Source organism: Eubalaena glacialis, chromosome 2 (genome assembly GCF_028564815.1).
Source record: "Eubalaena glacialis isolate mEubGla1 chromosome 2, mEubGla1.1.hap2.+ XY, whole genome shotgun sequence".
Taxonomy (NCBI): domain Eukaryota; kingdom Metazoa; phylum Chordata; class Mammalia; order Artiodactyla; family Balaenidae; genus Eubalaena; species Eubalaena glacialis.
This window is the reverse complement of record NC_083717.1, coordinates 99,873,145-99,995,040: the sequence shown is the minus strand read 5'-3', so window position 1 is coordinate 99,995,040 and position 121,896 is coordinate 99,873,145. Positions and strand designations below refer to the sequence as shown.

Here is a 121,896-nt window from a genome sequence, read left to right as displayed (position 1 = left end):
GGTGTGCAGTGTCCTGGTTCCTCAGGGTACAGAAGAGCTATTACCTGTTACTCTGGATTCTTTCTTTCTAAGTAGGGTGATCATATAATCTATGGTGGAAACTAAGACACTTAAAAGTGAATGATGGCTTAAATATAATTTGAATTATACAATTTTTGAAGTATTCATTGATGAACAAATTGCTTTTGTTATATTGGTGGATTAATAAAATAAAAAACTATTTTCAACAAATTTTGGGGAAAAAAACAACACAAATCTATGTATATCAAAGCAAAAGTTAATATCTTTACACTGATTATCTGATCATTAAAAAAAAATAACATAAGCAGAATTATTTTTCTTGGAACATATTCACATTTCCTAGCCATTTCTGTCCCAAAACAGGTCACTGGTGTTTTTCTGAAGAATGCATTGAAAGATATGTTATTAACTTTTTTCTCAAAGTTGCCTGTAATCTTCTTCAAAGTTGCATTTTATAGTTAATAAGTTTGAAATTGTTGATAATATTCTCTGAAGACCATATATGTTTGTTAAATTTTAGCATTTTTTGTTGAGATGTAATTCATATAACATAATATCCATCATTTTAAAGTGTACAATTCAGTGTTTTTTAGTATATTAACTATGTTGAACAATCATCACCACTATCTAATTTGCATCAACCCCAAAAGAAACCCTGTGCCAATTAGCAGTTAGTACCAATTTTGCTGTCTCCCCAGCCTTTGGCAACCACTAATGTTATTTCGTACCTATGGATTTGCCTATCCTGGACATTTTATAAAAATGGAATCATACCATATGTGGTCTTTTGTGTCTGTCTACTTTCACTTAGCATAAGGTTCATCCATGTTGTAGCATTTAACAATACTTATTATTGTTAATATTCCATTGTATGGATATACCACATTTAGTTTATCCACTCCAGTTGATGGACATTTGGATTGTTTCTACATTTTGGCTATTATGAATAATGCTACTGTGAACATTTGTGTATAAATTTTTACATGAATATATGTTTGCAGTTCTCCTAGGTATACACCTAGGAGTATAATTGCTGGGTCATATAGTAACTCTATATTGAACTTTTTGAGGAACTGCCACATGGTTTCCCACAGTGGCTGCACCATTTTACATCCCCACCAATAATGCATGAGGCTTCAGATTTCTCCACATCACATCCTCATCAGCACTTGTTATTGTCTGTTATTTTTGTTATATCTAGTGTGTGGAGTGGGTAAAGTGAAATATCATTGTGGTTTTGATTTGCATTTCCCTAATTCTGATGATGTTGAGCATCTTTTCATGTGCTCAACATCACGTCTTTTCTGGAGAAATGTCTGTTAACCTTTTGCCAATTTTGAAACTGGGTTATTTGTTGTTTTATTGTTTAGTTATGAGTCCTTTATATATTATGGATGCAAGACCCTTATCAGATGATTTGCAAATACTATCCGCATTCTGTGGGTTGTCTTTTCACTTTCTTAATAGTGTCTTTTGAAACCACAAAAGTTTTTAATTTTGATGAATCCAGTTTATCTATTTTTTTGTTCGATTGCTTGTGCATTTGGTGTCATATCTAAGAAATCATTGCCTAATCTAAGGTCATGCAGATTTTTCACCTATATTTCCTTCTAAGAGTTTTATACTTTTACCTCTGAATAATACTTTATTAAAAGGTGAAAATTCCAGGACATATGCAAAAAGATGTGATACCAGGACAAGCATATATTGAGGTTGTCCTTGGCAAACCAAGGATATATGGTCACCCTACCTCTGATGGACTGGGGGAGAGAGGCAGCTGGGGCAAGGGTTGATCAAATTCATTTCTCTCCTTTACGTTTATTCAAAGACCTGAAAGGACTCAACATTTCTTTGATGCCAAATGGGATCTAGACTGAGTTCCATGGGGGTACAGTGGCTTTCTTTAATCTTTTATGTAATCTATAAAGAGATCTTCACCCCCAGGCTGGGAATCCTGAAAAAGGGGGTTACGTGGAAATGGAAGTGAGAACATGCCTAAAATCTACTTCAAATTTTTATTCAAAAATGGATACCCCAGCTCTTGAGAGTTAGTAACATTGCCTCTTTTCATGGTCCCTTCAGCCCTAGGGATTGGTGGCAGCTTGGGTTCATGTTACTGCCAATCTATGGGGTGCATTAATGTACCCTGTTAGGCTCCTCAGCCTTCATCAACTTGATAATCAATTCCCTGTACCAAATTCTCTCATTTGAAATGTCTGGGGTGCTTTCTCTTTTCTTGACTGAACCTTGATTGATTCAGAGCTCTTCTCTATTTTCTTTCTGTCCTAATCTTTAGGTGCTTAATGTTGCCCACTTCATTCCATTATGGTAATCTACTTAGGGTTACTGTGCTATCCCTTCCTGGGTTTTCTGTATTTTATATACCCTGTCCTCTATCTTCTATCAAAACTTGCCACATCAATATTCCATTACATTGTTTTCCAAGAAGACAGCTAGCTATTTGACCTACAGCTGTGCCAAGGTGTTAGGCATGATAGTGGATTACTGTGTATCCTTCTCAGGAATATTTAAACTTTGCATAGAAATGTATGGCAATATGATGCTTTACTCAAAAGAAAGAGTCCCAATGTTAGAATTTTAGGCTTTTCCCTAGGAACTCCTAAAATTTCACCAAGTGTGTGGTGCTTACATTAAGTCGGTCCTTTCTGCTGAGAGACTATCATTTTCTCTAACGGACCAGAATTTGGGCAGCCAGAAATGAAACAAGATGGGCTCAGAGAGACCATAGATTGGAAATAGCAGGAAATTTTCTGTTATTTGTTTTTCTGAAGTGGGCTTCCAAGCAAGGTCTGCTGATCAGCAGAATAGCTAAGTCCTGTTCTCTAGGGGTAAAATTGTAGCATGGAGGAGGAATTTGGGTTAATGGCTCGGGAGAGGGCAGGGATGGTCAGATGGAGAAATGACAGGGCAGGCAATTGTGTTTGAGCTCCAAAGCAATCAGGTTCTAGTTCTTGTAGGGAACAAGGATAGAAACAGAGGAAGCAGAGGGGAAGCAGAAGCAAGTGCGCAGCTTTGTGACTCCTCAACTGCTTCAAGACAGCCTGAGATAGGACTTGCTACAACCTGAGAACAACAGAAACTACTGTTTACCTGGGCAGGTGACAATGACCACACCCCTTTATATGAAGCCTTGGCTGCCTCCCTCCAGGATCAGCCTGCCCTTAAACAGTCATCCAGAAATTCCCCAGGGAAAGGAGTAATGTCAAATAAAGTTACCTACAGTGAGGGATTCTTCCAAAACCCGAAAAGCCATTACCCAAAATAGGCATCCAACATAGTCATTTATGACTTGCCATAAATACCAGCACTAGCAATATTATCTTCATATGAGGAGTTGACTTCATAGTGCTTTAGAAAGTTACAGCATTATAAATATCTATGAATATGTTATTTCATCTGCTTCATAATTTGTCTGCTCCAACAGAGTTCTGGCCAATTTTAGAAGTTTCCATGTAAATATATGAATATAGTGGTAACAAGATAATGAAAACAGAACAAAATGAGGTCAAGTATCACATTTTATCCACAAACATTATGATAGAATGAAATTGTTTAATGGGTGACTAAAGTAAGTTGTGTGTGTGTGTGTGTGTGTGTGTGTGTGGTGGAAGTGGAGTGGGGGGAAATGATGTGTGTATAGCCACCAGGCTAAAAGAAAGGATGCCTAAATAGGGAATGCAAGGAGCAGACGTCTTTAGAACCTCTATTTTCCCCCCCTCTGGTTAATGGTGTTCATCTTTAGAAATGATTTGGTGGTGACCTAACAGACTAGACTCAGCACATTTATGTACATATAAATTTAAACTGGCACTTTAACAGTAACAAAAAATATTACTTTATAACATTCAGTGCCCTGTGACACATCTGGAAGTGTGCCATTAAAGGAAATTAATTCTGAAATGGAGTTGGTTCCCATCTATTGTCACTAAAAGTCATTTAGGTGGAAATGAACAGTGTGGGGTTGACTCTGTGAAGGTGTTAATTAAGGGAGCAAATAAAGAAATGGGTTAACAATTATTGCTCATGCCAGTTTCCTGAAAAAATATGCCTGGGGTCTAATCTGTGATTCTCTCTTCTTTCTTTGAGTTTGGAATCCTCTCCTGCTCCCAGTTACTTTTCCAGCTACTTGAGATTCTCTGGGGAACCTTATTGATGGCTTTGGTTCCCAGGTATGCTACAGGTTTGGAGCTGGCAGATTTCAGGTTGAGGAGTTTCAAGTTCAATACCCAGGAGACACATCGGAGGGTTCAGCTGCTGTTTGAATGTCCATGTTGTATAGGTAAATTGGTGACAGGGTAGATAAAAAACCACTGCTTAGTGGTTTGCTGGCAACTGATTTCCTCCAGACTTCCTCTCAAAGGCTCAAAGTGAACTCAATAATATTATTTCTAGGAAGGAGTGGAAGTAAAGGTGGTAAGAGTATTGATTTGAGACTAGGAGAGATGCCTAGGTCTGGAAAACTTGGTTCTTCCTCCTCCTGAGACTTTTGTTTATAAGGGCAGGAGATGTGGCTTTAGAGAGCAGGTATCTGCCATGTAATCTGCTTTGGAAGTAAGCGGCAACAAAGGGGGAATGAAAAAAAAATCTAATTTACCATTTAGTCTAAAAGAAAACAAAACTATAACTTATATCTCACCAATTCTTTAAGTTTATTTTTATTTTTTATTTTTTGTAATGTGGTAGCTCCAGGACCACTTTGGATAGTGAATACCAGTGACCAACACCTTTTAAGTGCCTCCTGCCTGAGTGTTTGTTCTCTCTTGTCCTGGTTTCAGTGGAAACTCAGCAACCTCTGGGCCCTTTTACAAAGCATAATTGGGGGCTTACAAAGAAAGAAGATGGAGTTAAGAGCATTCACAAGTAAATTCACCCAACAACTGCTATAAGGGGTGTAGGTAAGCACACACCAGATATTCAGGAAGGTTTGAAGGCTGAACTGAGATGCAGTGAGCTTATTATAGAACCTGGTGGAGCTCAAGGAACCTTTTCTGAGGTAAACATCCTTATTCAAATGCCACAGACACACTGTTTCCCTCAACAGAGAGACTTGAGGCCCAGCAGTTTTTATGCTAGAGCAAAAGATCTGGGTCAGAATCAAAGTTTTAAAGACTTTTTATTGAAGAAGTTAAAAGATTCATTGGCCAGCAGCCAAGTGTAGTCTGATTTGTTTGCATTTCCTCTGGGAACTCACAGGCAAGCAAGGAATTGGCCAGCCACGACTGTGAGGGTTACTCACTCCCCTGTGGGCCTTTTCTCCCTGGGCATTTACAAGGTGGGGGAGAGAGCCAGGGGAACCCTTTCCTCACAAAGGCCCAGTTCAGCAGCCCAGTCAAGCTGCAGTTCTCTTCAGGGTAAAGAAGCCTGCAGTCTCCCCTCCCATCAACCCAGTGTTTATTAGTCCACAAGTGAGACCAACATCACTCAGAGGGTGAGAGGCAGTGAGGGGAGAGATGGGAGGCGACATGTCACCACTTCTCTCTACCAGTCATGGTCGGAGGACCTGCTCCAGGCTCAGAGGCATCAAGCATGCATGCTCATGGGCTGGTTTTCCTTGTTCAAGTTCTTGCAGATGTTAAGTTTTGCCAAGAATCTTTCAAACAACCCTACTGTCCATAGTTAACTCAGAGAGCTTGGGGGAAATTTGTTGACAGAATTTAACTTTAAAAAAATGAAAAAAAAACAAACAAACCCAAAACTTGGTATGGTTTTGGGGTTTAGAAAAGAAGGTGCTGGTATATCCACACGTGTGTACATACTCACACACACACACACACACAGAGCATGAAGATCCCTCTCTTTTTCTCAGGAATTTGATCACATTGGTAGAAAATTAGGCAAAAATGTAACAGGATATATGACTGCAAGAAGATGGAGGAGGAGTTGAGAGATTTAAAGAGGTGGGTCCCTGGTTCTCTGGGACCAATAAATCCTGACATGTGGCTGATGCCCCTTGCTGAGGAATTCATGACCTCTTCAATAGTCTGAACACCCAGATAGGGGTTGGAACAGGAAAACTGGAGGTCCTACTTATATAGATGTGCTAGGGCATGGGGTGAACAGACAGGGGACCCAAGGGTGAATGTGCCAAGGAGGATTCTGGGAAGGAAGTGGAGTAAGAAGCAACAGGAAATGTGTTTCCCCTCCTAGAATAACAATCGCACTGGCAGAATTTGTCTTACATAACTATTTTGGAACTCCGGAGTTTATTGAATAAGGCTTGTCACTTCCAGGGGAAGGCTTGGAAGGTTAATTTTGGTCAATTTCAGCTCTTAGCACAGTAGTAGCTACCCATTCCCTATCCCCAGCCACGTGGCAGGCAGCTGTGCGCATACCCCTGTAGCATCTTACGCACAGCTTGCAGGAACCAAGGTGGGCAAAAAGGACCCTGTCTTCCAAATATCGGGGATCTATGCTCTGATCACTGATTGCTCCTTCTGATCACAGAGGTGCAGGTGATCATTGTCGTACCTCCCACCATTGCTGTAAGTCCCTCATCTTCCAGCTGATGTGACTTCTAGGGGATTTAGAGAACTGGCACTTTCCCCTCTTTATATTTCTCTTTTTTCCTTTTTGAGAGCCAGGTATCAAAGACAAGGACATTCAAAATCACCTTCATATATGGGGAAAATTAGAAAGTGACTAAGCATGCCCAGGGAAAAGTGCAAGCTCAGAAAGGACCTGAGAATACCTTAGATTTATAGCTCAGGCTTGGCACAGAGACAGCCTATGACAATAAAACAACAACAACAACAAAAACAACAAAATCCAGCAAACTCTGGGAAAGGGGAAAACCTGATTTACAAAGTTAACACATTATTAGATTCAAATGTCCAGTTTTCAACAAAAAATCATCATCCAAGGATCCTATATCTGGCTAAACTTTCCTTTAGAAGTGAGGGAGAAATTAAGACGTTCCCAGAAAAACAAAAGCTAAGGGAGTTTGTTACCACTAGACCTGCTCTGGAAGAAATGTTCAAGGGAGTCCTGCAGGGTGAAATTAAAAGACACTAGGCAGGGCTTCCCTGGTGGCACAGTGGTTAAGAATACGCCTGCCAATGCAGGGGACACAGGTTCGAGCCCTGGACTGGGAAGATCCCACATGCCGCGGAGCAACTAAGCCCGTGCGCCGCAACTACTGAGCCTGCGCTCTAGAGCCCGCGAGCCACAATTACTGAAGCCCATGTGCTTCAGTAAGCCCCTGTTGCTCCGCAACAAGAGAAGCCACCGCAATGAGAAGCCCGCGCACTGCAATGAAGAGTAGCCCCTGCTCACTGCAACTAAAGAAAGCCCACACACAGCAACGAAGACCCAAGGCAGCCAAAAAAAAAAAAAAAAAAGAAAGACACTAGGCAGTAACTTGAAGCTGTATGAAGAAGTAACGATCTCAAAAGCAGTAAATACATGGGCAATTATAAAAGCTAATATTAACGTAACAATAATTTGTAACTCCGCTTTTTGTTTTCTACATGACTTAAGGACTAGTACATTTAAAAGAATTATTTATTTATGTTTTGGGGGACACAATGCATAAAGATGTCATTTTATGACATCAACAACTGAAAGGGGTGGGGTCAGAGCTGTAAAGGAGCAGAGTTTTTGTATGTTATTGAAGTTAAACTGGTATAAATTCAAATTAGAGCATTATAACTTTAGGATGTCAAATGTAATCCCCAGGGTAACCACAAAGAAAATAGTTATACACAAAAGGAAATGAGAAAGAATTTTAACATTTCACTACAAAATATCAGCTAAACACAAAAGAAGAAAGAAATGCAGGAAATGAGGGACAAAAAGCTATAAGGCATATAGAAAACAAATAGCAAAAGGACAGAAGTAAGTCCCTCCTTGTCAGTAACTACTTTAAATGTAAATAGATTAAACTCTCCAATCAAAAGACAGAGATTGGCAGAATGGACAAAAACACATGATCCAACTATATGCTGTTTACAGAAGACTCACTTCAGATCCAAAGACACAAATACGTTGAAAGTGAAAGGATGGAAAAAGATACTTCATGCAAATAGGAACCAAAACAGAGCAGGAGTGGCTATACTAATATCAGACAAAATAGATTTCAAACCCAAAAATGTTACAAGAGACAAAGAAGGACATTGTATATTGATAAAAGGTTCAATACAGCAAGAAGATATGACAATTATAAACATTTATGAACTTAATAGCAGACCATCAAAAGCCATGAAGCAAAACCTGATAGAATCAAAGAGAGAAATAGATGGTTCTACAATACTATTTGGAGACTTCCGTACCCACTCTTCCTTACACTTAGCTGAATCTGCCCCCCTTCCCCCCATGCAGAGGCTGATGAGGCTTGTCTTCAACACAGAGGATGCTTGAGGCTCAACCTGGTTCAGCATAATGAGTCTTAGTCATGGGTGTCATCAGGATTTGTTTGCTCTGAATCTACAATCATAGGGCAATTCCAATATTGAGAAATTATTGTTTATGATATTTGGTGGGGGAGGGGCGAGCCACTTTTATATTGCTAGTAAGGTGACTTGGGGTTGGGAGGTGATAGCTAAAGGGTACCAGGTTTCTTTTTGAGGTGATGAAAATGTTGTAAAATTGACTGTGGTTATGGTTGCACAAAACTGTGAATATACCCAAAGCCACTGAATTCTATACTTTAAATAGGTGAATTGTATGTTACGTGAATTATATTTCAATAAAGCTATTTTTAAAAAGGTGAGTTCACAGACTTAGAGAACGAACTTATGGTTACCAGTGGGGAAGGGTGGGAGGGAGGGATAGACTGGGAGTTTGGGATTGACATTTACACACTGCTATATTTAAAATAAAATGCCTAAAAAAATAAATAAATAAAAATAAAAAGGTGAGTTCGCAACACCAAGGTGCATGGAATATACTGGGTGAAGATATGTATTAAAGATGATTCAAACAATGCAGGGGAAGGTTTTGAGAATTCCATAAAATGTCCCATTTGTTGGGGGAATGGCTTTATTAATATATTTTAAAATACTGATAGTTTCCCATGATATTTGACTCAAATCGGTAATGACTTATTCATGACTTTGCATATTACCCTGTTATCTCTACAGAGATACATTACTGGAGTTGGACACATTTCAGCTTGAAATGTATGTCTCAGTAAAAGGTCAGTCCTAACATTGAATAGCAGTGGGCCCCTGCTAAGCTGGTGACTGGCTGACTACCTGGGCCCACATTGTGCAGTTCACTGGTCTTTGTGGTTTTTACCTTGCATTTTCTGGCTTAAAGCTTTTCCCTTCTGAAATCACAAATTTAGATCTACAGTCAAAAATCTTTTTTTTAAATTGAAGTGTAGTTGATTTACAGTATTGTGTTAGTTTCAGGTGTACAGCACAGTGATTCAGTTTTGTTTGTTTTGCAGATTATATTCCATTATAGGTTATTACAAGATATTGAATATAATTCCCTGTGGTATACAGTAAGTCCTTGTTCCTTATCTATTTTATGTATAGTAGTTTGTATCTGTTAAACCCATACCCCTAATTTGTCCCTCCCACCCTCCCTCTCCCCTTTGGTAACCATAAATTTGTTTTCTATGTCTGTGAGTCTGTTTCTGTTTTGTATATACATTCATTTGTATTATTTTTAAAAATTTTATTTTTTAATTTATTTTTATTTTTGGCTGCATTGGGTCTTTGTTGCTGCGCGCGGGCTTTCTTTAGTTGCAGAGAGTGGGGGCTACTCTTCCTTGTGGTGTTGCGCGGGGTTCTCATTGTGGTGGCTTCTCTTGTTGCGGAGCACGGGCTCTAGGTGTGCAGGCTTCAGTAGTTGTGGCTTGCGGGCTCTAGAGCGCTGGCTCAGTAGTTGTGGCGCACGGGCTTAGTTGCTCCGCGGCATGTGGGATCTTCCCAGACCAGGGCTGGAACCCATGTCCCCTGCATTGGCAGGCGGATCCTTAACCACTGCGCCACCAGGGAAGCCCTGTATTATTTTTTAGATTCCACATATGAGTGGTATCATATAGTATTTGTCTTTCTCTGTTGACTTATTTCACTAAGCATAATATTCTCTAGGTCCATTAACCCCTAGTTGGCCTCATCATTTGCAAATATTTTCTCCTATTCTGTAGGTTGTCTTTTCATTTTGTTGAAGGTTTCCTTTGCTGTGCAAAAGCTTATAAGTTTAATTATGTCCCACTTGTTTATTTTTGCTTTTATTTCTTTTGCCTTGGGAGACTGATCTAAGAAAATATTGCTACAATTTATGTCAGAGAATGTTTTGCCTATGTTCTCTTTTAGGAGTTTTATGGTGTCGTGTCTTATATTTAGGTCTTTAAACCATTTTGAGTTTATTTTTGTATATAGCTTGAGGGAGTGTTCTAATTTCATTGATTTACACGTAGCTGTCCAGTTTTCCCAACACCACTTGTTGAAGAGACTGTGTTTTCTCCATTGTATATTCTTCTCTCCTTTGTCGTAGATTAATTGACCGTAGGTATGTGGGTTTATTTCTGGGTTCTCTATTTTATTCCATTGAACTGTATGTCTGTTTTTGTGCCAGTACCACACTGTTTTGATTACTGTAGCTTTGTAGTATAGTCTGATGTCTGGAAGGGGTTGGCCTCCAGCTTTGTTCTTTTTCCTCAGGATTGCTTTGGCAATTCTGGGCCTTTGTGGTTCTATATAAATTTCAGGATTATTTATTCTAGTTCTGTGAAAAATGTTACGGGTATTTTGATAGGGATTGCATTAACTCTGTAGATTGCTTTTGGTAGTATGGCCATTTAAACAATATTAATTCTTCCAATCCAAGAGCATGGACTATCTTTCCATTTCTTTGAATTGTCTTCAATTTTCTTTCTTTTTTTTAAATTAGTTAATTTTTTTTTTATTTCTTGGTTTCCTTTTTTTTTATATAAATTTATTTATTTTATTTATTTATTTTTGGCTGTGTTGGGTCTTCATTGCTGCGCGTGGGCTTTCTCTAGTTGTGGCAAGCGGGGACTACTCTTTGTTGCGGTGCGTGGGCTTCTCATTGCAGTGGCTTCTCTCGTTGTGGAGCACGGACTCTAGACACGTGGCCTTCAGTAGTTGTGGCACACGGGCTCAGTAGTTGTGGCTCATGGGCTCTAGAGCACAGGCTCAGTAGTTGTGGCTCACGGGCTTAGTTGCTCCACGGCATGTGGGATCTTCCCGGACGAGGGATGGAACCCATGTCCCCTGAATTGGCAGGCGGATTCTCAACCACCACGCCACCAGGGAAAACCCTCTTTCTTTTTTAAATTTTTATTGGAGTGTAGTTGATTTACAATATTGTGTTAGTTGTCTTGAATTTTCTTGATCAGTGTTTTATAGTTTTCAGCATATAGGTCTTTTGCCTCCTTGGTTAGGTTTATTCCTAGGTTTTTTGTTTGTCTGTTTTTGTTTTTGTTTTTACTTTCTATGCTCAAAGATCTTGAAGGGAATCATTGAGGTGTCATTTCTCAGTCCATTTGGAAGTATTGCTTCATTTGAATAATGAATAGCTTCACTTCTAAGAAACATACAATATAGAAATGCGCAGAGCTTCTTCCCTCTTTTGATGCTCGGAATGTGAAATTTTGGAACTGGAAGGATTCTTAGAGACCTTGTGCAACTCTCTGTTTTTACAGTTGAGGAAACTGAGGCCCAGAGAAGTGAAGTATTGATATAAGGAAATCACCAGGTATTGGGCAAGCTGAGACTAAACCTCCTGACTCATGGCTTGTTTCATATTCTATACCTTCTGCTGCTTATGAAAGCTGAAAAGAAAATAAAACCCAAAATACTCATCTCCCTGGTCTCCCCAAACCCAAACTCAACATCCTGTTTCTAAAATCAAGTTGTGACTGTTTCTGAATCACAGAGCAGGGGTAGCCCCATCCTATCACTAAGGAAGTATGACTCTCTCAGCAGGGAAGCTGCTGCTCTGACAGGTGGAAGGACCCCACTTACCCCCCAGGGACCAGCCCACAAGCTCTTCCTTCACAAGTGACAGAGGCTGGAAGAGTGCTCTCTCCCTCCATAAAGTAGGCTAATTGCGGCTTCCTTGCTAGCCTCCGCACTCGCTCTGTGCCAAGCTCTGGCTCCCACCCAGCTCCTCCTTAAGGCGAAGCCAAACCCCAGACTCCCTTGTCCCAGGAGCTGGTCCAGAAAGGCCTTAGAGTCAGCAAGAGGAGCTCTGTACCACAGCCTGGGGGACCCTGGCTGCCCAAGCTCCAGCTTCCTGGGTGAGTGGCCAGAGCTCTCCTCTGTAGAGACCTGCCCCAGCTCAGCAAAGAAAGGACAAGGTAGGGAAAGGACAGGTTAGTAGTGTCACTGAGGAATATATGAATATACCACTATACCAATATAATGAGAATATACCAGTGCTGGAGGTAAGGTGTGAAAGAGAGCTTGCTCTGGCTGACCACTCCTTCTTCTGACACTGGGAGGAATTCTGAGTGCCACGTGCCTGAAGTTCAGACAAGAAATAAGCTCCTGGGATCCTGGGACCACACAACTGACGCCTGGGCCTCTGCACTCCAACAGGTGCCGCTGGATTGGGAGAGTATGAGCAGGTGCAGGTGACTTTTCTTCACAAGGAGGTTTTGCAAGTTTTCTCCACTCTTCCCTTCCTTGGGAGGAGTAGTGCCTGGTGTGTCCAGTGATGGCCTCTCTTGTGCTTTGAGATTTATTATCAGAATTGCCAGGATGGGTTGGTCAATTCTTTGATTACTTATGGTAGCTTTTTCTGGACAGTTTTCAAAGGGAAGGCAGGACATGTGGGATCCCACCTCTTTCTGTAGAAGGCCTATGTGTCCCCCAGACACAGGTTCACCCCTCAACCTTTGAGCCCCAAAAAATGAGTCACCGTCAAGGGCAGGGTGACACTCATTCATTCTCTGCAAGCCTATACTTTCATATGTTGTAGCAACATTTCTCAAAATGAAGAACTCATGGATGCCCAAGCTATGCCTGCAGACCCCTAGGGGATGCCCAGGCCTAGTTAGAGAAACGCATTAAGTTAAATTCTTTTCTTTTCTTGATCAATCAGAATGAACAACACTGTAAACACAAAGAGAAACTCGGACCCTGAAGACAGATGGCACCACGTGGCTATAAGGTAGTCATCCGTATGTGACTCAGAAGGTACTGAGGCTGATTTTGATTTTTTTAAAAAAAATATTTATTTATTTGGTTGCGCTGGGTCTTAGTTGCGGCACGTGCGATCTTCTTTGCTGCGTGCAGGATCTTTGTTGCAGTATGCGGGATCTTTAGTAGCGGCATGCGGGGTCTAGTTCCCTGACCAGGGATCGAACCCGGACCCCCTGCATTGGGAGCGCAGAGTCTTAACTGCTGGACTACCAGGGAAGTCCCTGATTTTGATTTTTTTTTTTTTAAAGTTGTCAGAATGAAACAAAAATTTAAAAACTCCTTTTAGAACTCATGGACTTTAACCCACTCCAGCTCACCCCTGCTCCCCCAGAACTTTCAGGGATTTCCAGATGCCATTTTGAGGAACAGGATTGTAGAAGAGTCTTTCCCCTATCAAGCAAGGCCTCCCTCTAAGGAAAGAGCAAGAGGTGGCCTGGTTTGAGCTGTGGCCCTAGAGCAGGATCACACTAAACAAAGGAAACCCACTGACCACACAGTTCTGAGTTGGGAGGGCCTTGGAAACCCTTTCTTCAAAGGCCATCTGATTCATGACTCTATTGTCAACATCCCATTCCACTCCTGGACAGTTCCTGCTAATGCAATGTCTTCGCAGCCGGAGTTGGCTGATCTAGAATTTTCACTGATTGGTTTTGCTCTTGACATCTGGGACCATGTTGAATTTTTTTAAAAAGCCCCCAAAATATTGGGGCAGAGTGTGCGTAGGCCTGATTTGAGCTCCTTTCTTTTTTTATATAAATGGATACAAGAAGTTCATTGGAGCAGCCAATGAATGTACTGATTTGCTTCTGAAAAATGTACAGATGGGTGAGATGGGAGTTTGGAGGAGAAGTACAGATGGCGAAGTCTTTTCATTTGGATTTGTCACTGAGCAGAGACCTGGAGTTGCTGAGGGTGTCAAGACTCACAAATGCAAACACAGGGAAGAAGAGTGATAACAGACACATGGCAGGCACAGCCAGCAGGGAATGTGTTTCTGTAGGGTTCAGACACACGAAGAAGGACACAACCAGGGGTGGGGTGGAAACTTCAGCACAAGTCCCTGGTGTCCTCCCCTGGGGACAGAGCTGAGTGCTCAGGGATGGTGGAAGACTCAGTGATGTTTCCAGATGAAACTGCTCCTGCCACCCCGCCAACCCTTAAAGAGTGGGTCCTGTCTCTGCCCTTGGCTTGCTGAGCCAGGCATTGCTCTCTGAAGTTTGCGTGGGGCTTGAGCAAGTGAGTGTTTTAGTACTCTTGCTTCTTTTGAAATCGGTTTTCTTTAAGGTGCCACCTGCATGTGGATATTGTAACTTTGCTTTTGTGGGTTCTCACTATCGAAAAGGTAGTACAGAGTTCTAAGCACAAACGTACATCTACAGAGTCTTATTTTTATAAGCATCTGCTGGCCTCTGTCACATTGTTTTCAACCAAAACAGCTTTTTAGGGGCACTAAGTGACGTGGTTAGAGTCTTCAGGATAAACCAATAATGAGATTCCTTGGCCACTAGATTGTTATGTAAAATATTTGAAATTTGTAAGCTTTTCTGTTGGCCCATGAAACTCAGTCATCACTTGAATTTACATGCCAGCGGTATATTTGAAAGGCATACACGGGATAGGTGTTGACTTTTTAGAGGCGTGGTGGGTTACTTGTGCCTGGGTAACCCAGGTTTCCTTGGCTACTGTTGATAAGACGGAGACACACCCGGCTGGTCTCGCGGTAGAGCGCCCTTTGGCTGCCTCAGTGGGGAAGCCTAAGGTGGTAGAACGTTTTGGTCCACACCGTCATTGCACCCCATTCCTTCAGCGGCTCGAGGCTCAGAACCTCCCACTGTGCTGTGACCTGTGGAGAGGGGAGAACCCGCAATCCTCTTTGGCTGGGGATCCTGCCTTCTTCCCTGCTGTGTCTCAGATGGACAGGAGACAGTTCCACCCATTCCTTTGGCAGGGCTGAGTTCTCTGGGTAGGTCCACCTACTTAGTGAAAAAAGAACCTGCTTCTAGAACCATCCATCATACTAGAAAGCGGTCCTTCATCAGACAAGTACACCAACACAGGCATTGAGGAGGACTCTGTATGTGAAAATTCGGCTACGGCTGGGCTGCTTGCTGCCTGGTGGCAGGTGGGCAGGTAGGAGCCTGTCGCCCGTAGCTTCCACAGGCACTGCCTAAATGACCAACAACCTCCCCAGCCCAGATGTGCACAGGGCATCACTGTTCCGTCCCCGGGACTGTGAGAAGGGGCTGGGCCATGTTTGTCAAACATGGAGACAGGGGCTGACTTAACTATTCCCTATTCCCTACTGGACATCCTTCCTGTGAAGTAATTTTGAATACTGGTGGCTGAAGAACTTAACAGGATACTTTATACTGATGTTGACATGGGAGCCAGTTGGGGCTGACTGGCCACAGCAGGTTCAGTGGCCATCTTTTCACACCCTCCCACAAACCATCTCTTGATGCTCCTGCTAGAGAGAGGCCATGGGGTGGGATGAACCATGGGGCTGAGCTAATATAGTATTTTTGCATTATCATCAGATACAGGAGAAGCATAACAGGACAGGAGGTGATGCTGGAAGGGCAAGTCTCTTAAGGTGGTGTCCTCCAGACAACATTATAAGGCATTAAATATTTTGTGTGAAAGCGAGGCTTTGAGACATTCAGAGAAGGCGGTCACAGTGTCCATGAACTAGCTCCCCACTAACCGGGGGCACAGGCTCCACCCTATACGTGCTCCCCCAGGGGCTACTTTCCCTTAGGGTCTGAGTGCAAAGCTCTTACTCTTCATTGTCTTCTTCCTTTTAATCCCATTATTCCTAACACTGTATCTAACTCCAAGGAATTTGATTTTTGAATCACAACTCCAAAACCTCTTATTTGAAGGGTAATTTCAATTTATTAACAAACCAGAGAAAACAGCACAGAATGACTGTGAAAGACCAAGAAAGACGGATAGGGCTTCATTCTGCCCAACTCTCCTGCGCATGCCAGCATAAACCTTCCCTGTGCCTCCCGGATGGTGCCCCTCAGATGGGGAGAGGCCAGTCCTGCAGGGGCAGGGAGAGCACAGTTCTTCTCTGCTTCTGCATGATGGGTGGGAAACTCTCTCTCCACTCTCCCCCTCCGCCCCCAGAAGGTTTCCCTCTGCAGGACCATAAACCTGCACATCTAAGACCTAAAAAACACAGCTCTTGAAAAACATTTTTCCAATTTGCAGCTATACTTTTTCACACCTTTGGATTCATTTTTATTTTGTTTGAAACAGCACAGCTAGAGACAAATTGCAAACCCAGCCCATTAGAAACTATTGTTCTTTTCTCTGCTGCTTAATAGTCTAGATCCAGGTTGATCCCTGCCACATGCCAAAAAGAAACTAGTAAGACCTTTTATTAGAGTTTTTAAAAGCATGAACATAATCTCATTTGATCCTCACAGCAGCCCTGGGAGGTAGGCAGGTGGGCATGATGGTTCCAGGATCCAGAGGACAAAATTGTAACTGATGGAGCTGGGAACCAAACCCATGTCCTCTGACCCCTGGTCCAGGGCTCCTTCCACTCCACAAGATGAACTGGGCCCACCTAGATGAGCAGAGCAGCTTTTCTGCTTAGAATAGATGAGATGTCCTTTGGGCTTGCAAACAAAGGAGATTTAAGTACAGACCTCAGCAGAGAGCTTAGGTGATAAACACACCTGAGCTCAATCTAGCATCAACATCAGAGGGATGAACAGGACAGAACATGGGCATCTTTGACAAGGGTTTCTTCTTGTTTTCCTGATTCTCACCTGGAACACGCTGGGTGCTGTAACATGAACGCAGCCAAGTCCAGGAGGAGGGAAGGCATTCAGAGGACTTTCTCATCTAGCAATTTATTGATTCCCTCACAAATCCTCTTGAGGTTGGGCCTACAGTCTCCATCCAGGGTATAAAGGGTGGAGAGGAACTCCACATCGGCAAAGTGGTTGAAGACATGGTTGATGCGCCCGTGGGTCCTGGGTGTCAGGTGTCGCTGTACCAGTTCATGCACCAGGTCCTTGCACTCATGTAGGAGCTTGGAGAGCACATTTCTATCAAAGGTGTATTCTACCTCATAGAAGCTGACGATTGTCATGGCGGTCTGGTTCAGTTTCTTCCTGAGCTTCTCCACAATAACAACTTCCTCCTGGCTGAACTGGTTGTTCCGGTAGAGGATCCCAATTTTGATCGCCACCTTGATTAAGTCTTTCATGATCTTGTGGGCTTCCTTCTTGTTGTGTGTGTGCTCTTTGGTGACTTTGTAGAGCTCATCAAAGATCTCGCTGCTGGTGTCATCAATCAGCATGTTGGCCACAGTTTTACTGGCTATTTTGCTCAGAATCTTCTTCTGGGCTTGAAGGGCAAGGTTCTTTGAACTAAAAACATCAGGACCTATGGTAAGAAAAGAAATAGTTATAGAAATACTAGAACTGTTTATTATGTTTCTACCAGTGAAACATACTAACTTGAACTTATGTTCTTACAGCAAAAATTCATGCCTTCATACCCCACGACTCTTTTATGAAATCCCACCCCAGCCTGGTTACTCCACTGTGCTCGCCACATGACATGCTTGTTTACCCTCTTGAACCTTTTAAATTGCGCTCTTTCCTCTCTAGATGTGGTCTCCTCATGTCCGGGCCAAATCTCACGCTTTTGACTTAGTTCATGCAAAAAGCCTCCTTGACTCTATTTGCTCACGAAGAACTCCCTCCAATGATTATTGCACAGGAAACTATTCAGTTTTGCAAATTTACAGGAGGAAATTGTTGCTTAATGATAAGAATGTAGCACCAATGCCAACCCCATTCTTAGGACAGACCTGGGTGGTTGATCATGGTAGTATTTTTTGACTGAGTCTCAGAATTCATATTTCATTGAATCTAAGATGTATTTTTTTTTCATGTTTGATATCTTGGAAATTGGGATGTGTCTTATAGTCACTGTTGCCAGGTGGTAGTTGTGCTGTGGTTGCATTACCTGTGTGTGCATCAGTTTACACAATAGGAGACAGATTTGGAATAAAAGTCATGAGTACTCTTGTAAGAAATGTTGCTCACCAATGTTCTCGATGGCACACAGAACCACATTTTGTGGGAAACACAGACATAAACAATTCCAAGCAAAGATGCTTCAGCTGAGTACAGAAGTACCCTGAATGTGAGGAAGCTTAGAAAAACCAAAGCCACTTTATTTCCCCGTTACTTTCCACTCTATGAATGAATGAGAACAATATATGTTAAAAGAAATAACACTGTGTACAAGTAAGTCTAAAAGGGATCTTTCAATAAGTATAACATAAAAATTCTAAGCAGTAAGAAAGCAATCATTTGCAGTTTAATTGGCAGCATTTTCTTCTTTCTTAAGAGCATAAAAGGCATCTTATAATCGATGGTGTCTTAGATTGGATCGAATACTCCATGAAGTCACCAGTTAGCTGGAACTGATATTTGACAGTCAGCAGTACGTGTGTGCATCGTTCTTATCTTCCCAAGGACATTCAAGTCGCTGGAGGACAGAGACAACATCTCCTACAGCACCTAGCTCAGTTCTGGGCACAGGGATGGAATGGTGTTTGTTAAGTTAAATGCCAGAGTAATACTGCAGAAGAATAAATTTTCCTTTGAGAACTGACGGCTCTAGGATCCCTAGAGTTTTTGTCCAGTGCTCTGTGGCTACATGGAAGTGACAGGCAGCATTGACAGACAGGTGGCCTCACATACTAGCTTTTTTTTTTTAAACTTTGGGTTTATTTATTTATTTATTTATTTATTTATTTATGGCTGTGTTGGGTCTTCGTTTCTGTGCGAGGGCTTTCTCTAGTTGCAGCAAGTGGGGGCCACTCTTCATCGCGGTGCGCGGGCCTCTCATTATCGCGGCCTCTCTTGTTGCGGAGCACAGGCTCCAGACGTGCAGGCTCAGTAATTGTGGCTCACGGGCCTAGTTGCTCCGCAGCATGTGGGATCTTCCCAGACCAGGGCTCGAACCCGTGTCCCCTGCATTGGCAGGCAGACTCTCAACCACTGCGCCACCGGGGAAGCCCCACATACTAGCTTTTGCAATCCTGTCTGGCCCCTCCCCAACTCATATCCTACCCCCTCTGCCCACCTCAGACCCATCCCCTCAGTGGAATGCCATTAATCCCTGGTGCTTAGGTCTTGCAGACACGGACTCAATAAACACTTAAACACAATTCAGACATATGACCCAGCACTTCCTCCACCCACATATCCCCTCATGGACTGACTCCCTCCCTCCCAGCCCAGCCTTGCTCCCTTGGCCCTGGGTCTTTCCAGGACAGCTACTTCTGCTCACGGACCTCTTCCAGCTGTAAGCCGCAGGGTCACGGCCTGGAGTGGGGTCACTAAAGTGGGGTCAGCAGAACTAAAGCAGCAGGCACCACGGGTCTCCCACAGCCCCAGGAAGCTCTCTCCTAAAAGTCTGAGACCATAGACTCTTGAAGCAACTTCGGAGCAAGTGACCCTGATACAGCCAGGACTTTCCCTTCAGCTTCAGTGTGAAGGGAATAAACAGTAATTCTTGACTTTTCCTTACGGTGAGATTTATGCTCTTCCAGAGTTTGAGACAAATAATATTACTGCCCGGTCTGATCATCTACCATGGTCACCCAGACCTTTGTGTAAATAACCTTTGTTCCAAAAACATCAAATTCCTCTTCCCCAAACAAATATTTACCAGCATTAAGGATGTTTAAAAGATTGTGCTGTATGCTTCGAAATCAGTTCCACAGGAGAAACTTAAAGACTTTGAGCTTTGGCCCTGTCACCAAAATAAGTGTATGCCTCCTTAGGTGATTATTTTGATGGGAACAATGGAATCTAGATGGATCTGTTCTGGAATATCAAAAAATGAGTCATTTCTTTGTAGACACAACTCCTAAAAACTGCTTGAGAAGAAGGTATTTGAAGAGGTTCTCTGGAAATGCAGCACACATGCATTTACACAGAAGCAACGGATCAACTGTGTGTCCACTGGAATGTAAGCTCTGTGGGAGCAGGGATATGGGTCCAAGCCCCACTGGACGTCCCAAGCCCAGTGCATTGGTGGCCCATGGCAGCTGTTGTTGAATGAGGAAGCACTGGCTCTGTGCCAGGCACTTCATGGCTTTAACCCTAAGAGCTGGGTGAAGCTGGTGTTTTTAACCAAGGCTTCCCTGCTAGCCGGATTCCAAACCCTGCTCTTTTCACCATCAGCATTCCCAAAAGATTTCTCCAGAGCAGTGGTCATCACACCTTTTGCTCTTACAGCCCCATAAGAATTTTGAAAAGCTAGTACCTCCTTGCATATTTTTTAACTTGACAGCGAGTATTTTTCACCTTATGGGTAAATAGTTAGAATTTCTAAGTAGATTAAATGTCTAGATATTGTAAATATTGATACTTTAAAATCAATGTGTTAAATTATTCTTTTAAAAGTGTCCAATGTACATACCACATACCACAGTGGTACAACATCCATTATTGTCCATTTTAAAATGACAGGAGCAAGCTCTCCTTTAAAAATTAGAGCTGCTGCCATAAACAAGACAAAAAGACAACCCTCAGAATGGGAGAAGATATTTGTAAACGAAGCAACTGACACAAGGATTAATCTCCAAAATAAACAAGCAGCTCATGCAGCTCAATGTCAAAAAAACAAACAACCCAATCCAAAAATGGGCAGAAGACCTAAATGGACATTTCTCCAAAGAAGATACACAGATTGCCAACAAACACATGAAAGGATGCTCAACATCACTAATCATTAGAGAAATGCAAATCAAAACTACAATGAGGTATCACCTCACACCGGTCAGAATGGCCATCATCGAAAAATCTACAAACAATAAATGCTGGAGAGGGTGTGGAGAAAAGGGACCCTCTTGCACTGTTGGTGGGAATGTAAATTGATACAGCCACTATGGAGAACAGTATGGAGGTTCCTTAAAAAACTAAAAATAGAACTACCATACGACCCAGCAATCCCACTATTGGGCATATACCCTGAGAAAACCGTAATTCAAAAAGAGTCATGTACCACAATGTTCACTGCAGCTCTATTTACAACAGCCAGGACATGGAAGCAACCTAAGTGTCCATCGACAGATGAATGGATAAAGAAGATGTGGCACGTATATACAATGGAATATTACTCAGCCATAAAAGGAAACAAAATTGAGTTATTTGTAGTGAGGTGGATGGACCTAGAGACTCATACAGAGTGAAGTAAGTCAGAAAGATAAAAACAAATACCGTATGCTAACACATATATATGGCATCTAAAAAAAAAAAAGGTTCTGAAGAACCTAGGGGCAGGACAGGAATAAAGACGCAGATGTAGAAAATGGACTTGAGGACATGGGGACGGGTAAGGGTAAGCTGGGACGAAGTGAGAGAGTGGTATGGACATATATACGCTACCAAATGTAAATAGATAGCTAGTGGGAAGCAGCCACATAGCACAGGGAGATCAGCTCGGTGCTTTGTGTCCATCTAGAGGGGTGGGATAGGGAGGGTGGGAGGGAGATGCAAGAGGGAGGGGATATGGGGATATATGTATACATATAGCTGATTCACTTTGTTATACAGCAGAAACTAACACACCATTGTAAAGCAATTATACTCCAATAAAGATGTTAAAAAAAAATTAGACTTGCTACATTATTCTTTTTTCTCCTTGAAATTGTATCTCTATTCTATGACATCCAGAAACTTTAACTTAATATCTGTTTTTATGCTTGAAAATGTTTTATTTGATCAATCCGTCATAATTCTCTATAACCAAAGGATCCATACATATTGAAATTTAAATTAAAAGCCGATTCCAGTGATCAAAATCTCCAATCCTTAAAAAAATTCCTTCTGGAGTGAGTTATCATTCTAATTATTTTGGGTACAAGTATTAAACTTTTGATAAATACTAAACATAAAAGATAAAGTTTTATTGGAAATGCACCTCCAAATGAGATGGGTAGGGGCAGGTTATGGTGCTTTGATTAAGAGAGGCATCACCAACACCAAAGCTTCACATCATCCCTTTGTTTGACCAGGTTTTGCAACCCAGGAAAATGTATTTGTCCCAATAAGATTCCTTATGGGTGGGAACCCCATGACTGAAACAGTGGAAAGAAGGAAGGTTCACCACCCTTTGACCTCAGATTGTTGCTCTGACAGATGAATTTAGAAAAGAGTATTGCGGCTTCCTTGGTGGCGCAGTGGTTAAGAATCCACCTGCCAATGCAGGGGACACAGCTTCAAGTCCTGGTCCGGGAAGATCCCACATGCCACGGAGCAACTAAGCCCGTGTGCCACAACTACTGAAGCCTGCGCGCCTAGAGCGTGTGCCCCGCAACAAGAGAAGCCACCGCAATGAGAAGCCCTCGCACCACAACGAAGAGTAGCCCCTGCTCGCCGCAACTAGAGAAAGCCCACACACAGCAACGAAGACCCAACGCGGCCAAAAAAAATAAATAAAATAAATAAATATAAGAAAAGAGTATTGCAGTGAGAAAGAGGAATTGGATTTATAAATCAATTCCCCCAAAACTCTCATCTGCTCATCGCATGGAAAGTCTCTGGTCTCTCCGTGGTGCACACACCAGTTTGAGTCCTGCTCTTCCGTAAGAGCAGCAGCATTCCATGAGATGTTAAGTGGTGTTCTTTGGGGGGTGGGGGTGGGGGAGGGTAGTAAAGAGGTTTTTTTTTTTTAAAGGTTATACTCCATTTATAATTATAAAATATTGGCTATATTCCCCATGTTGTACAATATATCCTTGTAGCTTATTCTATGCATAATAGTTTGTACCTCTGAATTCCCTACCCCTATCTTGCCCCTCCCCTCTTCCCTCTCCCCACTGGTAACCATTAGTCTGTTTTCTATATCTGTGATTCTGCTTCTTTTTTGTTATATTCACTAGTTTGTTGTTGTATGTTTTAGATTACACATATGAGTGATATCATACGGCATTTGTCTTTCCCTGACCGACTTATTTCACTTCTCATAGTACTCTCTGAATAAACTTTCTTGATCAAATAAGTTTGGAAAACACTGGGTTAAGCAACATTAAACAGAATCTTGTAAGACTTTAAAAATATTTCTTTAATTGATTAGGGTGTTTTATCAACTGTCAGAGAGGGGTGGGTATGGTAGGCAGAATCATGGCCCCCAAAGATGTCCACATCCTAGCCCTGGAACCTGTGCGTGTGTTATCTTATCTGGTAAAAGAGACTTTGCAGACATGACTAAGTTAAGGATTTAGGGATGGAGAAATCACCCTGGATTAGCCAGTGAGCCCAATGCAATCACAGGGGTCTTTATCAGTGAAAGAGGGAGAGAGAGTCAGAAAAGGAGATGTGGTGATGGGCGGAGAGGATCAAAGGGATGTAAAATAGCTGGCTTCAAAGATGGAGGAGGGAACCACCAGCCAAGGAATGTAGGCAGCCTCTAGAAGCTGAAAAAGGCAAGGGAACAGATTACCCCCTAGAGCCTCCAGAAAAAATGCAGCCCTGCTGACACAATGATTTTCAGACCTGTATAACTCATTTAGGATTTCTGATCTCCAAAGCTGTGAGATGATAAATTTATGTTGTTTTAAATCACTGAGTTTGTGGTAATTTGTTACAGTAGCTCTAGGAAACTAGTTCAGGCGAGTAGAGTGTGGTAAAGCATTTCCCAATTTTATCTGGTCAGGAAATTCTGGTTTATTCGTTGTTTTTTTTTTTGTTTTTTGGCACACTGCAAGGCGTGTGGGATCTTAGTTCCCCGACCAGGGATTGAACCTGTGGCCCCTGCAGTGGAAGCACGGAGTCTTAACCACTGGACTGTCAGGGAAGTCCCAGAAAACGGTGTTTTTTGAGTACAGTGACCAACTGCCCTGATTTGCCAGGATTGAGGGGTTTCCTGCATGGTGGACTTTCAGGGCTAAAATTGGAAAAGTCCAGGCAAATTGGGACAAGTTGGTCACCCTATTCCTGAGCCACTAGTGATGCATATATCATTGACCTAAAAAATGAAGAACAGGGAAGTAACAAAGGAAAAATTCCAGAGGGAGGAAGATGATACATACCTAATATTGAAGATCCTATCATCTCAGCAGGATAAGCTGTATACTCTTGTTGCCACACTTACCACCCTTCTCTACTTTTTAATTCTAGAGTCAATCTTAACCTTTTTTTTTTTTTTTGTCTCTTTTGGGCCAAGGTTTCTTTTGTCCCTTGGTTGCTGTGCAATTATTGAGCATTTACTATTTGTTCAACTCTGTAAGAAGTGCTATGGGGGACGTCCTCCCCCCTCCCCCCAATATTTAATTGGGTCCTACTCTGAATATGGTCCTGCAGGGAAGCGAGATATAGACAAATGAAACAAAATACTTAAACATGTGAAACAGCCCAAATTGGCATGAGTGAGAACAGCTGGGGGAAGCTCTATGTGCTCTGAAGGTGGACTTGAATGTGGATAGATGGGGATGGCTACAATGTCAGGAAGTGGTTCCTAAGGTTATCCAAACAGGCCAGCAGTTTTCCCCAAATCACAAAGGCCTTGGGTGGTTTCCGTCATATGTTCTCAGCTATTTCTCTTGTAAAAGAACATGTTATTTACCTACAAAGGGACTTGAGGTACAAGCTTCTATGGTGAGGGCTCAGGAGGGTCACAGGTATCAAATCTCTGAAGCCTAACAATCAAGAGGCCAGAGCAGAGGAATTACAGATCATCAAATTATAAGGGAAGCTTTAACAAAAAACAACAAGCAAGTAGATCCCCACACTTACTCCAGACTGTCAGTATTAAAATCTTTAGGAGTAGGGCCAGTAATCACAAGCTCCCTAACATTCAGCATGATTCTGACATGCTGAAGGTAGGACCCACTGATCACGGCATGCCCCAACGTGTATCTTACAGAATACTAGTCCCATCAGATGTTCCAGGGGAGAAGGTTTTGTGGTGAGCTAAATGAGTTTGTAGATGACTACACATTGTGGCTGGCTTTTCATGATGCGCCATACCAGGTAGCTTATTAAAGGCTCTGAGAAGTCCTGTAGTAAAGATACCTGTGTAGTTTTGTTATTTATTTGATGAAATAACATCAAGACACCAATCTGGTCAACTCTAACAACTCCCAGGGGGAGGGCTGGAGAGCCAGTACTATTTCCAACACGCACACACGATTTAAGGGAGAGTGTGCGCACTGAGGGAGAGCTGTGTGGGGCAGACTTTTTGTACATGGAAATCTTGGGCTTGTTTCCTTCCATCCATCCTTCTGTCTCCACCTTTTGCAGAGGGACCATGTTGGTGACCCATCAGGGAGAAACACTACGGGCTGAGAGGAAGAGTGTGAGCTTTGGAAGCCAAAGTCAGGAGTGCAGTTGGGATACCTGGGGATACAGGCCTAAGTGGCATGCACATGTTTGTTTGTGGGAAACACCGAGACGATCTAGGATAGGTCGTGGCAAAAACTATTCTCTTTTTCTTGCGTACAAGCCTTAAGAAGGCTCTTTTAGCCAGCGATGATTCTCTTAACCATTTTTGAACAAAAGTTCCCATTTCCCAGCCATGAAAAGTAAGTTTACAGTAGCTGAGAATCTCTGAGAATGGAAATAAAAATGTGATTATACAGCTCACCTAACTAGCACAAGGAGACGAGACTGAGGAAGCTGCAAAGTTCATCCTTGTAGGAAAAAACAGGGGCTTCCTTAAACCAAGTCTGATGGAGGAGCTCAGATGAAAGGGTTATGGAGTCAGTGCTCTGAGAATAAGCACCCTTGGAACATTACAAGGAAAGAAAAAGTACCAGAACTATGTTGGGAAAATGGCGTGACAATGGGAGTGAACTAGTTTGAAGAGAGAAAGCAAAAGATAATTTAAGTGGGCCCTTCACTGCATGGAAAAGTGCTGGGGCTAGTCTGAGCTGATGCTTCTATAAATGATGTTCAGCCGTAGCACAAGTGATGTTTCCACGTTTCTAGAAAACACTAAGCTCTCCCGGCTGGTGAAATGCCAAGCTGGTGGTGATAAACAGCAGGAAGATCTTACCAAGCCAAGGGTGAGTGGGCAGAAAAGAGGCAGATGAACTTCAGCATGGTAAGGGCAAGGTAATACATTCTGGGAAAAATAAATGATGGTTATGAAAGATGATAGGCTCTCAGCTGTCAGTTACAGCCCAGAGAAGAGCTCTGAGCGTCAAGCCAGGATGGGTTGTGGCAGAGAGGGGCTAGGGGACAGACTCAGCTCTTCTCTCCTTACTCTCAGGACTTGGTAACTTCTCTACCTCTGGTTAAGGAGTGTGCGGAAAACTTGTATATGAGGATGGATAGCTGTTTCAAAATTATAAAGTTATCTGTAATAGCCAGCACTCACACAATATCACTTCACTTCTGTAAACAGCTTAGGATAATGGCAAGGAAGAAAGCTAAAAATGTTAAGTAGAAGTTAGGGGTGGAGATGGTACTCTGAGAAAAACAATCTGTGGTGCTTAATAAGCACCATCTGTCAAAGTCGAAGGTCCAGAGCACAAGGAAGGTGGGAGGGGAGTCTCCGGGGCACGGGGAGGGGAAGACCTGGGCAGAGGGTGATTTGTGGTAGTCCAAGTTTCTGGCACTCAAATCACTTACATTTAACTGTTGGAAATAAAGTTCAAGCAAGCTTCCTTGAGACGGAGCAGCTTTACAAACTACTTTGAATGTGAACTTTCACAATGAGCACCTATCCTTCTGCTCACCTGCACATGCACCCAGAAAAGCTGATTGGGCCAGTCATGTCCCTTAAGGTCCATCCTTCACAGCCAATAAGGGGCCAGGAGCCGGGGGAGAGTAACACCCTCCCCCTTCCCTTCCTGCTTCCTTGTCTGTTCTCTGGATGAATGATAAGGAAGGGGTTGGCTCTGGGGGTGAGGTGGTCTGCAGGATGGGATATCCGTGACAACGATACAACACCTTCTAGAGAAGACATTGCCTCTGCTTAAGTTCTAGGTCCCTATGTAGCTATGGGGACAAAACTATTAAGGAACCTTAAGTAGTTTTTTGAAATGCAAACCTAACACTGTTACAGTTTCCAGAAAGACTAATTGAGGTGTTGCATCTCCAGTGGAGTCAAACTGGAAAACATTTTCCTTCCCTTGTATATATAAGACTGTGGTTTGTATACTGCCGGAATATTAAAGAAGAAAGATGGCACTGGAGGAGGTACAATGAAGTGAAATGGTCAAGGGATGGTAGGATCTTTGAGTTAGAGACAAGCAAAATCTTGATCCTTCCCTCCCCCCACAGAAAATGATCAAAGCTCGGCAGCTCATGAAAAATGCCTGTTAGGTCTAATCCCTTTCATACTTGAATGAGATGGCATTTTCTAGGCTTAAGAAAGGTATTTTGGGATAATTTAAAAGGCATCACAGTAAAACTTAGATGACCTAGGAGGGATAGGAAATAGACTTTTCTGACTGGGGGTTAATCCAGCACACCCTTGAGGCCTTCTTAGGTTTGGTCTCTTCCCCACCCTCCAAGAGAGCCTTGAGGACATGTCCCCTGGGCTCACCCCTGCTGCTGAGAAGACCTGAGGTCCCCAGATTTCCACTGCCTGCAATAAGAAGCAAGCAGCTTGTGGGTCCTGTGAGTGGGTCACCGTGACTTGAAGGGCAGCAGCTTCCACCAGGCACCCTGAGGGGGTGTGCAAAATGAAAACATTAGAACCTTTATTTCTGTTTCCTTGATTTCTAATGAGATGGGTTAAGCTTTACTAATATTTAACATTCAGGCTAACCTTGGGACCTACTGGTGTGTGGCATTCTAAGGAAAGAGGGGAAGATCCCCCTGCTTCCCGGGGGTGGGGGAGTATTTTAGTGTGTCTCTGTCATTTGTTTGTTGCTTTTCAGCAGTTTTGATTTTTTTTGGCATATGTTTGCGTGTGCTTGGTTAAATAGACTCACTGATTATATTATTTAGTTCTAACTAAACTAACCCTTATGAAATGGACCAATGATTTCAAAAGATTCCTGCAAGAAACAAAACTGAGGCCTGAAGACAATACACTAATCATGCCAGCACAAGTGAATGGCAAGAAAATGGCAGAGCTGACGATTATCCTCCTCATCGTAAGAGCTTTTCCGCAGCCAAATTATAAGGTAAAAGTAATGATCTAGTCAGATCAGACAAGAAATGGGCTATAAAAATTTCAAAAATTCTAATAAGATGATTTGAAATATGGATTTCACACACTTTTACTTGCCTCGAGATATTCCCCAAGGCAGTAGGAAGCCACAGCAATTAGCAAGACAGACATATTGTGATTTTGATCTTAGCTTGTCCTGTGGGTGATGGGGAGAGGCAATAAGGAACAGACTCTGTGACTCTGGGGGAGAGGGATGCGTCAGGGGTGATGCTGAGTGCTTCTTCTAGCTTGGGAGATGTGGGGTGGGGAACATTAGGCAGCACCAACTGAAACAGGCATCTGAGAGCGTGTGTGGGGAAGATGACTTCAGTCCTGAGCACGCTGATTTCGAAGGGTTCCGGGGGGGCATCTAGGTGGAGATGGGCACATGAGCCTGTACAGTAGGCACCTCCAACTCAACATGTTCTACCCTGAGCTCCCCATTTCCCCATTCAAACCATGTCTCTATCCATCAAGCAATTGATGGTGAAAAGACCTAGTTTCCCTAAATAATTAGCCAATTAAAGACGCAGATGTAGAGAATGGACTTGAGGACACGGGGAGGGGGAAGGGTAAGCTGGGACGAAGTGAGAGAGTGGCATGGACATATATACACTACCAAATGTAAAATAGATAGCTAGTGGGGAGCAGCTGCATAGCACAAGGAGATCAGCTCGGTGCTTTGTGACCACCTAGAGGGGTGGGATAGGGAGGGTGGGAGGGAGGGAGATGCAAGAGGGAGGACATATGGGGATATATGTTTATGTATAGCTGATTCACTTTGTTATACAGTATAAACTAACACACCATTGTAAAGCAATTATACTCCACTAAAGATGTTAAAAAAAAAAAAAAACCCAAGGGATAAACAGGTTATTCCTTTAAAATGCAAATTCCTACTTCAGTGGTTAAAGTGTACTCTCTGTTCAAAGTTTGCTGGGGATCAAGTTAGTCAGAACCACACGGTAGCCCTCCTAGGGCTTCTCTCTCCCCTTCGTGGCCCACCACCAAATCACCCCTCCTTCCCCACCAAGAAAATGGATTATTTTAAAATAAGGGTAGGAAGTGAGAGGCAGGCTTGGGTACAGTAGGATTGGGGTGGAGGGTGGAAGGAGGAAGGACTGAATTGCTAGAGACAGCCAAATGCAGGGGAGGGGGTGTTGCATTAGCCAGTCTTCACCACTTTGCATCCCCCTTCATGTGGCCAGTCGTCCTGCCTCTAGCTCGGGCTTGGGTGACCCTGAAATCTTGCCTTTGGGTCAGGCCTGGGAACAGGCACAGAGTTTTGCTTTGCCCTGGGTGGCTGCTCAGTCCTAGAGATTCATTCATCCAGCAGTCAGGAGTGAGGATTTGAGTGTTTTGGGGGGACCAGACATGATGAAATTTCCTAGCTAATACTGGATGTTTTAGGGTGCTGAGAAAGGACATACAAAAGCAATAGTAGACAAAACAGGGTGCTTCTTATAGGAAAAGCAGATTCAGATCATTGCGACACCTTGCACTGAGTAATTACACTTTAAAACCAGCATTTGATGACCTTCAAGATGAAGACTCTTTTTTTTCATTTCAAAAAAATTTCCTGGGCCTTGAAATAACATCGTTTCAGGTGAAGTGAAGAAATGTTGGCAGGGTCAGCTGTAGGACCTTCCAGCTCATTATCTCATTTTGTCGTAGATGCCCCCAATCCACCCATCCATTCGCACTGAGGGATTCATAGTTCAATTAATAATCATGTCAGAGATAATGTTAACTACTGAGCACAGATTATGTACGTGAGGTAGTATACACTATGTATTTGATCCTCACAAGAGGCTTGCAAAAGAAAGACTGTAATAAGTCCCATTTTATAGATAAGGAAACTGAGGAACAGCAGATTTAAGTAATTCATTCAAAGCTACGAGGCTAGTAAGTAAGAGAGCTGCAGTTGGGCCAAATCAAATCTAGACAAAGCCTGCAATCTTTGCCTTCCTGCATCTGCTTTTAGAAGATTGTCCCTGGCTCTCTAATGACTGTGATTTCTCACTTATTTGAGACATTAATTATGCCTCAATTAAAATTCTTATCTAGCAACAAGATTTACATTTCATCATTTTTTTCTTAAATACAAAAAAAGCCAGTCTTATGATGTGATAGAACAATACTACCTATTCATCAAAACTTGAAGGTAGATGTAGCTTTCATCTTTAGAGGGTATTCTATATATTTGAACAGAGTTGCGTAGTGGTTTTGTTTTTCATATTGATTTTACAGCTAGCTCTGAAAAGTGAATGAGTGACAATTTTACTTACCAGAGCTAACTGAAGCAGATACTTGTGAAGTCACTGGGAGGGGGGGGGCAGGGTGAATCATCTCCAGCCCAACAGGTTAATTTTGAAGATCTGAGAGATATTTTTGTCTCACTGCAGTAGAAGAGCAATCATCACTAAAAACAACATCTACTTACATGATTTCTTTAAACAAAGCTTATTCATCCCCTCCCCCACTCTCTTTTGCATCTAAAAAAAACTAGTGCCTCTCTGAATAGTAGGTCATACTCAGGCATAATAAAATAAAAATAGAGTCTATGTATATAGTGCATTATGCACAGTAACTCATTGTATCCTTGCAACAACTTAACATGCATGTACTAATATCACTACCACCACCATCGCCACCACCATCATCGTCATCATCATTATCATCATCATCATCATCATCATCATCATCAATTTACATCCAAGGAAACCACGCAAAGGGGAGACTAAGCAGCTTGTTTAAAACTACCATTAAGGAAGTGGCAGAGCTCGATTCAGACCCAGGCAGGCTGCCCCAGAGTCCCGTGCTTCAACCCACCACACTAAACTGCCATTCATGAGGTGATAAACATCAATTAGTTTAAATGTTTTTTTGAATTATTGCCCATTTTAAGATGGAGATTGAGCTGGTTTTTTCCTCAGAAGAATTAATGTTTTAAAAAACAATGAAGCATTTCAAATATACAGACAAAACAGAAGATAATATAACAAACTCTACTTGTATGGCCACCACCCAGATGGAACAAATCTTAATATTCTGCCCTCAAAGACAGAGGCGGGGGTGAAGCCCTCTTTGTTTTCAACTCCCTTTCTTTTGTTTTCAACTCCCTTTCTTTCCCTTCTATCTCCTCAGATCTAATTGCACTTCAGAAGTCGAGGTGTCTTTTTGTCTCATCCATGTTTTTATACGTTTGCCTCATGAGTATGCATGCATCAGCATTATATTGTTCAGAGTGTTTGTAAACTTCAGATAAAGGTGTCACATTGCACAGATCCTTCTGCATCTCTTCATTCAACATCTTTCTTGCAAGATTTATCTAATTAGTCATTTCATTGCTCATATGAATATATTCTTTATCCATGTTTCCTATTGATGGACATTTACATTATTCCCACTTTCTGCAAGCAAGTAAGTCCACAGTCGTGTCTCCTTGTGCACACACACAATAGCCTCCCAGGTTCTATACCTAGAACACAACTTCCAAGTCCTGTAGCACAGCTGCCAATTGCTTCCAGCGAGATGGCATTAATTTTCACTCCCAGCAGCAGCGTGTGAGTTCCTGTGGATCTACTTCCTCATCAACACTTCAGATAGTCCACCTTTAAAATTTTTGCCAATTTGCTAAGTACAAAATGGTATCTTGTTTCAATATGCCTTTTCCTGATTGTTACTGAGATTCAATATATTTTTGTGTATATTGAGCAGTCAGGTCTTTCTCATCTGTGAATTGCTTATTCATGTAGTCATTTTCCCCCTAATTGGATTGTATGTCTTTTTCTTGTTAATTTGTAGGAGTTTTTATGTATTATGGATTCTAATCCTTTGCTGATCACATGACTTGCAAAAATCTCCTCCCAGTCTGTAGCATTACCTTTTAACTTTATTTATGGTGTCTTTAACTGTATAGAAATTGAAAATTTTACTCTAGTTAAATTTAACTAATTTATCAGTCTTTCCCTTTATGGTTAGTGGTTTTTATATTTTGTGTTAAAAAAATCCTTTCCTGCCATGAGTTGATAAATGAGTCTTATATATTTCCCAAAAGTTTTAAGGTTTTGCTTTTCACATTTAGGTCTTTAATCCATCTGGAAATTATTTGGGAATGTTGTAGGAGGTACATTTTTCTCCTCATAATTTATTCAATGTATTGAATAGTTCATCCTTCTGCTACTGATCTGTTAGGCCACCTTTTTCTTAACAAGTTCCCTTATTGCATGGGTCTGAGTTTTTTACTCTGTTCTATTGATCAATTTGTCTGTTTCAGTACCAACACCACACTGTCTTAATTACTGTAACTCATAATAAGTCTTGATTGGCCGTAGAGAAGTTCCTCCCATTTTATTCTTCTTAGAAATTGTTTTGATTATTCTTGCCTTTACTCGTTCAACTGAATTTTTGGGTCATTTGACCAAATGCCATGAACACCTTGTATTAATCTGAGGTAAGCTGGTATCTTTATGATAGTAAGCTTCCCATCCATTAACATGATATATCTCTCCATTTAGTCAGAACATCCTCTCTGTTCTTCAATAATGTTTTATAGTCATCCCCATAAAGCTCTTGCACATCTTTCATTATTGTTACTTCTAGGTACCGTATAGTTTTGGTTGCTACTCTAAGTGTAATTTTTTTCTCTTATAGTTTCTAAATGGTTATTAATGATGTATAGGAACCCAACTTATTCCTGTATATTTATCTCCAATTGAAAAATTTTGCTGAGTTCTGTTATTAGTCCTAACTTGCTTGGGTTTTTTAATGTGGACAACTACACTGCCTGCACAAAATGATTGTTTCCTTCTACCTCCCACTTCTTTTTCTTGCCTTATTGCACTGGTGGGAAACTCTAGTACAATGCTGAATAGTAAGGGTGTTATTTGGGATCCCTGTCTTGTTCTTGACTTAAACAGGGTTGCTTCTAAAATTTCCCCACCACATATAATGTCTGCTGTAGATTTTTGATGGATACTCTTATTAAGTTAAGGAATCTTCCTTATGTTCCTAGTTTGCTATGGCTTTTGTTTGTTTTAAGGTAAAAATGTGTATCTAATTTTATCAGACACTTTCTTTGTACCTACTGAGATGATTATATGGTTTATCTCTCTTAATATGTGAATTTAACCAGTTATTAAGAGACTTTTCATTTAAATCATCATTGCATTCCCAGGATAAGCCCTACTTGATCATGTATTTAATAAACTGAAGAATTCTATTAGTAAATATCATATTCAGCATTTTGCAACTATGCTCAAAGGTGAGATTGGTCTATAACTTTCTCCTAGTACAGTCCTTGTCTGATTTTGATGTCAGAGTAAACTAGCTTCATAAAATGGATTGGGTTGCTTTTTCTTTTTCTATTCTCTGAGACTGTATGTGTTAGACAAGGATTAACGGCTTTATGAAAGTTTAGTAAAATGCGTCCACAAAGCCACTTGTGACACCAAGTAGCCACTCTTTAGAGCTTAAAATCTAAAATCTTAATCTAAAATCTTTAGATTTTTATTTCTTTCCCTAGAGCATCCACAAAGTAGGTAGTCACTCTGAATGGTATATCACTCTCAGGAATAGATAAACACCATCTACTGGCATAATTTAAAAAAAAATAAATTTATTTATTTTTGGCTGCGTTGGGTCTTCGTTGCTATGCGCAGCCTTTCTCTAGTTGTGGCGAGCAGGGGCTACTCTTCGTTGTGGTGCGCGGGCTTCTCATTGTGGTGGCTTCTGTTGTTGTGGAGCACAGGCTCTAGGCGCACGGGCTTCAGTAGTTGTGGCACGTGGGCTCAGTAGTCGTGTCTTGCAGGCTCTAGAGCGCAGGCTCAGTAGTTGTGGTGCACAGGCTTAGTTGCTCCGTGGCATGTGGGATATTCCCAGACCAGGGCTCAAACCTGTGTCCCCTGCATTGGCAGGCAGATTCTTAACCACTGCGCCACCGGGGAAGCCCTACTGGCATAATTTTTAATACCATTCTCCTTGTTTTATTTTAAGAGGGGAAACTGAGGAGTTATTTCTCAAAATATTTTCTTTCTTTAATACGTTTATTATAAAAAATGATACATGAGCACTGAGAACAGTCAGAAAAGACAGATAAGCTAAAGGGAAAAAATGAATACCTCATGATCCCACCATGCCCCATGGTTAGCATGTATATATTCTTCCAAACACTCTCCCAGGCATATGCACTTTAATATTCACAAACATGGGATCAATGAACACTATTTTCTAATCTGCATTTTCAGTCAACACTCTGCGGATATCTTCCTCTGTCAATAAATGGATTATATCATCATCTTGATGATATAATTTCCTCTCCCAATTCTCCCATTTCCTCTCCCAATCCTCTCCTGATAGATTTTAATTTTTTCCCAGTTTTTGCTATAAAGGGTCTGGGGACAGTAACAAATAACCCAGCACCAGGCTGCATGTAGGGGGAAAGGGTATCCAAAGGTGTCTCTTGGCATATGGCAGTATTCCCTCCTAATGCTCCTTCCTGAGCCAGGAGGTGGCAGGTGATGCTGAGAGGGAGCCCCACAGACAGACCCCTTGGTTCCACCTACCCCCATCCCAGCCCTCCCACCAGAGGCCTGCTTGTCCATGTCAGTCAGAAGTCATACTCAAATCAGAAGCCAAAGGGCGGCTCACCCCTTCACAAGGATGGCTGTGCCCTAGCCCAACTTGCTAAAGATAGACAGATGAGAGCCAAATAGTACCAGCAGGGCCTCTCATGCCCACAGGTGAATCCAATGGACCCTTGCCTAGGTAGAAGGAGCACAGCCATAGCTTGTCTGTTCCAGCTGAAGGCCTCCTCCCACTGTGAGCCCATGGCCATCCCTCACATCCTTCTTCCCGGGGACGGTGGCCCTCGTACCTGACCTCAGCACAGTCCTTTCCCCATGCTGCTGCACTGTGACTGGTGCTGAGTTCTCACAGGACCAATGCTTGGGGGACTTGTGAACCCTCACAACTAGGGCAGTGTCCACCAAGTAGAAGTAGTCCAATAAATGTCTGTTAAATGAACGACTGAATAAATGATTTTCTCAGGCTTTGAGGCCCAGTCTATCTGTTCAGGATACATACTGGAATGAGGTGTGTATTCACAAAATGTAGACTGAACCGAACACACTAAAAAAAAAACAAATGTACTGAACTCAGCATGAGGTCCGTCCCTTGCCTTTCACACAGAGCTGCCTGCCTGGCCCAGTCAGGCGCTGTCTGTCTGTGCCCCACAAGCAGCAGCATCACCTGGGGGCCGAGATGCATCACCCCACCCCACCCTCAGTGCTCAATTCCATCAGGAACGCTCTCTCCATGGCAGCAGCATCCATCCCTCCTGCCACCCCCGGAGCCTCCCCATTCACGTCCCTTCATGCTTACAGGCTATTTTAAAACTCAGGGGCTGTTGGGGATCAGAATAGCATAGGCCATGTCTGTCTCTCTGGGTGATCCTCTGTCTCTGTTGGCAGATCTCAAACTGTTCACCACGGCAGGTGCTCAAAAACTCAGGCTCAGGCCACCAGACTGCTAACAAGGATGCCAGCAGGATGCCGAATTCAGAGCCGTGGGAGGATGCCAACTTGGTAATACGTGAAATTAGTAAATAGACTGATGCAATAAAAATGTCAGTCTTGGAATTCTCCAATTTTTGGATAGATATAAAGCCTAAAAAGTTAAAAAAAAAAAAAGCGGGCAATAAAATGGAACAAACTCTAATCTATATTGGAAAAAAATAAACAAAATATAGCCTGAGACAGTGGGTATTTAAGCCTAAAGAACTGAGGCTCTTGGAAGGTGCTGTAATCAGATTAATACAGTAATATGTTAACCCTCAGTTTAGCTTAAAAAAAAGATAAACGGTTAGCTGTACTAGGGAGCTTGAAACACATGAGGGAGAAGAAACCAGAAGGTACTTCTGGATGGGAGATGATTTGGCAGCCAGCAGTATGCTTTGCTCAATGTTCTACTTAATTTCTTTTTAGTGAAGTAAGAATTTTGTACAATGACATTTTTGGATTTCAGTCAGTATGAGAGTGAAACAACAGGAAAGGGGCATATGTAATGTATCACTTATAATACCCCTTACCTGTATTCTATAGTAACTGTTTTTTGTTGTTCATGCATCTGAGATATGAGACGTGAGTAAGACACAGTTTGGATATCCACTGGTGCCACGGTCGTATCTGGCCCAGTTTGCAGATGGGAGGTGGGGTGGCGGATAGCTTGCTCTCGGGCAAGGTACCCTGAGGTTGGGCTCGTTAGTTCTGCTGGGAGCCTTCCTCTGATGGAACCACTCTGAATAGGGGAGTAGCTGTGGAAACTTGCCTCTCTGGAAGTTGCCCATAAATGTGTCTTTCTCTGAGGCTTCCTTTCTAAATTAAACTTTCCTCATACTTGTCTCAAAGGCAGTAAAAGCTTCCAAATAAAATTCTTTATACTTCATGGTAATATAAGACAGTACCACCAAAAAGTTTTACCGTTTCAAATCAAGTCACTGGGTGCAGTCACTCTAAGATGCTGATAATGGCTGTCCTGGGGAGTCAGGATGCCAGGGCTGTGGCCATGGAGTCAATCCCCAAGTATGGGGAAAACCCCCAATACAGGGAAAACTGAGAGCCAACCCCTGGTCCTGACTCTCACCACTGAGCCCACAGCAGGGGGTGAAGGAGCCCAGCCCCAGGCCCGCCCCTGCTGCCCCCCGAGGGTGCTCACTGTGTGCGCTGGGCCAAAGTCTTCACCTTCCTGGTATCTTCGTCTATTATATTAGGGAGTTGGACTAGATGATTCCGCTAATTTTATATTCTCAATTTAATAATAACCTCTTCTGAATCAGAAACTGAGTTTTTAAGTCCATAAAAAAAAAACAAAAAACAAAAAAAAACAACCACACTGGGTATTCATGAGATGAGAGCCCATGTCAGTGGGAGGGATTCTCAGCTTTCCTTCTCTCACACTGATTTCCCTCCAGCCACCAAGCTCTCTCCCAGCTCTGCAAATGCCAGTGCTTCAGCAATGGAATGCCTCCTGCTTTTCCCTCCTTCTGAAAGCCTGGGGCATTGACCTTGGAGCCTCCAGCTTTCCTTTTCTTTGGCTTTCCTCCAAAATGCATCACCCCCACCCCCCGGCTATCTGGGGCCCTTGACTCCTCTGTCAGACGTCAGCCTGTGCTTGCCACAGAGCAGTGGTCAGCAGGCTCTCCCCAAGGCTTCTCCCTGTGCTGACCTCAGCACCCACAGACCAAGCTGCAGATGCCCCGCCCCAGCAGGCTGCCCTGTGCTGACGCAGCTGCATACAGGAGTTGTATCCAAAACCCTAGGACCAGTTCTTCTCATCAGGCCTTACATCCCTGTCATCCCACTTCTCTGCCCCCAAGAGAAAGTGGCTCATCCTTTTCCTGGTCTCACCCATTGCTTGGTGCATCTTCTCTCCAGATCCAAGCACCCCTTGCTGTCCTCTTTCCCACCCCTCCCCTGAGCCCTCCCTCTATCCAGAACAAACTCTCTACTTGGGACCTGTTCAAGGACCTCCCACCTGGTGTCACCTGTTTGTTCACTGCAAGTTCCAGGAGAGGGGGACTTGGACTGCTGTGTCCACCATGGTGTCCCTGGCACATAGAAGGAGCTCAATAATATTTAGATTTAAACCTCAAAACCCAACACTGACTGGTCAGCCCAGGAAGTGATGTCATGGGGAAAAGAATGGGGATTGAGGAGGGGAGAGCCCGGGGGCCCAGGAAGAGGCCTGAGGAGGGACGGCCGCAGTAGGACAGAGGAACTGTGGTCTTGTCCTTCCCTGGCTTTCACCCCAAACTCAATGGCAATGGCTCTCACAAGGTCACCAAGTGCCTTCTAATTGTCCATGAGGAGTGTTTGGAAACATGGGAAGACATTTTTGTTGTCACAGCACGTGAGTGGAGGGTTCTATAGGCATTAGTGGGCAGGGCCAGATATGCTGACTATCCTGTAATTTCTGGCACAGGGAATGCCAGCGGCACCCCGAGACACACACCTTGGTCCTTGGCTCACCTGACCTCTAGTGGCACTCGAACCTCCCTCGTTCTCTGCTTTCCTGATCTCCCCTCTTGGTCCTTCTCAGCCTTTGCCAGGACTCCTTTTCCTCTGTCCATGCCTGAAGTCTAGGTGTTCTGAGTTTACTCAGGGCCCTCTTCTCTCTTGCCACGCACTGTCCCTGAGTGTGAGATGTCACCTCTTGCCCACCCCCACAGGTTACTGCTTGCCAGACCTCTCCACCTAGATTCCCACAGACCTCTCACCCTCCACATGCTCAAAACTTCCCTCATCCCCTTTCTCCCACTCCCCCTGCACCCTCCTCCTTGTATTGTATGTGGCCCTGCCACCTGCCCAGTGTCTGGACAAGAACCTGGGGGCCATCCTTGCCTTCTTTCTCTCTCTCACCTCCCACATCTAATGGGGCATCAGACTGTCAATTCAGCCTCCTTCACATCTTCAATTGTATCCGCCTTTCTCTGTCTCACTGACACCACCTTAGTACTGACCCTCATCATTTCTCACCTGAATGATTGTCCATCTCCTCACTTATCTCTGTACTGCAGCTTCCATTCTAATTTCCACACTGGGATGAGAATTGGCTTTGATGATGCTACTCCACCAGTGAGAACACTGACTGGCTTCCCATGGCCTTGAAGACAAAGTCCAGACTCTTGAGCATGGCATGCTGGTTGCTGAGCTGGTAGTCTATCTTCTGTTCACCTCTCCAGCTTCATCCTCCACAAACTCTGAGCTCCTGACTTCAGGCCACACACAGGTGTCACCTGTCCTGCTCTGTTATGCCTGGGTCTCTTCTGCACCTGTGCATATTCTGTTCCCCTGTGCTTGGACATCGGCTCCCCCCTCACCCTCCAGGGCTCCCTTGAAGGACTTCTGACCTCTGAGGGACTTTTCTCTGCAACCACCTTTCCCTCTGGTATATTCTTATCACCATGGAGAGCAATCATCCATTGGCTGGATGAGTGACTTTATATCTCACCAGTCTGTGAACTCCTTGAGGGCAGGAATCATGATTTATTCATTGCTGCAACTTTAGCCAGGGATTGAAACATAGAGACTGTTTGTTGCATGAAGGAATGGCTAACAGTCTTGACATTTTATTGAAATGCACTCACACTCATGGCAGGAACAATAATGATAGCTGGAGCTGGCGGGGCCTCGGGACACTGACGCCTACTTCCTCCACGCAGGGGCCTGAGGTCGCCCCACTGTGCCCCTTCCCCACCTGGGCATGGTCACCCTGGGCTGACCAGTCACTTTTCTTTTTCATTTTATTTTTAAAAATCTATTTTCAAAGTAATATTACATTATTTAAAAAGTCAAATCATTCTATAAGGCTTATAACAAAATGCAGCATCCTCTGGCCCACTTCTGATGCTGGCTCTTTGGAGGCAAAACACTTTAAATTATTTTAGCTGTTGCAACTAATAATTACCTCTACATATTTAAATTACATGCATATACTGTTAGTTCTTGATTTTATTTGCTTTTAACTTCCTATTAAGGAAGGTGAGAATTTAGCTCTCTTCTCCATTCATTTCTCCTTCCACCTTCCGATTTGATTCTATTTCAATATTTGGTTAAATCAAACTTCAGTGATTACATTACTGGGATTGAGATACCATTCATAGCTGAGTCATGTATGTTCTATAACTTCCATGACTGCATTTCCTCTCTTATTCATCTTCTTTTCCCAGGCGTTAAACACTGCCTTGTTTTTCTTTTGATTAGTTTTCTATCTAATTCACTCTCAAAGTTCTTAGCAGAATATAAGATTCTTCTCAAAAGGTTCAAACACATCAACTAATCTACCACTTCAGTTTTCTTTCTTGGAGACTCTTCTGGGAGCGCTCTGTGCTCTGGCACAAATCTGGGTGCATTTCCCTCTAAGCCTGCTCCAGGCTCTCAGCCTGGTTCTCCCTTCCTCCTTCATCCCTTCTCTCCTGTGTCCATCTCCTGCTTCTTGGGTCTCACGACTTCCTCTTTCTTAACTTGCTCTCCATTTCAGTGGAACACTTTGTCCAGCACAGGCATCAGCAAACTACCTTAAAGGGCTAGAGAATAAAGGGCCCAAAGTATCAAAAGGTACCTATAAAACCATTTATAATGTAACCATTAAAAAAAGTAAAAATGCTTTTAGCTTGTGGGACATACAAAAGCAGGCAACAGGCTTGACTGGGCCTGGGAGCCTCAGTTGGCTGACTCCTGACCTGGCAGCTCCCTTAGGAAGGGAACACGGTAAGGTAATTTTTTTGAGATCTAACTTATCATACAATGACTTTAGTCCAGGGGTCCCTAATCCCCTGGTACCGGTCCATAGTCTGTTAGGAACCAGGCCGCACAGCAGGAGGGAGCGGCAGGCGAGTGAGCGAAGCTTCATCTGTATTTACAGCTGCTCCCCATCGCTCGCATTATCGCCTGAGCTCCGCCTCCTGTCAGATCAGCGGTGGCCTTAGATTCTCATAGGACCGCGAACCCTACTGTGAACTATGCGTGTGAAGGATCTAGGTTGCATGCTCCTTATGAGAATCTAATGCCTGATGATCTGAGGTGGAGCTGAGGTGGTGATGCTAGCGCTGGGGAGCGGCTGCAAATGCAGATTATCCTTAGCAGAGAGGTTTGACTGCACAGAGACCATAATAAATCAATTGCTTGCAGACTCACAGCAAAACCCTATCAGTGAGCTAGTGGGAAGCAGCTGCATGGCACAGGGAGTTCAGCTCAGTGCTTCGCAACCACCTAGAGGGGTGGGATAAGGAGGGTGGGAGGGAGATGCAAGGGGGAGGGGATATGGGGATGTACGTATGCATATAGCTGATTCATTTTGTTATACAGCAGAAACTAACACAACGTTGTAAAGCAATTATACTCCAATAAAGATGTTTAAAAAAAACCCCAAAAATCCCTATCAGTGAGTGGCAAGTGAAAACAAGCTCAGGGCTCCCACTGATTCTGCATTATGGTGAGTTGTATAATTATTTCATTATATATTACAAGGTAATAATAATAGAAATAAAGTGCACAATAAATGTAATGCGCTTGAATCATCCCGAAACCATCCTCCCCCCGACCCCCACCAGGTCCGTGGAAAAATTGTCTTCCACGAAACCGGTCCCTGGTGCCAAAATGTTGGGGACTGCTGCTGTAGTCTAGCCGCACACTTGACTGATGGTTTGACTGGGTTCAGAACTCTACATCACCAGTCATTCGCCTTGAGAATTCAAAGACACTGCACCACTGTTGTTTAGCCCTCGGCATTGCTATTTAGAAAACTAGTGGGTTAAGGGCCTGGTTTTTCTCTCTGGAAGCTTTAAAGATCTTCGCTTCATGACAAGTCTCCACTCACAGCCATACTTCTCCATCTCCAAGTTTCCACTGCCTTAGTCCCTCTAGCACCCAGGAGGGCTCATGCGATGGGTGGGGGAACCAAGGCAGAGGAAATGGAGAGGAGCACCTGGGTGGGAGGGGCTGCAGGGAAGGGAGGCACCAAGGATGAGGCAGAGATCTGGGGCCACGGAGACGGGCTGGAAGGGAGGTCAGAGAAGGACTTGCTCCTGGGGTGGAGGTCGGAGGTCAGAGGGCCCCTGCTGGAAGCCAGCTTTTCTCAAAGTTTTGGACTCTTTAATATTAAAAGGGGCTACTCTCTGGGTGGAGAGGCCCAAGAAGGCTGGGGCAGCTGTGACTGGCAGACCTGCTGCAGGCCAAGTGACCCTCAAGAGAATGGGCCTGGCCTACAGCCCCTTGCCCCTCTGGCTTCCCTGCCACATGACCCGACCCCCTGACCAGCTGCACTTAGTCCTTGCCTGGCCTGCATCCTGCCTGTATGACAGTCTCAGCCCCTAATGATCACCAACCTTCACCCCTCTTCAGACTTGGCTCAGACCTCAGCCACTCTCATTGGGTTACAACAATATGGCAGAGCTATATTTATGTGGAGAGGTTTGTTTTTTTTTTTTTTAACAAAAATGAAACAAAGAAAACCAAGGGTGGTTGGAACCAGACTTCTTCATGCATGAGCATCAGCCCATCACTGACTTCCCTCCTGGGGTGAAGGGAAAGCTGGGTGACAACTCTCTAGAGATAATGCCTGGGTGCTTACTACACCGGCTGGTCTTAGGATGTACCATCCATCATTCTCGACATAAACACCTGCTTTCTGTAAGAGTTTACTCCTATCTCAATTATTCTGCCTCTCATATCCTCTTATCTCTCCCTTAAAAATCACAGTGGTCATATTCACCCACTTGCAATTAATAAGACAATATGGCTGCTTAATAAGGAAACTCATACTGCTTTCCACTTGAAGATTAAGAAAGTAATTTTTTTTTTTAATGGAAGGAAGAACTTTTCTGGAAGGGTTGAAAATGCATAGTTAATATATATTATGTTTTTAAATCTGAAAAGGGGTAAAATAATTATATTTTATAATATAAATAAAGAAAGTAAAGATAGACAAAATCCTGGCTGATGGGGAATATCAATCATTAAGGGTGCTTGGGGCTAATTTAAAACTAGGTTAGAAACTCTGATAAATGTGAGTCTAAAGGGTGAGCACTTCTGTTTTCTACAAGCTTCCTGACTGGGCTACCCCTATTTGATGGACTAGAGTAAAATAAGGTGGAGACAGGGAGGCAGTGAAGAATACTGGGACCATGATATCTCTTATCTTCAGCTCCGAGATGCACAAGAAATCCTCAATACATTGTCTTTTTTTAAAATACTTGTTTTAAAAAACAAGTATAGTTAATTTACCATGTTGTGTTAGTTTCAGGTGTACAGCAAAGTGATTCAGTTACAGATACTCTTTTTCAGATTCTTTTCCATTATAGGTTATTACAAGACCTCAATACATTTCTAATTCCTTCAGAAATAGATACATATAATATTATCATATAGCTTTTCTTTTTTTAAAGGAATTTTATTTATTTATTTATGGCTGCATCAGGTCTTAGTTGTGGCATGCAGGATCTTCATTGAGGCCTGCGGGATCTTTCGTTGCGATGTGTGGGCTCTTCGTTACGGTGTGCAGGTTCTTCGTTATGGTGCACGGGCTTCTCTCTGGTTGTGGCGTGCGGGTTTTTTCTTTTCTCTAGTTGTAGCACATGGGCTCTGTAGTTTGCAGCATGCGGGCTCTCTAGTTGAGGGGTGTGAGCTCAGTAGTTGTGGCATGTGGGCTTAGTTGCCCCGCGGCATGTGGGATCTTAGTTCCCTGACCAGGGATTGAAACCCCATCCCCTGCATTGGAAGGCGATTCTTTACCACTGGACCACCAGGGAAGTCCCTCATATAACTTTTCAATAATGAGTTTTTTTGCAAACACAGACCAAACTTGGGGATGGCAGACCAACACCTCCTAAAAGCGAATAATCCTGTTATCACAGAATTTTAAATGCCCCCCCTTTTTTTTAATTGTAAAAGTAATAAAGACACAAAATCAATGTGTAGATGAACAAGTGGAAAGTGAAAGTCATTCATGTTTGGGATGGGGGTCAGGGAGGGAGTGAGCGTCAGGGATGCCAGCTACACACACTGCTGGTCAGTGAGCAACAGTAAGGCCACAGTCTAGAGCCAAAATGGCGGAGTCAGCAAGCTCACCCAGCAGGTCTGTTTGGCCGGTGAGGCTCTGGTGCCCTTGGCCTCAAACCTATGAGCTCATTATCCACCTTGACTATTTACACTTCCTCTACTTGGCCTGAGGGCCCAGGCCAGGTGAGCTCAGAGGGGAGGGTGTGATGAGGTGGAGAGAGAGAGAGTGCAGAGCCGAAGCCAGGGCAATGGGTGAGTAGGAAGAGGACTGAAGAGAGAAGCCTGGAATCACACCCCCACCAGTGGGCGGGCAGGAAGGACCCACTGAGGCCTGGCCTGATGGGGAAGTGGATCACAGGGGACGGAGGGAAGAATGAGTTTCAAGAAAGAAAATAGAGGGACTTGGGACAAAACTGCAAGAAAGTCAGAAGGACGACCAGTGGATAAGTCCACTGAATCTCATTCAGTGGTTGTTTTTAAAATAATAACCTGCTGAAAGTTATACATACTCATTGAGAAAAATCTGGAAGGAAACACAAAGAAGGAAATTAAAATTGCCTATAAACTCATCATATAGAATGGTTAATTCTGTTCCAGCATTCAAAAAAAAAAAAGCATGTATGTGAATGTGAGGGAGAGATTTTCCTCCCCTTCTCTCTATAAAAAAGGGATGTCTGATCTACGAAACAAAAAGAGACTCACAGACATAGAGAACAGACGTGTGGTTGCCGGGGGAGAGGGGAGAGGGAGTTTGGGATTAGCAGATGTAAACTATTATATATAGGATGGATAAACAACAAGGTCCTACTGTATAGCACAGGGAACTATGTTCAATATCCTGTGATAAACCATAATGGAAAAGGATGAAAAAGAATATATATATGTTTAACTGAGTCACTTAGCTGTACAGCAGAAATTAAACACAACACTGTAAATCAATTACACTTCAATAAAATCTTTAAAAAAGGGGTGTATGTATATGTATATATAGGTGTGTGGGTATATATGTATGAATAAATAAATATACATGTATATATATTTTATCAAGCTTTCTTCATACATTATAATGCAAACACCTATAACATATGTTTTTCAAATTAATTTTTCTTAACAGCTGAGTAATATTCCTCTGTGTGGAAATGTCATTATGTATTTAGTAATTCAATAACTATTTAATTGAATATTTACCTATATGTTTAGGTTGGATATTTAGATTTGTTTCTGCTCCCCCTTTGGGGGGAGCAGCTTTAAATAGTGAAAATCTACCACTTACTTTGTGATTTGGGGTAATCTCTGTGAATCTGTTTCTTTATCTGTAAACTGTAAATAATACCTGCTTTCTCCATGTCCTGGTTTTGCTATGAAATCATGTGTGTAGGATATTTCATTGTTCTTATGACTTCACAATTTAACTTTGAATGACTTGGCAGCTGGCGAGGCCACCAGAAGAGTTGAGAGAAAGTGATGGAAAGTTAACAGTCCGGGTGTAGCTGTGCTGAGTTGACGTGTCTCTTGGACAGTGAGAAGATGAGGTCCAGACGACTTTGAAAGGCAGGATTCTTGCTCTGGAGAGAGGAACGGGTTAGACCACAGCTTTGGGAATCTTTAGCTTCATGCTGGAAAAACGGGTGGTCTTTTCCAAATGAAAGTGTATTGTTAGAAAAGAACAAGGCCAAGAGCTCAGCCTTAGGAGACACAGGTAGGAAAAAGATATTAATGAGGGATGCAGAAGGAGCAATTGAGGAGGGGTGCAGGGAAACCAGGATTATACAAAGTCAGAGAAATCAAAAGGAAAAAAAAAGTCAAGAAAATTCAGGTTTAATTCCCATCAGACACTGCTCTGGGCTCGCTAAAAGTTGACTCTGTATTAACTTAGCTCTGCCTGCTTCATTTGACTGAGATTGAATCACTGAATTAAACATTAAGGGTAAGAGAGGCTAACACAGATGAATAAATTTCCCTCTTTCCTTACAAAATAAAAAATCAATTTAAACAAAGATTAAAAACGTAATTGGAGAACTAGAGGCCAATAAATCTATTCCTGAAGCTGGAAGCTATTAAAGTAAACTAACCTTTGCAATTGTCACTGTGCGTCTGTAAAACCTGCCAAATTCCTCTCGGGTATTAAAAAAATGTAAGAATCTTCTGAGGGCTCCGTGTAGGGCTCTCCTGACCTGGAAAGTGGGCTGGGTACACATGAAGGGCCTGGTGTGGGCCTGTAGTGTCTGACCTCTGGGCAGCTGTGCTGGGAGGGAGAAAGCTCAGGAGAGGAAAAGGGGGGAGGGGTGTCAAGAACACAGTGGAAGGTGTCAGAAGGAAACATAGCAGGGGTCCTTTAGATATCCCAACACCCAGAATAACTCTGATCCTTTTTAAAAATTATATATGTTTTGGGGGAACGATAGAGGAGCCAGAGTGTGTGGCCTCCAATTCTGGTTCTGATGCTGCCTGGCAGTGTAGCCAATGTTCTTAGTGTCCCCAAGTAAATATTTCAGAAAGGGGACTCTTGTTTTCTTACAAAACCCCTTCTTCCCCAAATAAAGGTCTCTTGCATTTTTTCAGGAATGCTTTTGGACTACATTCTTCTGGAAAAGCACATCTATTCTTAGGGCTCAATCTGATTTTCTTCTTTGTACTGTTTTCACATATTCTACCATGAGCTTGCATTCCTTTGGTGGAAAATAAATGTTACTAAAAAGCAATACGTAAGAGACAGCACTAAAAACTCAAACCGCAGTTGTCCAGCTCAGAATCTCAAGTTCTCTTCATTGCACTACAGTCTCATCTTCGAGTCTTCTCTTGCCCTTGAATCCAACTGGTCACCCTGTCCTGGGGATTCTGTATGTGGAATGATTCTAAATGCTGGAGTGGAAAAAGTGCCTTAGGACCCAACCTAAGTACACGCTGACAGAGGGAACGTTTGTTTGTCTTTGCACCTCTCTTGACTCTGCTTCTCAACCCTTCTCTCCTCTTGGGGTTTGCCACATTCACCACCCACCAGGTTCCCAGGACCCTAGCCATGCACGTGGCTGCAGGGTCCTCCCAGGACCTTCTCTCTCTGAACGCTGCTTTGTGCTGCTCCCCTCATCTTCCCTCCCAAACCACCCCTCACCAGCCCCTGTTCTGGAGCCTGTGACAGCCCATCCTTGCCCATGTGTTATTGGGCCACTGCAGGTAATGTCTGCAGCTTAAAGCAGGGCTTTCTGGAGATATAATGTCCTAACCTACCAGAAGGAGCCTAGTGAAGGAACTTAATGGTCTGAGGGCCCTGTGGGAGCTGGTGGGGGATGTAAAGGGGCCTGGTGGCATCCATCGATCTAACTACATAGTCTACCTGGTAAAGAGCACTGTTTTTGGAGTTAGTTAGACTGGCTTCATATCCACTGAGAAGCTGCACATCCCTGAGCAAATTACTTAATCTCTCTGTGCCTCAGTTTCCTGGTCTATAAAATGGGGTTGTTTATAGTACCTAGCCCAGAAGGCTTATATAAGGCTTAAATACCATATAAACAGTTAACCCAGTCTGAAATACATTGTATGTGCTTAATTAATATAAAATTAAATAAAAATTCAAAACATCATTATTATTTTACATTCAGTACTAGCCCTCTGGGGCTGGACTCTGGCTGGCAAAGACTATCCTCACAATTTCTCATCTTGTTTGATATTTGCACAACTTCTTAAACCTAGTTTCTCCACCCTGTAACCTGAACCCCAGTCTTCTCTCCCTGACTTTCTTAACGTTACTCCAAGGAACCAGACTCAAACGTGGTAGGAAAGCTGCTGCAGAGGCCAGCAGACAGCCCCCATCACTTCCCTCCCATATTATTCACTGAAAATCTGTTTACCTTCCCAGCATAACTCCCAGGCCCCAAATCAGGGATGCAGGACATGTGTGCTCACCAGAACAACCTTTTACAGAATTTCCTCCCGCACATGAAACTGGATGCCTCTACCATACAGATATCAACTGGGAGTCTCCATGAAGGTACGCATCACCAAAATGCTTCCTTTCGGGGCTAGAAAAGTTTCCCGGAAAGCATATTTTACTTTCCAGAAGACAACCTAGAAGCTAGTGGCTGCTGCTGTGGTTTTTCAACTGTTTAAACCAGTATTTGGACACGACCAAAGTGTCTCCTTTTTTTTCCTGGAGAACTGAATTACAAAATACTGGTTTCTATTAGGGTGTGTCTAGCACTTTCTGTGCTGCCAAGCCTTCCATGTTTATAGTCTGCACACTAGATTTTCCATGAACAGGCTCAAATTTATTCCCAGGCAATGATGTTTAGGAAACCCAATATGAACGTGAAGATTGTTCTACAGCAGTTTCAGAATTTGTGTTATGCAGTTGCCTAAAAAGAGCATGTCTGATGTATAAAAAAATAATATATTTTGGGGGCATGTCTTAATATATGTTGGGGAAAAGGTACTCACCCTCATATGTTTTCTTGGATTGAGGTATCACAGGAAACTTATTTTTTAAATTCTTCTTCTCTATCCTTTATTTCTATACTTGTACAGAATACAGCCCAAACACCCACCTACACAGGCACTTTACAGAAAGAGTTGGAAGCCAAGTGACTGAAAAACAAAACAAAATTATGTATATAGTGTCTTTATAGAGATTTACATGTGAATTCAAATGGGAGCCAATGGTAACTCTGGAGGACAATGAACCAGATAGAGAAAAGTGCTAATGGGAAGTGTGACTATGATTTGGTTTTGATGACAAATAAAAAAGCAGGCGCCATGTTTTTAGAGAAAAATAAAGTAGGAAATAGAGCTTTACATTTACACACACATTCTGTCTCCAGCTCCCAGAAACTTACATGCTGGTCACCATCACCACAACATCCAGTGTTACGTTTTGAGCAGGTCCGCCCTCTCCTCCCTTTAGCCCTCTAAGGGGGCCCCACTGCGCCAGGCCATGCTTCTCACAGGCTCCTGTCCTTGCCACCTCCTCTGTTTCCCCTGACTTGCTCTTCTCCCCCATCTAAATCCTTCACTCCTTCCAGGCTATCCTCAAGGCCCATCTCCTCCATGAAGCCTCCCCACCAGAACCCCAAGCCACGATGCCCCATGCTCCAAAGCCGACACTGTTTATTGCTGATGCCGCCCAGTCTTGCAGATTCCTTTTGGGTGGGTGTTTTCTCTCCCTATGGCTGCAAGCCTCTTGAGGGCGGGGCCACATCTAATTCCATTTCGGTGTACTACCATAGCACCTCCACACACTGAACACAAAACAGAGGATCAGCCAATATCTATTGGATCTGTGAGGTCTAAAATGGCTAATTCCATCTGGCTATCTAAATTGCCCTAATGAGGTCTAGATAATGTTTATAGCTCAACAACTATCCCCTGAACTCTGCCCGTAGGCAGGGCTGCCATCCATCATGAAACATCCCTGAGGAACTTTGGAGGCCATCTGTGGTGAATGCATGATGTACGCACGGCCCAGGTTCCCTTCCGGAATGAAGGACTAAGCACTTCACAAGCTGCTGGTAGTGATACCTGCAGACAGCCCTCAGCTGAAGGGAACAGCTTCGCCCAAGATGCAGGGATGGCATGAATCTAATGACTAATCATTATGTCCGGGGATATAAAGGCCTGGCCCCTCACCCCAATTCAGTTCTTTTTTCTTTTTTTTTAACATTTATTTATTTGGCTGCACTGGGTCTTAGTTTCGGCACATGGGATCTTTAGTTGCAGCGTGTGGGATCTAGTTCCCTGACCAGGGATCGAACCTGGGCCCCCTGCATTGGGAGTGTGGAGTGTTAACCACTGGGCCACTAGGGAAGTCCCCCAACTCAGTTCTGAAGGGTTTTCCAGCTCCAGAGCTCGAGGCTGTTGTTGGGTCTGCATTGCAGCTCAGCTTCTCACTCTGCCCAGTTTGGCATCCCTCCCCTCCCCTTCTCTTTCCTAGGTACTGATCCCAAGAGCATCCCCAAATAAACACACTGCATGCTAACCTCCATCTCAGAGTCTGCTTCCTGGGGAACCAACCTACAACATCATCTATACATCCATCCATCTATCTAGCCTGCCAGCCAGCCAGCAACCTACCACTGTGTTTAGGGCACGCAGGTGGTGTTTGTGGGTGAAAAAGACCCAGTCTTTACCCTTAGGGAGTGAAGGCCAGTACAAGAGATGAGACATGTACAGGAATAACTGTGAAGCACACAGTGGAAAGTGTATGGTGTCAAGAGAGAACATATAAACAGAGACACAGCCAGGATATAATCCCAGGGCAAGGGGGTGAGAGTCTTCTGGCACTGGCTTAAGATGTGGCCATCGGTATATGCTTCCTATCTCCCTATCTGATCCCAAGCCCTGGAGACAGGATGGACTGTGTCCTTATCTCTCTTTGCACTTCCCATACTTCGCAACACAGAGTCCCAGACAGTGCAAGAAATCTTAAAACACTGAAGCAAAACACTGAAGGACAGCGTTGGCAGTTCTACTTTATAGGACAGGTTTCTGGCTGCCTGTCTGGCCTTTTAGTGCAGAGTTCTCAGGAGGCTCCTCAAGATGCTCATTCATTTACTATGTCCATAAAACCTCGGCAACATGAAAGCACAAGACAAGGCCCTGACCCTCAAAGCAGCCCACTATGTGGATGAGGCAGAGGCCCCTGAAAATGTCCACAAATAAGAACAAGACCTGGGACTATGACTAATAGCCAAGTAGTGCATCATCCCCAGGTGGTCCCTGCCGTTGGTGGGCCAGTCCATCCATCGTCAAAGGTTACTCTGTCAGTTGACAAAGGTTACTCAATAGCCTCCATGAATAACCCAACAATGAGAATCAACAAACTCCAGAACCTTCATGATCCTCCAAAACCAATGCCCCAGCATAATTTACTGTCTACAGGGGAAAAGCACCTTTAAGAAAATTTAAGTAATCACTATTAAGTGTCTGATGGAAAGAAAAGAAGCACTGGCAGGGTGGGGAAGCCAGTCTCCTGCATTTCCCTGCCTTAGCCCAACTTAACATGCCAGTCCCCTTCCACTCTCCCTCTCCTTTTACTGCTTTCATACAATCTGTCACCAACTTCTGTTTGTTTCTCTGAAATGGCATTTGCATCCTTCCTCTTCTGCCTCGCTTAGTGCTACCATCCCCTCCGATTGTGTGGCCACGAGGCTCCAAGCCTAGGCCATCCCTGCACTTCATGTCTGTCTGATGCGGCTTCCGAAAACCCAGATCTCAGTCAGTCATGTCTCTGCTCTACTATCAGCTCAACGGGGGCTCCTTCGGCACCATCAGGTACTAGTTATTAAGACCCCCTGTTGTCAGTGGCTCTCCCTACACTCACCTAACTTTACTTCCCAGTACTCCTTAGTATATGTCCTCCACTCCAGTCACCTTCCTGTTTATCTGTGCCTTTGCTCAATGGTGTCTGACTTCTGGAACGCCTTTTCTCCTTTTGGCCAACTATTGAATCCTACCCACTCCTTGCCACTTTGTTCACAAGGACCAAGCTTAGGACCGAGGCGATGGGAAAGACAGGAAGGACAAAGTCAGGGGCCTGCTGTTTTCCTACTGCTTTTATCATTTTGAAGTTTCCCTACCACATCCTGATTCCATCACACAGAAATGCTTTTCTGTAGCACCTACCCAGCCACAGGGATGCCCCATCAGCTTGATTGCCCCAGACCACCTAGCTCTGGGTGGAAGGAGCTTGTCATCTTGAGCTGGGTAGACTATCTCTGTCTTACAAGTCAGGAAGGGAAAAAGCTGACACTGCTGTTTACTCGCTTGTTATTTCCTAGGAAAGACTCAAAGCATTGCCGAGTTAATACACCAAGCTCTAGGATTTCTGAGAGATGGATGGTGGGTTTGTCAAAGGAGAGACTGCCAAGTTGGGTCTCTGGAAAGAATCCAGTGTTCCATAAACCCTGTCTCTTTCCTTATCATAGAAAGAACCATAAAACGACAGAAAGGCAGAGGAGAGCTGCAGGCAGCAGAATGACTTAGAAGCACCATCCTGTGCTTCCTGAAAAACAGAAAATGCAGATTAAGACAAATCTCATCCACACACACCCCCTTTACTTCCTATGCAGGGTACTGCTTGATGAGAGAGCTGCACAGCAGATACTGGGGAGATCTTTGGAAAAGTCTCTTGAAAGGGGTACAGTAAAGAGTAGGTGGTGCTCAGAGATCTCCTCACTCTGCCAATCTTTGACCGGGAAGGCTACGAGATGGGCAAAAATGGAGAGGAGAATGGTGAGTACCTCCTGTTCCTCCTGTTACCTTGAAGGGAAAAGGCGCACCAGTGTGTGGGGGGCAATTAACCCCTCTTCTTCTATTGGAAGTGGCATGAAAGTGGCTAATCTCCAGGTTATCAGGTGGACTGGGTAAGGCCACCTTCTCTACTTTGTGCAAGTTTCTCTAGAGCTGAAAGAAAAGGATGGTGAAAGCAGTAGTTTTGAATGTTCCCATCTTTATGACTTCAGCTGGAAGATGATGCAGATGAGAAGACGTACCTTAAAAATAACTTCCCCCAAACAAACAATCAAACACATCTGTGCGCGCACACACACACACACACACACACACACACACGAGAGAGAGAGAGAGAGAGAGAGAGAGAGAGAGAGAGAGAGAGAGAGAGAGAGAGAGAGAGAGGGGCAGAATGAGACAGTGTAAAGGATAAAATTCAAAACAAATCTCCTTAGGCAATTACATTAATGTGATAATAATGACAATAATACTAATTGTTTTACACATGCCTAGTGATTTACATTTTACAAAGCTCTGGGGTACATTATTTAGCAGTATTCTTACAACATAATCCAATCAGGTGATAAAAATAGCAGCTGCCATTTATTGAATGATTACCAGGAGGAACACTTTTCATGTGTTATTTAATCCTCAACCCCCCCTTGTACTATTGTTATCCCCATTTTACAGAGGGGGAAACTGAGGTTTAGAGATGTTAAGTAACTTGCCCGACAGGTAGAGATTGAGACCTGGGTCTTTCTGATTCCAGAGTCCAGGCTCAGGACCATAATAACGTCTGTCTTATGGCAGGGCTTTTTCACAACTTCAGGAAGGGGAGGGCACTGAGGAGGAAGCAGCCCTTCATCTTATCTCCCTGTGAGGTAGGTACACACAGACACACACATGAATACTCCAAGAGATCCCACTTCCTCTGCTGTGCTTCTCAGTTACAAACCCATCCAGCTTGCACAGATACAGGTCCACAGATGAATGTCCTGTTACTTACAGAGACAATGGTCAACTCCTATGGATAATTTAACCAGTATCTGAAGCTGCAACAGGAGTTTCCATTTGATAGGATGCAGCCATAGCAAGGCGATGATTAGCAACTAGTTTTGAAGCTTTGTCACGAAGAATACTTTAAGACTGAAAATAATGAGGGAGACTGAATGCCATTTAGCAGAATGGCTTGTGACATTCAAATAAATGTTCAACTTGAGATTCAAGCACACAGAGGAAGAAGAAATGACTGTAGAAAACAGTAAGGCACAAACAAATGGTGACAGGTCAGAAAGCTGGCTGCCCTATTCTTCATCAGACCCATCTGACCTCAGTAGTCACGACTGCTGTTAGTTGTGCAGAGGTCTTCTGACACAAACACACATGAACACCCTGGGATACTCCTTGCTGGGCAGGCTGTGGGGAGAAGCAACTGGACCCTTAAGAACACCTTCCCTCCCCTTTCATCCAAGTACCAACTCTTCTGAGTGTCTCCTGCCACCCCCCGCTTCCCCTCCCCTCCTCTTTCTCAAAGCCTCCTTATCCTCCTCCCCTTCTCCATCAACCGGCATAAAAGATCTGAGGGTGAGAGCAGGGAGAGCATGTTAGTTCCTCGGATTTTGAGAGAGTAAAGTGTCAGTGTCAATGTACTCACTCCGCCTCCTTTTGAGCTCTAGAGATATACTTAGATAGACACAAAACACCCACTGGAACTTTTAAATGATGTGAAGAGATCCACAAGCCACCTGTGAAACAAAATCTTGGTGCTTCACAGTCACAGGAACATACAGGTTCGAGAAGGGCTCATGTTTATTAATTATGTCCACACATACCTACACAAAGCAGGTGGCCCTTGCACACACACAGGAATCCTCACACACAGGCATCTTGACAGATGCCATCTTTCTTTTCCTCCATCCTCATCTCTTCCCACCCAGCTGTAGGTGTTGACCACAGCCGCCCTGTGAGAGGCTGAGGGGTATGATGCAGTAAAAAGGGAGTCATTCCGCCCTTGGCTACTCCCTGGCTCTGATTCGTGGGTAAACCACTTAGCCTTTCTGAACCTTTGTAAAATGGAGATAACAACCACCTGGCTAGGTGCTGTGAGGATAAAGGAGAATAATATACGTAGGGCCCTTGGTACAGGTCCTGGCGCTGTCCCGCCTGGTTCCTGAGCCTGCCTTCCTACACCCACGCCTGGGCTGATGGTGCCTCTGGTCACCCGGTCCCCACCGTCAGGACACTGGTCTGACACTGGGAAGATTGGGGACTAGTCCGGGCCCTCAGGTCTGTACCAGGAGGGTCCCAGCTCTCAGGTCACAGGTCTGCTGGCCAGGGCTAGCCTGCAGGGCCACGCGGGCGCAGGGAGCCACGGTCACGTGGGAGGGCCATAGGTCTCCCGCCCGTGGACCTGCAGGCCGCGGGCTGAGCGGGCTGGTGGAGGGGGGCAGAGCCCGCGGTAAGTCGACCCAAGGCTGTGGGTGGCTTCCTCCTGTTGCTCAGTATCAGGGAGAGGCGGGGGAGGACATTCATTATTTCCTAAGTAAGCATCCACCCGTCGCTTCGATAACTATCGATTGTGAAAAGCTGGCGGCGCCCCTTAAAGGCGAAGCCGGGACCCCGCGCGCCGCCGCCGCGTCTGTCTTCCCGGACCCTCTGTGGGGACCTCCTCCGCGCATGCAGGGCAGCGATGGGCCAACGCTTCTGCATCGGCTCATCTAGCAGCTTCGGGAACCGCAACCACGAGCTGTGGTTTGACTCCTGCCCGCCCACCCGCGGGGGCCTTTCCTTCCCAGAGCGTCGTGTCACGCCCTCGGAGCGGGTCACCTGTTCCGCAGCGTCACTGGCGCCCAGGGTTCGAGGACCCGGCCGGCGCTCGGAAAGTTTTTTCCAAAAGCAGATATGCAGCAACCCTCGCTGCAGCAAAGTACAGGACGCGGATTACCCGAACCCTGCCCCACCCCCACCAGCCCGGCGACCGGAGCCCGCTGCCGGAGTCCCGCAGCGCCGAGAGCCACCCGCAAATGCTCCTACTCTCCCTCCAGCGCCCGAGTGCAATGGGGAGAAAGCCTCAAAGCAAACTCACAGCGCAGAGCCATCCCAGTCCCGGCCCGGAAGGGATCGGGCTGCTGGGGATCGGCCTCCCGCCCGGCCGCTCCGAGAAATACGCGCGATTTCCCGCCCCGGCCTCCCCTCCTCTCTGCCCCAGCCTTCCCGGCTGGGCTGCTGCGACCCCTCGTACCTGCGGCGGTCCCGGGCTCGCCCTCGCTCTGCTCGCCGGAATCCGAATCCATGCTGCCGGCCGGGCGTCCACAGCCGCCCGCCCGTCCGCGGAGCGCACGGGACCGGCCGGCGTCCGGACTCGGGCTGCCGCGTCGCACTCTGGCCGGGCAATGCGCGGCGGCCGCGGCCAGGGGGCCGCTCGGCAGAGGCTAGCGCCGCCCGCGCCCCGTTCCCCGCTCCCCGAGCCCGCCGGCCGGTGCCTGCTTGCCAGGCGAGCGCGGGGCGGAGGGTGGGGCGCGCCGGGAGAGCGCGGGGACGAGGGCGGGGAGGCGCGAGTGGGGAGGAGCAGGAGCGTCCGGCGCCCCGCGGGCTCCAGCCTGGGGTTAAATACCCGGGGGGCGGTGCCGCTCCTCCACCCGCGCCCCCATCGGGCGCCCGGAGCCCTGGACTTGTGGAGCCGGGCGAGGTCGTGCGAGTCGGCGAGGCTGAGCCCCTTCCCTTGGAGGTGGCCAAGTTTGGAGAAGTCTTAGGTGAAAAAGCGCCTCTACCCAAGTAGGAAAAGGGGAGGTTCAGAGTGGGCGTGCTGGGGCTGCCCGGGTTCGAGTGTAACTCCACAGTTCGGAGACCTTGGCCGAGTGACTTAACTTCTCTGTACCTGTTTCCTCACCTGGAAAATGGGGACAGAGTTCCCTTTTGTCCGGGAGGTTGTGAGGGGAGTATATAAATTATGCGTGTGAGGGGCAGAGAGCAGGGCCTGGCACCTAGCGAGGAAGTAAACGACGGGCGGAGGCAACGCTGACGCTGGTGGTTCTTCTCCCAGCGCCGGCGGGGGCGGGCGGGGGCGGGCGGGGGCGGGCGGGGGCGGGCAGGTTGGGCAAGCCGCTGTGGAGCAGGTTCCAGGACGGGGAGCCCTCGCTGGCGTCCCAGGCAGGACCGCCCTGCTGCCAGTCAAGGAGCCAGGCCACTTCCAGGCCTCGACTCAGTGGCAAGAACGGATTTTAAAACCTTTACTTTGTCTTTAACACAGAGTGCTAAGCTTCCTCAATATCCCCTCCTTCCACTTGCTTAAAAAAAAAAAGAGAGAGAGAGAGAGAAGCGGCTGTATATTTATTTAGTAATTAAGAGACTAAACTAGGGGGGAAATGCACGGAGCAGTAAGGCCTGAGGGGATCCTTTGTTGTTAATTCGTGATTATCCACGCAGTCTTATTTTCTCCCTGAATTATCAGCTCCAACACTTACATAACCTTAGCCCGCTTCTCAACATACAAATTGTGGGCAGAGAATACAAACACACTTTATTGACCTGAGCAAAATGAAATTGGGAAAAGTCTACCAAAAAGCGCCGTTTATTGTTTCCTCTGTGCACCCATTTAATCTCTACAACGACCTAGTGAGGAATTTAGGTCGAATGATTTGAAAATGCTTTTTTGGTGGTCAAAAATGGTTTAAAGTTGGCAGTTTCGTAGAATTTAACCTATATTGTTATCTCCATTTTGAGATGTGGAAGCTGAGTCTCAGAGTAGATAACTTTCCTGTGGTCTCAGGTCCAGTATGTGGGTGAGTTGGGCCTTGAAATCTGGTCTGATGTCCGGACCTGCTACTGACCGCTAGGATATAGTGTCACAAGTGTGTTTGGCCTCTTGGCTACCTGAAGTCTACCTCCTTTGGTGAAGGTATGGGCTTCTCAGAGTGCACATACAGCTCTCCTTTGTGTTCTCAGAAAACGTTTTTTGCGTGGCCAAACTCATGGACTTTAGCTGGTAAAAGCTGGATGGATTGGAAGGGTCAGAAGAACCCCACGCTAGAAGTGTGATCTTGGGCAAATGGCTTAACCTCCCTCAGTTTCCTCAGGTGATGGCATCTCCTTCATAGGGTGGTGGTAAGGAAGTGAATGAAATAGTGAGTGTGGAATCTAGTACCCAATGCCTGGCACACAGTTGATGTTTGATAAATGGAAAGAACGTTCTTAGATCTAATGGGTCCCATTTAGAAAAACAAAATATTTTAAAATCACATTTTTAAGTGAAAAGAAAAAAGTAGCAGCAACATTTGGATAAAAGTTGACAGTCAAAAAACAAATAGCTGGGCTTCCCTGGTGGTGCAGTGGTTAAGAATCCGCCTGCCAATGCAGGGGACACGGGTTCGAGCCCTGGTCTGGGAAGATCCCACATGCCGCGGAGCAGCTGGGCCCGTGAGCCACAATTACTGAGCTTGCGCGTGTGGAGCCTGTGCTCTGCAACAAGAAAGGCCGCGATAGTGAGAGGCCCGCGCACCGCGATGAAGAGTGGCCCCCGCTTGCCACAACTAGAGAAAGCCCTCGCACAGAAACGAAGACCCAACACAGCCTTAAAAAAAAAAAAAAAACAAAACAAATAGCTGGGATCATTTAAAAAGTTTGGCATCATAGCTTTGTAGTCTTGAGGAAAAACAACGATGATAGCGTCAGAGAACAGAGCATATTGGATTGAAAAGTCATCCAGCTTCCTCTAAGAAGTTGTTGCCTAGATTCAACAACAGGAAATGTGAAACTTTCTCTGTTCCCTTAGACCTCCTTTCCCGGCACTTGGTGGAAGCGTTTTTGCTTTTGTTTGTTTGTGTGTTTGTTTTAATGGACAGGTGGTCTGGGTTGAAGACAGAAATACCACTGAGACATCTGTGTATCTCAGAGAAAACAGGGAAGCTCACTACTGGAACTTGATCAACAGTAAACAAAGTACTGGGAGTGCAGTTCACAATACAGATATGCCCATCAGTCATCAGATCTTTACTGAGTACGAAGTACACTTTAGACCAGAGATGAAATTCTGGGGGCAGAGGGAGGGGGAGGGCTAGTCAAAGTGCTCCTGAAAGGTCTATGAGGTGAGTCTTTAATAAACAGCACCTATTCATTTATCTGTCCCTGTGTTCAGTCATAGAATATTTCTGCAAAAGGAGGCAGACGTAGAATGAAAAATTGAATGTGGAATTAAACAATGGAGAAGAGAGATCCAAACTAAATAAGATCTCCATTCCAATTTCCTATGATATGCAATCTGTTGTCATGGGATAGCAAGACAAAGGGAAATGACTGCTGGCACGCATGTGTGTTTAATGAAGAACATTAGTGGAACATACCTTATCTGTCCTCCCAGTGTGGAAAAATCTGTATAAGAGAAGGAAACCCTTAAAATAGTATCCCACGGCTGTCACCCCCACGAAAACAGTGAAATCTGAGGTGGTGAATCTTCTTTACAAACCAATCCTAGTATATTTCTTTAAAAGAGAGAAAGAAAGAGAAAGCTCTTAGAAAACAGGAAAGGACTTCTGTAGTTCCTCTGTGTATTTTTAGAAGAATGGCATCGCTTTGCAGACTTGAATCTAGAGTCTGAGGGTTATAAACCGCTTTCCTCAGTGTTTCCACTACATCTTTTCAGCCTGGTTACTCTTCAGACACAAAAATTTCTAACTCTTATTGGTCATTTCTTAGCTTCAGCTAATGAAATCAGTGGCTTTTTAAGGAAATTGTCTGTCTGGTGGGAAAAGCATATTTATTTGTAAGGCGTCAAGAAACAGATCATAAAATAGATCCATTTCTGCTAACACAATAATACTCCTTTGATCCAAGCCAGTGCTATGACTCATCTGCCTGTCTCCTCTTGTGGGATGGAAAGGGAGCTGTCTGTAACCTTCGGCAGGCAGCCGGGAGAAGGGAGGGAGGGAGGTTCCTCTCACAAACCAGGGCTGTGGTTCTACTTCAAAAACCCACAGGGTTCTGGAACTGGTGTTTTTCTAGGCTGAAGTGGCCCTTGGTACTTTGGAATGAGATCTTGGCCAGGATAGCCCCATTTTTAATAACTTGTCTTAAGGTGGATATTGGCACCAAGGAAGCTTCTGCCCAGAGCCAAGGTGACCTCCATGGGGCTCTAGGCAAGCTGGACAGGGGAGTCTGAGCTGGCTTCATATCCATCTGGCAGAACAAGATGCTGGGAGACAGCCTTGAAAGAGGGGGCTTTTCCTATTTTTTTTCTCCTGGCTAGCAAAAATAAGTTTTATTGCCCCCCACCTTATTTCGAAAACAATGCACATCACTGTAGAAAAAAATGGAAAAACTTATAAGCAAAGAAAGAAGAAAATTTAAAAATCCATTCATTATTCTACCAGTTGCAATAACTATTAACATCTTTTGAAAAATGTCCTTGTTTGTGTGTACAGTATTCTGCTTTTGTAAGTTGTTTTTCCTTTTAACGATGGTGAACATCATTCCATCTACTCTCTGACAATATGATTTTTAATAGGTGCACAGTATTCTCTTGTATAAGTGTACCGTAAGGTATTTCAGCAATCCTCTATTGTTGGGCATACCGGTTGTTTCCAATTTTCTGGTAAAATAGCATCAGTGAACATCCTCATGTCCAAATCTTTGCACACATCTTTTTTTTTTTTTTTTAATTTATTTTTGGCTGCGTTGGGTCTTCATTGCTGTGGGCTCTCTCTAGTTGTGGTGAGTGGGGGCTACTGTTCATTGCGGTGCACGGGCTTCTCATTGCAGTGGCTTCTCTTGTTCTGGAGCACGGGCTCTAGAGCGCAGGCTCAGTAGTTGTGGCGCGTGGGTTCAGTAGTTGTGGCTTGCGGGCTCTAGGGCGCAGGCTCAGTAGTTGTGGCGCACGGGCTTAGTTGCTCCGCGGCATGTAGGATCTTCCCGGACCAGGGCTTGAACCCGTGTCCCTTGCATTGGAGGCGGATTCTTAACCACTGTGCCACCAGGGAAGCCCTGCACACATCTTTAATCAATGTTTGTGAACCTTCAGCAGTCTCCTTCATTCTTGGGAGAAAGAAACAAGACAGAAGATTATAGCTAACAAAATAATTGCTATATCTATGCTGAGACATTAAGGTTATCAAGAATTTTAACGAGCATGATCCCTCTCGGCAGAGGGGGGGTTAGTTGAATTCATTCTTGAATTTATCAAGCATTGCTTGAGCCCAGAGGGCGTTCCTATAGGTTGAGGAGAGAAATGGAAAACATCCTTCTGCATTTCTTTGTGGACAGTATGTCCTCTGCAGAGGCCCATCCACATCCAGACACCTGTGGGAGGTAGGGGTGGGAGGCGCTGGCAATGTGGGCATCAGGCTGTTCTCCCAAGCTTTTAGCTTCTGCCCTCATGGGCTGCCTACAGGACAGCTTCCTGAGCAGTGAATGCAGTGATAGTGACTGTAAAGCACTGATTCAGAGGGAGAGGGAAATTGAGAAAGAAGGAAGAGGAAGAGAAAGAGGGAGAAAGAGGAAAACTCCATGGGCCCAATCTCTGTTGTGCTTTGGCTCAGCCTCCTATGGGGTTGTTTGTAAGCCTTTCAAATTGTCTTACAAACAGGACCAGGATCATAGGTTCAGCACCACTGGGAGTCTCCCCGATTGCCGCATATGGTGTCTTGGGCCCCCTGTGGCATTCACTCTGGGGGCTGCAGGACGTGACTGTGCTGTATTGGAGCTGTTCTTAAAACCTCCACAGGGCTCGTATGTGGGCACCCTAAGTGACTGTTTTAGCTGTGCTCTATGTCTTCCCATCTTCCTGGATCCTTACACAGCTCTGTGGCGTGGAAACGGTCAATTTATTCCTACTGGGGAGAAGAGGGACTCAAGACCCATGAGGCTCAAGCAGCAACTAGAGTCCTTACAGTTTAGGAAGATAAGAGAGTACTCAAAGACTGGATAGGGGCAATATTGCTCCAGTTTTCAAAAGTGAGAAAGGAGTGGATTTCAGGAATAACAGATTGATGGCCTTTTTGCCACTCTCTAGCAAAAGTCTGGAACAAACAGGTTTATAGACGTTTAAAGAAGAAAGCGGTGATCACCAGCAGCCAACATTATCATGTCCCATTAAAATGACCATGTTAACTTTCTTTAAACAGGGTCATTAGGTGTATAAATCAAGATAATTTTATTCAACTTTGAGGCAGCAAGTATTAGTTAAGCACCCTCTGTGCTTCAGGTGTAAAGTGAAGGGAACTGACTGCCACAGATGTTACATGTTGTGATTTAAGTAAAGAATTTGATGAAGTCTTATGTAGAGAATGGACTTGAGGTCACGGGGAGGGGGAAGGGTAAGCTGGGACGAAGTGAAAGAGTAGCATTGACATATATACACTACCAAATGTAATAATAGATAGCTAGAGGGAAGCAGCTGCATAGCACAGGGAGATCAGTGTCCACCTAGAGGGGTGGGTTAGGGAGGGTGGGAGGGAGGCGCAAGAGGGAGGGGTTATGGGGATATAGGTATACATATAGCTGATTCACTTTGTTATACAGCAGAAACTAACACACCATTGTAAAGCAGTTATACTCCAATAAAGATGTTAAAAAAAGAAAAAAAAGAATTTGATGAAGTCTTAACATAATTCCCTTGCTGTTAGGTAGATCTAGAACTGGTTGAACAACCCTACCCAGTGAGCCTTGATTCATGGTTCTGAGTAAACTTGGAGGGAGGTCTCCAGTGGAGTGACACAGAGCTCTGTCTTGGCTCTGGTCTATTCTGTTTTTTTTTTTTTTTTTTTTTTTACTTTTTTTTAATCAGTGCTTTAGAGGATGAATTTGGTTGTGCTTATCAAATGTGTAGCTGCCCTGCTAGGACAGGTCAGGGAAGACTTGGAATCACATGGAAAAGGTATATGGGTCTTGACTGTCCGTGAATTCCACGAGTCCACAGAGGGATAACAGCTGCATTGCTACAAGAAGGGCAGGAATAGTCCTATGTATTTGAGCTGGTATTATGGACACCAGGGGTCTTGTGAACATCTGGTGCCACATTTTAAGGAGACATACCAGGGAGCTCCCAGAGGAGGGGAACCAGAACAGTGAAGGAGGTTTGGAGAATATTCTGTATAAGGAGGTTTGAGTGTCAGGCTTGGGAAAGAAAGTAAACAAGACATGACCAGATGGATGTCCTCAAATGTGTGAAGACCTAGACTCAAGGCTGATACAGAACTGATAGATAGATGTTATAAGAAAGCAGAATTTGGATCTAGGGCCAGTCTCGGCCTGCTGGTCCTCAGATCCATCCGTGCCCTTTCTCTGCTCTGTATGGAGGAAGGGCTGACCCTTGCATGCTGCGTTTGCCATCCTGTAAGCTAGGTGCCAGCTGGATCCAGACAATGTGAGGTACTGGCAGAAGATTGGAGGGCAGGGCAAGGGAGAGCCAGGATATTCTCTTCAACCCTCTATCCCTCAGTTCTGTGATAGTGGCTGCATCTCCTCCGTGGCTCCAACTCCTTCCAGATGGACCCACTGTAGTTCCAGCTTCCATCAGGTGACCACGGCTTCTGGGTTCCAGTAACAGCACCTCCTCCCTTGTGTCCCTCCAGCCCAGGGTGGCAGTGGCTTCCTGCTGTTGCTAATATCTAGGTTGCCTTACTGTCCTCTGGCTTCTCAGCTTTTCTGTCACCTCTGTAGTTGGTTCCCTGTGTTACTCTTTTGAAAATTATATATTTTCAGAGTTTGGATTAGAACTCAAGACTCCTGACCCGAGATCAGCACTCTTTTCATTTCATGTTGGCTCTCTCCTCCTGCATATATCTTTATTAACTATCCACGCGTGGATTATATTAATCACTCTTTTGATCTATAGGACGGAATATTGAGTCTCCTAAATCTTTTTTTTTTAAAAATTCTCTTATGATTATGTGACAACCTAGTTCAATAATGCTTACTCGCTAGTTATTTTACAGAACAAATACTGCTCGCCAAGTGTTACTGGAACCTTTTTTTCCTCCCTTCAAAGCATTTTTTACTTAGAAAAGCTAAATACATGCTCCAATCTGGAATATTCCATTTATGTAAGTCTCTGATTTCATAATGTCTATGTTGAATCAAGGGCTGTAGAAAAGGGAAGGAATGCTCGAGGTCACTAATCCCATCACTTTAGATATAAAGAAACAGGTTCAGAAGGATGGAGTGGCTTGCCCAACATTAGGGGCAGAAGTGGGGCTAGAACCCAGGTCTCAGGCCTGAGTTCAGGATACTTATTATACCGCCATGCTCCCATAAAGGAGCTCCCGTGATCCTTTATGGGAGCATGGCAGTATGAGTTTACTGTTTACTCTCCTTCACTGCATCCAGTTTTCCATCTGCTTCTGCCTTCGGTTCCCAAATCTCTTCCCCAATGCTGATCTTTCCCCTCTTTTCAACTCCTGCTTACCAGGAGTTTTAGTAGCCCATCTCCACTTGGAATGGAATTATCAAAAGCAGGACTTGACCAACCCCTCTTTTTAATTTCTTTATCTCATCAACAACTTCCTTCAGTTCCCTCCCTTTCCCTCCTTTCTCCTCCCCTCCCCTTCTTTTCTGGATTTTCAGACTTTCCATTCTTCTCTCTTCTCAAGCCAACATTTTCTTTCCCACCAAGTCTTCTCTTGGCATTGTCCTTTAATTGGTCCCTCTCTTTTGTGTTCAAAGCCAATCTGCCCAATTGAAGCCATCAACACTTCCAAGGGAGGAATCTTTCAAGCACTGGATCTGATTCCTGGTTGCTATAAACCTTTGATCATTCTCTGAGGAAAGCCATAAATTAATGTCATCTCTTGGCAGGACTCCTGGGACTACCCAGATTACTTCCCTGGCCTCTTGATTGTGGATGTGATCATCTTAACACCTCAAACACTATGGCATAGATGGGAAATCCTCCCATAGCCAAGAATATAACATTTATTTTAGGTCAAACCATTAACACGTATCATCCCATGGGAATTTCCACTGTTTCAACAATTTTCTCTTTTGGCTGTCGGTATCAATCTTAGCTGGTGTTTAAATCTTTCCAAATTTGTGTTATCTAAACATTCATGAGTGGTTAGATTTATTGAAGCTCTTTCAGGATAACATCATTACAATATAATATTTGAGTCACAATGACCTTGTTCAAATGAACTAATCCTACCCCCAGACAGACACATTGACACCATATTTCCAGTTGGCTTAATTATATTCTTCTATCCTTCCAAATTTTGTGTTACTTTCTTCCAATGTGGATTTTGTCAAGTCACATACTTAAGAATCCAAGAACTCAGTTCACCCTTCACATTCCTGTAGCTCACACTTTCATTTCTCTTGATGAAGTTGATAAGTCCAAGGATCAACTATTGGATTTCTGTCCCAGAAAACAAGTGTGGGGGACACCCGCCTCCTTCCTTAGTCCAGATGATAGTGCTGCAAGAGTTAGCAGGAATGGGGAGTGGCCCAGAGGAAAGAGGGCAGCCTTGGACACCAGGATCTGAACTGCATCATGTTCTCCTCTCCTAGATAGAGTGGAGGGTGGGTCAGAGCAATGCTAACTCTCAGTTCCAAATAATCACATCTTTCCAAAATGTCCATAGTTACCCAAGGTGCCAACAGCCTCCCAGTTCCCCAGACTTGTAGCCTTCATATTAGTTCTGTGATTTTTTTGGGTCTTACTTCCACTTTGGCGTTCACCGTTCTATCAAATTCTAATGCTATTTCTTATACAAGTTTCTTGATTTTACCCTTTCCTTTCCAAATCCACAGTCTCCCTCCTCCCAGCTCTTCACCCGTATCTTGATTGCTGCAGCAGCACTTCTCCAGCATTGCCCAAATCTCCCTACACCCAAGCCAGAGCTCAGGCTCCCTCAACCATCACTCTTTTTCATCTGAGAGCTTGTGTCTTTACCATCCTTCTCTGTTGCCTATGCACAGGAGAGCCTTGACTATGTATCAAAACAGTGATGGGTTTATCCCAGTCCATCCCATTTCAGTCTCTCCCTGCTTCCTGCCTTAATTTCTCTGGCTCTCTGTTTGCTGCAGCTCCATCCCTGATGTGTGGGCTCCTCCCACTGCCTTCCCCTAGCACAAGGCCTGTCTCCTTCCTGCCAGCCTGGATGCTGTGCTGTGATAGTTGGAGGTTTTGACTCTCTGGCTTGGCCTCAGGCCCTTGTCCCCAGAATTATCCTCTAGGGAACTTTGGGTCAGCATGCCCTGGTGTTCCTGGAACCCACATCTTCTTCTTGGCTTTGCCTCTGGACCACTAAGTGTTGGGTAATTTCTGGCATGTTGGAGTGAAGACACCTGGATTTTTGTCCTGGCTGTTCATGAACTCAATGTGTGAGTTTAAATAAGTCAGGGCTGCGTGCCCCAGCCCTCTTCAGATGCCAGTTCTGAGGACCTTCAGCTTGTCATCTTGCATGCCTTGAACATATCCCGCACTTCCCTGCTAATGCCTGAGCCTGTCCTGACCAGTTCCCTTTCCCCCCACAAGGTGAGGAGGGGGATGAGTCTTGTTTGTAACCTGGCATTCAGCATACCCTGGGTCCCTGCTTATTCACTGACCCACAGTTTCTCCCTTGGATCTGTCCCACAGACTGTGTAAACCAATGTGCTTTGGTCTTGCCTCAGTTTCCCCATTTGCACTCACGTGTTCTTCTTGGGGTTGTGGCCCCACCTTCGACACCAACTCTGAGGTCTGGCCATTTCCTATTACTTGAGGTAGCATGAGCAAGGCAGTTTTCACCTCTAGAGAGTTTGCCCAGTACAAGCTACTCTTTGTAGACTCTTACTTTGCTTCAAAAATTAATTTCATTGGATATTTTTGAATGGCCAGAATTTTTTTTTGATTATCAGTTGTCTTACAGCACCTTTTAAGAATATAACCAAGAACCAGGAGAAGTCAGAAAGTAAAAACCTTTGAGCTATCAGAAAAGTAAAAGCTATCTTTTAGTCAGAGGAGAGTCCCTTAAACTCTCACTCATAGTCTAGCTTTTCAAATTCTGTCAGGTGTGAGGACAAGAGGGAGGGGTGGAGCAGCCACTCCAGGCAGCACTGGAGCCAGAGTGGAGGAGCTTCTGTCCTTGTCCACATCCCCGGGGTACTCACCTTCCCCTATGTCCTGGTGGCTTCTCACTGCAAACAGCTGCAGGCTTCTGGGAGTGCTGGGGAGCTAATGGCAGCAGCCTTCAAAGAATGGTGGACAGAATTTGGGAATAAAATCTAGGTTTCCACCCCTTGTGTGGGACAGCTCTACACAGTCTTGTAGAGGCCCCAGCTGCCCACAAGGGTAAGTAAGTTCCACCTGTAATCTGTGCACCTGTATGGGCTGCTTTCCCTTTCCTGTCACTCTCCCAGCCCCCTGCTGGAGCTTCCTGGAATTACCACCCTAACAAAAAACTTGTTAAATCCTTAAATCCTTATCTCAGGGTCCATGTCTCAGGAAGCTATCCTAAATCACATGTCAAGCAAAAAGGCCGAGACATGATGGAAAGAGAAAATAGAAGAACGTTGAAAAGGCAGAGACAAGAACTAAAGTATCGGGGCCCTGGGCTCATCTAGCAGGGCCCATTGGGATGAGGGTATGTGACATAATTATTGCCACACTGAGGGCTATAGTGGTGATCTGGGGATAGTGTATTCTCTCCTGGAGGCCTGGGAAATAAGTACAACATTTTAGAAAGGTTTCTGCCTGAAGGAGTAAAAATAGGTTGGGACGCTGAAAGGAATAATTCATTGGCTCTCTAGAAGCTTGAGTTTCTTGGATGCCCCTTTCCCTGATAGCTAGGATTTAACTGGGTTTTCAGTTGAGCTAAAATTATTGCTTTCAAGCTTCAAAGCTCCTGGTTCCCACAGTTTGATTCTTTGAGATTTGTATTCTTCATGTTTTTCATAGTGTTCGGTTTTATCCCTTCTCATCTCCTGTTTGCATAATGGAGTTCTCTTTTTAAAGTCTGCCTTCCCGCAGAAGCCCCTTTCCCTCCTTGGTCATTCCAACTGCCCTTCTTGTGCACCATTATCTCATTCTTGGGGTATGGGGATCGTCTCTGTGTTCAGTATTCCAAGGGCCAGTGTACTGAGATTTGTACTTCTGTTTTGTTTCCAATCCAAATTGATTATTTTTTTGCAGTTTTCATCCAGATGTTTGATATCATGTAAACACAGCTTGAAAGTGTTCCTGAACTGCTTACAGATGTACACCAGTGAAATCCTTTCCAAATTATATATAATGATGCTCTATTTATATCTGTGTCATAGTCTCTGGCTTGAGTTTTAGCTATAAGACTAAATTGGAAAGAAAGTGAAAAATTCACATGTGTGGGTGATTTGTCTACTAGATTAAAGATTTTGGATATTTGGAAATATTCAGGAATTGACATCGTTTTCCACTGAATGCTGGCATATCTGTAGCCATGGTGTTCCGAACTGAATGTTTGTGCCCCCATTCGTATGTTGACGCCCTAAGCCCCAGTGTGATGGTATTTGGAGATGAGTTCTTTGGGAGGTGATTAGGGTTAGATGAGGTCATAAAGGTGGGGCCCTTATAATGGGATGAGCGTCCTTATAGGAAGAGATACCAGAGAGCTTTCCCTCTCTCTCTGTTTCTCTCTCCCCACCACCTCTTTCTCTCCCTGTGCTCACATAAAGAAGGGGTCATGTGAACACATAGTGAGAAGGTGGCCATCTGCAACCCAAGAAGAGAACTCTCACCAGAACCTGACCATGCTGGCACTTTGATCGTAGACTTCTGGCCTCCAGACCTGTGAGTAAATAGAATTTCTGTTGTTTAAGCCCCCAGTCTATGGTATTTTGTTATGGGGCCTGAGCAGAATAATACACATGGGGACCCAGATCTGTTGATCCCTTTAGTGTATGGTCACTGTGACTCTCAAACCTGCTCTATACAATTTAGACCAAGCCGAGACCTCCTTGCTTGGTGTTTGGCATCAGAAAGACACCCTCTAAGCCCTTAATCCTAGATCTACTTAATTCTTATCAAAGGCTTGGCTGCAGATACAGTATTTATGGGTGATTGCATAAAGGATATTATAGCATATTGTATTTTTTAAAGATGGCAGCAACAATATCTCCCATCCACATACTTTTCTGCAATGTGACCTTGACAGGTCTCCTGCCAAGAAGTGGGGTCTTTGTCCTCTCCCCACAATCTGGGTGGGCCTGTGACTTGTTTGTAACCAACTGAATGCAGTGAAAGGGACTTTGTATACTTCTGAGGTAGGCAAGAAGTATGCAAAGTATATAGCTTCTGTCTGGCTCTCTGGGACACTCACCTTCAGAGCCCTGAACTGGCATGTAAGAATTCCAGCTATGTTGAGGACTCCATGCAAGGAAGCGTTGGCCATGTGAAGAGGCCATGTGTGAGCCCTCCTGTTCCAGCCAACAGCCAAATCAACCACCAGACATGTAAGTGAAGATGCCTCCATCTGCCAGCTTTTGAGTTGCCACTATGTGAGTCCCCAACATTGTGGAGCAGAAACAAGCTATCTGTGTTGTAGCCTGCCCAAATTTCTGGCCCACAAAATTGTAAGCAAAATAAAATATTTTTAAGTCATCTTAAAAATTTAAGTCATAATTTTGTTATGCATCTACAGTAACTGAAAGAGATATGCATTTCATTTGATTCCTGTGAGTAAAATCCCATCTGTGGATCAAGCCAGACCAACAGAAAACCACCTTGTTTGGATCATTGAGTAGCCCTCAGGTGTGGTGCCCTGATTTGTACCATCAGGCAGGATCAGAGGCAGCTGTTCTGTAGAGATACTGTTGAGGATGGGACAGAGTTCACTTAGAGCTTAGTGCAGGAAAAATTGTGTTTACTGGAAGCAATTGGTATCTTGCAAACACTATGCATCTTATTATTGCTCAGCTTTCCCTCTTTGCTTTGGCTTCTAGGAAGCTCAGGACTAACTCTGTGACCAACCTGTAACAACTAATCTTATCTCTTTGTATCCTGCTATATCTATTTTTGTTAGCCCCTCAAAATACTTTTGGAACAAGGTGGGGTATAAATGGATTAACGTGGGAATGAATGTCCCTCAAATCACTCTAGTATTTGAGAGTGTTATTAGATTGAGCTAGTGTAGATTGAGCTAGTTCCAACATATAGCTTTATTATAACTTTATTAAAAACCAAACATATCTTACATATCAAACATATCTAAAACAAAAATACAAGAAGCTAAAAGGGGCCGTATAGACCACAAGTTAAAAGAAATAATAATCCGCTACAGAGTAATATAACATCATTTAGTAAGCTAAACAATGAGGCATTTCGACAGGGAAAGTATATTTATTGAGCATCCACTAGCTCCCAGGCATTTTCTAGATCCTTTATTTACATAAGTGCATTTAATCATGTTTAATCCTGATAGCGCCATGGACATAAGGTTATCTTATGTTGCAAATGAAAAAACTGAGGCTCAGAGAGGTTAATAAACTTGTCCCAGTCACACAGCTAAGTGAGAGAGCTAAGGTTCAGACTCCATGCCCTTTCCAGTTATGGTGGGATTGATGACAGCTTTGAGGTGCACATAAGTTAGAATACTTCTCCGGGCATAAATCAAACACTGTTCAAGTGCCGATGAATCTCTTTCGTGGGGATGGGGCTTTGTTGCAACTTGTCATGGTGGAGGAGGGATCCAGGGCCCTGGGGTGCAGCAGGCAGGGAAGGCTGAGCCGCTGCAGGAGAGGAAGCAATGACATGCCCCCAAGGGACAGCCTCTTACACAGTCCCCACTTTCTGAGCCCACACTTTCAGAATGGGTGTTTTGTTTTCTTTTTCCCCTTCCATGTTATCACCACCACACCCCACCCTCCACAGGAGAATATCATTACTTCTTCAAGGAGGCTCCCTGGAAAACCTCTCAGATGTTGGCCACACCTGTGGGTGAGGTTTCTGTCACACGCACCAGTGTGAGAGCCTGCTTGTTTCTGGGCACTGTCACATAGAGAGGCATTTGCCATTTCTCCTCACATATGGATGGACCCTGAAGAAATGTTTTCTTGGTACCGAAATAATTCCTCTCAATGGATTCAGCCACGAGATCAGGCAAGCGTCGTGACCATGGGCTTCTGGGTGGGGCCTGGACCTTCTTGAATTTTGCGTCAAGAATTGTTCAGTAATGATACCCTGCTTGCTGCATCCTTTGCCAGCCAGTGATTTTAACCACCAGAGAAAAGTAAGCCCGGCCTGTGGGCAAGAACTCCATCCAAGCCCTAACCACATGCTGTCATTTATCTGGGTAATGCCATGGAAACTATGACTTAAATTCTCTCATCTCTTTAATGACGTGTCTGCATAAATGACCCTTTGGTTGCTATTGGAGTTAGCCTTTAAGTAGGCATGAGGTGACATGCAATTTGGGGGAGCCAAGTAGCTAGACACCTTCTCCCCTGCTGGCCATGGTGCCTGAAGTCCCACCATCAGGGATTCAGGCCACTGAATCAAGAGGAAGCTTTCAGTGTACAAGAGCCTCCCAATAAAAACGTCCCTGGATGGATACTTGAAGCAGGTATAGGGAAGCCTCAAGCTGAGCTGCTGCCTTGCTATGCTCAGCCCCTCCTCCCTGTTCCCAAGGCACCAGTAACTGGTACATACGACATTCATTAGGCCATATGTACTCAATCCTGGTCAGTTCTGGAGCCAATTCACTATGTTAGTGACCTTTACCTACCAGCAGATGGGGTTTGGCAGTTCACCCACTCATTCATTCATTCATCTAGTTTTTATTGACACATGCTCAGGTGTTAGACATTTGGCTGGACTCTGGGGATACTGGAGTGAGCACGGTCCCTGCCATCATGGGGCATTCATTATGGTACAGGAGGTAGACAAGTTCACCAATAAATGTGTCATGGGTCGGATGGCAATGAGCGCTGTGAAGAAAATAAGGAGCCAGAGCGTGATAGGAATGGGGAAGGATGTGTGTGATATTTCAAATGGGCAGACAGCAAAGTTCTCTTGGTTGAAGTGACAATTAGACAGAAGCTGTATACAGTGAACCAGCTAGTGAGCTAGCGACATGGGGAAGGGCATCCCAGGCAGAGGGGCACAGGGTGTGCTGGAGGACCATCAAGGAGCCTGGGGGCTGGGGGAGGCATGGGGAGGTGGTCAGTGAGGAGGACAGAGAGGGAGGTGGGCAGGAGCATTTACTCCTCATTCCTTGTCTGAGTGCCTAGAAGGCTTGGGGTAAACCCTGGTAGACAGCACTCGCCAAGCTGCAGCCTCTCTCCCAGAGAGCCAGGGAGCTTCATCCAGAGCTTCAGTTTACCTGGAGGCCTTGGAAACTGCCTGCCAATTCCCCTGGGAATTGGGGAATTCAATTCCCCAGTTGAATTGGGGAACTGTAACCCCACCCCTCCCCTCTGCATTGGCAAGTACCATCCCTCTGCAGGCTCCTGTACCCTACCCCCACCATGGTCCCTACAACCTTCACTTGGCCACCCCCCATTCCCCCACCCCTGAAACCAGGGTAGGAGCAGGCCACCTTGCAGGTTGGTTCTTCTTAACCCCAGCCCTGCCTCATATAGGCTTCTGTGCCACCCACTATGTTCCTAGCCAGTCCTCCCACCCCATTTCTGAGGCTGGCCTGTTTGCACAGAATCACTGCTGGGGAAAAGAGCTATGAGAGGGCTTGCGGACAAACACCTTCCACATTGTGATTTTGTCCAAGGCTCACCCTGGGTAAGCCTCTCCTACCCTTGGAAAATTCACTGAGTGCTTGGTGTGTGCTAGGCATTGTGCTTTACATGTGTCAAGATTTCCCAATGAGATAGGTATTACTAAATTTTATCCCCATTTTACAGATGAGAAAATGGAGGCTCAGAAAGGCTAAATCATTTGCTGAAGGTCACACAGCTGGTAAGTGGTGAAGTTTTGGTTGAAACCCAAATCAAGCATAAAAACAATAAGAGTTGAATGTATTCAGAAAGAGGTTTTGAATTGAGAATTGTAGCAGGGATAGTTCTGCAGCTCCAGGCATGGAGGAGCTGATCCATGTATCTTGCCTGCACTGTTTGCCCACCAAGAATGAAGATCCTGGAAACTATCCTGCCATTCCTCACCAGTGATGGCTCTGCTATGCCAGTATCCAAAACGATGCTGCCCCTCTGGCCTGGAGTTCCCTGATTGCAAAGAGAAAAATGTCTGCATTTGTAGTACTTCCCCTGATGCATAAATGTTCTTTTTCCTGGCCCTAATGCCTGGCCTCTTACATCAAGCATTCGCCTTCTGGGTACCAAGGATTGGGAACACAAAGCTAATTATGGCTCGGTCCCTGCTGTCACGGGCACCCCAAAGAGAGGACCTTTTGAGATGGCTGCCTCCTGTCCCTGTTTTCCTGAGGAAAAGCCCACGCTGCTGCCTTTCCCCACAATTCCATTCAGATCTGTATGTTCTTATTGAGCACCTGTTACCTGTGAGGTTTGGTCTTGTGCCTGCTTAGTGAGAAATGAGACCCTCTCAATCTTAAGTAATCAATAAGCTAGATTGGGGGTGGGGGGAGAAGCAGGGTACATGGAAGACAATTACCCAAAAAACTCTACTAGTAGGCAGAACAGAGCCTTCTTCTTGCTTAGCTGTATGCTTAAAAACAAAACAAAATAAGAATTAAAGACAATGTTATTTCAACAAAATGAGCCTGAAATGAAAATGTACATGATATGAAAATCTTTTCATAGAACATTCAAACTGCAAAGTATTTTTCAGTAAACCGTTTTTTTTTTTGAAAACTTCCACATTTACCTCACATTGTTTTTTGAGAGATTTTCAGGAGATTCTGAAGCTTCTGTGCAATTGTTTAAGTCTGTTTTCATTCAGTCTCCAGATGTAAAAATCATAGGGAAAGTCGACCCCCTATTTCTAGGAGTAATGGCAAAAACAGAGAATTGTACACAATTTCCCTTGGTTCATTTAGAGACATCTCAGTATAATTTGTTTTCTGTTGCTGTTTCATTAGGGTCTCCCCACTTCCACAGGGATTGCTGGTGAGGCTCCTGACCAGCCGGAGAGGGTCTGGTCGTCCCCAGGGGTGCTTCGGGGAGATAATTTCTTCAGGTGGCACCTTGGGGCACAAGGGAGGAGTAAGCTGCTGGCAGGGAGTGTGATTTGGAAGGTGCCAAAATCCTCCCTGCCACCAAGTGTGGCCCCAATAACCTGCCGCAGTACCCAAAATTCCACTAATAAGGGTTTATTCCCTATGGTGATATTTGCAAACTTTTTTTGAGGGGATGATGGTAATACACTGGAGATCTTTCTGCTGCAAATGAACCCTTGTACCAAAGGCCTGGATGTACAGAACTCAGTTGTGAATTAGGGAGCTCCTTCTCTTTGCATTCTAGACATCATTAGGCATCCTCCCCCACCATCATCCTACCTATTTCCACAGCTTGATGAAGCCCTGGGTGTGACAGTCTTGTGGTCCCCTCAGCTTCTGGCTCCTGCATCCTGTTTTCTCTCTCATCTACCCTGATGTGGCAATCAGCCACACTCTAGTTTCCGTGGGACACCTATCATGGCAAGCATTTTGTGAGGTTTGCAGACGTCCCTGAAGATTTTGAGGAGATCAAAGGAGAGTTCAGTCTTCTGTCAGGCTCACCTCTTTGTCCTCTGTCTTCTCTCACACCCTGAGTCTTCTGGGGCTCCGAAATCTTCTCTTTGTACTTAAAACTACACACTGGTGGCCCCAGCTGGCCCTGGCCCCAGTGAATCCTCCCCACACCCCACTGAACATGTTCCTTCTTCTGGCTCCTGTCTTCCTGCTGCTCAAGCAGGAGATCAGAGTCATCCTTGCTTCTCCTCCCTCTCTGTTTCCCATGTCCAGATACCAAGTTCTGTCTACCCTAAATATCCCCATTTCTCCAGACTGGATAGAATCCGGGGGTGGGGGGCTTTGGGAATAATCTGCTGTTGGAAGTGGGTGGGACTGGGGGCTTGTTTCCTAGCTACAGGTGCAGAGCCAACACCCTGTTTTAACTTGGAGTATCTGTTTACTTGGGGTGACTTCTGGAGGTGAGCTGAGATGATGGGCCATGGCTAAAGTCTTCCACCCCTTCCGCCACCACAGTTACTCCTCTCAAGCCCCACCTCACCGTCCCCACTGTAAGACACAGGACAGCTGCACGGCTTCCCGCCCGGACTCCCGGTCCCTCTGCCCCTTCTGGTCCATTCTCCACACGGCCTTCAAGACTGGCTTCCTGGAAGTTGAAGTCAATCCGGTTGTTCCTCTGCTTAGTGGTCCTCACTGCCCTTCAGTTAAAGACCCAAATCCTTTACACAACCTGGAGGGCCCACCCCAGTCTGGCCCCACCTCTCCAGCACTGCTCTCACCTCTCCCAAGTCCTTGCTCTTCATTCTAGCCTCACACACCTGTTTTCAGTGCACTGCGTGCACTCATGGTATTCGCATAGGCTGCTCCATCTGCACGTAACACTCTCCATCCCCATCACCTGGTGAAGCCCTCTGTGTCTCAGCTTAACCTCCCAGTTAGACATCACTACCTCTGGGATGAGTCCCTCAAGTCATAGGCTACCTTATAGGGTGCCAGCCTAGGGACTTTTTTTGGCTGCAGATAATAATAATATAGTCACCTAGATTGAGGGCTTCCCTTGCTGACAGAATGTGGCAGCCCTGCTGTCCTGAAAAGCCAACCTGCTCAAGGTTGTACCCCCAGTATCTGGTTCAAGTTTGCCACATAGTAGGTGCCCAGTAAATATGTGCTGAATGAATGAATGAATGAACAGAGTGCCAAAGGGATGTTTCCATATGAAAATAGATCTCATGATGTTTCTACTGGAACAGAGACAACAGGCAGGGGTGGGAGGCTGTGCATGGGTATTAACCTGAGGTTGCTGTGAGACATTGTTGGAGGATTAGAAATAATGTGTGTAAAGCACAGAGCACAGCACTTGGGACTCAGTAAACTTTCACTGAAGGACAATTTCCATCCCCTTTTGTCCCCTTGTATCCATTCCTGCAAACCCCAACCTCCAACAACAGATTGAATTAGAGGCAACAAACAGAGTTCAGAGAAGCTGGTTTCTGCGCCTGGGAAGGAGAACTTTCTAACAGAGAATTCTGGAAATGGAATGGGATCCTGGTGACATCCCCTCCTCGTAATCATATGATGTTGAAACAGAGGCATCATATACCAGATATGTGGGTAGGGGGTGGGCCAGATGTCTTTTAGGTTTCCCTCTCTCCCCAAGAAGCTCTGATTCTATTATGTCATTACAAAAATTCTTTTGTTGCCTTGATTTAAAATAGGTATGGAGATGCTGCAAATTCAAATACAAGAGAAATCTCAGGAAAATTATGTTACTAGGAAACCAAAAAGGTTTGGCATTCTTTCAAGAGAATTTCTATTCTGCCACCATATATTGTTCCTGAGGTCTTGCCAAGCCAAATTCTTTCTCTGTGGCTAGTCTTCTTTGGGCTGGACTCTCTCCCACAATGAGCCTTGGCCACTGAGCACCAAAAGCCACTTGTTGGCTACTGCCTTTCCTGCTTTTAGGTATTAAGGCAGAAAGCAGAGTTTTCAAGCATACTTCTTATGCCAAGCATGAATGTGGATTTATTCTGGACATTTTGGGCTCTGTTAATAAAAGATACAAGGTGTCTAGGTCAGGGTTTCTCAACCTTGGCACTATGATATTTTAGGCCAGATAGTTCTTTGTTGTGGGGAACTACCCTGTGCATTATACGATGTTTTAGCAACATCCTTGTCTTCTACCAGCTAGATTCCATTAGTACCTCCCTAGCTGTGACAGCCCCAAATTTCTCCAGATATTGTCAAATGTCCCCTGGGGGAGCAAAATCACCAGTGGTTGAGAACCACTGGTCTTAATAAAGACTGGAAGTAAGTCAGTCATCTAGATGTTTTGTTGATCTAGGTAACTAACACATTGAACCTGAAATCCAGTTTTTCTGACCTCAAAACCTGGGCTTAGGAGGCAGGACCTCAGTGTGATTAAGATCCAGGATCCATTAGCCAAAAGACCTGGATTCAAATCCTGACCCTCTTACCTCCAAGTTATTAACCTCTGTAAGCTTTAGTTTCTTCATCTGTGAAATGAGGCAATGATAGTAAAATATTTACCCTGCTGGGTCGTCAAGAGGATTGAATGAGGTAATGTTTGCAAAGTGCTTATCACCTTATCTGACACTTAATAAGACTGCAATCCATGTAGCCTATTATTGTGACAAAACTCCCCAGGCTGAAAAAGATTATCTATTCTTTGGCAAATATCTTAAAAACCTGTATGCATTCTGCATTAGGCAGCAAAGGCTAAGTGCAATAACAAATAACCCTGAAGTTTAAGTGGCTAAACACAATATAAACGTATTTCTCACCCACCCAATAGTCCATCACTGATGTTTCTTGTAGGGCTGCTCTCCTGGGCAGCTCCAAGCAGACTCTGGGACATAGGTTCCTTCTATCTTGTGGCCCCTCTTACAAGGATCCTTCCTGAGTGTGAATATTCTGTGGGGAAAAAAACAAAACCAAAAGACTTCTGGGGTCAAATAAATTTGAGAAATAATGCACTTATAACTTCTTTCTTAGAGATTCAAAGTTTTCGTTAGCATATGAAGAACTATGATGAGTTCTACAGTGAAGAAACCTGTTGAACTTTGTTTATCCCAATGTTTCTCAATAAGTCAAACTTATTTGGGCATTGCCCTCCCCCCTTTTTATTTTGCTCTATCAGCTATTAACAACCCATGGAACAAGTGTTCTGCGGAATGGCCTGTGGGAAATCTGAATTTTGGTTTTGAGCAGAGAAATGACATCGTCAGGCTGTGTTTCAGGAAGGGAATACCGGTCTGAGCTTGAGGTGTGGTTTGTAAAGGTGAGTGACTCAGGGAAGAGGGTTTTGTCACAATCCAGGCAATGATAAGGACCTAAACCAGGGCAGTGGCAGTGGGGTGGGAGAAGAGGGACTAGAGATTTAATACATGTCTTAGTCTGATGGAGCTGCCATAACAAAATACCACAGACTGGGTGGCTTAAACAACAGACATTTATTTTTCACAATTTGGGAGCCTGGGAAGTCCAAGATCAATATTCTGGCAGATTTGGTTCTGGGGGACTCTCTTTCTGGCTTGCAGATGGCTGCCTTCTGGGTGTGTCCTCACATGGTGGAAAGAGAGCTCTTGTGTCTCTTCCTCTTCCTATAAGGACACTAATCCCATCAGAGGGACCCCACCCTCATGACCTCATCTAAACCTAATCACCTCCCGAAGGTCCACCTTCTAATACCATCACAGTGGGGGTTAGGGCTTCAGTGTATGAATTTTGGGGGGAACAAACATTCAGTTCATAACAAGACATTTCAGCAGTAGAATTACTTGGACTTAGCAGGTAATTGATGGTGGATATGAAAATATCAGCACTCTCTGTCCCACGTGACAGAAAAGACTAGATGCTAAGAGCTGAAACAGAGAACTCGGAGGTTTGGAGGAAAGATGATGAGTGTCTGATGTAGGTAAGATCACCCAGGAGAAGAGTGTCAAAAAGCAGAGCAGAAGGTTCAGGGCAGAGTCTTGGGGAAATACCCATCTGGGAGGGTTTGGAAATGAGCAGTCAAAGAGGAGGGAGAAGGGCTGGGGCTGCAGCTTGTCCTAGAAGCCATGGAAAAGGGTGTTTCAAGAAGGACAATGCAGGTATTAAAAGCTGCAGAGGAGTCTTCTAGGAAAGGAAAAGGAAAGCCACCACTGGATTTGATCTGCATTTAAGAGCACAATGTTTTAGAGTGGGGAAGTGGAAGACGACTTCAAGACTTAAAGAGGCAATACAGCTAGCCACGGTAGACACCTCTCTGGGGAGTTTGGCTGGATGGGAGGGAATGGGGGAAGGGTTTTAGGGGAGATTTCTGAACCTCTCTGTTGGGAAGGAAGCCAGGAATAGGGGAGACAAGGCACCAGAGAAAAGGGGCCTGGGAGAGGGGAAAGGAAGCCCTTTCCTCTGAGAGGAGGGCAGCAGGCAATATGGGGAGTAACACAGAGAAACTGCTAGGTGCAAGGCAGGAAAACGGAGGGGGTTCCCTTTCTTTTCAGGGCTGTAGACTGTGAGGGCTTCTGTTAGGAGACAGAAAAGGAAGAAGGGATGTGTAAGAGAGGTGCTTCTGAGGAGACGTCATCAAGCTCCCAGGACTTGTTTTACATCAGATTTTTTTTTCCAAAATGGAAGCATCTTTATTGCTTGTATTGATCATATGTAATAATATTTATAAAATTCTAATTATTCAAAAATATAGACAGATGACAGTGAAAATCGAAATTTGCCTATGATCTCACATCCCAGAAATAACCAGGTATGGATCTTTCCAGATTCCTCTCTCTCTGACTCTGTCTCTCTCTCTTTCTCTCCATCTCCATTTCTCTCTCTTGTGGTTTTGTTACTAAAAGGGGATTATGCCTACTGCTTTGTACCCTGCTTTAAAAAGCCAATTCTGGGCATCTTGTCATGTCTATTCATGTGATTCCTACCTTTTCATCATCTTAATGGCTGCATAGCATTCCATTTTGTAGATATATCATAAAGACTTCTGTTCCTTAAATTACATGATTTAAAAAGTTTTAAAGGCCACCTGGGGTTACACGGACTCAGGATGAGACACCCAGAAAAATTTCTGAAGACAGAAAGAAAACAACCACAGGCTCTGGTGTCATCTTGGAAAACAACTCCGTTGTCTACAATTGTTCCTACTATGGTTCCTTTAGGAGCTGTTTGTTCTCATTTTTATAGTTAAACATAGTTTTGGCATAATCATTCTCAGAAAAATCACTCCTTATAATATGTCATATTTTATTTTTAAATGAAAACATACTGCCTCCTCATACGAGACATTTAGTAGAACTCAGTATTACTTATGTGACATTCCTACCAAAAGGGCATAATCTGAACTTAATGATAACAAAACATCGGACAAACCCAACTGAGGACATTATACAAAATAACTAGCTACTCTTGCAACTTTTCTGTGAGTCTGAAATGATGTCTAAAAAAAATAAAACAAAATAAATTTGAATCAAATTATAAATGTTAACTCTCTCATTTTTATTACTGCCAAAAGACCTCAATACGCAGCTTGAAATGTTTACTTGGAAATGGTTGACTCATGACTCATTAACCTTCAGAAAAATCACAAAAATTTAGCTTTCTTTGTCAGTGTTGCTGATCACTTACTATCTTTCGTGCCCAGTTCTGGTGACACACAATCAATCAGCTCACCACTCTCCCATGCTTACTCTCCTCTCATTGAATATGTCCATCCAGCCACTGACTTCCAAAACATAAAAAAGCTGTGTGTATGCAATCTATCTGTAACATTTCAGGGTCAGATCAATAATTGTAGACATTTTTCTAAAACTCCACATTTCATCATCACTACAGTGATGGTATAAAATATATGTAGACTTGAATATTCCCTTCTCTCCTCTTGATTTGGAGAATGCTGCCTTTACGCCTCAACTTTGTTCCTTGTATTACATCCTCACTCTTTCCCTCCCCACTCCCATGCTTAAGAGAGTTTCCATTTGTCAGAAGTGTTCCAAGACTTTTGCAATATAGAAAGATTGGAGCAGAGAGGTTGGAGGGAAAGGGGAAGAACTTAGCCAGAAAGTTGAACTCTGGAGTAGTATGTATGGAGGAAGAGAGGGAACAAAAAAATTATTCAAGAAATGTTGCTGGGAGTTTTATGAATGGGAGAGATGGAAGTAAAAGACTGGAATTCTTTTTGTTGTTAACTGTTTGAACTGTGCTTTCTTATTGTAACTCCATATAGAGATTGGACGTATGGATCTGGGATTTATAAGGGTTATGCTATTCCTAACCTTTCATTAGCTCCCTATTGCCTATAAGATAACTTCTACACTCTTTAATCTTGTCATTCGAGCCCCCTACTCCATCCCTGGTCTGGCCCTTTGCAATCTTACATCCCTTGTAGGAACCCTCCTCTCCAACTAAACTGACTGACTCACTGATCCCCAACTATGCTGTGTGGTGTGCACACTCTGTGCCTTTTCTCACCATTCCCCATTTGGAGTCTGACTTACAAGTCTCTCATTTTGAAAACTGGCTCCCCTGGAAGCCCTAGGCTGAGAGGGTATCTCACACCTCTGTATCCCTACAGCACTTCTTGGCTCATCTTGCTCTGTAGTTCTCATTCTACCATCTCTTCTTGTTAGTTACCTTTTCCTGTGTGTGACTGGCCTCCCACGGCAGAAGTGTCTACCTCAGTGGCTGACACTAGTAGGTTACAAACCTTTCCGTGAACTTAGTGGCTGCCCCATTCGACTAAACTACTTCCCACAGCCTGACTTTTGCAGCCAGAGGCTCTCTGAGCTCTCATTCTCCCTGTCCAGAGAGCTGGATGTTACTTACTGCAGCCCCTTCCATCCTTTGATTTACTTAAAAAATGTTTAACAGATATTTGAAAGCACTTTCTACCCCCTCTCCCACATGGCTATGCCTCTGGCTAGGACTTTGATCATTTTATATTTGCAGATTTCACCTTTAAGAAGGTTATCATCTTCTCTCCCCAAATATTGGGTGTGCTGACCCCAGGCAATGGGAACTCAAACACATGATCTGTCCTACAAGGCAAAGTCTGCTTGAGATCTACCTCCAGTCATGGCATCTTCAGTCCTTTTTTTATAATACTTTTTCTTTATTAAGACATTTAAGCTATATTAAATAATCCGTATACTTAAAGATCATATTTTATAGCAACTTTTAAAGAAATCAATATGCCAGAATATTGTTTTATTATAAATTCTTCCTTAACATGCAGGAGTCAAAAGCTATTCCTGGCTGTTTTGTTCTCTAGGCCACTTTAAGATCTTTCTGGCTACTTATTTTTCTACACCAGAAACTTCAAGTGTTTACGTATCTTCCTCTGGCTTCCATGTTGGTCAAAGGAGAGACCTTACTCTGTCTTCCCACGTCATCCCTCCCGTTACTCCCCACCCACCTCCTCTTTACAATATTAAGCTAAAGATAGTTTTGTATGGTGTGTGCCTGTGCTAAAAGCGTTACTGAGCCCCTCGAGTCAGTCCCCAACAAGGGTCCCCCTGCCCCCTGTGTCACTCGTGCCAATCTAACGAGACCGCTGTCGACTCAGAAGCAAGGGAAAGCTTTATTCTTTCATCAAACAATGGAACTCTCGCCCTACAGCACACGCTCTCCCAAAAAGCCCTCGGCAACGGCCAACAGCAGGGCTGCTTTGTAGGTTTCTTGTCAGCGGGGAGGGGGCGGAGTTCTTCCCGGTTGGGCACAGCTGTGCTGCTCAAAGGTGCTGCAGCTTGAACTGCCAGGCTCAGCGTCTCTGCACACAGCACGCTGCCGCCGCCATCTTGAATTGAAGTGTCATGCGCAGAGCTTCTGCACACGGCCCGCCGAGCTGAGGTGCCAGGTGCAGCATCTCTACACACGGCACACTGCTGCCGCCATCTTGAATCACAGAGTCATCGGCAGCGTCTAAGCTGAGGTGCTGGCGCAGTCGCGCTAGGAACTGTCGTCTGAAGCGCCCGGTGCAGCACCTCCACATGTGGTACCCTACGAGCGAGTGAAACTAGACTAAGCACAAAGGACGAAAAAAGGTTAGACTTTATTATTTTACCCAGATTATATTTTTCTTTCCTGGGAATTGTTAATGGGCTTTGCCAGTGACAAACGCATAACAGGACCTCTCAACTAGGATCTTTCCAATCCTGGGACACTTTCTCAGTTTGAATTTAGTTCCCTCCCTCCCTCCCTTCCTAACTTTTTGTGAAGAAGCCCTCCAATTCAGACAGACCCCTTACTGCTCTGTGACTGAAAGTCTCTGAGTCTCCTTTTCTTCATCTGTAGGATGGGGGAGTACCACCTTATATATATATAATCAAACTGCCCTAGCATTTTGGCATATAGGAGGAGTTTAAGAGATGTGAAGTCCTTTCCACCCTCTTGCTCCCCTAAACAATACCTTAGAACTGGGGCCCTCAAACTAATTCATATAAGAAACACCTGGGGTCCTTGGAAAAAAAACAGATTCCAGTGCCCCATCCCCAGAGTGTCTGACTCACTAGGTCTGGATGGGGCCAAGGAATCTGCCTTTTCAGTAACCAGTGATTCTAGCACAGGTGGTTCACAGACTACCCTCTGAGAGATCCTGCTTTAGAATCATAAGATTATATGAAGGTAGAGCTGGAAGGGCCTCTTGATTACCTCATTCAACACTCACTCCCCATTTGGGTGATAGAGACACTGAGTTTAGGTGACTCACCCAAGGTCATGTAGGGAGGCAGTGGCTGAGCTAAAGCGGGAACTTATGTTCCCAGACTCACAGTGTGAGTGGCTATGCCAGGCGGCCACCTCCTCTTTATTAAGAAACAGAGCCTTTCCTGGCTCGAGTTGAGGTTGCCCTGAGCAACTCCTTGGGAATGAATTAAGGGCTCAGACTTCTTAGTCAAAAGGTCTTCTAGAAATTGTTTTTTGTAAGGAATACTCTTGTATAGCAGCTTATACATCCTTTCCATTGCCTTGTTGAGAGCATCTTCAGCTTAGGAAAAATTTATTCAGTTATTTCTTTGATTATAGTGGGTATCTTGCTGCCCTTTTAAATTTTGTTCTGGCCTCATTTTTTAAAAATTAATTAATTATTTAACATTTTTGGCTGTGTTGGGTCTTTGTTGGTGTGCACGGGCTTTCTCTAGTTGCGGTGAGTGGGGGCTACTCTTCGTTGTGGTGCGCGGGCTTCTCATTGTCATGGCTTCTCTTGTTGCGGAGCACGGGCTCTAGGTGCACAGGCTTCAGTAGTTGTGGCTCGCGGGCTCTAGAGCGCAGGCTCAGTAGTTGTGGCGCACGGGCTTAGTTGCTCCGCAGCATGTGGGATCTTCCCAGTCCAGGGCTCGAACCCGTGTCCCCTGCATTGGCAGGCAGATTCTTAACCACTGCGCCACCAGGGAAGCTCCTGGCATCCTTCTTAATTGAAGGCTGCAGTGCCTTTTAATGAAAAACATTTCTTTTGCTCATTTTAACCCTTTCATTGTAAGACAAAATGCAAACAGAAAAAAACACACAAAACAAATTATAGATCAGTGGATTGTTATAAGGCGAACATCCTTCTAACCACCAGCCAGGTGGTGGGTGAGGCATAGAGTTCTGCCAGCTACCTCAGAAGCCCTTCCATGAACTCTGTCCCAATGACAAACTCCTCCATCCCTCCAAAAGTAACTACGGTCATAACTTTTATGGTAATCACTTCCTTGCATATCTTCACAGTTTGATTACCCCCATCATGCATCTCTAGACAACAGAGTTTAATTTTGCTCTTTAACAACACTGATCTGTCTCTTAAATCTCTTAAACTGCATGTTCCTGTCCATCCCTTTCTTCTTCTTACAGTTTATCTTTTGAAGAACCTGATGTATTTGACCTATAGAATTTCTTACAGTTTTGGTTTTGCTGATTACCAGAGGTTTGATCAAACTCATAACTGATCGTTTTAACTGGATTGTTAGTGTTATGTGTTCTTTCATCAGGAGGCATGTAATGTCTGCTTTTCAGTCTTTTTCTCTTATATTAGCAGTCGTTGATGCTCAATGCTTTTATCCATTATTTGTTGGAGGATGCAAGATGGTGATACTCTATCATTTCATTTTCATTTATTTATTGGAATAATTTTATATGAGGCCATTCCTCATCTACTACTCTTCAGTTGGCCACATTTTCACCTGGGTGAAAGATACATTTCCCTGCGTTCCTTGTAGCTAGGTATGACCATATGACTATGTTCTGGCCAATGAGCTATAAATGGAAGTGTCCTGTGTCTAGAAAGTCTCTCTTTTTTTAAATTTTTAAAATTTTATTGGAGTTTAGTTGATTTACAATGTTGTGTTAGTTTCAGGTGTACATCAAAGTGAATCAGTTACACATATACATATATTCATTCTTTTTCAGATTCTTTTCCCATATAGGTTATTACAGAAAATTGAGTAGAGTTCCCTGTGCTATACAGTAGGTCCTTGTTGGTTATCTATCTTATATATAGTAGTGTGTGTATATTAATCCCAGGCTCCTAATTTATCCCTCCCCGCAACATTTCTTCTTTGGTAACCATAAGTTTGTTTTTGAAATCTGTGAGTCTGCTTCTGTTTTGTATACAAGTTCATTTGTATCATTTTGTAAAATTAGATTCCAAATATGAGTGATATTCTATGCTATTTGGCTTTCTCTGACTTACTTCACTTAGTGTGATAATCTCTAGCTTCATCCATGTTGCTACAAATGGCATTGTTTCGTTCTTTTTTTTTTTTAGCCTAAAATGAAAGTTTATTGTCTTGGGTAGTATTAATTTCAAAGGTAAGTAGTTATTACAAAATTGGTTCAGTGGCCCAATGATTTTAAAAACCTGAGTTACCTTCTCAGTGATTCTTTTGAGTTTTACGATCACATGGATAACTATAGTAATTCCTCTAACAATTGCAATCCAAAGCAGGAACAAGGGGAAAAGTGCAAGTCTGAAATTCTTTATGCCCATCTTTTTCTTTTTATTAAGGAGGAAAGTCTGTCTCAGAAAATTCCCCTCAGGTCTCATTAGTCCTAACGGGTTATTTGCCCACCTTTAGAAACCAGGGGAGAAATGGATTGTCTAAGGGCTGACATACCCTGAAAATAGTGCCACTCATATTCCAAAAAATTGGGTTCTGGAAAAAAAAAAATGGTAGGCAACCAGACATGATTGTCACTTATATTCATTATAATCTTTTATTTTTATATATGCTTCTCCCTCCTGCCATTGATGATTCTCTCCTTAAAAATAAATGATATATGAATATGTATAGATGTGGTTTTATGAATAAGAGATATTGAAGCTATTTTGTCACTACAAAAAATCTGAAAATGCTGATTATTATCTAAACTTTTTGCCAAATAATGCAGACTCCTTTCTTAATTTTAGGCAAGTTTATTAGGGTTGAATTAATAATAACTTCTGTAAGGAAGTTATTTTCTGTAAGGAAGTTTTTTAAGGAACCTCCATACTGTTCTCCCCAGTGGTTGTACCAATTTACATTTCCACCAACAGTGTAGAAGGGTTCCCTTTTCTCCACACCCTCTCTAGCATTTATTGTTTGTAGACCTTTTGATGATGGCCATTCTGACTGGTGTGAGGTGATACCTCATTGTAGTTTTAATTTGCATTTCTCTGATAATTAGCGATGTTGAGCATCTTTTCATGTGCTTTTTGGCCATCTGTATGTCTTCTTTGGAGAAATGTCTATTTAGAGCTTCTGCCCATTTTTTGATTGGGGTTTTTTTTTTGACATAGAGCTGCATGAGCTGTTTGTATATTTTGGAAATTAATGCCCTGTCGGGTGCATCATTTGCAAATATTTTCTCCCATTCTGAGGGTTGTCTTTTTGTTTTGTTGATGGTTTCCTTTGCTGTGCAAAAGCTTTTAAGTTTAATTAGATCCCATTTGTTTATTTTTGTTTTTATTTTCATTACTCTAAGAGGTGGCTCAAAAAAGATACTGCTGCGATTTATGTCAAAGAGTGTTCTGCCTATGTTTTTCTCTAAGAGTTTTATAGTGTCCAGCCTTACATTTAGGTCTTTGATCCATTTTGAGTTTATTTTTGTGTATGGTGTTAAAGAATGTTTAGAAAGTCTTTTTAAAGAGAGAGGAGGACATTGTTTTGGGTTATCTTCCTTCGGAGGAAGGCAAATATATGGGGGACTTACGGAAGATAAGGGCTAGTTAGTAAACTTTGTTTTGTAGACTCCTCTGGTGGTTCTCTGGACCAATAAGGGTCTAGAGTTGTCTCTGATGATTAACTTCTGTCCTTCCTGTTAGAGAGGGGAGGGGGGGACACCTTTACAAATTTATATCCTGCTTTTAGGCAAATAGAGGGAGGACAGGAAGCTTTTCTTTTACTTGCTCCTTCTCAGTTGCCTTCAGCTCATAAATCCTTATGTTCAAGTGACATATTTGGGGTGACATATTCTGCTACCCTTCACCTTAATGGGTATAAAGTTTTTGTATGAGTTTGCTAGGGCTATGGTAACAAAGAACCTGGGTGATTCACTTAAAACCACAGAAATGGGTGGCTTAAAACAACAGAAATGTATTCTCTCACAGTTCTGGAGGCTAGAAGTTTGAAATCAAGGTGTTGGCGGGGCAATGCTCCCTCTGAAATCTCTAGGGGAGGGTCCTTCTTTGCCTCTTCCTAGCTTCTGGTGGTTGCTGGTAACCCTTGGCATTCCTTGGCTTGTAGCTTCATCACTTCAATCTCTGCCTTCATCATTACACAGCACTATTCCTGAATGTCTGTGTATCTGTGTCTTCTCTTTTTATAAGGACATCAGTCATACTGAAGTTGGCCCACTCTAATCAGTACAACCTCATGTTAACTAACTACATCTACAAAGACCCTATTTCTAAATAACATCATACTCACAGGAACCTGGGGTTAGGACTTCTCCCTTTTGGGGGAACACAATTCAGTCCAGAACAGTGCCTGTGCTCCTTCCATGTGGAGTGGGTAAGTGGGCATTTGGCTGTGTGGATTTGTAGTGATAAGGCTGTGGAGAGAGGGGAAGATGGCAAGGAACAAGTAGTGCCAATGGAGTGTGAAAATGCTAAAAAAAAATATGAAGAAAATGTAAGTGGAGAACTAGAAGGTGCGGGCTGTGGGCGAGGGAGGGCAGCAGGGCCCACAGAGCAGAGTTAAAATTGACTCCGATGCTGCTTGGGATCCTTCACGCAGATAAGGAGCAATGGTGGCAGAAGCATGAAGACTTGAGCACTCTCTGGCAGCCAGGGACTGGCCATGCCGTCTTTGGTGTGGCTAGAGTGGAGGGTGTCATGTGGGCTTAGGTCTTAAGGGATTTGGGTTTTGCATTAAAATCTTTGCGTGTAACCCTAAGGCAAAGGCGAGCTGCTGAGGGCTTCTAGTGGGATCCATGAGATCAGATTTGATTTTTAAATAAAGGTTAGCAAGCCAGCATTGTAAGTGGACTGAAGAGGTTTTTGTGACGGTTTTGGTGAGCATGGGAAGACACCAGCTGCACTGGCCGCCCTGCTCTCCCACACATTCAGACTCTTGATACCTGACTTCCATACCCACTCTGACCCCTGTGATTTTGCTGACCATCTGGCCTGAGAGGCCATGTAAAAGTTTTGGCTTTGTTTATCCATCCCTCGCATCTCTGTAGGCCTGTGGGATTTCCACAGCTACAGTGTGGTGTTGGGAGGGGGAAGGGGGGCGGTTTGGACATTAACAAGGTGATGCACGTGAAAGCACGTTTTAAGCCAGAAAGCATTTTACACGAGTCTGGCGTGGGAGTCAGACAGACCTGGTGCACTTTTTTTTTTTTTTAACAGCTCTATTGGGATATACTTTATATACCATAAAGTTCACTGGTTTGAAGTGTATAGTTCAGTGATTTTTTGTATACTCACAGAGTTGTGCAAGCATTATCATGATCTAATTTTAGAACATTTTCACCATCCCCAAAAGCAACCTTGTACCTGAGTGCACATCCTGACTCCACTCTTTAATAGCTGTGTAGCTGTGGACAACTTATTTAACCTCTCTGAGCCCCTGTTTCCTCATCTCCTAGGTGGGAATAGTAATATGCAATTTCATGGGCCTATTCAAGGGATGAAGGAGATGGCAAATAACATCCTTAGCACACAGTCTGGCACAGGGTAGGCCCTCAATAAATTTGGGTTCCCTTAATTAATGTTGGCAGTTGTTTTTCTGGGATTTAATCTGGACTTACCCTGAGCAGTTATTCATGAATCATTGTCCCAGCATCCATTTTTAAAAGATTGAAGTATAGTTGATTTACAATATTGTGTTAGTTTTAGGTGTACAGCATAGTGATTCAGTTTTTTTTTTTGCAGATTATATTCCATTATCAGTTATTATAAGATTGTTGGGTATAATTCTCTGCGGTATACAGTAAATTGTTGTTGCTTATCTATATTATGTATAATAGTTTGTATCTGTTAATCCCATACCCCTAATTTGTCCCTCCCACCCTCCCTCTCCTCTTTGGTAACCATAAATTTGTTTTCTATGTCTGTGAATCTGTTTCTGTTTTGTATATACATTCATTTGCATTATTTTTTAGATTCCAAATATGAGTGATATCATATAGTATTTGTCTTTCTCTGACTTATTTTTACAAAGCATGATATTCTCTAGGTCCATCCACATTGAAATGGCAATATTTTATTCCTTTTTTATGGCTTAGTAATATTCTATTGTGTATATATGTGTGTGTGTGTGTGTGTGTATATATATATATATATATATACCACATCTTTTTTTTTTTTAAATTGAAGTATAGTTGATTTGCAATGTTGTGCTAATTTCTGTTGTAGAGCAAAGTGACTCATTATACACATACATACATTCTTTTTTTATATTCTTTTCCATTATGGTTTATCCCAGGAGATTGGATGTAGTTCCCTGTGCTATACAGTAGGACCTTGTTGTTTATCCATTCTAAATGTAATAGTATGTATCTACTAACCCCATACTCCCAGTCCATCCCTCTCCCTCCTCCACTCCCCCTTGACAACCACAAGTCTGATCTCTGTGTCTGAGTCTGTTTCTGTTTTGTAGACAGGTTCTTTTGTGCCATATCTTAGATTCCACATATAAGTGATATCATATGGTATTGTGTTTTTCTCTTTCTGACTTTCTTCACTTAGTATGATAATCTCTAGTTGCATCCATGTTGCTGCAAATGGCATTATTTTGTTCTTTTTTATGGCTGAGTAGTATTCCATTGTATATATGTACCACATCTTCTTTATGGACATTTAGGTTGTTTCCATGTCTTGACTATTGTGAATAGTGCTGCTATGAACATAGGGGTGCATATATCTTTTTGAATTATAGTTTTGTCCAGGTATATGCCCAGGAGTGGGATTGCTGGATCATATGGTAGTTCTATTTTTAGTTTTCTGAGGAACCTGCATACTGTTTTCCATAGTGGCTGCACCAACTTACATTCCCACCAACAGTGTAGGAGAGGGTTCCCTTTTCTCCACACCCTCTCCAGGATTTGTTATTTGTAGATTTTTTTAAAAAATAAAATTTATTTATTTATTTATTTATTTTTGGCTGCATTGGGTCTTCGTTGCTGCACGTGGGCTTTCTCTAGTTGCCGCGAGCAGGGGCTACTCTTCGTTGTGGTGCATGGGCTTCTCATTGAGGTGGCTTCTCTTGTTACGGAGCACGGGCTCTGGGTGCGCAGGCTTCAGTAGTTGTGGCAGGTGGGCTCAGTAGTTGTGGCAGGTGGGCTCAGTAGTTGTGGCTTGCAGGCTCTAGAGCACAGGCTCAGTAGTTGTGGCGCACGGGCTTAGTTGCTCCACGGCATGTGGGATCTTCCTGGACCAGGGCTCGAACCCGTGTCCCCTGCACTGGCAGGCAGATTCTTAACCACTGCACCACCAGGGAAGCCCCATTTGTAGACTTTTTAATGATGGGCATTCTGACTGGTGTGAGGTGGTACCTCACTGTAGTTTTGATTTGCATTTCTCTAATGATTTGTGATGTTGTGCATCTTTTCACGTGCCTTCTGGCCATTTGTAATGTCTTCTTTGGAGAAATGTCTATTAAGATCTTCTGCCCATTTTTCAATTGGGTTGTTTTTTTGTTTATGAGCTATATGAGCTGTTGTATATTTTAGAGATTAAGCCCTTGTCGGTTGCATCATTTACACATATTTTCCCACATTCCGTAGGTTGTCTTTTTGTTTTTTTTTTTATGGTTTCCTTTGCTGTGCAAAAGCTTGTAAGTTTGATTAGGTCCCATTTGTTTATTTATTTATTTTTATTTCTATTGCCTTGGAAGATTGACCTGAGAGAATATTGGTACGATTTATGTCAGAGAATGTTTTGCCTGTGTTCTCTTCTAGGAGTTTTACTACACCACATCTTCTTAATCCAGTTGTCTGAGCACTTCGGTTGTTTCCATGTCATGGCTATTATTATAAATAATGCTATGAACACTGGGATGCATGTGTTTTTTCAAATTATTTTTTCCATATAAATACCCAGGAGTAGAATTGCTGGATCATGTGGTAGTCCTATTTTTGTTTTTTAAGGAATCTCCATACTGTTTTCTGTAGTGGCTGTACCAATTTACATTCCCACCAGCAGTGTATCATGGTTTCCTTTTCTCCACACCCTCTCCAGGATTTGTTATTTTTAGACTTTTTGATGATAGTCATTCTGATAGCAATTATTTTTCTTAAGAGCTTGCAGTCCTTATGCTTAACCTAACGTTTTAAACATCCCCTGCCCCGCAAGACACCAAACCACACACACACACACACACACACACACACACACAGAAATACAGAAATACACTAATACAATACAGACCAAACTGAGCAAGTTTTGAGAGATTCAGAGAATTTCTGGGATATTTTTATGCTTGTAAAGCTAATTGCTCTTTAAATATTTATCTATCTATATCTGATGTTTCTAATTTGCATTTCTTTAACTGAAAGGGCTTAGTGCCTGAAGATGTCCAGTGGAACTGTCCACAGGCAAAATTATAGATTAGGCAAGGTTGTATTTAGTGTCTCTCTAAGTTAGAATTAATAATAACAATTTCTTGGGCTGCTCTCATGTGCCAGGTTTTGAATTAAATATATTTATGTGTATCTTTATCTTTGGCTTGACCCTGAAAATTAAGTCAGTATTCATATCACAAAGTAGAAATTATAATCACCCTCCACTTTGTAGAGGAGGAAAAAGGAGGCCCAGAGAAGGTAAGTCACTTGCCCAAGGACACGTAAGTAGAGGAGTCAGGATATGAACCCACTGTAGCCTCCTACAGTGATGGGCTAACACATAGCTTCAGGTTAGGATCTCTCCAGATGCCTCCAGGAGTCTACTTTTAGAAGACAGGTAAATTATTCTCAGAGGCATCAGTGAGTAATAAGGGGGTCATTACCCCAAGTTACTTCTGTTTTGGTAGGGGCTGCCACTTTAATGGCCTAAGCAATACTCTCAATCCTGGGAAAGTGACAGAATCACCCAGGGAGCTTTAAAAACATCTAGATTTCCTGGCTGCACTACAGTCTCTTATAGCAGAATTTTTTAGGATGGATTTTAGAATCTGTATTCCTGAAAATCTTCCAAGAGATCATTTTAGATAGAGAATATAGAAACTATAAAATGAAGGAGTACAAGAAAATATAGGCATTTTAAAATTTATATTTTACTACAAGCAAAGTTGATACACAGTGATAGTTTGGGGAACAGAGTTGTGAAACATATGGCGGGTGGTAGGTGTATTAGTTAGGGCACGACTAACTGCTATACATATCAACCATTACTCCCTATGGCTTAACACAATAGAAATGAGTTTCTCACTCATATGAAGTCCACAGTAGGTGACCTGTTTGGATGCAGCTCTCTTCCAGGGAGGGATTTAGGAACCCAGGCTCTTTCCATTTTGTTGCAGCTCCATCGTTAATATGTGGCTTCCGAGGTTGTTGGGGAAGGACAGTTAGGAGGGACACTCACAAGTGGGCAGTTTTATGGGCTGGGTCTGTGAGTGGAACACACACTTCCACTATGATTCAGCAGCTGAAACTATGTCTATGGATATGTCTAAGCACTAGGGAGGCTGGGGCATGTAGTCTGGCTGTTCTTAGGAGGATGAAGAAACAACTTAGGTGAACTGTTAGCCTGTCTCTATTCCAAAGGATTAATATCTTACAAATTGATAATAAAAAGGCAACCAGTAACCAACAAGGAACTACTGTATAGCACAGGGAACTCTGCTCAATATTCTGAAATAACCTAAATGGGAAAATAACTTGAAAAAGAATAGATACATGTATATGTATAACTGAATCACTTTGCTGTACACCTGAAACTAAAACAACATTGTTAATCAACTATACTCCAATATAAAATAAAAATTTTAAAAAGGCAACCAATCCAGTTAAAAATGGGCAGAGGATAAGGACAGACTATTCACAGAAACACAAACCCAAATGACTAATGAACATTAAAAAGATGCTCAAGCTCTCTGGTAGACAGGGAAATGAAAAAAAAAAAAAAGTAACAATGGGTTATCACTCTCCACCCATCAGACTGACAGAATTAGAGAATGATAACACCTACTACTGGTGGGAAGCAGGAGAGTGTTGGTAGAGAGGTAGATTTGCTACAACATTTTGGAAAGAAATCTGGCATTAGCAGTTAAAATTAAAAACACACGTCATTTCAACCTAGCTATTCCATTCCAGAGAATCTCTTTCATAGAATAGAGGCAGTGTGTATGGATAGATATGTCCTAGAATATTTGTTGCATAGTGACAAAAATAAGACATAAAGTTTCCATCAATAGGGAAATAGTTCAATGCATTGTGATTATCAATATCATGGGATACTTTGAAGTTTTAAAAAAGATGACTAAGGTATTCCCATGAGCTATTATGAAACGAGAAAATCAAGTCAGAGAAATATATATGATTTATTTTTTAAAATTTTTATTTTATTTATTTATTTAATTTATTTTTTGTGTTTAGCTGCATTGGGTCTTCGTTGCTGCATGTGGGCTTTCTCTAGCTGCCGCGAGTGGGCTTCTCATTGCAGTGGCTTCTCTTGTTGTGGAGCATGGGCTCTAGGCGCGCGGGCTTCAGTAGTTGTGGCCCGTGGGCTCTAGAGTGCAGGCTCAGTAGTTGTGGCGCATGGGCTTAGTTGCTCCGCGGCATGTGGGATCGTCCCAGACCAGGGATCAAACCCGTGTCCCTTGCATTGGCAGGCAGATCTTAACCACTGCGCCACCAGGGAAGTCCCGATTTCTTCTTTTTTTTAAAGGATAAATCAAAGGATAATCCAGATCTCCCTTTTAAACCTATCATTATCATCATCGTTATCAGTCTATGCCTGTCTGTGTATGTACGTATGATTGATGAGCATAGAGAAAGGTTGTTAACATTGGTGACCTGGGCCAAAGACTATGGGTGATAGGGGACAGAGGTGGAGTAAGAAAGTAACCTCCCCTCCCCAAACCACATTTAAAGAGTTAGCAATAAAAGTATCATGTGTAATAAGACCTCACAAAACGTATATATATATAAATAAGGTCATTGATGTGTTAGTGATGGTTATCTCAGGGTAGAATTTCAGGTGAGTTTTATTTTCTTATATCTTTATGTATTTAACATTTTACAATAAACATTTATTACTTATATAAATGGGGGGGGACCAGTGAGCTTTTTCATTATATAAAAAATAAAAAGCTTCCTGAATGATCTGATTATTAACCAGCCTTCATCATCAGGGTTTGATTTAGGAAGCTCAAAAAATGGAATTTCAAGTACCAGAAAGCGGAGTGTTAAGAAAGCACTTCTTAACTTGCTTAAGAAGTGAGGGGGGCCTTGTTGGGACCCCAGAAGCCACTCACCATGGATCATTTCTTACTTGTAGCATGCTAAGACTGCCTCTGAGGGAAAATGATGATCAGATGAGGCGTGAGGTATCTGGGGAATATGAGGATTGACTCCTGGTAAACATCAGTTTGTGGTTCAGGTGCTGGCTTCTGATATCTGAAGGTTCTAGGTTGGGGACAGGGCAGCTAGTGGAGAGGTGTATGGCAGGAAAGCTGTGATGCTCAGGGTGTGGGGCAAAGGCCTTATTGCCAAGCAGACTGGGGTTTGAATCTGGGCCCTGCCACTCACTAGACATATGACCTTGGACCTGTTACTCCACCTGCCTGGGCCTGAGTTTTCTCGTTAGGAAAGTGAGGATAATGATGCCTCCGTGACAGGTCTGCTGTGAGGAAGGGAGACTATGTGGGTGCTGGAGGTGGCCCAGCCAATATTGTACGTGTATCAGCTTGTAGGAAAGCTCAAGGCCATGGTCCTGGGAGAGCCCATTGCTTAGCTCAGTGGGTAATGGAGGGGCGAGGAGCATCAGTAAGGCTTGAGAAAATGCAGGCCACTGGGAAAGGAAAGAGGCTCAGGCAAACCTGGCTGAGGGCCTCTGCATCTCCTGCCCCTCTTGACTTGCCCTCCAGACTCAGTTTCCTATACTTTCCCTCCTCCATCCCTTTAGTAAATTATTGTGGGTTGGAATTAGGTGACTGTGATGGACTGAATTTTTGTTTCAATTTTTAAATAAAAAAAAATTTTTTTTGGCCACACTAAGTGGCTTGCAGTATCTTAGTTCCCTGACCAGGGATTGAATGCAGGCCCTTGGCAGTGAAAGCATGAAGTCCTAACCGCTGGACCGCCAGAGAATTTCCCCCCTTGACTGAATTTTTGTGTGCCCACCAAATTAATATGTTGAAGCTCCAACCCCCAGTATGACTGTATTTGGAGATGAGGCCTCCAAGGGAGTAATTAAGTTTAAAAGAGGTCATGGGGCGGTGGAGCTTGACCTGATAGGTTTATTGCCTTATAAAAAGAGACCCCAGAGAGCTCTCTGTCTCTGTGCTCACACGCCACGGAAGTGCCACGTGAAGACACAGCAAGAAGGTCGCTGCCTGTAAGCCAGGAAGAGAGGCCTCACTAGAAACTGAATCCTGCAGGAACTTGATCTTGGAGTTTCCAGTCACCAGAACTGTTAGAAAATACATTTCTCTTGTTTAAGCCGTCTTTTGTGAGGTTTTAGTTGTAAATAATAAGATTCCTTTATTCCATTAACTATTCACAATGTGCTACTCAAGATTGACATAGAATCCAGGACTCTCAAGATGTTCTAGGCCCAGCAAGGAGATAGATGAGTAAACAGAATGAATGCTGTTCATACTTGGAGCTCTGGGAGCAAAGAGAAGGGTATGGAGACCCAGTAAACGTGACCCAGTATTTGCTAACTGGGACCCTGAGTATGTTTTCTTTGGCTCCAGTAGTATTTTAAAAATTGGGAAGTCTCACATAAAAATCTAGACTTCTGTTTTCTCTTGAAAACTCAGACTCTGGTCACACTGGGCCTGCATTTCCACTGCTGCCACCTTCAGAGACACTGTTCACCACTGTTCCTACTTCTCCCTATTGTTTACTTGCTCACTCTGATGCCCTCCCTTATGTCACCTGTCATGTGGGATCCCTGACATAAATGTTGCCCTTTTTATGCTCATATATGTATACAATTAATTGTGGATTTTCCCCTATGTTAGCCAGCAAGCCAGGTTAACTCAAACTAGGTCCAAAGCCAAAATACTGATGCCGTGAGGGTCTCCTGGCACTATATTGTATTATTGATGCAGGAAATTTCAGAGCTGGGTGGGACTTGGGGATAAGGTAGAATAAGATTGTCACTTCCCAGTGTTGAAAAAGACACCCGGAGATGTGAAGTTGCCCACCCCAGGTCACACAGCTAAAGAGTAGGTAGCAGAGCCTGAATGAGAGCCCGACTTTCCTGGTGCCTAGTCCAATGCTTTTCCCTTCTGATAAATCATTTTTTTCCCTCTTATTATCTTGGTAGAAAAAGAAAAGTATCAGTTTGTCACACAGAATTGGGAAAGTACTGTCATGTGATGTTTAATCCATGTTCAGGCCCTTTTATTCACACTGTCAGAGGAATTATCAAAAGAAAATTATTGGAAAGTGTTAGCCGTGTATTATGGCTTCCAAGCCCATGAGAACAGATGTCCACTGGCAAAGTTGAAATAAAATTGGAAGAAATTAAAACTCATTTTGTTTTCCAGGCCCTGGTGATAAAAAATTTTTTGCTGCAGATGAGTGTTCAAGCTCAGTCTCCTCCCCTTTATTATCAAACAAAAGCAGAACACAACAAAAATAGAAACTAACGCAGAAATCTGCTCTGGTTTCTTCTTTTGTGTACCAATGTTTTTGTTGGTCAAATCACATTATGGAGCGTCCATTACAATGGCTTATCTTTCTAGGCCCCAAAGTAATGATTAGGATGTGAAGGGATGGCCCATTGTAAAGCAGGATGGCATGAGAGCCCTATCTCTTTGGGTCTCTGTGCCCCAAATTTGTGGAGAGAGTAATTAAGCATGAAATCCGTCAAAAATGAACTAGATGGGAAGCTGTGTCATCTGGTGATTAAGGCTATGGACTTAGGAGCCAGACTTTCTGGGTTCAAATTCCAGCTCTGTCATTCACCAGCAGTGTGACTTTGGGCTGTTGGTGCCCTTATTTTCTTATTGATGAAACTGGGATGGTGATTCTTGATCCTCCTTCCAGGGTTATTTTGAGGACTCAGAACACTAAGGCCCTGTGTTTGGCTTGATAATTTTTAGTTGGACAATTGTGGCAGGTTATGAAGACTCTCTCCTTGACCAAACATTTGTTAGGCTCCTTTGAACCCTCTTTTTGATTAGGCTTTGACCTTGGGCTTCCATGTCTGTTTTTGCTAAGTCTAGTTTTAGTAAGAATCCTAAGTCAGTTTAGACAGAATCCCCCACCCTTGTTATCTGATCACTCTCTATCTATGATCAAATTCCTCATCTCCCACCTTTGGTATTTGACTATCCTGGCCTGCCTTCAGCATGAATCCTGTTAAGTCAGTTTAGCAAGAATCTCCCTACCATTTATGTCTCCTCTTAGTAATTTTCCATCCACTGACCCCTCACTCTGTTTGCTGGTTGTGAATCCCCACTTGTCCTTGTTGAATTTGGAGTTGAACTTCACCTGTCTCCCCTACTGCAATACCCCTGTTGCAGTGTGCAGGGTTCTTTATGTTCACTCTCCTATTTAATTTTTGCAAAAAACCTGCAGGTAGGCATTATTTCCTAATTTCACAGATGAGGAACTAGAGTCAGAGTGGTTAAATGACTACCCGAAGTCAGCTGGGGAGTCAGTGCTGGAGAGGTGCTTTGAGGCTGGAGCCTGTGCCCATGCCCCCTGGCACTGTGGGAGGCTTGATGAGTGACAGGCATGGATGAAGGATAGAATGCAGGAGGAAAGATGGGGAATGGATCTCACATTTGAAATAACACAGGGCCACATGCATGGGAGTCTGAGGAGTTGTTGGGGGCCGAGGATTAGACCTTCCTGAGGTGACACATCTGGCTGAAACCTTTGCTAGGCTGGTAAGTGTGATCTGGGAGGTAAGAGGGACTCTGTGTGTGTGTGTGTGTGTGTGTGTGTGAGAGTGTGTGTGTGAGAGAGAGAGAGAGAGAAAGCATGAGAGAGAGAGATTGGATAAATTTTCTGTACTATCTCCTGTGTTCCAGCCCAGAGGTTACTCACTACCTCTTCCTCAAAGAGGATTCTTGACCCCTGGGCTGGCATCCATGGACTCCATGGTCTATTGGCATTCATCCCACTCTCATCTGTGAGAGGGTGTGCTTTGGCCAGGGGGGTCCTCAGCCTTGGGGCCATAGAGCACCTGAGCTGGAGGTTGTCCAGTATAAACTCTTCAGTTTACATTTGCTGAAAATTAGATCCTGAGAGGTTAAATTGATTTCTTTAGATTGTTGGAGAAGCAGAGTTGGGTCAGAAACTAGATATCCTGATTTATTAATTCATCTGATAAACAGATATTGATCTTTTACTTTGTGCCAGCACTGTTCTGGGCCCCTGGACCCTATCCTTTCAGGAACCTCTTGGAATCCTACCTTCTCCATTTGAGCACAGGATTGAATTTCTTCTTTGCTCTTTTCTTAGCTCGTCATTGAATACCACCTAGGCCTCAGGCCTTGGGGCAGTGGCAGAATCAGACGAGCTCTTAGCTACATGGAGATTATAGTTGAGTGCACTCCCCTGTCTGTAGGCCCTCAGATGGTTGGCCTCAGACATGCTCTCTCTGCTTGCCCATTGCCATCAGCCCTCACCCCCCTTCCCAGATGTCTGTTTCTCTCTGCCCTTCCACGTCCGCATTTCTAGCATTTGTCATTCACATCAGCAGCCTTCAGTTTCTTCCTTCTGCCAACTCATTTCTGGGCTGTCTCCAATCTGCCTCTCTCCAAAGGATTAAGTGGCTCGTCCAAGGTTACATGGCTCAAGTCTTTGGACTCAGACTGGATATAAATTCGCTCAGGGGGAAAGGGCCTATTATTTTTTGAAAATCTACCAGAAATGTAACATATCCCATTTATAAATTCCTTTCTTTTAGAAAGTTGGGCTTTTAAAAATAAACTTAAATGCACGTGTTTTGCTTTTATACTCAGCTCTGCCCTTTCTGCATACTGTTTCTTTCTCAAATCACCACCTTGGCCTTCGAGGCTTTTTTTCTTGCCCATTAAGGAGACCTGAGTTTGAATGCTATCCCACCACTCAGTAGTGCTGTGACTTTGGGCAAATTGCATAACTAGCATTTGTGGGCCTCAGTTTCCCTTTGTGTAAAACTGGAAACTATAATCCTCCTCCGATGGTTGCTGAGACCATATGTGAAAATGCATGGCAAGTGCATGGTAAATGTTCATTTCTTTCCCCTTTGGCTGTCCCCAGAGGATTTCTTCTCATAGAGGGAAGCATGCATCTTCTTTTTTCTGTTTTAGAATGTTGTCACTCACCCTTATGCTGGGAGTGGGTGTTGTCACTGAGAAGCCAGGTTTGGCTCACATTTGTCAGAGTGGGAAATAGTGTTGAGGGACTCCACAGGGACTGGAGGGCACTGGGAAGGAGCTGGTGACCTCCCCCGCCTGTGTGGACTGGCTGCGGGTCTCTCCGGGAGCCTCTGCCCCCACCCTGCAGGAGAGGTTGTTTGTGACCCCTCTCTGTCCATTCCAAGCCTCAGGGAAGCCAAATAGGAAGTGAGTACTGTCACATGGGTGACACCCAGAACCACCAGCCAGGGGTCAGGGCTCAGCTCTGCACCTGATGTGTGTGCGTGTGTGCACATGTGTGGGTCTACCTGCGTATGTGTGCTTGTGTGTGTGCGTTTTCTCACAGCTCCACAGGAACCTGCTAGGTGGAGGACAGGGAAGAAATGGAGGAAGGATTTATTCTAGGTCTGGGGAGTCAGGAAACCTCTGTCCCTGCTTCCTCACCCGGCCATGAGGGATTAGCCGAATGACCTCTTCTACTTTGATTCTGTGATGCCCATGGGACCTGCTCTCAGCTGGCTGCCAGTCACTTTACCTGGACATGGGACTGTGGGTCAGCTCTGTGGCCTCGAGGGTGGCCTGGCTCCAGAACTGAGGAGGTAAGCTGACAGTGATCTGTGCAGGCCCCTGTCTCTGAGCACAGAGTCACAGGTGCACTGGGAGGCAGGGGTTAGGGTAGAGAGCTACTGAGGGGCAGCTGAGTGAGGTGCACCAGACATCACAGCTGCCGGCAGGGAAGCCCAGAGCTGGCCCAGCAGACCTCCAGGGAGGGCTGGTGGGCGCTCACTGCCTATCTCAGCTAGGCCATCTGGGCTCAGCTACACCCTCTCCCTGCACCGGTCTGTATAGCCATCACTCAAAGCACCAGCCCTCCTTCCCATTCTCCCACAGGAACATGTCTTCTGCTCTTTTTGTCCATTTGTCAGAATACAAGTACAGTGCTGCCTGAGCATGACATGTGAGTCCTCTCAGTGCCTCAGTACAACCCCTGGGACCAAGAGGCTCTGCTACAATACTAGTAATACAAGGTTGTGGGTAATAGTGGCTTTGCCTGGTGTAACCAAGTTTATGTGCCCCATATCCATATGTCTACTTCGTCACCATCTCCAAAAATTTCTGAACCCAGTAATGTATGATACAGGAGCACTGGTGCTGGGATTGGTGTTGGGGGAAGGCCACTCCTTGGCTTTTACTGTGGAACAATAAGACCTGTACCATTCTAGGCTCCAGGATTGGCCATGGCCCAGGTTCCGATTTCAGGAGGATGCTGGACTTTAGACTCATCCATGGGATAGTCCCCATGGATATTCCTGAAAATACTCTCCCCAACACTTTAGAGCTTAATTCTCTTACTTATGAATCCATTTGATTCCTCTTTGTAACACTAGTGTCTAGCAGAGTACCTGTTATGTTGTAGGAGCTTAATAAAAGTATGTTGAGCGAATGAGGTTTGGATGCCTGTTAAAGGTTATCAATCATGTTTACCCTAGTGTAAAGGAGTATTCAGTCTTTCCCAACAAATAAGCACATGGCAAGTCTGGACAGGATAACTGAAGAGAGCTCTTGGCAGTTTGGATGTTGGTCTACACCAGGCCTTACTTACTCCTCCAATCAAGGGATGCTAGGTTTATATGACTTGCTTTCAGCCACCTTCAGGAGCCCAAATAAGGTGGCCACAAGTGGCCCAGCTCTGAGAGTTCAGGGCAGAATGATGTCCCCAAGCTGTTGGTCTGTCAGTCTCCCTGGCTTCTGTCTGAGGAGTCTGTATGTAGACCAGACATCACTTTCTGGGTGGCTGCTGCTGCCCCTCCTGTGAGCAGCCTTGGAAATGGAGTGGCTGCTGTCATTAGACTGGGAGAGCCTCATGGGAATCTGGAAGATATGTCCTCTAGTTGGGAAAAATGGTCATTGGGGAACATAAATGTCTCCTGAAGAACCCCAGGCGGCAGAGGGAGGAAGGAGAGCAAATAAGAGATTGTCTCACTTTGCCCAGGGAATCTCTCTTCTCTCTCTCTCTCTCTCTCTCTCTCTCTCTCTCTCTCTCTCTCTCTCTCTCTCTCTCTCTCTCTCTCTCTCGCAAAGAGAATGGAGCAAAAGCTGACAATCCCATTAGCCTCCAAAGACATGAGGAAAATTTGCTGTGGCCTGCACTGCTCGGCGTGAAGTGGAAGGGTGGCAAATGAGGCGCTCAGACTCAGAGACTGTCAGACCTTGAAGGGACCCTGGAGAGTTATGTGTTCTGGTCTCCTCATTTTAGAAGTGTGTTGCTCAATTTCCAAACAGTTAGGGATTTTCTTGTTATCTTTTTGTTATTGATTCTAGCTTAATTCTGCTGTTGTCAGAGACCATTCTTTGTGGGATTTCAGTCCTTTGAATTGTAAAATTTTGGTTCACTTGGAGAAAAGTGTGTATGCTACAGTTGTTGGGTACAACATTCTTTATGACTTAATAAGATCAAGTCTGTATATTGTGGTGTTCAAATCTTGGATATTTTTGTCATTTTTTTTCCCCCTGCTTGTTCTATCAGTTACTGAGAGGCATATTAAATCTTCCATTATGACTTTTGGAGTGCCTATTTCTCTTTAATTCTGTCAAGTTTTGCTTCATATTTTTGAGGTCGTGCTATGAGGTACAATTGAATTTAGAATTGCTATTGCTTCCTGGTGGACTGAGTTTTTAAATTATGAGTTGTTCCTCTTTATCTTTAGTGATGCTTCTTGCCTCAGAGTCTGCTTTGTCTGGTATTAGTCAGCTCCACTGTTTTCCTCAGGTTTATGCTTATATGATATATCTTCTTCCTTCCTTCAGTTCACCTTCCTGTATTCTAATATTTAAAGTGTGTTTTTTATAAGCAGTATAGTTGAGTTTTATGATAATTTCTGTCTTTTGATTGATATATTAGGACCATTTACATTTGATATAGTTATTGATACATTGAGTTAAATTTTATCATCTTACTTTTCTTATTTTCTTTTGTCTCACCTGTTCTGTATTCCTTTTTTCTTTTTTTCTTGCCTCCTTTTGTATAAATCAAGTATTTTACACATTTTTGTCATTTTTATTGGAATTTTAAAATTTTTATTGAAGTGAAATTCATATGACATAAAATTTAACAATTTTAAAGTGGACAACACAGTGGCATGTAATACATTCACAGTGTTGCACAACTACCACCTCTATCTAGTTCCAAAATATTCTCATCACCCCGAAAGGAAACCCTGTATCCATTAAGCAGTTGCTCTCCATTTCCCCCTCCCCTCCTTCTCCCTGGTAACCACAAATGTGCATTCTGTCTCCATGGATTATGGATAAATGAAATATATTTATCATTGAATTTCCTCTTCTACTAGCTTGTTATTATAATTCTTTTACTCTTCTTTTAGTGGTTACCTCAGAGATCATAACACACATCCATGACTTACTAGATTTTACTTTAGATTAGAACTTTTATAGCTTCAGGACAAGGGAAATGTTTTTGTCTCCTCAACACTGTGCAGCTGCTGAGAGCTAAGGTTAGCTTCCCAAACTCTTAGGCTCTTCTTTCTGCTGGAGTTTTTATTCACTCATCCTGAACTACTGATGAATCAGAAAGAACATTGTGGGGCAAAGTGCTGGCAGATTGTTGAACTCACTTCATTTGGTTCCCTTCTCTCTGAGATCCTGTCTCCCCAAGTACTGGCTGCCAAGGTTTCTCTCCAATACTATTAAACTTTTTTTGCCTTTTATATCTTGTCTAGCTTTTTGAGATGTTCTCAGTGGGAGGGTTGGTCTGCGACAAGCTACTCTGCCATTATCAGAGTCAGAAATCTGGCTTTTTCATTTTGTAGCAAGGAAACAGAAGTCTGGAGGAAGTAAATGGTTGTCTAGTTTCGTACTGCTAATTAAGACAGAGCTGGAATTAGAACTCGGGTCTCCTGATACCCATTCCAGTGTTTCTACCACAACATGCTGGGCAACAACATGATCTGAGTCAATCATTCACCCAAGTCATCATTCATTCATTCAACAAATATTTTTCAGGAGCTTGATCTGTTCTAAGCACTGGACAAATAAATGTGTCTTTTCTTCTGACTGCTTTCAAGATTTTTCTCTTTGTCTTTATTTTTACCAGTTTAAAAAATATGGCATGGTAGGTATGGTTTTCTTTGTATTTACTCTGCTTGTATAGATGTACGTAGTTCATACATCTTCTTAAATCTGTGGCTTGGGGTTTTTCATCAGTTTTGGAAAATTCTCAGCCATTATGTCTTCAAATATTCCTTCTGCCTCATGCTTTTCTTCCTCTGTTTGGAGACTCCAATTACATGTGTGTAATACCGTCAAGAATTATACAACTTTGGCGGGGGGTCAGAGGCAGGCAAGTATATTATTTAAGAAATAGGTTTACTTGCCTGTTTCAGAGACATGGAATAACAGTGGCTTAAATAAAATGGTTTACTTCTCTTTTACTTGATAAGCTGGAAGTAGGCCTCCCAGGTTTGGTGTGGTGGCTGTGCTTCATCAGGTGTTGCCCTTATCTTCCTGAACCAAGAGGGCTTACAGTCCATCTCTGCTCCAATCAGAAGGATGGAGGGAGTGGGAAAGAAGACCATAATCCCTCCTTTCAAAGTTTCTCCCTGGAAGTTGTCTGCCTCACTTTCTTTCACATCCCATTGTGTAGAATTTTGTCATGTGGCCACAACTAACTGCAAGGGAGGATGCAAAATGTAGTCTTTAATTCTGGGAGGTCACTTCTTGGGCTAAAACTTAGGAAATCTATTGCTATGAGAGAAGAGGAGATACTAAATATTTGGAGACAATTCTCAGCCTCTTCCACAACAAATAATCATGATACAAGGCAACAAGTGCCAAACTGAGACCTCAGAGGAAGAAGTCAGAAAGATGTCACAAAAGAGGTAACATTTGACTGGGCACTGAAGGGTGAATAGGAGTTTACTGAGTGAAAAATGATCAAAGGACACTCCAGACAGGGACACTGGCATAAGCACTGACTCCTGAGAGCAGAATCCACATATTTTCATCTTTCTAACCCTAGTGCCTGGCACATAATAGACTACTATGATGTCAAATAGAATCAATTGTGAGGGCAGAGAGGGAGGTTTTTCCTCTGAGGACTGGAGTCCTAGTGGAATTGGATAGGCAGTACTAAGTGTCATAATAAGTGTCATATTGTGGGAGTGGGACAGGATTTGTGCCATTATAGAAATATTGAGATTTAAGGTGAAAATGAGCTTACCAAGTTGAAATTGCTTGGCAGGCAGCTCAGAGACAGTGAGAATTGGTGATGTGAGTTTGAGAGTTGTCCTTGGGAGAGTGATAATTGAGGTTGTTTGAAGGCTGCTTTCTTCTAAGGAGAAAATATATTGAGAGTAAAAAGGCAAGGACCCAATTTTTATAGTGGAGAAAAGGAACAACTAAGCAGAAAGGACTGCTGTGCGGGGCAGGCTGTCCTTGGAGAGCTTTTGGAGGCCTCTTTCCTCTCCAAAGGGCTTGCTGCCACTTCCAGCTTTGTCCACTCCCCTGGACCTGGCCCCACCTTCCTTCCTGTGACTTCTTCCCTTGATCCTTGATTTTCAATTAATGATTAATTCAATCTCATGTTCATTAAACTTTCATTAGGTAGTTCCATTTCGTTCATGAAAGGATTTGAGGCAACATTCAAGCTTAATTTTTATTTTATAAATAATCCATATTCACTGTTAAAAATATCAGAAATTATAGTTATTTAAACAAACAACAAAAAGAACATTAAAATCACCTATAATCCCTGTGCCTAGATTAACCTTTTGTTACATATGTATCCAGATTTTGTGCTGTCTCCCTCCCTAATAATATTAATGTCAACAACAGCTAATATTTATGAGCCCTTACTATGTGCCAGTCACTGTTATGTTTGATATATGTATTACATTATTTAAACCTCATAGCTATCTATGACATAAGTATTATTACTGGGTGGGCCAAAAAGTTCCTTCGGTTTTTAAGTAAAAATAAAAGACACATTTTTCATTTTCACCAAGAACTTTGTTGAACAACATATTCACCATTTTGTCCCACTACCTTCTGCCATTTTTCAGGCAACTTCATAATTCCATTCTCGCAAAACTTTTTATCTTTTTGAGTAAAGAACTGTTCCAGGTGCCTTTTACAGTCTTCCAGGGAATTGAAATTTTTTCCATTAAGAGAATTTTGTAAAGACCAAAATAAATGGAAATCCGAAGGTGCACTGTCTGGTGAATACGGCAGATGAATCAGAACTTCCTAGACAAGCTGAAACAGTTTTTGCCCAGTCATCAAAGAAACATGCGGTCTTGCATAATCCTGATGGAAGATTATGCATTTTCTGTTGGCTAATTCTGGACGCTTTTCGTCGAATGCTGCTTTCAGTTGGTCTAATTGGGTGGGAGCAGTACTTGTTGGAATTAATCGTTTGGTTTTCTGGAAGGAGCTCATGATAGAGGACTCCCTTCCAATCCCACTATATACACAACATCACCTTCTTTGGATGAAGACTGGCCTTTGGTGTGGTTGGTGGTGGTTAATTTCGCTTGCCCCACGTTCTCTTCCGTTCCGCATGATTGTACAGTACCCACTTTTCATCACCTGTCACAATTTGTTTTAAAAACGGAACGTTTTCGTTATGTTTCAGTAGAGAATTGCATGCAGAAATATGGTTAAGAAGGTTTTTTTCACTTAGCTTACGTGGAACCCAAACATCAAAGCGATTAACATAACCAAGCTGGTGCAAATGATTTTCAACGCTTGATTTGGATATTTTGAGTATGTCAGCTATATTCCGCGTGGTATAACGTTGATTGTTCTCAGTTAATGTCTCCATTTGATCACTATGAACTTCAACTGATCTACCTGACTGTGGAACATTGTCCAGCAAGAAATCTCCAGCACGAAACTTCGCAAACCACTTTGACATGTTCGATCAGTCACAGCACCTTCTCCATACACTGCATAAATCTTTTTTTGTGTTTCAGTTGCGTTTTTACCTTTCTTGAAATAATAAAGCATAATATGCTGAAAACGTTGCTTTTTTCTTCCATCTGCAATATGAAAATGGCTACACAAAAATTCACCAATTTTTTTTTTAGAATAAATTCTAAGTGTTACACGAGCTGCTTTTTTATTTTTTTTTTAATTTATTTATTTATTTATGGCTGTGTTGGGTCTTCGTTTCTGTGCGAGGGCTTTCTCTAGTTGTGGCAAGCGGGGGCCACTCTTCATCGCGGTGCGCGGGCCTCTCACTGTCGCGGCCTCTCTTGTTGCGAAGCACAGGCTCCAGACGCGCAGGCTCAGTAATTGTGGCTCACGGGCCCAGTTGCTCCGTGGCATGTGGGATCTTCCCAGACCAGGGCTCGAACCCGTGTCCCCTGCATTGGCAGGCAGATTCTCAACCACTGCGCCACCAGGGAAGCCCACCAATTTTTTAAAAAAATTAATTTTTCAATTTTTGGCTGCGTTGGGTTTTCGTTGCTGCGTGGAGGCTTTCTCTAGTTGTGGAGAGCGGGGGCTACTCTTCGTTGTGGTGCGTGAGCTTCTCATTGCAGTGGCTTCTCTTATTGCGGAACACGGGCTCTAGGCATGCGGGCTTCAGTAGTTGTGGCGGGTGGGCTTCAGTAGTTGTGGCTTGTGGGCTCTAGAGCACAGGCTCAGTAGTTGTGGCGCACGAGCTTAGTTGCTCCGCGACATGTGGGATCTTCCCAGACTAGGGCTCCAACCCGTGACCCCTGCATTGGCAGGTGGATTCTTAACCACTGTGTTACCAGGGAAGTCCTAAAATTCACCAATTTTAATAAGTTTTTTAAAAAAAATTCACGCTGATATGACAGGTGTCACAATACAATCTAACAAAATTGTTTTGAATGACGTTAAAGACAACTAAGCCCTACTAGATCCATCTTATGGAAAAAACCGAACAGACTTTTTTGGCCAACCCCATATCCCAATTTTACAGATGAGGAAACTAAGACTCAGAAAAGGTTTGAAACTTACCCAGAGTCACTGAACTAGTGTGTTATTCTAACCTGTACATATATTGGGTTGTTTTTTAACTTTTGATTATGAAAAAATTTCAAATTTATACAAAAATAAAGGGAATAGAATGGTGAAGTCCTGTGCAGCCAGCAGCAGCTTCAACAACCACCAATTCACAGTCAATCTTGTTTTATCCATTCTCCTAGCCAGCCCCAACCCTGATTATTCTAAAGCAAATCCCAGACATCATACCACTCCATCCACAATACACGTCTCCGTAGATGAGGACCCTTTATAAATGTAACCACAACGCTGTTAGTACCACCTATCCAAGTAAGCAATGCCCTAACATCATCCACTTTCTACTGGTGTTCAAATTTCCCCAATTGTTTTGTAATATTTCCTCACAGTTTGTTTGAATCAGGAACACACACACACTCCTCTGTAGTGTTGGGGCTGGAATTCACACCCTCATTGGTCTGGCCACAAACCCATGCTCTTTCCAAACACCAAACTTGCATTATGAATTGGAGAAATCTATAGAGTTTATGCTATAGTTAACTTGAGTACACACACACACACCCCCCAATTTATAAGTTTTAGATATTGTTTTAGGCAGTCAAGCTAAGGTAGTAATTTGCAATTTCTCTTCACTAAAAAACTGATGAAAACCCTTAGCCAAGTATTCTCTCTACAATCTGCCAATTTTCTCTTCTTATGTCCTGCAGGTTTTTTGATCTCTAAGGAGTTTTCTACTCTATTTTTATCCAACAGTAAGTTGTTCTGAGATTGTTATTTTTTTATTTAAAGATCTTTATCATTGATTTCATTCGTCCATCCATTCATCCAACAAATTAATTAAGCACCTATCATTTGCCAGAGACTGTAATTGACAGATATGGTTCCCACTCCTGTGGACCTATATTCTTTGGGGAGAGGGAGAGACTAAAAATAAATGACAAATAATTAAAACAGTTTTAAATTGTGTTAAATACCATGTAAAAGCAGCAGGGAGTGAATAGAAAATAATGGTAGAAACTACTTTCAAAGGCATTGTAGAAAATGATTTGCTTTTACTTGCTGAAGTTCTTTTCATATGCATCCTCCATCGTTGGTATTTAAAAGAAATTAAATCTTTCAATATGCTTTTTGCTAACTGCTTGGTACTTGCTATTTATTAAAATGTTCAGTAGCTTTTTAAAAAATTGATTATGCTATAGTCTTGCTCCTACACGTCTCTAATTTGAACACTCCGTATTCTGCTGCCAATGTGGTGGTGGTGGGACATTATACTTAATTTCTTTGGTGAAAAGAGTAACTTTCAGATTGAGTCTAAACAGAAAACAGATCTCCCATTAGGCAGAAACACAGTTACCATAATGCTTGTTGAGTCATTCTTTTTGGTTGTTGTTATTCAAGACATGAAAATGTTTTTAACTGAGTTGGTACATATTTGTTGAAAATTTTAAATCATATAAAAGTTCGTATGTGAAATAAAGTCCCTATCAAGCAAGCCCTGCTCCTTCCACTCTCAACCCTCAAGTATACACCTATGGCATTTTGGCATGCCTCCCTCCATCTTTTCCTGCATGTATAAGGTGAGCTAAAGTAGATTGGAGTGAGTGGGGGGAGAGAGAGAGAGAAAGAGAGAGGAGGAGGGGGAAGGAGGGAGAAGAAGCGAGAAGGGGATGAAAGAGGGAAGTGAGAACAGAGAGCTGAAGCCAAGAATTCTTAGCAGACCTTGCTAGCTCCCTTTCTTGTCTCTAACCTTTAAATGGCTTTTGCTTTCCCCATAGATTCTGTGAGGAAAGCTAACTGTGGGGATGAGAGATGTTTGTGTTGCCCAGCCTTCATTCCCTACTGCCTCTAGTGAACCTCCACGCTGTTACCTCCCTAGAAACGATCCAAATTCCCTTCCCAGCCATAACCCTCATTTCTCAAGTCGTCTCTGGCGGGGAGCTTTGGGCTCTTTTCACAAAAACAAGGCAGATCTGATTCTCCACCTCAGAATTTCTTTATTTACGCATATGTTCCATTGGAGGTGTGGGAGGTAATTTTAGATAGGACAGCACCCCAACATAAAATAACTTTGAATTAGAGGGTGAGAAAGTTATTACCATTTTAATTGTTTCCTCATTTTTCTAATTGTTTCAAGGAGAAATTTAGCATGGTGGTAATGTTTTCCACGCCTCCCTAACTCATGCTATTCTCTCTATTTAACAGAGAAAATAAGCCCCAGGCTGGCATCCTTTGTCAGACGACTATTTAGTTAGAATTTAACAATATGATATTGTTTTCATTGTATGTATTTTCTACAGTTACATTCTATTTATGGCAAATGATTCTGGTAGGGATTTAGAGTAGAGATATAAAGTTTCCTTTGAAAAAATATTTATTTTTAGAAAAACGGAGTCAATAATAGTACAAGTGGTCCTAGAAAATAACAAAAATCATGCTGGTGATACCCCATGGATGGGAGTATGGGGAACAGGTAGACACCTCAATCAGAGTGTACATAGCCCCCCCATCAACTCTACTCCTTTTTCCTCCACCCCTTACCTAAGGGCCTCCACTGCCTTTTCTTTGCTCTCCAGAGGCCCCATTCCCTCCTGGATGCAATTCTAAATCTTTCTCTGCTCCCCCAGAGTCATACTGACCTAATCTTGGAACTCCCTTTTCTAAGGGGATCTATGTTGAGGTGTCAATGGGTGTTACCTGTTCAATTTAATGATGTCATTTTAATAATGATAGATCACTTAGCTCAAGAGAAAGTGGAAAGAGCCTGATTGATCTGTGGTCAGATAGTTCTCAGACTAATTCCTGCCTTAACCAAATATTAGCTGTGACGTGGGCAAGTCAGTTAAGCCAAAAGAGTTAGTTTAGCGTACTGGGGATTTAGGGAAGGGAGGAAGACAGCCTTGTAGGGCCACAGGCAGAGCCTTTAAAAAGCCCTCCCTATTCCTAGCTAGAGCAATTAGGCAAGAAAAAGAAATAAAGTGCATCCAAATTGGAAACGAAGAAGTAAAATGATCTCTGTTCACAGATGACATGAACTATATGTAGAAAATCCTGAAGATTCCACACATTAAAAAAACTGTTGGAACTAATAAATGAATTCAGCACCAGCACTTCTTCCTGCTCCTTTTATTGACCCCAGCTCTGTGCTTTCCCACAGTAGAGGCTTATTGAACATTTGTGAACTAAGTAGTTGTCTAAATGTGTGATTGATTAGTGCATGAGTGAAATAGCTCAGCAAATGTCCTGGTGGAAGGGGCCCTGGTCTAGGAATCAGTTCTGGGCTCTGCTCACAACATTCCCTGAGCCTCCTTTGCCTAAGGAGCAAGAGAGGGGCTTGGGGAGATAGTTGGAGCTCTCCACCAGCACTGCCACTCTGAGACAGGCCTTGCTGGCACCTCTACCATCATGTCACCAGGTCCAGCTGACAAAGACACCTGTCCTGGAGAAAGTCACCTCAACTGACCAAATGACCAGAGGTCATACATGTTCTCCTCCAGTAGACCTCAGGGGACCCACACGTCATAGAGGAGCAGGATGTAATGCGGTGTTGAGGAGAGAGATTAGGGAGGAGATAGAGGTGGTGTAGAGGTGAGAGTGATTTCCTAAATTCCATTTTGAAGTCAGTTTTCAAAATCAGAGACTTGGAGAATACCCCTCTCCCCACAAAGAAACACCAGATTGTGAGAGACAGGAAATGTCCATCCAGAATTTCATTTTTCAAAGACAGGATCTGGAAGGTAATAGCCTGGCCTCCTGCTTTCGGGGTCTGGAAGCTGAGTGGATGTTCTTCATGGCATCAAGCAGGCTGGGCTGACACGATTTTGACTGGCTGCTTACTTATAATATCATCACTTTTCTGTTGAGTTTTTTTATTTTTAACATCTTTATTGGAGTATAATTGCTTTACAATGGTGTGTTAGTTTCTGCTTTATAACAAAGTGAATCAGCTATACATATACATATGTTCCCATATCTCTTCCCTCTTGTATCTCCCTCCCACCCTCCTATCCCACCCCTCTAGGTGGTCACAAAGCACCGAGCTGATCTCCCTGTGCTATGCAGCTGTTTCCCACTAGCTATCTATTTTACATTTGGTAGTGAATATATGTCAATGCTACTCTCTCACTTTGTCCCAGCTTACCCTTCCCCCTCCTCGCGTCCTCAAGTCCATTCTCTACATCTGTCTCTTTATTCCTGTCCTACCCTTAGGTTCATCAGAACCATTTATTATTATTATTTTTTAGATCCCATATATATGTGTTAGCATACGGTATTTGTTTTTCTCTTTCTGATTACTTCACTCTGTATGACAGACTCTAGGTCCTTCCACCTCACTACAAATAACTCAATTTCTTTTCTTTTTATGGCTGAGTAATATTCCATTGTATGTATGTGCCACATCTTCTTTATCCATTCATCTGTCGATGGACACTTAGGTTGCTTCCATGTACTGGCTATTGTAAATAGTGCTGCAATGAACATTGTGGTACATGACTCTTTTTTTTTTTTCTTTTATAAATTTATTCATTTATTTATTTATGGCTGTGTTGGGTCTTCGTTGCTGCGCAGGGGCTTTCTCTAGTTGCAGTGAGCAGGGGCTACTCTTCTTTGCGGTGCGCAGGCTTCTCGTTGCGGTGGCTTTTCATTGCAGTGGCTTCTCGTTACAGAGCACAGGTTCTAGGCGTGCAGGCTTCAGTAGTTGTGGCACGTGGGCTCTAGAGCACAGGCTCAGTAGTTGTGGTGCACGGGCTTAGTTGTTCCGCGGCATGTGGGATCTTCCCGGACCAGGGCTCAAACCTGTGTCCCCTGCATTGGCAGGTGGATTCTTAACCACTGTGCCAACAGGGAAGTCCCCATGACTCTTTTTGAATTATGGTTTTCTCAGGGTATATGCCCAGTAGTGGGATTGCTGAGTCATATGGTAGTTATTTTTAGTTTTTTAAGGAACCTCCATACTGTTCTCCATAGTGGCTGTATCAATTTACATTCCCACCAACAGTGCAAGAGGGTTCCTTTTCTCCACACCCTCTCCAGCATTTATTGTTTGTAGATTTTTCAATGATGGCCATTCTGACTGGTGTGGGGTGATACCTCATTGTAGTTTTCATTTGCATTTCTCTAATGATTAGTGATGTTGAGCATCTTTTCATGTGCTTTTTGGTCATCTGTATGTCTTCTTTGGAGAAATGTCTGTTTATATCTTCCACCCATTTTTTTGATTGGGTTATTTGTTTTTTTGATATTGAGCTGCATGAACTATTTGCATATTGTGGAGATTAATCCCTTGTCAGTTGCTTTGTTTGCAAATATTTTCTCCCATTCTGAGGGTTGTCTTTTTGTTTTGTTGATGGTTTCCTTTGCTGTGCAAAAGCTTTTAAGTTTAATTAGATCCCATTTGTTTATTTTTGTTTTTATTTTCATACTTTAAGAGGTGGATCAAAAAGATCTTGCTGTGATTTATGTCAAAGAGTGTTCTGCCTATGTTTTCCTCTAAGAGTTTTATAATGTCTGGCCTTACATTTAGGTCTTTAATCCATTTTGAGTTTATTTTTGTGTATGGTGTTAGGGAGTGTTCTAATTTCATTCTTTTACTTGTAGCTGTCCAGATTTCCGAGCACCACTTACTGAAGAGGCTGTCTTTTCTCCATTGTATACTCTTGCCTCCTAAGGTGACCATATGTACGTGGATTTATCTCTGGGCTTTCTATCCTGTTCCATTGATCTATATTTCTGTTTTTGTGCCAGTATCAGACTGTCTTGATTACTGTAGCTTTGTAGTGTAGTCTGAAGTCCAGGAGCCTGATTCCTCCAGCTCCGGTTTTCTTTCTCAAGATTGCTTTGGCTATTTGGGGTCTTTTGTGTTTCCATACAAATTGTGAAATTTTTTGTTCTAGTTCTGTGAAAAATGCCGTTGGTAGTTTGATAGGGATTGCATTGAATCTGTAGATTGCTTTGGGTAGTATAGTCATTTTCACAATGTTGATTCTTCCAATCCAAGAACATGGTATATCTCTCCAGCTGTTTGTATCATCTTTAATTTCTTTCATCAGTGTCTTATAGTTTTCTGCATACAGGTCTTTTGTCTCCTTAGATAGGTTTATTCCTAGGTATTTTATTCATTTTGTTGCAGTGGTAAATGGGAGTGTTTCCTTAATTTCTCTTTCAGATTTTTCATCATTAGTGTATAGGGATACAAGAGATTTCTGTGCATTAATTTTGTATCCTGCTACTCTACCAAATTCACTGATTAGCTCTAGTAGTTTTCTGGTAGCATCTTTAGGATTCTCTATGGATAGTATCATGTCATCTGCAAACAATGACAGTTTTACTTCTTTTCTGATTTAGATATCTTTTACTTCTTTTTCTTCTCTGATTGCTGAAGCTAAAACTTCCAAAACTATGTTGAATGATAGTGTTGAGAGTGGGCCACCTTGTCTTGTTCCTAATCTTAGAGGAAATGGTTTCAGTTTTTCACCATTGACAATGATGTTGGCTGTGGGTTTGTCATATATGGTCTTTATTATGATGAGGTAGGTTCCTTCTATGCCTACTTTCTGGAGAGTTTTTTTTTTTAATCATAAATGGGTGTTGAATTTTGTCAAAAGCTTTTTCTGCATCTATTGAGATTATCATATGGTTTTTCTCCTTCAATTTGTTAATATGGTGTATCACATTGATTGATTTGCGTATATTGAAGAATCCTTGCATTCCTGGGATAAACTCATCTTGATTATGGTGTATGATCCTTTTAAGGTGCTGTTGGATTCTGTTTGCTAGTATTTTGTTGAGGATTTTTGCATCTATATTCATCAGAGATATTGGCCTGTAGTTTTCTCTTATTGTGACATCTTTGTCTAGTTTTGGTATCAGGGTGATGGTGGCCTTGTAGAATGAGTTTGGGAGTGTTCCTCCCTCTGCTATGTTTTGGAAGAGTTTGAGAAGGATAGGTGTTAGCTCTTCTCTAAATGTTTGATAGAATTCGCCTGTGAAGCCATCTGGTCCTAGGCTTTTTTTTTGTTGGAAGATTTTTAATCACAGTTTCAATTTCAGTGCTTGTAATTGGTCTGTTTATATTTTCTATTTCTTCCTGGTTCAGTCTCAGAAGCTTGTGCTTTTCTAAGAATTTGTCCATTTCTTCCAGGTTGTCCATTTTATTGGCATATAGTTGCTTGTAGTAATCTCTCATGATCCTTTGTATTTCTGCAGTGTTACTTCTCCTTTTTCATTTCTAATTCTGTTGATTTTAGTCTTCTCCCTCTTTTTCTTGATGAGTCTGGCTAATGGTTTATCAATTTTGTTTATCTTCTCAAAGAACCAGCTTTTAGTTTTATTGATCTTTGCTATTGTTTCCTTCATTTCTGTTTTATGTATTTCTGTTCTGATCTTTATGATTTCTTTCCTTCTGCTAACTTTGGAGTTTTTTTGTTCTTCTTTCTCTAATTGCTTTAGGTGTAAGGTTAAGTTGTTTATTTGAGATGTTTCCTGTTTCTTGAGGTAGGATTGTATTGCTATAAACTTCCCTCTTAGAGCTGCTTTGCTGCATCCCATAGGTTTTGTGTCGTCATGTTTTTATTGTCATTTGTTTTTAGGTATTTTTTGATTTCCTCTTTGATTTTTTCAGTGATCCCTTGGTTCTTTAGTAGTGTAATGTTTAGCCTCCATGTGTTTGTATTTTTTACAGTTTTTTCCCTGTAATTGATATCTAGTCTCATAGCATTGTGGTTGGAAAAGATACTTGATATGATTTCAATCTTATTAAATTTACCAAGGCTTGATTTGTGACCCAGGATATGGTCTGTCATGGAGAATGTTCCATGAGCACTTGAGAAGAAAGTGTATTCTGTTGTTTTCGGGTGGAATGTCCTATCTTGTTTAATGTGTCATTTAAAGCTTGTGTTTCCTTATTTATTTTCATTTTGGATGATGTGTCCATTGGTGAAAGTGGGGTGTTAAAGTCCCCTACTATTATTGTGTTACTGTCGATTTCCCCTTTTATGTTTCTTAGCACTTGCCTTATGTATTGAGGTGCTCCTATGTTGGGTGCATAAATATTTACAATTGTTGTATCTTCTTCTTGGATTGACCCCTTGATCATTATGTAGTGTCCTTCTTTGTCTCTTGTAATAGTCATTATTTTAACGTCTATTTTGTCCGCTATCAGAATTGCTACTCCAGCTTTCTTTTGATTTCCATTTGCATGGAATATCTTTTTCCATCCCCTCACTTTCAGGCTGTATGTGTCCCTAGGTCTGAATTGGGTCTCTTGTAGACAGCATATGTACAGGTATTGTTTTTTTTTTTTTTAAAAAAAACATTAGCATTTATTACATATTTACATCTTAAAACACCACCCAACTTAGTAAAAACAGGGCATTCAATGGCACACTAGCAGTGGAAGCTACTTTTTAACTACCAATCATTTTTACAAGGTCATACCTATATAAAAATAAACACTAAGGAGAATAAATAGACAACCAAAGTGAATAAGAAACAAGTATAATTATAAACAATACCAGATATTAAACGAATCTATAAAAGTTTCACTATATATGGATTTTCACTCAAAGTAGGCAAAATGCATAGTCATCTCAAATTTGGAAGATAGCAAGTTAATAGATTTTCTCATTTGAGGCCTATCCAACCTCAGTAATATTTCTAGATGAAGCCTTAAGTTACTATTATATATTTTAAAAGGACTGGTCCAGTTGCATTTTCTCTATTTTTAATTCCTCCTCTTCATTTACAGTATTGGCAGCAGCATCATTATGTGGATTGTCTAGAAGGTCTTTGTTAAATCCATTTGATTCTTCCTCCTTTTGCTCCTCACCTGTACTACCCTCTTCAGGTGTGTGTGTACTGGGTGTGTTCATTAACAAGTCATTTCCTAGGGACTGATTATTACTCAGTAGCTTTGCCTGTCTTCTTTCCAAGGCCAGTTGTTTATTTCTCTCAATTCTTTGTTGTTGTTCTTCTGTTAGGCTTCTACTAGACTCAGAAGCAAACTTTGCACTTTCAGATGAGTTTGTCAGAAAGGGATCTAACTCGGTAGCAGTTACATCATGGCCATTATTTTCCCCTACTTCATCTTTATTGCTAACAAAATCTTCATATAAAATAGAGAGATCAAGTCGAATTTGTTTTAAACAGGTCTGAACTTCCTTCTTATTTCCCAGATATTCAACTCTGTCAATAAAATCTTCAAATTGCAGTTTAGGGAACAGCCTGTGCACCCAGTGCTCCATGTGTCTGATTAGTGTCTTCAAGTCCTCAGCCTCATGACCTTTACCTTTGAATTTTGCCTTATCAAACACATGCCTTAATGCTGGAAGCCCTCTCTCTGAAATTAATCTCTCAGCATTCAGCTTGGGTATATTCCTTTTAACTGTTCTCTTTGGAGGTACAGGAACACGTGCTCCTCTCCCTAACTCTTCTTCAGGTTCAGGTCCTTCACCATCTTCTCTCCCTGGAGAGGCCGGAGGTGGGAATGGAGGAAAAGTTTCATCTTCTATATGCTCATAATCTGGTAGGTCAATCAAGCCATTCTCCTGTGGTTCTAGCATCTTTTCCTCTCCTCTCCGCACAGGTCGCAGCCGGTCAGGCCTCCCTTCCTCTCCAGTCCCGATCAGCCCAGGTCCGTCTCAGTCATGTCCTCCTGCTTCCTCACTCCCTCCTTGCGACTTCCTGGCATCCCCGCTCCCCAGCCTGACTCCCTCGGCCGGCTCTCCCCTTGGGAACTTCACTCTCCCGCCAGCCCACTCTCACCTCGAGCAGACTCCAGGTATTGTTTTTGTATCCATTCAGCCAGTCTGTGCCTTTTGGTTAGAGCATTTAATCCATTTACGTTTAAGGTAATTATTGATATGTATGTTCCTATTACCATTTTCTTAATTGTTTTGGGTTTGTTTTTGTAGGTCTTTTCCTTCTTTTGTGTTTCCGGTCTAGAGAAGTTCCTTTAGCATGTGTTGTAAAGCTGGTTTGGTGGTGCTGAATTCTCTTAACTTTTGCTTATCTGTGAAAGTTTTAATTTCTCTATCGAATCTGAATGAGATCCTTGCTGGGTAGAGTAATCTTGGTTGTAGGTTTCTCCCTTTCATCACTTTCAGTATGTTCTGCCACTCCCTTCTGGCTTGCAGAGTTTCTGCTGAAAGATCAGCTGTTAACCTTATGGGGATTCCCTTGTATGTTATTTGTTGCTTTTCCCTTGCTGCTTTTAATATTTTTTCTTTGTATTTAATTTTTGATAGTTTGATTAATATGTGTCTTGGCATGTTTCTTCTTGGGTTTATCCTGTGTGGGCCTTTCTGTGCTTCCTGGACTTGATTAACCATTTCCTTTCCCATATTAGGGAAGTTTTCAACTATAATCTCTTCAAATATTTTCTCAGTCCCTTTCTTTTTTCTCTTCTTCTTCTGGGACCCCTATAATTCGAATGTTGGTGCGTTTAATGTTGTCTCAGAGGTCTCTGAGACTGTCCTCAGTTCTTTTCATTTTTTCTTTATTCTGGTTCCTGGCAGTTAGTTCCACCATTTTACCTTCCAGGTCACTTATCGGTTCTTCTTCCTCAGTTATTCTGTTATTGATTCCTTCTAAAGTATTTTTAATTTCAGTAATTGTGTTCATCACTGTTTGTTTGCTCTTTAGTTCTTCTAGATCCTTGTTAAATGTTTCTTATATTTTCTCCATTGTGTTTCCGAGATTTGGATCATCTTTACTATCATTATTCTGAATTCTTTTCCAGGTAGGTTGCCTATTTTGTCTTCATTTATTTGGTCTTGTAGGTTTTTACCTTTCTCCTTCATGTGTAACATATTTTTTTGTCGTTTCATTTTGGTTTTTTTTTTTTTAATGGGTGGTGCTATATTCCTGTCTTACTGGTTGTTTGGCCTGAGACGTCCAGCACTGGAGTTTACAGGCAGTTGGATAGAGCTGGGTCTTGGTGCTGAGATGAGGACCTCCGGGAGGCCTCACTCCAATTGATATTCCCTGGGGTCTGAGGTTCACTGTTTGTCCAGCGGTTTGGACTCGGAGCTCCCACCACAGGAGCTCGGGCCCAACCTCTGGCCTGGGAACCAAGATCCCACAAGCTTTGTGACATGGTAAAAAAAAACAAAAAAAAACAAAAAAGGAAAAAAGAAAGAAAAAAGAAGCAGTACAATATCAAAGAATAAAAACAAAATAAAATTAGAAAGTTAAAAATTATATTAGGAAAAATAAAAGTATAATTGAAACAACTGCAACAAGGTAAAATAAAACCACATCTGTTGAGATTTTAAAGTGAAGTCAGAAAGCAGTTACCAGAACAATCATCCAATCATCTCCTTTATTCCAAGAGGATTATTTATAGAAATTCTTGCTTTAATATATCAACAGTATCTCCTCAAAGGAGGGCGTTAGTCATGGTTTACTCCAGGGGGAGCTCTCAATTTCTTTAGTTTCCTTTGCTTATGAAAAATCTCTTCGAAGCACCCAGTCATCTCTCCTGACATCTGAGGGAAAAGCGGTCTGTTTCTTAGTGAGTTTGGTCTGAGTAGGGGCTATATTGAGAAAGCCGAACTGTTTCTGTGTTCCCTCTGAGTTAAGTCTATAGACATTTGAAAGTCTACGCTGAGATATCATAAGAAGCAGTGGACTGTCTGTCCACCGAGAGACCACCAGAAGAGCATTGCCATGGTGAATTGACTACTCTGTCTTGTGGGCTTGCACATATGTCTTCCCCGCTCTCAGCACCCATCAGTCCACTCAGGCTGACGGAGTTTGCAAGTGGCAGACTCCAAGCCTGAATGTCAATGTGATGATTGAAAATAAGAAATTGTAACTACCAGATGGACCGCACATTCAGGCACTCTCTGTTTGCAGGTACACAGAAAGGCAGATGAGAATCACAGTGTCTTTTGATGAGCATAAGAAGTGGGAAAGAGGACTTAGTTACAGGATGCGAGTTCATTTAATGGCATCAATTTTCAGCAGCCCTGCACATCCATCTCCTCAGGAGGAAAGCATCCTTCCAGGTGGAACAGAGCTTGCAAGGCCCTGATAAGGCTCCTTCTCCCAGCACAGAGCTTGGGTGAACCTCTCTGGGGTTTCCATAGCAGACCAACTTCCTTCAGATCGATATAGTCCTTCTGAAACTATGTTAATACCATCTGGTCTTATTTTAATGGGAACCAGGCTGCCTAGGGTATCTGTTATGGATAAGGTTCTCTGGAAAGCAGCCTCTGAGGCAGAGATTTGTGTGCCTTGGAGAGTATTCTTGGGATGAACACCTGTGGTGGAGTGAAGGAAGCAGGATGGGGAGAGGGAGTTGAACTGCCGTATAGGTGTGACAAAGGTCAGACAATCCCATGGGAGGTCCTGGAGCTAGAGTGGTCCCTTATAGTTGTTCTGTATCAAGGTAAGGGGCCCAGGCTTTGTTCCCTGCATCTATCACGGGATGAGGGTTATATGTGGGAAGAAGGCATGACTTTGGGTGAGGCTGCTCTTTTCAACTGAGAGCAAGTCTAAGAGAAAAGCTCGTCTGAGCCATCAGATGCCAACACTCCTGCAGCTAGGGCAATCGATGCCTCAGTTCTGCAACTTATACCCCTTCAGTCCACACTGTGACTTGTGAATATGAGCCCTGATCCCAGAGCCTGATTCACAGTGACTGTTGAGCCCCATACAAGCCCAGCCATAGCAGTGCAACGGCATGTGAAATGAGAGTCAGAAGTGGCTGCATGGGATTTCATTCATTTGAAACCTTATTATTAGTTGTTATTGCCGCAGGCATCCTCAGGGATGATAAATCCACATGGTGGAGGGAACATATGGCCATCACATCCAGTGGTGTGGTCAGAATCTGGGTCATTACCACATTAGCCGTACACTTCCTCTTCCACCATGCAGAGGGACTGCTATCCCTGAGCCCTCTGTTCATTCTTCTGTGTCTTTCCACCAGCAGCTCCCTTTGCCTGGGATGCTCTCTGCTTAGCCTTCCCCCACGTCCAGCTGATAAACTTCTACTCATCTTTCAGGGTCCAGTGTGAATGTCACCTTCTCTTGGAAACCTCCCCAGGCCAGCTCTTTCCATTGCCTAGCAGAATTTCTCATGCCCCCTCTGAGACCCCAGAGCACCCGTTATCCCTGCTTCAGGAGGCTCTCTCCATAATTGTGGGTCTGCTGGTCTTTTTCCTGCTGAGCTCCTTAAGGCCAGGGGCTGGATCTCACCCCATCTGTATCTCTGAGCACAGAGCCATACAGACTCAGTGCATGAGCTGAATGGATGAAGGAGGGAACTTTGAAAGCTTCGAATCAGGAATGAAGGAGAACAGTCAGGCTGAAGAGAAGGCATGGTGGATTGAGCTAGAAAGAGTTCATGTCAGGAAGCCCAGCAGGGAAGCTCCTCATCCTTCTTGACTTGAGCTACACAGTTTCACCTGAAAGTTTCTGTAACTAAGCCTTCTCCTGGGTCCATAGGTGGTACTGCCCTCATTTCTCTACCCTGTGCCCAGTGCTGTGGCTGAATATACCAGCAGTCAGTGCCCAGTCAAAATGTGCTGAATAAATAAGAGAATCCAGAATTCAGGGATAAAGACCAGGAATGGGATGTGGCGGTAGGAAGAAAGGGTTAATTTAAAGATATTTTGAGGCAGAAGTAGAAACACAGATGTAGAGAACGAACGTATGGACACCAAGGGGGGAAAGTGGGGCTGTGGTGGTGGTGGTGGTGGTGGGATGAATGGGGAGATTGGGATTGACATACATATGCTAATGTGTATGAAATAGATGACTAATAAGAACCTGCTGTATAAAAAATAAAATAAAATTCAAAAAATAAAAATATTTTGAAAGTGGAAATGATAGGCTCAGATGACAGGCTGTTGTATCTGAGAACAAGGAGGGCACGTGTCACAGGTTTGAAGTCCAAAGAATCAAGTAAGTCAGGTTTGGAGGTAGAGTATGGTCAGCTCACGTGATCCATACACTGAATATGAATATTTAAGTCAACAAAGCAGCACTTTGGTTCAGAGAAAATGTGAACATAATATTGGAGAGCAGAAAAGGAGTACGGCACATAGATCTGGTGAGAGCTCCTGTTCAATTTGTGATGCTTCATGTCAAATATTGGAAGCAATTTTTCAAGATCTTTTTTTTTTTTTTAAGTTTTTTCTCCCTACAACTTTATTTTTTAAATTTATTTTTATTTTTGGCTGCGTTGGGTCTTCGTTGCTGTGCGCGGGTGTTCTCTGGTTGCAGCAAGCGGGGGCTACTCTTTGTTGCAGCATGCGGGCTTCTAATTGCAGTGGCTTCTCTTATTGCGAAGCACGGGCTCTAGGCACGTAGGCTTCAGTAGTTGTGGCACGCGGGCTCAGTAGCTGTGGCACGCAGGCTCTAGAGCGCAGGCTCAGTAGTAGCACACAGGCTTAGTTGCTCCGCAGCATGTGGGATCTTCCTGGGCCAAGGCTCGAACCCGTGTCCCCTGCATTGGCAGGTGGATTCTTAACCACTGTGCCACCAGGGAAGCCCTCAAGATCTTTTAAATGCGACCTGCTTCTAATAAGAAATGACGCTTAATTATGGGTTGGCTTGCCCAGACTGCTCTGGCCTCTCAGTGGCTGTCACATGGATGTCATTGGTGAGATGTGGTTGAAGGCTCCAAGCACCCATGGTGAGCCTGCTCTACTGTTTCCCATTTAGAAATATTCACTAGGTGGCAACAGAGACTCACTTGCCTCCCAGGAGAGCACCTGCTTTTTGATAAACTACAAAATTAGCCTTGCATATTCTAGCTCTATAAAAATATTATAGATTCCTATTTGTAAAAAAACACACAAAACTTCATTTTATAAAATGGGGCATTTTACCAAAGATACATATAAAGAGTGGAAAAACTATTCAGAATAAATATACAAACAAATCAAATGACTGTTTTTCTCTAACCAGGCACTATCTTGCCTGACTTTTCCTGAGAAACTCATCACTCCAGGGGTTCTAGCTGGCTGTTTTTCTGCATTCTGTTTGTCTGCCTCAGCTTCTGTCCTAGAATTTTGTGAAGTTTATTTCTGCCTTTTCTGAGGCTTGAAAGAAATTGCACTATTTGTTTCTTTTTTCCTACATAGATTTTCACACAAAACAGGGACAAAGGCTTGTGGTAGGGGTTACTTGATGAACCATTTGAAGGTAGACAGAGAAGGCTAACTGCCTGCACAGAAACACTGATTTTGTGGAGCTCGGGGGAGCCATCAAACCATGCTGATTTCAGCTTTCTCACCTGTAAAATGAGGATTATCGCAACATCTCCCACATGGGGTTGTTTTAAGATTGGATAAGAAGAGGACAGGAGACACTCTGAAAA

At 43.3% G+C, this 121,896-nt stretch overlaps 2 protein-coding genes across 3 annotated transcripts; both read right to left on the bottom strand.

Moving 5' to 3' along the window:
- Positions 1–16,073: 16,073 nt before the first annotated feature.
- TNFAIP8L3 (TNF alpha induced protein 8 like 3) lies at positions 16,074–55,472 on the bottom strand. 2 transcript variants are annotated; one of them, XM_061182137.1, is made up of 3 exons: positions 55,332–55,352; positions 30,602–30,712; positions 16,074–17,567 (listed from the first exon to the last, which is right to left on the bottom strand). In XM_061182137.1, the coding sequence occupies exons 2-3, from the start codon at positions 30,660–30,662 to the stop codon at positions 17,005–17,007; spliced, it is 624 nt and encodes a 207-aa protein (XP_061038120.1). In that variant the 5' UTR covers positions 30,663–30,712; positions 55,332–55,352; the 3' UTR covers positions 16,074–17,004. The 2 variants fall into 2 exon arrangements, with proteins under 2 accessions (XP_061038120.1, XP_061038121.1); XM_061182138.1 differs by lacking the exon at positions 30,602–30,712 and having other exon boundaries at positions 55,332–55,472.
- A 59,780-nt stretch (positions 55,473–115,252) lies between these two features.
- Positions 115,253–116,279, bottom strand: LOC133085205 (TIMELESS-interacting protein-like). Its single transcript, XM_061182136.1, has one exon. The coding sequence runs from the start codon at positions 116,123–116,125 to the stop codon at positions 115,253–115,255; it is 873 nt and encodes a 290-aa protein (XP_061038119.1). The 5' UTR covers positions 116,126–116,279.
- Between the last annotated feature and the right edge of the window lie 5,617 nt (positions 116,280–121,896).

Excerpts from the sequence above, each read along its gene's own strand:
- LOC133085205 (XM_061182136.1), bottom strand. The coding sequence starts at position 116,125 with ATGCTAGAACCACAGGAGAATGGCTTGATTGACCTACCAGATTATGAG.
- TNFAIP8L3 (XM_061182137.1), bottom strand. The coding sequence starts at position 30,662 with ATGATTCACCCTGCCCCCCCCCTCCCAGTGACTTCACAAGTATCTGCT. Across the intron at positions 17,568-30,601 it reads ATCTGCTTCAGTTAGCTCTG|GTCCTGATGTTTTTAGTTCA; the intron begins GTAAGTAAAATT and ends TTCTTACCATAG.